Below are 144,179 nucleotides of genomic sequence, written 5' to 3'. Positions count from 1 at the left end.
GGTATAGAACCACATCCACCAATGGTACAGGACCACACCCACCAATGGTAAAGAACCACATCCATCAAAAGTACAGGACCACACCCACCAATGGTATAGCACCACATCCACCAATGGTACAGGACCACACCCACCAATGGTATAGAACCACACCCACCAAAAGTACAGGACCACACCCACCAATGGTATAGAACCACATCCACCTATGGTACAGGACCACACCCACCAATGGTATAGAACCACACCCACCAAAAGTACAGGACCACACCCACCAATGGTATAGAACCACATCCACCAATGCTACAGGTCCACGCCCACCAATGGTATAGAACCACATCCACCAATGGTACAGGACCACACCCTCCATTGTATAGAACCACTCCCACCAAAGGTAAAGGACCACACCCACCAATGGTACAAGATCATGCCCACCAATGGAATAGAATCACATGCACCAATGGTACAGGACCACACCCACCAATGGTATAGAACTACATCCACCAATGGTACAGGACCACACCCACCAATGGTACAGGACTACACCCACCAATGGTACAGAACCACATCCACCAATGGTACAGGACCACACCACCAATGGTACAGGACCACACCCACCAATGGTTTTCACAGCTCCACCCACACTTCCCCCAAACACCTCATGTAAATTGCATATAATATGGACAAAATATTAAATATTCTTCAATCTAATATGTAAACTGTTCACCATAAATGCTATTTTATTATTCTGTTTTTCTAATGTAAAGTGCAGGTGACTTAGTGTGACAGATACCCCGGCTACCCCGACTGGGTAGCTCCGCCAAAAGGGGTCCTGCTTCCTCCCTACCGACTGCAGCTATGTAGCTGGCAAGTAACCACAGCCTGTAGCCACCCCTGATGCCCGACAGCATCAGTACCCAGGGTCCCACCCTGTGGCCGACTCCAGCTCCCCAGACTGGGTAGCTCTTCCAGCGTGTCCTTCCTCTGCCTGGAACAGGATGCTATGTAGCTCAGGAAAGTGATTTTAGCTGGAGCCAACCCAAATAACTAGACAGACTAGCATTCAGGTTAAACAGGAACTGATTTTATTGAAAACACACACTCCTTTTATACAGACAGCTCATCTTGATAAGAACAGAAGACAATGCCACAGTTTTCCCACCATTCCCGCCCCTCCAGACTGACCGGTGCCTCCATAGAAACCATAGTCCCACAGAATCCCAGGACATAGTGCTGACGGTTTTGGGGTGATCCCGGGGGAGCAACGGCACTTACAGGGTGTCAATTGAAAGCTATCGGTCCCCAAATTTCACAGTCCAAGAATCGGCATGATTCGTTACTGGGGACCGAAGTTACAGTCCGTTGAAGTTATTGGGTTAGGGGTGTCCAAAACCCCTGGTTCCCAAAGCAGCTCCCCTTCTGCAATTCCCCCACCCCTTGTACTCCCCAGGGGCTACTAATCCCCAAAAGAGCGGAGCTCTGGGGCACATGGTTGCTGGAGAGACCTGGGTTAAAGTTAGCGGGTGTCCTGCTGTCTAGTGGCCGACCGGGAGTTCCAGGAGCCCGGTCAGTCTGAGAGGGGTTAGGCGGGTGTCTGTGGTGGGGCGGCTGACCGGGAGTTCCAGGAGCCCAGCCAGCCTAGGAGGGTTTTCCTGGTCATATCCCAGCTCTTCATAAACAAGCAAATCAAAGCTTCCACTGAGAAACAACAGGGGTGAGGTTGTAGGGGGTATGAATTTAGCCCTTGCAGCCCAGTATCCGTGACACTTAGATTTAACAATACACAAACAGGCACAAGGGGGACGATTTATGCAGCAGTTTCCACTCGAGCCTTCAGGTTCGCCGGAAAAAAAAGTTTTCATTCCATTTTGTTTGGACTAACTCTTGGAACAGTACCTCATTATTGGCCTTTTAAGGATTTCAGGGCCCCCTGTTGACTATTTTTTCTGAGCTCAGAATATACCGTATTCCCTTTTTTATTCATGTACTATGTTTACAAATACTCGTATGTCTTTTCATTGCATTTTATTTCTGTAAATTTTATTTCTATATGTTTTTTCTGCTGGTAATTTTTATATGGGATTTTTAAGCCCTATCTGTGGTCTTTTCTTTCTTTCTGTCAGCAATAATAGCTATCCTACAGTTTGCATTTACTATACAAGTATACCAGTATAGTACTCCCTAGCTCACAGATTACATTTATTATACATATATATTTTTATAGAATTTTATAATACTTCACAGTCTCTTTTTGGTTTGATACTATTTGTATATTTATGCTTTGGGTGTAATTACTTATATACTATCTCTGTATTCATTGTGTGGCACACTTAAGCCCCCTTTGTGTGTCGCTCCTATACGCCTCCCTTTCCCTTCTCTGTGTTTTCAGCCCCTCGGATTAGCAGCTACAGTCTCAGCCTTTGTCCGATGATTATATTTAGTACCATGACAAACGGTTTGTGGATGAAAGAGAAAGTTACAAACACTTTTGTGAGAAGAGGAAAATATAATTGTTAAATGTTGGACCCCTGCCTGGAAATCTGCAGGGATAGTGCAAGAGGATGGTAATTATAGGTTTCACATGATTAATTCCAGTGGGGCCAGGTGCACGTTCCTGATTCATTTCTAGCTTAAAGGGACATGAAACCCAAAATTATTTCTTTTATGATTCAGATAGAACATTATGAACATACAATTAAAAAAATCCAATTTATATCTAATTTTCTTTGTTTTCTTGTTCTCCTTTTGTGAAAAGGCAGGAAGGTAAGCTTAGGAGTGTGCCCGTGTCTGCATCACTATATGGCAGCAGTTTTGCAAGAATGCTATACATTAGCAAGAGCACTAGATGGCAGCACTATTTCCTGTCATGTAGTGCTCCAGACGTGCATGTCACCTATCTAGATATCTCTTCAACAAAGAATATGAGAACAAAACAAATTTGATAATAGAAGTAAATTGGAAACTTTTTTTTTTAAATTGTATTCTCTATCTGAATCATAAAAGAAAAAATTGGGTTTTATGTCCCTTTAAAAGCTGAACCGAGAAATAAACTAACTGTGGGAGACTGCAAATGCCAAAACAGTTAAAGGGGTACTAAACCTAATTTATTTATTTTATGATTCATATAGTGCATGCAATTATTGGTTCAGCACCTACATTTAGCCACTAATAAGCAAGCACTACCCAGGTGCTGAATTTAAAATAGGTCAGCTCCTAAGCTTTCATTCCTGCTTTTTAAATAAAGATACCAAGAGAACGAATAAAATTGATAATAGGAGTAAAGTAGAAAGTTACTTAAAATTGCATGCTCCATCAGAATCATGAAAGAATAAATTTGTATTTAGTATCCCTTTAATAAAAAGTGGTGGTGGCAACTCAGAAGAATATCAGAAATTTACAAAATGTAGTATTTTCATGGAGCATTATTCCAGTGCAGTAGTATGAGGGAGGACTCGCCTATCAGGTAATCAGTTACTGACTAAAGCCCGCCCATTCAACCATTTGCTGTGAAAAAGAATTGCAAGTTTCTATTTCAGATCAATCTGGCAGTAACCACTCAAACATGGTCACTGTCAAATGTCAATGTGGATGCACTCTATAACGTACATGCGCATTGGAAATGTTTACTGGCGGTTTCAAACTTTGAATGGCCCTGCCAGTACCTAAAGTAGACATGGCTGTGTAAAGCATGACTGGACGGTGTGTAACCTTTTATTTGTGTTGACATTCCATCCCAGGAGGTAGAAGTTCAGAAATGTAAAACTACAGGAGGCAAAGATGCAGATAAGGGGAAAAATAAACATGATTTAGTATTGTATAGGGTAAGAGGTTCTTGGTTGAGAAAATTGGTTATCTGGGGATGATTGGGGATGGTCTGTTCTGAGGTAGAAGGACTGAGCTGGGCGCCAGGAGAGGAAGATAGAAGTCCTGATTAATGTATGGCAGGAGAGTCTGGTCAGTAGAATGTCTGATTCAGTTGGATGATGAAGACCCTTAACCTGAGTATAGCTGTGGAGGTTCATATAGCAAAAGAGGGTCCAGTCTGGTAGGGAAAATGCAAAAGCTCTGACCCGAGGATGACAAATGTACTTGAAGAAAAGTGAGTACAATCTGGGTGGGAACAGATGATTTTCAAGAAAACGTGTAGACTTCCTCTGGGAGAGAACATAGGAGTATTAAGGAGGATACTTACATAAGATCTGGTGGACAGCAGAAGGTATGATCTGGGAGGGTTCTAATCTGAAGGAGAGCAGGTTGGCTTGAGAGGACAGTTAAGTCGGACCTGGGGGAGGATGGACGTGTCTGATCTGGGGAAGGCAGGTAAACTTCATCTGAAGTGAAAAAGTTGGTCTTATTTGAGGAGGATAAGAAGATCTAATCTGGAAAGGAAAGGCAGGCATGATATCAAGATTTCAAGCAGGAAACGGCGGATGTGATCTAGGGGGCAGGTGGATGAGATCTGGTGAAGATGAAGTGAGTTTGATCTTGAGATGGCAGTAAGATCTGATTTATCAAGGTATATCAAATTTCTGTCCACCCAGTAGATGGAAGCTCTAATATGCTATTCAAACAAGAACATGTTAGTATACTGTACATAAATGCAGTTGCTGACACCACCCTTCTGGGTTTAAAAAGGAGAAGCTGAGCTCAACTGGGATTTTTCCTAAACTAATGTTTTCCTACAAGCCACAGGTGTATACTACATGAGGAAAGAAAGCAAGAAACAGTTCAAGAAAGGGAATTGTTCCATTCTCTCCCATCTGGTATATAGTATAATCCATTCTGCTGGATTCCTTAGGTTATGGCTGATGCACCAAACTTATGTCCAGTAGAAGGACACATAGGATAGGGGGTAAGAGGTAAAATTCAGATGTAGTTACTGGTCTAATTTTGTATGTGTAATTATATGAGCATTAAAAGCAAATTATTTTCTGGGTGTCAATTAGTTAGTCTTATCAGGATGAGCCCAGGCAGTGTCTAATCTGGGGCACAATGTTGAGGTAATATTGCTAATTGAATGGGGTAATCAGGTTTGGATGGGAGAGCAAGGCATAATCTGAGGGTTTTGTAAGTCTGATCTGAATGAGCACACAGTGTTCCAATACAGGGGAGGACAGAAAGATCTAATGTAGGGAAAAATAGGGGGAGAAAATGTGGATTCGATCTTGAGAGGACAGATGGATCTGATATGGGGGATGACTGGAAGAGTCGATCTTGGGAGGACAGATGGGTCTGATATGGGGAGGACTGGAAGAGTCTATCTGGGTAGAACAGATGGTTCTGATGTTGAGAGGTCAGTTACAGTTGATCTGGGGAGGATACGTGGCTCTGATCTAGGTAGGACATGTAAGTCTGACATAGTTGAGGACAGGTGGCTTTTATATAAGCAATGACAGATGGGTGTGACTTGGGAAGGAGCTGGTTGGAAAATCTGTCCACTTTACAGAAACTCTGATACATTATTCTCAAAAGAATTTTTCAGTATATATATATATATATATATACACACACACTTACCGTCCACTTTATTAGGTACACCTGTTCAATTGCTTAGTAACACAAATTGCTAATCAGTCAATCACATGGCTGCAACTCAATGCATTTAGGCATCTAGAGGTGGTGGAGACAACTTGCTGAAGTTCAAACCGGACATCAGAATGGGGAAGAAAGGGGATTTAAAGTGAAGGTAAAGTTACCCTCATCACTATCTAGAATATGATTCAATGTTTAAAAATAATATGACTTTAATTCATCATATTTTATATAAATAGTTATAAATAAATATATTACCTTTATAATCCTAATTATATACATCCCTAAATTCAACCCGTAATTTTTTTTTTTCTCCTTAACATCACATGTATTTTATAGCCAATTGATTTTTAGGCCGTTAGGCGGCCGTCATCCGACGTCATCCGCCCCTTTACTCGTCGCCGCATGCGCACTTTAATTTTTCTCCTTCTTATCAACCAAGCGCGCTCCAGTTTCGCGCATGCGTCCCACAGACTACCTCATCATCTTGTTACAGTGTGCACAATCAGAGCCAGGAGCTGCATTTATTGATATTGTTGAAACGTTTCTTAAAAACATCGATCTATTAACTCTGTTTGCCCAATTGTACTATAGATTTAATAGTACAATTGGGCAAACCGAGTTAATAGATCGATGTTTTTAAGAAACGTTTGAACGATAAGAATAGATGCACCTCCTGTCTCTGATCGTATAGTACTGAATGAATATACCTATTCATTCAATACTATACTACAAGGCAAATTAGCGCATGCGCATTGTAAAATAATAGGAGAGTAACGCATGCACAATTTTTATCCTGGGTCGTGCACACGCATTTGCGAGGGGTAGAGACTTCACAAAATGCAGCAGGAAGTAAAGGCTTGGGAGGAGTAGGGAGACAAATGGTAGGGATTTTCAAATTAATTTTTAACATAAATATTTGAATATTCATTAAAAAAAAACTTAGCGACTATTATAAGTTGATACTGAGAAATGGTTAAATTAATTAAGCAAATGTTAACTTTACCTTCACTTTAAGAGACTTTGAATGTGGCATGGTTGTTGGTGCCAGATGGGCTGGTCAGAGTATTTCAAAAACTGCTGATTTACTGGGATTTTCATGCACAACCATCTCAAGGGTTTACAGAGAATGGTCTGCAAAAGAGAAAATATCAAGTGAGCGGCAGTTGTGTGGACGACAATGCCTTGTTGATGTCAGAGGAGAATGGGCAGACTGGTTTGAGATGATAGAAAGACAACAGTAACTCAAATAGCCACTTGTTACAACCAAGGTATGCAGAATACCATCTCTGAACGCACAACATGTCAAACCTTAAAGCAGATGGGCTACAGCAGCAGAAGACCACACCAGGTGCCATTGTCAACTAAGAACAGGAAACTGAGGCTACAATTCGCACAGGCTCTCCAAATTTGGACAATAAAAGATTGGAAAAACATCTGGTCTGATGAGTTTCAATTTCAGCTACAACATTCAGATGGTAGGGTCAGAATTTGGCGTAAACAACATGAAAGCATGGATTCATCCTGCCTTGTATCATCGGTTCAGGCTGGTGGTGGTGGTGTAATGGTGTGGGTGATATTTTCTTGGCACACTTTGGGCCCCTTAGTACTAATTGAGCATTGTTTAAATGCCACGGCCTACCTGAGTATTATTGCTGACCATGTCCATCCCTTTATGACTACAATGTACTCATCTTCTGATGTCAACTTCCAGCAGGATAATGCACCATGTTACAAAGCTCAAATCCTCTCAAACTGGTTTCTTGAACATGACAATGAGTTCACTGTAATCCAATGGCCCCCACAGATGTGGTGGAATGGGAGATTCGCATCATGGATGTCCAGCCGACAAATCTGCAGCAACTGCGTGATGCTATCATGTCAATATGGACCAAAATCTCTGAAGAATATTTCAAAACCATTTTGAATCCATGCCACAAAGAATTAAGGCAGTTCTGAAGGCAAAAGGGGGTCCAACCTGGTACTAGCAAGGTGTACCTAATAAAGTGGCTGGTGAGTGTATATATATATATATATATATATATATATATATAATATATATATATATATATTTATAGTATATATATATATATATATTTACAGTATATATATATATATATATATATCCCTCTGGTTTTAAAGGGGAGGAGCTGATCTCAACTGGGGTTACACCCAGGCTGCAAGTATCTACCACATGGGGAAAGCCAGCAAGAGACATATAAGAGAACTCCTCTTTGCTTTGACAGCTGGTATATATCAGTGTGCATTCTGCTGGATTCCTCAGGTTATGGCTGAGGCAAAGTATTTCCACCATGTTCAGTAGAAGCAAAGGAAGCTAAAATATAAATGAATTAGTCGCACTGTTTCTGTCAACTTAGAGGGACATATAACACAAAATATAACTTCCATGAAATGTTTGTCTAGGAAGCAATATGTTGGTCGTATCTGGATGAGTCCTGACTGGTCCAACACAAGGAAGGACATAAGTGTCTAATCTTAGCCAATATAGAGGAAACAGCGTGATCTGTGGAGCACAAGTGGGTCTGATCTGTGTGAGAACAATCAAAACTGTATTTCTTTCCACCTTACACATAGCAACTGATACACTATTCTAACAAGAAATCACATAAACCTATAAAAATAAAATAACTAGAGAGGAATAAATAAATGCAGGCTGCTGACACTATCCCCCTGGTTTAAAGAGAAGTTCATCTCAACTGGGATAATGCCAAAGTATTTTGTAATGTTTCCATACAAGCCACAGGTGTATACCACATGAGGAAAGACAGTAATAGCTCAAATCAGGGAAATGCCCCATGTTCTAACAGCTGGTGTATATCAGAATGCATTTTTCTGGATTCCTCAGGTTGTGGCCGAGGCAATGTCTTCCCACTTTATGTCCACATAGAGTGTATAAGAATGGGGGGTGCTGCTAACACCTATGGGGAAGTAACCCCAATACAGATGGAATAAGGTTACTACTATCTTTATGTCACTGTTAAGGGACATTATAGATAAAATAACATTTCTCATAAGGGTTAACTATCTGGGAGGCAATAATTTCTTATGTTGATAAGATCAGCATGGGGCAATACAGGAAAGGGAAGGAGTGTCTAATCTGACAGAATGGAGAGCCTCATCTGGGCAAGACAGATGGATATTATTTGTGAAAGGCAAGTGTGTCTGATCTGGGAATAACATAACACAAGTATACCCTTTAGGAAGAAATGGCAACTCACTAGTGTGACAATCCCAAATTTCACACTGTTATTGTATACGCTAAAAAAACAGATATGTGAGTGCGCTCAGAGGCTCTACCAAATGATTACTTAAAAGATAGCCTAATTATCAAATTGAGAACTATCAACTCAAAGCATAAATAATCGCTTAAGATTAGCAAATATATATATATATAAAACAAATTTATTACGTGTCTAATACAGGGAGTGCAGAATTATTAGGCAAGTTGTATTTTTGAGGATTAATTTTATTATTGAACAACAACCATGTTCTCAATGAACCCAAAAAACTCATTAATATCAAAGCTGAATAGTTTTGGAAGTAGTTTTTAGTTTGTTTTTAGTTATAGCTATTTTAGGGGGATATCTGTGTGTGCAGGTGACTATTACTGTGCATAATTATTAGGCAACTTAACAAAAAACAAATATATACCCATTTCAATTATTTATTTTTACCAGTGAAACCAATATAACATCTCAACATTCACAAATATACATTTCTGACATTAAAAAACAAAACAAAAACAAATCAGTGACCAATATAGCCACCTTTCTTTGCAAGGACACTCAAAAGCCTGCCATCCATGGATTCTGTCAGTGTTTTGATCTGTTCACCGTCAACATTGCGTGCAGCAACGACAACCACAGCCTCCCAGACACTGTTCAGAGAGGTGTACTGTTTTCCCTCCTTGTAAATCTCACATTTGATGATGGACCACAGGTTCTCAATGGGGTTCAGATCAGATGAACAAGGAGGCCATGTCATTAGATTTTCTTCTTTTATACCCTTTCTTGCCAGCCACGCTGTGGAGTACTTGGACACGTGTGATGGAGCATTGTCCTGCATGAAAATCATGTTTTTCTTGAAGGATGCAGACTTCTTCCTGTACCACTGCTTGAAGAAGGTGTCTTCCAGAAACTGGCAGTAGGACTGGGAGTTGAGCTTGACTCCATCCTCAACCCGAAAAGGCCCCACAAGCTCATCTTTGATGATACCAGCCCAAACCAGTACTCCACCTCCACCTTGCTGGCGTCTGAGTCGGACTGGAGCTCTCTGCCCTTTACCAATCCAGCCACGGGCCCATCCATCTGGCCCATCAAGACTCACTCTCATTTCATCAGTCCATAAAACCTTAGAAAAATCAGTCTTGAGATATTTCTTGGCCCAGTCTTGACGTTTCAGCTTGTATGTCTTGTTCAGTGGTGGTCGTCTTTCAGCCTTTCTTACCTTGGCCATGTCTCTGAGTATTGCACACCTTGTGCTTTTGGGCACTCCAGTGATGTTGCAGCTCTGAAATATGGCCAAACTGGTGGCAAGTGGCATCTTGGCAGCTGCACGCTTGACTTTTCTCAGTTCATGGGCAGTTATTTTGCGCCTTGGTTTTTCCACACGCTTCTTGCGACCCTGTTGACTATTTTGAATGAAACGCTTGATTGTTCGATGATCACGCTTCAGAAGCTTTGCAATTTTAAGAGTGCTGCATCCCTCTGCAAGATATCTCACTATTTTTGACTTTTCTGAGCCTGTCAAGTCCTTCTTTTGACCCATTTTGCCAAAGGAAAGGAAGTTGCCTAATAATTATGCACACCTGATATAGGGTGTTGATGTCATTAGACCACACCCCTTCTCATTACAGAGATGCACATCACCTAATATGCTTAATTGGTAGTAGGCTTTCGAGCCTATACAGCTTGGAGTAAGACAACATGCATAAAGAGGATGATGTGGTCAAAATACTCATTTGCCTAATAATTCTGCACTCCCTGTATAGTACATTTAAAAAATATACATACAATACATATGACTGATAAGGTGCACCTTATAAAATTAAAAATTAAAAAACAATCAAATGATACATAAAGTTAGAATTGCATAAGCAAAATAGTATTATCTTAAGATAATGTGTATTAAAATGGAGATGCTGCTCTAAATTGTTGGTTCATGCACTTATATAAGTGTCCAGAAAGTGACCGTAGTCAGCACCACTGTTCCTTTAATGTAAATAATACAGTTCGATTTCTCTTTGTTTTTTTTTTTTAATTGAATCACTTCAAATTGTACAGGTGATAGCGTCTAAGTGTTTTCACTGGAACTGTGATGACCTTAGAGACCAGAGGGGTTTACTCACCAGAATCCGAAAGCGTGTATCTTTCTGACCGCTTTCTCCGACCTGATATCCTGCAGCGTGCAGTTGGCGTTCAGGCAGCCGTTGACAATCCTCTGACGTATTCTCGTCACGTGTCTGCCAGAATAGCCAATCCAGCAGTCGGATTACCGGTGTTCTTTCAAATCCACTCCGTAATTCCGATTCTTGTATAGATGAACTTTTCCAGTTTTGTATAAACACTTATCGCTCAGTCTCCTTACTTTTCACCTCCACACTAATGCCCAGGATAGTGTAAGGCTAGGAATTTGGATCACATATATTTCATTGGGTAAAAAGTTCAAAGTAGTTCATTCATTCTATCTGGGAGGCAATCATTTCTTATGTTGATAAGATCAGCATGGGGCAATACAGGAAAGGGAAGGAGTGTCTAATCTGACAGAATGGAGAGCCTCATCTGGGGAAGACAGATGGATATTATTTGTGAAAGGCAAGTGGGTCTGATCTGGGAATGGCAGATGTGATTTGGGAGGGGCAAAAGGGTTTGCTCTGAGAAAGACAGGTGAGACTTATGTGGGAAGGGCAGGTGAGTGTGATTTTCGGAAGACAGGTGAGGCTGATTTGGATAGGGCAATTGGGTCTGCTCTGAGGAAGATAGGTGAGACTGATTTAGGTAGGACAGGTAGATGTGATTAAGGAAGGTCAGGTGAGTGTGATTTGGGAAGGGAGGTGGGTCTATTTTGAGGAAGACAGGAGAGACTGATTTGGGTAGGACAGGTGAATCTGTTTTAAAGAAGAAAAGTGAGACTGATTTGGGAAGGGCAGGTGGGTCTGTTTTGAGGAATATAGGTGAGACTGTTTTGGATAGGACTGGTAGATGTGATTTAGGAAGGGCAGGTGGGTCTGTTTTGAGGAAGATAGGTGAGACTGATTGGGGTAGGACAGGTAGATGTAATTTATGAAGGGCAGGTGGGTCTGTTTTGAGGAAGATAGGTGAGACTGATTTGGGTAGGACAGGTAGATGTGATTTGGGAAGGGCAAGGTAATCTGGTTTGAGGAAGACAGGTGAGATTGACTTGAGTAGGACAGATAGATTTGATTTGGAAAGGGTAGGTGAGTGTGATTTGGGAAGGGCAGGTGTGTCTGTTTTGAGAAAGACAGGTAAGCCTGATTTGGATAGAACAGGTAGATGTGATTTGAGATGGGCAGGTGAGTGTGATTTGGAAAGGGAAGGTGGGGATGTTTTAAAGAAGACAGGTTAGACTGATTTGGGTAGGACAGGTAGATGTGTGTGATTTGGTGAGGAAAGCCAGATAAGAATATTTTGAAATTCTCTCTGGAAGCTTAGACTTGCTATCCTAACAAGAATATTTGAGAACCTACAGTGGTATATATTAATGCATGTTTCTGACACCTAAACTCTAGTTTTGACAAGGAGAAACTGAGCTCCACTAGGGTTTGGCCAAAGTATTTTCAGAATGTTTCCATACAGGTGTGTATCACATGAAGAAAGGCAGGTCAGAGAATTACCCAATCCTCCAATCCTCTGACAGCTAGCATATACTGTATTAGAATGGATTCATCAGGTTATGAATGAGGCACTGTCTTTCCAAGTATGTGTCCAGTGGAAGCACATGTAGAAGAGGGGAGGTAGCCCGAATATAGATGCAGTTACTGGGTGCAATCTTTATGTGAAATTATCAGTCCTGCGGTAAGGTTACTTATCTGTTTGTAGGAGAGTCAGGATGTGTCATAGTTGTGAAGCTAGGTGGGTCTGAATACCTGATCTGGGGAAGACAGGTGGGTCTGATCTGGGGAGGACAGGTAGGTCTGACCTGGGGAGGACAGGTAGGTCTGACCTGGGGAGGACAGGTAGGTCTGACCTGGGGAGGACAGGGAGGTCTGACCTGGGGAGGACAGGTAGGTATGACCTGGGGAAGACAGGTAGGTCTGATCTAGGTAGGACAGGTGGGTCTGATCAGTTGAGGATAGGTGGATTTGATCTGTTCAAGATAGATGAGTCTGGTCTAGGGAGGACAGGTGGGTCTGATCTGTTCAGGATAGATGGGTCTTATATAGGGAGGATAGGTAGGTATGATCTGTTGAGGATAGGTGGGTCTGGTCTGTTCAGGATTGATGGGTCTTATCTAGGGAGGATAGGTAGGTCTGGTCTGTTAGGGATATGTGGGTCTGATCTGTTCAGAAAATATAGGTCTTATCTAGGGAGGATAGGTGAGTTTGAACTGGGGACGATAGGTGAGTCTGATCTGGGGAAGACAGTTGGGTCTGATCATGGGAGTTCAGGCGAGTCTTATCTGTTGAGGATAGGTAGGTTTGATCTAGGGAGTATAGGTATGTCTGATCTGGGGAGGACAGGTGGGTATGATCTGGGGAGGACAGGTGAATCTTATCTGTTGAGGATAGGTAGGTTTGATCTAGGGAGTATAGGTATGTCTGATCTGGGGAGGACAGGTGGGTATGATCTGGGGAGGACAGGTGAATCTTATCTGTTGAGGATAGGTAGGTTTGATCTAGGGAGTATAGGTATGTCTGATCTGGGGAGGACAGGTGGGTATGATCTGGGGAGGACAGGTGAATCTTATCTGTTGAGGATAGGTAGATCTGATCTAGGAAGAATAGGTAAGTCTGATCTGGGATATATAAGTAGGTCTGATCTGGGGAGGACAGTCAGATCTGATTTGTGTATTTCTGTCTGCCTTACATATGGAAGCCCTGATACACAATTCTAGTAAGACATCACATATTTCAGTAAATACAGAAAAATACAGGGGGAACTGAGCTTAATTGGGATTTTGCCAAAGTATTTTTGTAATGTTTCCCTTACAAACACAGGTGTATACCACATGAGGAAAGACAGCAAGATACAGCTCAGATACGGGGATTGCTTCATACTCTCCCAGCTGGCATACATCAGAAAGAATTCTGCTGGATTCCTCAGGTTACAGCAGAGGCACCATCTTACCACTATATATCTAGTAGCAGGACACATAGGAGGGGGTCTGTTTAATATAAAGAGGCAGCCCAAACGCAGATAGGGTATTGATCACAACCCTCTGTGAATTTAAAGGGGCATGACACTTACATTTTAATTCACCATGTTTTATATGAAATAAAAAAATTAATGTAACATCATCTTTATCATTATTATTACTATTTGTTTTATTTGTCCTTTAAGTTAACTTTGCAAAATATTCTGTTGCATCCAATGAGGGTGGCATGCATCCTGTAGGATTCAGAACATTTACCCTGCAACATGCTACAGACTAATTGCTTATTCAGTAAAGAATCACATTTATAACTGTCTCTAATTGGCCACAACAAATAAGCTAAGATTACCATAATCAAAAGGCTTTTGAGGCAAATGTTGCCAAAACTAAATATTTTTGTATTTGTTTTTGTAAATATAGATATATGCAATGAAAGGAAAATTCTCGGAAAATTAAAGTCTTTGGTGTTTTCAGTTGGAACAGAATCTCACCCCTAGATTGTAATTTGTGTTGATGAGCGGGCCCTAGAGCCAGTGCTATTATATATTTCAGCAGGATGTCTTACAGCACAAGAGTTAAACGAACAGTAGCAGAGCCCCCACTAAGGCAGGACAGCTGTGACGAGAAGAAAATATTTTATCTTGACTGCCGATAAGAAAAGAAATAGAATGCTTTATTCTATCAATATTTCCTTTGGAAGTGTAAGCTTAACATGAATTCTTAGGTTAGCCTTCTGCAAATGTCAGGCATTCTTCATTTCTCTTAAAGTGTTTGCAGAGTTGCTAGGTGTCCAGTATTCAGCTGGACAGTCTTGTATATAAGCAGAATGCCCAGTAAATTCTTTACAATAATCTGTAACACTTAAAGTACCCTGAGGAGCAGCTACATTTGAACGGCCTCTATTCATTATAAATATGTTACAGAAAGAACAGACTCTGCAAATATACTGCTCTATGTGTCACTGGCAGCCATAAAAGGTGGAAAAAATATCTGTCTTGCATAGTACTGGCATGACTCTCATGGGGGTGTACAGGCACTGAATGCCCTTTTTGGAGGGCTAAGGGGACTTAACCAGTGTCTGGATTTTCTGATTGGTCAGTTCCAAATGGGGTTTCTTCTCAATTTGTAATAGACTGTGGCATGTTGTACCATAGACTAGTCTGGGGTAGTTCAATGGGTCCAGTATGGATTAATAAAGGCTAGTGAGTGTTTCATACATGCCATAGTGATACCCTGCAACCCATTACAAGGTAATACGTTTGCAGATTACTTTGAAGAACAGGCAGAACCCCCTCCCCTATCCAGGGCAGCTGTTTAAATGTATTGTTTTCTTAATTTGTGATAAAGACTGAGATATTTTTCAGTGACAAGAAGAAGAATTAATGTGGTTTATATGGAGGAACAAGATGGGGCAGATGCCCCTTACATTTGAATTGCTCCTAATATCCTTGAGCAAGTTGCCAACCAATAAGCCATCATGTCAATGCAAATGGCAGTGTAATGTGAAATTGTTCCCAATGACTTGTTATTCCAGCTGTATGAGATATGCCTCCTTCATGATTCTTTTTTATAAATTAAAAATCTGGATTTGCTCTTTGAAACTACAAACTAGGCTAAGCTTGCAGAGAGATCAGACATCTTTATCTTATCACTGAAATGCTTCACTTTCTTATATCTAGCTCTATACAATACTGGGGGCGAGATTACAAATGTGGCGATAGGCGTAAAACTGGTGTAGCCAATTTTTAGTTGAATCGAGCGATCACATATACGGTGCAGTATACAAGTTATACGCGTATATTTTACCCGTAGCCCACAGTTTTTACTCCCATAAACTAACATAGAATTGGCGTCGCCAGTCGGTATCATATATTCAGCGCAAAGATTTACGCACAGAGAATGGAGAAATGTTACTCCATTTTTACCTCGCCACACATAGGCAGACACAGCAAGCTTGCGCTGAGTAAAAAAGTACCGTAACTCCCTGGAAGCCTTATTGAACACCTAACGCATACGCAATATCAACCCCTAATCCGCCATCCCCCCACATCGCAGTCACTAATAAAAGTATTAACCCCTAATCCGCCAACCCCCCACATCACAAACTACAAAATAAACATATTAACCCCTAAACCACCACCCCCCCACATTGCAAATGACTAATTAACCTATTAACACCTAAACCGCCAACCCCCACAACGCAAACGACCTAAAAAAACTATTAACCCCTAATCCGCCAACCCCCCACAATGCAAAGTATTAACCTAATAACAAAGCCTCCTAACCTAACAGCTCCTAACAACCCCAATTAGAATACACTTACATAAAATAAAAAAATACTAACTACATTAAAAAATAATAAACAGGGGGCGTGTCCGGGCTATGGCCTAAGATGGCAGCTAAACTGGGAGCTCTGTAAAAAAGATTTACAATCCGCCTTGTAATCAAGATTTTGTGCATCCATCCAGAGTGAATATGAGCTTCATCAAGTAGCTAACGCATTACTGGACTGGTCTATATATATATATTGAAAAGACAGGGGCTTTCCAGACTGGACCGCGAAGATCTCTTGGCGGCCTACAAGGAAAGAGAACTCAGCAGAGTAAACACTGTGGGGCCTATTTAACAATGGTCTGTCAGACCTGATCCGACAGTGCGGATCAGGTCCGACAGACCTCACTGAATGCGGAGAGCAATACGCTCTCCGTATTTAGCATTGCACCAGCAGCTCTTGTGAGCTGCTGGTGCAACACCGCCCCCGGCAGACTCGCGGCCAATCATCCGCCAGCAGCGGTTTGTCAATCAACCCGATCGTACTCGATCAGGTTGATTTGCGGAGATTCCTGTCCGGAGCAGGCGGACAGGGTTATGGAGCAGCGGTCTTTAGACCGCTGCTTCATAACTGGTGTTTCTGGCGAGCTTTCAGGCTCGCCAGAAACACGGGCCCTTAAACTCCATCCGGAGCTTGATAAATGGGCCCCTGTGCCTCTGCATTCATCTGGAATCTTACCCTAACCTGCAATAAGATTGGATCATGGGGATGTTTATAATACCATACGAGACCTGCTTCTCGATCTTGAGCACAAGTTATGCAGCAGATTAGACTGCCTTGCGTCCCTCATGGAACACACACATATGTATAGGGCTATTTCTAATCCAGAGGTAGCGACACAGGGTGGAGATTTACAATCTACTACAACCCAGCTTACTGAAGAGAAGGCTGTGATGGGCCTGCAGATGACAGCCTACATGGGATCTCTACCTTACTCTTCAGTCCCGTTTCTGGGGGATGCGGCCGGCCCTTCAGAGGGGGACCTAGATCATCTGGATGCCCACGAGGAGATTCATTCAGCAGAAGCCACGAGGCAACTAGACACGGGGGTGTATGATCGGATCATAGAGATTCCCGCACTTGTGGCTGACTCTCAGCGACAGCAGAGCTTGACCGCAGCATTTTACTCTCAACCCAGCCCAGTGGGGAACGCTAAACCTTTCCTGGATATTGTAAGGGAAACTCAGGCCAGATGTGGTCATGGGGGGACTCAATTAGTCCTTGTTCCATCTGCAGGTATCCATCTTTGCCCTACTGTGAGACAATGGGGACCTTTAGACCAGACATACATTAGTCCTCACAAAAGACGAGGTGTGGGTTGAGCTGTCATGAAGCTTAGAGGCTGATTCCGGACATACTGTTTCCACAAAAAGTTTGTTATGAAGTCATCCCCTATATGTTCATTTATTACAGTGACTCAAATGTTTAGAAAGTTGGGGATGCTATAATATTTACACAGTTAGTATGGTTTTGTACAATACTTGAGATAGGTTCCTAATCTAGATAGAGACTCAGGTCTTTACAAGAAACTATTAGCATAATTAGTTTATGTTTGAATAATGCCCCATTGCAGTTCATCCTGCAGTACAAAGGGTTTGATATCCGGCTAGATATTATGTTCATTTAGTCTATCATTCTGATAATCCTTATTTGTTTATCTATTCAATATATGTTTCATGTATGTTATTTTTCAGAGGTATATATGTATCATAGCCTGTTTTTTTTCCATTATATTCTAGAGGTTCATAAGAGGCCTGCACACGTTTAATGTCCTTGCTCATGAGAGGTTATTCTTAATAGCTAAATGCATAATGATTCTCAAATAGTCCTATAGGTCCATAAGTGGCCTGTGAGAGTTAAAAATAATATCTTCCCATTTGAGTCATTTTCATATGCTTAGAAGTCTGATAGTGGCTTCTAAATTGTGTGGGGATTATGTAATATGTAGGACAACCTAAAGCTATTCATGTGATACCAGTTTTAGCAATATATATGTGATAACTTTCCAATTCCTCTAAGTTATACCTTTTTCTTTAACATAGTTAAAATCATCCTCCCCACTTAAAGGGACATAATACTCATATGCTAAATCACTTGAAACTGATGCAGTATAACTGTAAAAAGCTGACAGGAAAATATCACCTGAGCATCTCTATGTAAAAAGGAAGATATTTTACCTCACAATCTCAGAAGTAAGTGCTGTGTAAAAAGTTATACTCAGCTGCTACTCAGCTGCAGGTAAAAATAAAATAAAAAATGAAGAAATGAACAGCAGCCAATTAGCATCAACAGTGCTGAGGTCAAGAACTCTTTTACTGTGACCTCATGAGGTTTGACTTAACTCTCATGAGATTTCATTGTAAACTTCCTTAAGCTGAATAGGGAAATAAGATGAGAGAGCACGTAAGCTCGCTCCTTCCGCTGTCCCGGGACAGACATACTGATTTGCTACTTAGAAGTCCTTTACAATGGGATGTGGCTACTGAGAAACTTTCGAGGTAAAATATCTTTCTTTTTTACATAGAGATGTTCAGGTGATATTTTCTAGTCAGCTTTTTACAGCTATGCTGCATCACTTTCAAGTGTTTAAACATTTGGGTATCATGGCCCTTTAACTATACTTTATTTTTTGTGTTGTTGAGGTCCAAGAAAGGCTTCTGACATCAGGGAGGATGAGTCGCATATTATTAAACAACTAAATACATTGATATTCTTAATTAAGGGTCCAAGAGAGGCTTTATTAAGCTTAGGAGGTGGGAACTGAGGGTTTACTCTATGTGCCCTTTGAGTGTATATACTTTTGCAGATATTGTGGGGTAATGGAGAGCGAGTATTTAAAGTGGCCCTACCCTTTTAATAAACCTACTATTCTTAAAACAGTTGATATTGAAGGTCCTCGGGAGGCCTTAATAAATTCAGGAGGTAGAATCTGCGCTCTCTGCCATAGTCATATATTTATATTCACCCGCAAGGGTACTGCTTTTAGTCATATAGTTATATAGTGCTCTCAGAGGAAGACGGGGATTCTGTATTTATAAAGATAAATAGATCCTGTTTATGTAACCTGAAAGTCATACACATTTTGGGTCTTTGAATCACCCTACATAACTTTACCTATAGAACTACATTTATGGTGCATGGGTAGCCCATCACGTTTCCCTCATAGCGAAGAGAATAATAATATAAAATAAGGTTCTACCCTCAGATGAGACTCGAGAGTGGTCCCCTACTTACTGTTGGCCTTCTATGGGTTTTAGATTTTGGAAGGGTCCAAAAGTGGCTCTCGCTACTAACAAGAAGGCTTTATCATGCTGTTCTAACGAATGGGAATATAGACAATAAATTATTGTTGTTTGTGATGAGATGAGGTATTGAATATTTCTAATTGTATGTAATATTGACCTTATGCGTTTCTGTCTTACCTTGTACTTAGTATACTATGTACTGTTTGGTGAACCTTAATAAAAACTATTTTAAAAAAATAAATAATAATAAACAATTACAAACAATAAAAAAAAAACGAAATTACTACAAAAAACGAATATAACTCAAAAAATAAAAATAAAATAACATTACAAAAAATAACAAGTTTAACAGCTCTTTTTCCCTCGGGTATTGGGGTACCCTTGCATTGGCTAAAAATTTAAAATCAGCCAATAGTATGAGAGCTGCTTACATCCTATTGGCTGATTTGATCTAACAGGATTTTTGATAAGTTTATCTAAAGCATTAGAATTGACCCCTATATATGTGTTATGTGCACACTTTTTTCTATAAGTTAATTTTTTTATTATTATTTATAATGCTAATATTTCAAAAGATCTGCTGTGTTTGCATTTGGTAAAACTTCATTTTAAAATAAACTTCTAAAAACCAGAAAACTACAATCTGATACCAATTTCTCCCATTGCACATTTCACCATGGCATAAACACCAAGATGTATTTCACAGTGGCCCTACATCTGACACGTGGCTCTGTGACATATTTTCCCCATGACATACACTTTACTTGGCACTTTTCACCATGACATTTTGTTTTTTTTACCCAATAATGTTTACATGCACCTGTATTTGCTAAAAAATAAAAAAATAAATTGAGAAACACTGTTATGGCAGATATAGGCCTAGTTTCTATGTTGTAAAACTGGTCACAAGTCTCCCCATTAAAGTATATGGAGATTTTTTATATTATCCCCAGTTTACACAGTTTAATCAAAGATCTGTGCAAATCCGGATCTGTGGGTGTTGCACAATTACATGAATAAATCCGTCTCCGAAAAGAGCCAAACGCCGCTACCTGCAGACATATTAGTCATTCGTTTATACAAATAAATGCCAAATGCACGTGTCTAACACTGCTCACAACAGCAATGAGAACTAGACCTTAGAAGATAAAGCAAATTAGTGCACAATATGAAATATATTTCAAAGTTGAGTCTTTGCTCTTTAAACAATAATATTTTTTTTTCTTACAACACAGGGTTAAACAGAGGAGCCGTGGCAAAGGCCCCTCCTAACACAGGACAGCTGTGATGGGCAGCCTAACCTTACCGCTGTCTACACAGTGTCAGCAGTCCCTGCAAGATCAAATAGCATTATCATAGCAAGAATTAATTCCACAGGATAAGCAGATTAGAGCGGACTCCTCAAGGAACCTGCAGGAAATAAGTTTTCTGCTTTGAAGTATTAGTGGAATAAATATCAGCACAAACTTAACGCGAGGAGGACGTGTTACCTGCAAGAGCGCAGGTCAGCAGGGAAGATTACGTATCCAGATAATCCAGAGATATTAGACAAGTGATGAGTAAAGGCTAGCTGAACGCGTATAAGTCCCTTTAAGAGGATTTAGGCTTCGGGTTCAAATCAAGAACTCGCCCTTATTTGTCCCTCTCAGCCTTATCTGTGCAGAGTCTCCTGGGAAATAATTGCAGGAGTCGTTTCTTTATGTTTCATATATATATATATATATATATATATATATATATATATATATATATATATATATATATACACACAAACACTAAAGGCAAAATTAGACTTTTATGATTCAGATTGCGCTTGAAGTTTTGAAGTCTTTTTATAAGCACACTTTCTGAGCCACCAGCACCTACTGAGCATGTTCAATAATACACAGTAAATACTTTTATAAGTCTAATTTGCGCTGGTATTACAAGTTGTCAGCAATGCGAACGCGAGCTCGTGTTCACATTACTGGGAAGCATTGCACTCACGATAGCGCACTTCCATAGGCTCCAATTTGAGCCTTGTTCTGATGCCGTCAGAAACGTCATCAGAACCTAAACACAGAGAAGGGGGTAAGTCACGCAGCAATGGCAGCAAATTTAAATATATATGTATATGATTATATACATATAAATTTACTGGGAACACACAGTTTCCATAGACCGCAATGTAAAGGCACTTTTCAGTACCGTTTTTCTTCAAACACCCTCACACCCTCCAACTTTACCCTCAAAATACTGCCTAGTGCAGTAATTTTATTAAAAAATAAAGATGCTGCTATCTTTATTTTTTTTAAAAATAAACTACACTGTATTTTGGCAGATTCTGGCAGATTTATAAAATTCACCAGATCTGATCTCTGGTTAATTTTATAAAAGCTAATTGCTACCGCAAGCTTGTGGGAGCAATAACCAGCCACTTGTAATGGCTGATTTTTTTTTAAAAAAATTCCAATTTACTTCTATTATCAAATTTGCTTTGGTCTCATGTTATTCTTTGTTGAAGAGATACCTAGCTAGGTAGTGTACACATGTCTAAAAGTACTATGTGACAGGAAATAGTGCTGCCATCTAGTGTTCTTGCTAATGTATAACGTCATATAGCGCTGCAGACACGTGCACACTCCTGAACTTACCTCCCTGTTTATCAACAAAGGATAACAAGAAAACAAAGAATATTTGATAATAGGAACTAAATTGGAAAGTTGTTTAAAATTGGATGTTTTGTCTGAATAATGAAATCATTTTTTTGTCCCTTTAAGGAGCATAAACTGCTTCTTTTTCCTCTCTGCCACCTCAGAAGTGGAGATTGCAGACGGACAGGTTCATTTCTTGCAAACCTATCCGCTGCATATGCATAGATGATAAATGTTAGGGTGACTATATTGCCGCTTTAAAAAGGGACACATATGAAAAATACATGTCAGGGCTGTTTTCAGGAATGTTTAAATAAGAGTTTTGTATAAGAACCCTGACATATGTATTTTTCATATGTATCCTTTTTTAAAGCGGCAATATGGTCACCCTAATTGTGTACACATCAGGGGCTCAGCAACCTTTGCACCCCAGATGTTTTAGAACTACATTTCCCATAATGCTCCGACAGCCTAAAGAGCCGTCTCAGCATCATGAGCTGATATGTTATTCTATAGCAAATTGTATAGTAGCTAAGTGGTATTTAAGATTTTCCTTTTTATGAAGACCTTAAGTTTAACTATAAAAGGGATATGAAACCCCCAAAAATTCCTTTCATGATTCAGATAGAACATACAATTTTAAACAACTTTCTAATCTGCCTCATTCTCTTGATATCGCAATGCCCTACTGGGAGCTAGCTGAACACAACAGGTGAGCCAATGACAAGCACCTAGCCCCCAGTAGTGCATCGCTGCTCATGTGCCTACCTAGGTATGTTCTTCCACAAAGGATATCAAGATAATTAAGCAAATTTGATAAGAGAATTAAATTAGAAAGTTATGTTCTATTTCAAACATGAAAGTTTAATTTTGATTTTATCTCTTTAAGCAGATAACGTATCTGTTTTGTGGGGGCCGACTTATTAAAGTGCAAGCAGACATGATACAATGTAGCGTATCATGTCTGTCGCACATCGATAAATGCCGACAGCATACGCTGTCAGCATTTATCATTGCACAAGCCGTTCTTGTGAACTGATTGTGTAATGCTGCCCCCTGCATATTGGCATCCAATCGGCCGCTAGCAGGGGTGTCAATCAGCCCAATCGTATAGGATTGGGCGGATTGATGTCCGCAGCCTCAGAGGTAGCGGACAAGTTATGGAGCAGCGGTATTTAGACCACTGCTTCATAACTACTGTTTACGGCGCGCCCGAAGGCTCGCACGGAAACAATGGGAACAAGGACTATTTGGCCCTTGTTAAATCTACCCTGTGATGTCCTCCTATTTGGCGCACGGGTATTGTCAGTGTGTTGTGCACATGCACAAAACAAATATTACATCTGATCATTTGTTTTTGTTTTGCCAATAAGTCGTTAAGTGTTGTCTGGGAGTTTAACAAGTCCATTTAGCTGTGGAATAAGAAAAAAATGGTCCCGTAAACGTGTTGTTAATTATTGAGAATTTGGATTATGATTATAACAAACAGGTCTGACACAGGACCATTTATTGTTATCCTCCTTTTCTGGAAAGGAGACTTCTAATAATGTGTTACATAATCTGGTAGCCTGATTGCTCTACACACTGCAGACACACTGCAGGCACACTGGGTGACACACTGCAGGAACACTGGGTGATGTAGGGCTATATTATTTAGGCCCTGTACTGTGCCTGATCTCTATGCTATATTATTGTACACTGTTATAGGCCCATATTGGCTTATTTCACTATTACTGTAACTTTCCAGTATCATAACCTTTGTGTTGCTTTGCATATGTATTACTAAATTATCTGTTTTGCTGACAACCACATATTACTAAATCATATGTCACGTACTGATGAGAAGAATATTGTTTACTGCTGACAATGATATTATGTATTACTGACAAACTCACATGATATATCCAAATGTGATACACCCATATATGGCAAAATCATACTTACTTCTGCTTATTGTAAGGACTATAAAACCTTTGTGTTGCTACAAATAAATCCGAATTGCCAAGAAGCTATATTGTGTCTGTGTCAGTTTTCTTGGGATTCTCCAGAGCTCTGTGAAAGAAGGAACCAGCAACTCTCAGTCAGGGATACCCTCCGGCCGGAGGAAAAGACCCCTACAAACTTGGTGGCAGCGGTAGGATAGGATACAAGATCCCGTGTGGTGAGTTGAACGGTGTTATTATTATTTTTTTTAATCCCTTCACTTATTCTGGGATCCACAAATATCCTATCCTACTTAAATATAGGGGTAAAATAATTTGGTGTAATAGTCTAAGGTAGACTTGGTCTTTTTGGTAAAGACCAATTGTTTTTTAAGGATTAAATAGTTTCTTAGGGAGAAACATAAGGGAAATATTGGGTACTGACTGAGAAACTGGTAACCTGATTTCAGGCTTTTTTGTGTATATGTGGTGTATCATTCTTTTATGTGTACTAAGTTGCCTGATTGATGTATTGCTTATATGTATATCGCTAATACTGTACATTTAGTATTTGTTGCCTTATTTTTCATAAAATAGTTTTTTGTACTAATCTGTTTATATGTAATATATAGAAGTTATGAATCTTTCGTGACGTTTCAAGATGCCCCGAGTAAAATCGAAAGCAAGTGGTTACTAAACGGAAGATACATTAACTATTGAAAAATGTACCCTTTTGCACAATTACGCATTTAGCCCAATATTTGGTTATGGTATTGTCGGAAACCTTCACGGATTCAGTACAGCTGAGCTAAATAGTACGTTTTTTTTGCAAAAGGATAGATTACTAACCATGCTGTTGTCATTTTGTTGTTGCGCATGAAACTGTTGTTACCTATGCGATAAGATAAGAGTTGATAAGTTAAGATTTGAGAATGGGCAGATCCCAGTCTAAAGACTTTCCATCACCTAGTCCCGTGGAGACTTGTAAAGATTATGTGGGAAGAGTATCACCTGAGCGTTACGTATATGTCATACCCTGGGTGGACCAGATCGTGGGCTGGAGGCCATGAGAAGCTCCGATCCATTCCCTAGAGATGGGGATAATGATAAATTTCATATGAATATGATAAAAGGGTTGTGTCTAGGTTATGAAGAGGCTTTTCCTCGTATAAGGGTGATCCCAGCTGGGATATGGAATATATGAGGAAGGGTGGGGAGAATTGGTTAGCCGTTGCCCCACATTGGCAGTACACTAACACTAAAGGGAATAAAAAGGGGAACACACTGCAGGCACACTAGGTGGCACACTGCGTGACACAATGCAGGCACACTAGGTGACACACTGCAGGCATACTAGGTGACTGTCACACCCGTATGCAAATCTGAAGAAAAGGAAATAATTTTTTAGTATCAATGGTTAGACCTCAATTGCCGAGACAAAATAGATGTATATTAGTGTAGCAGAAAGTTACTGAAAAATACAATGACAGGATGTATCTTCAATTGTAACACCAAGCTGTGATTTCTATAATGGTGGTGTAAATAGTATTACCCTATAGCTGCCTCATGTGCAGAGGAATGCACTGAGGGAATGCAGCAGGGAAATCGGTTTACACCCCAGAGGTCAGATAAAGTAAAATAGGTAAAAACAAAAAATAGAAATATGATGCACAACAACTATAAAATTATTCAATAGTTAGTGCAACAATTAATTAAATGAGGTGTGATTGGAAAAAATAAGAATAAAGTATTATAGGAATATATCAATGTTGAATATTGTCCAATTAGCTTAAGAATTGAATAGGACTGAAATATTGTTGCAGCATACCACAGCAGAATTAATTATGAAGATTAGGCTTACCGGAGAAACTATTCGTTTGAGAGAGCTGAGTGATACAATGTATCGTTATAGAGCGATGTGTAGTCCGACTGTGCTGAAGTTGGCGTGTGACGTCACAGCCTCGTGGCTTGTATGAGCGTAATGGTATCCCAGCTGACTGCCGAAGCAGTGTAATCCGGAGCAAAAGAAAATGACAAAGTGTTAAAGGGCGCTGTGGATAAATAACATAATATAGTTTTACCAAATGCTGAATCGTATGAAATGTGAACAGTCTTCACTTTGGTAGATTGATCTGGTTGCGTGAATCCGTCTGTTAGGAAACTCAGTACAGAGCAGGAGTTGGCTTGTAGTGTATGAGAGGTATAACTTCAATACTAAGCACTATGTGAAGTGGGAGGCAACCTTAAATAGGGTGGAGAGGATAAGGTGAGCAGAGAATTAAAGGGATAGTGATTACTGACAGGTAATATGAGAGGAAACCCTGACAGAATCCCCCATCTAATGAGCAACTCCAGGGGCTCATGGTCCTGGGCGATCAGGGTTTCTTTGATGGAAACTGGAAACCAGACGAGGTGCTGAAATGTTGCTAGCAGGTTCCCAAGAGTCTTCCTCCTTGGAGTAGCCCTTCCAGCTGATGAGGTATTGTAGAGCTCCTCTGTACAGGCGGGAGTCGAGAATAGATCTTATTTCATACTCGACATTTGGATCAATGGTAATGGTAGGAGTAGACCGTTGATTTGAGTTACGTCTAACCTCCCTATACGGTTTTAGTAGGGAGACGTGAAATGTTGGGTGAATCTTTATTGTATCAGGTAACTTGAGTCGAACAGCATTTGGATTGATCACTTTCTCAACTGGATATGGTCCAACGAAAAGAGGGGAGAGTTTTCTAGATGGAGTATTCAATCTCAAGTTTTTTGTAGAAAGCCATACTAAATCGCCTATTTGGTAGACTGGAGGAGTTCTTCTGTGTTTGTCATAGTAATGTTTTTGTATGTCTTTGGCCCGTTTTATGGAGGATTCGATAGATTTGAAATTAGAGGAGATGGAGTCAGATAATTCTGAAATGCTGGGAGAGAGAGACTGTGAGGTAGGTAACAACTGAAAAGAAGGGTGAAAACCATAGTTTGCAAAGAACGGGGTTTGATTGGTAGTGGCATGTAACGTATTATTATAACAGAATTCGGCATAAGGTAAAAGTTCAGACCAATGATCTTGTTGTGTAGAACAGAATGCTCTCAAGAATTGCTCAAGCCACTGATTACATCTTTCCGTCTGTCCATTTGTTTGTGGATGATACGCAGTAGTAAGTTTTCTGTCAATGTTGAATATTTTACAGAATTGCGACCATAACTTGCTGGAGAATTGTGTGCCTCGGTCGGAAAGGATAGTAGAGGGTATACCATGGTATTTGATCACATTGGAAATAAGTAAACGGATAGTCTCCATAGCAGTAGGTAGTTTGTTATATGGAATAAAATGACACATTTTTGTGAACAAATCCACAACAACAAGAATGGTGGTATTTTTTGAGGAAAGAGGCAGGTCAACAATAAAATCAAGTGCAATGTCAGACCATGGCCTGTTTGGTGTAGGTAGAGAAAGTAGCAAACCATAGGGGGGCTGTTTTTCCTTTTTTGAAACTATACATGTACCACAAGTTTGAACATGGTTTTTTATGTCAGTGGTCATATGAGGCCACCAATAGTTTCTGTTAACTAATTCTAAAGTCTTAGTAATGCCAGGATGCCCAGCGAGTACAGAGTCATGTACAGAATGGAGGAGAGTAGATCTGAGAGTAGGTGGGATGTATAATTTAGAGTTGAAGTAGTAACAGCCATCGGGTTTGATAATAAGATCAAGCTTCGCCTTTGTTTTATCCTTTCTTTGTTCAGTTTTTAGGATAGGCATGGAGTTTGTGGTGAAACAGAGAAAATTTTGAGGTGGGATAAGAGATTGTTGAAGGGATGGTAAAGGTTTGTCCACTGGCATACGAGAGAGGGCATCCGCCTTCTGATTTTTTCCAGATGGGCGAAAAGTAATTAGGTAATTAAACCTTGATAGGAATAGATTCCAGCGGACTTGTCTAGCAGATAAGGTCCTAGTAGACTTTAGGTACTGTAAATTCCTATGGTCGGTATAAATTAGAATAGGAATAGCAGTCCCTTCCAACAGGTGTCGCCAATGTTCCAAAGATAGCTTTATAGCAAGTAACTCTTTATCCCCGATGGGATAGTTTTGTTCAGCCAAATTCAGGGTTCGTGAGTAGTAGGCGACAGGGTGTAGGGGTTTTTTCAAATCTTCCCTCTGAGACAAGATTGCGCCTACTGCATAGTTGGATGCATCGACTTCCAGGACAAATTGATACTTTGGGTCAGGGAAGCGGAGGATGGGAGCAGTGGTAAATTTTTCCTTGAGGAAGTCAAATGCTTTTTGAGCATCAGAGGACCATTTGAAAGTACTATTAGATTTTGTTAATGAAGTAAGTGGAACTGTGAGCTTGGAGAAATTTTTTATAAACTTTCGATAAAAGTTGGCAAATCCCATAAAACTTTGTACTTGTTTTTTTGTTTTAGGGATGGGCCACTGTAGAATTGTATTGATTTTGTTGTCCTCCATACGAATGCCTGCTGGGGAAATTTCGTAACCTAGGAATGAGATAGACTGCGAATTGAATATACATTTTTCAGCCTTTGCGTATAGATGGTTACTTCTAAGTCTGGAGAGTACTTGTTTAACATGAGTAATATGTTCAGATAAGGACTTGGAGTATACCAGTATATCATCCAGGTAGATGACGATGTAAACATCCAGGATATCTCTGAATACGTCGTTGATAAGATGCTGAAAAGTAGCAGGGGCATTACATAACCCAAATGGCATGACGACGTATTCGAACAATCCATAACGAGTTCGAAACGCCGTCAACCATTCATCCCCAGATCTTATTCGGATTAGGTTGTAAGCCCCCCTTAGGTCTAATTTAGTGAAGTATTTGGCCCCTTCAAGTCTCTCTATGAGCTCCGGAATCAACGGTAAAGGGTACCTATTTTTTATGGTAATCTGATTTAATTTTCTATAGTCGATTATGGGTCTTAGTGAACCGTCTTTATTTTTCACAAAAAATATCCCCGCACCTGCGGGAGAAGTAGAGGGGCGAATGAAGCCTTTTTTTAGATTTTCATGGATGTAAGTTTTTAAATGCAGAAGTTCAGGGTTCGACAGAGGGAATATATGCCCACAAGGTATTTCAGATCCTGGGATGATATCAATGGGACAATCGTATTTACGATGAGGTGGTAGGTTTTCACTTTCTGTCTTACTAAAAACATCAATGTACTCTTTGTACACATCAGGTACAAGGTTTTCAGGTGACACTTCGGTTGTCTGTAGGATAGTGACCGGAAAACAGTTGTTAATACAGTAAGGAGAAGAGAAAGTCAGTGAGTTGTTAAACCAGTTTATAGTTGGATTGTGAGTTTTAAGCCATTGAATACCCAGAACCACAGGGGAAACAGGTGAACAGATTACATCAAAAGTAATAAATTCTCTATGGTGGTCAGTGGTACTCACCAGGAGGGGTACAGTTTCATAAACCACAGGACCAGTGGTGATTTCTCTACCATCTATTCCCCTAAGAAAAACAGGAGACTTTTTCTGGGTTAGCGGTATTTTATTTACAGTGACATACTCCTTATCTATGTATGAAGCAGTGGCTCCAGAATCAACTATCGCGGATGCGCTGGCCCGCTGTTGTTCCCACTGTAAGAGAAGAGACAGTGTTAAATAAGAATGAGTTTGTACCTGGGTAGTACAACAAAATGGCTGGTATGAAATCTTACCCTTGTTCTGTCTGAGAAGGGATGGACAATCTTTTACTGTGTGATCGTCAGAAGCACAATATAGGCAGAGATTTAAGTTGCGTCGTCTGAGTTTCTCTTGGGGAGAAAGAGGACCTTTTACGAATCCTATATCCATAGGTTCAGCCAAGATTTTAGTAGAGGAAGTAGTATGTGAGGTAGTAACTTGTTTTTTGTAAGAGAAATCATGTGAAGACCTCTCTTGCTGCCTTTCCCGGAGGCGTCTATCTATGGTGATGGACAGGGTCATCAAATCTTCTAGTGTAGAAGGTAGATCTATTCGTGAAAGTTCATCTTTAATAGGGTCAGACAAACCCAATCTAAACTGGTTCCGCAATGATAAGTTGTTCCACTGTGAATCTTTTGCCCATTTCTTGAATTCGGTGATGTAGTCTTCTACAACCCTCTTTTTCTGTCTCAAACCTCTCATGGCTGTTTCTGCAGTAAGCTGTTTGTATGGGTCCTCATACAGCTGACCCATAGCAGTGAAAAAATTCTCTAATGAGTTTAAGATTTCTTCATTGTTCTCAAAGAATGTATTCGCCCAAGTACGGGGTTCACCCCTTAAGTATGATATCGTAGTAAGAACCCTCACCCTATCAGTAGGATAGGTATGAGGTTTTAATGCAAACATAAGCAAGCATGCGTTTTTGAATTCTCTATACTGGGATCTATCCCCATGGAATTTTTCTGGGGGACTAACTTGGGGCTCAGAGCCAGAAATTCTTTTGTCAACCACATCCCTAATATAAGCTTTTATAGTCTCATTCTCTGTTTTAAGGGAATTGAGACCATCAGTTAATAAATCAACCCTTTGTTGAAGGGCAATTATGTGTGGGTTGGTCTCAGCTGGGTCCATATTACTTTATGGCTTAGTATTCTGTCACACCCGTATGCAAATCTGAAGAAAAGGAAATAATTTTTTAGTATCAATGGTTAGACCTCAATTGCCGAGACAAAATAGATGTATATTAGTGTAGCAGAAAGTTACTGAAAAATACAATGACAGGATGTATCTTCAATTGTAACACCAAGCTGTGATTTCTATAATGGTGGTGTAAATAGTATTACCCTATAGCTGCCTCATGTGCAGAGGAATGCACTGAGGGAATGCAGCAGGGAAATCGGTTTACACCCCAGAGGTCAGATAAAGTAAAATAGGTAAAAACAAAAAATAGAAATATGATGCACAACAACTATAAAATTATTCAATAGTTAGTGCAACAATTAATTAAATGAGGTGTGATTGGAAAAAAATAAGAATAAAGTATTATAGGAATATATCAATGTTGAATATTGTCCAATTAGCTTAAGAATTGAATAGGACTGAAATATTGTTGCAGCATACCACAGCAGAATTAATTATGAAGATTAGGCTTACCGGAGAAACTATTCGTTTGAGAGAGCTGAGTGATACAATGTATCGTTATAGAGCGATGTGTAGTCCGACTGTGCTGAAGTTGGCGTGTGACGTCACAGCCTCGTGGCTTGTATGAGCGTAATGGTATCCCAGCTGACTGCCGAAGCAGTGTAATCCGGAGCAAAAGAAAATGACAAAGTGTTAAAGGGCGCTGTGGATAAATAACATAATATAGTTTTACCAAATGCTGAATCGTATGAAATGTGAACAGTCTTCACTTTGGTAGATTGATCTGGTTGCGTGAATCCGTCTGTTAGGAAACTCAGTACAGAGCAGGAGTTGGCTTGTAGTGTATGAGAGGTATAACTTCAATACTAAGCACTATGTGAAGTGGGAGGCAACCTTAAATAGGGTGGAGAGGATAAGGTGAGCAGAGAATTAAAGGGATAGTGATTACTGACAGGTAATATGAGAGGAAACCCTGACAGTGACACACTGCAGGCAAACAAGGTGACACACTGCAGGCAAACAAGGTGACACACTGCTGGCATACTAGGTGAAATACTCAAGGCAAATGAGGTGACACACTGCAGGCATACTAGGTGAAACACTGCAGGCATACTAGGCGACACACTGCAGGCAAATAAGGTGACACACTGCAGGCATATAGATGACACACTGTAGGCAAACTAGGTGACACACTCAAAGCAAACAAGGTGACACACTCAAAGCAAACGAGGTGACACACTGCAGGAACACTAGGTGACACACTTCAGGCACACTAGGTGACACTCTGCAGGCATACTAGGTGACACACTGCAGGCATATTATCTTTGTGTATATGACACATAACGTGGCTTCTGCTTGCTGTTTGATATTTAGCAGACCTGTTACTGTAATGAATTATTACACTAAGGACCAGATCTGGATTATGATGCATAGGATCAGGGTGAGATATAACATCAGTCAGGTTATGAAGCAGTGAACCTATCAGTGCCCCTCTGCTGTCAGTCAGATATCACTGCTCCATACAAAGGAGTTTTTTCTGCACATGAAGTGGGGAGACTAACGGGATTGCACTAGGAGGAACCTTCTGTCTTTTTTATCTTTGCAGAGTGAGAATTGGAGTGGAAACCTTTGGGAAGAGCAGCCTATGTTACTATCCACGAAGAATAAACTAATTCATCTTTGGATGAATCACTGACCCAGTTCAAAGGGACATTACTATTATAGGAATGTATGGTATAAGGGGCATATTGATGCCACACTGTATTTTACATTGAGATTGTATTGGTCAAATTAGATTTGGGTGTCATATACCTTTAACTGCCTTCCTGCCTGCAGCATTTTCTACTTACTGATTTATAGATTATTTGCAGTCTATTGGGGGTAAGATACCACCTGGTAAGAAATGTATAATTAGTTTCTTGTATTTTAGTGGATATGGATGATCTTTTGTTATTGAAAAAGCTGTGGACCCAGGGGTCAAGTCGGGCAGGAACGCATGGGAAAGGAGTTCTCCTGCACTATTTTTGAAGGGGGAACTAAGTTCCCTCTGGACAGAGGACAGAAACACTTCAGTAAACACCACTGCTTCTGGAGGAGGAGCTGGAGCACAGTCTGGTTAGAGGGATAGTAAGATCCTCTAGTAATGGGCAGTAACACTTCCTGCAATACACTAAATGCAAGCTACTCGTGGTCCTGCAGTGTTATCACCCCTGTTCTAAATATTATCTTTATTATCTTTCATCTTTAAGGACTTATATGAACTGACTTGTTTAATATTTTCTCATTCACATTGTTATCCATATCTTATGCCTTAGAGGATATATAGGCGCTGTATAATCCTTGTACCCATATATGTATATATATATATATATATATATATATATATATATATATATATATATATACACACATACACACTGTATTTATATGTATATAATCTATACACTTTGGTTAATGAAAGCATATTAAATCCAATGAAGGGTTGAATAATCTTTGGGCCTGAGAATCCTCCTCTGTCACAGACTCTCACCCACTTAATGTGCAATAGTCCTATTTCTGCTGAGGGGAGCTAAGTAACCCCAGAGCAAGCCACACAGAAATGTAAGAACCATGTCATCGATAAAGCGGTGGTATGTTTTGATGTTATCTGTGATAACCCTTTCACAGATAACATCAAAACATACCACCGCTTTATCGATGACATCATAGTAATATGGGAACATAATGACAACAACAATACAGTTCAAGATTTCGTTAACTATATTAACACTAATGACTTTAACCTAACATTCACAGATAAAACAAACTCTAAAGAAATCGGATTCTTAGACCTCATACTTTATCAGGAAGAAAACTCAGTTCAAACAAAATTATATAGTAAAGCCACAGACAGTAACAGCTACTTAACAGCAAATAGCTGCCATCATCCAGCATGGATACAAAGTATACCATACGGACAATTTCAGCGCATAAAAAGAAATTGTTCCAGACAGGCAGATTTTCTACATGAATAAGAAATTCTAACAAATAAACTACCAAATAAAGGGTATAAAACCGATAATATACATTAAGCATTTAACAAGGTCAACAAAATGAATAGAGACACACTACTAAAAAACACTAAGAAAAATAACAAAAAACAAAAAGATATACCACTAATGATTACAACATATAATGAAGGAGCTAATGCCATCAAAACCATCCTAAATAAACACTGGCATATATTAAAAAAAGACACCCTGCTAAATGAAGTAACTAAGAATAACCTGAAATTGGTTTTCAGAAAGGGTATAAATATTAGAGCAACTTTAGCTCCAAGTAAACTTAAATCAACAACTAAGACAGTAAAAACTACCAACTGGTTGCAAAATAAGACAAAAGGTTTCTTCAAATGTAACCGGCTGCACTGCGAGGCTTGTAAACACCACTACAGTAATAACAAACCTACTAAAAAAATTACTTCATCCTCAAATAACAAAAGCTGGGAATTTGACTCCATCACAAACTGCAAAACAGACTATGTGGTGTACCTTATTGAATGTGAGTGTAAGCTTCAATATGTAGGACGCACCACTAGACCCTACAAAACTAGGCTTCTAGAACACATTAGAAATATTGAAAGCAGTTTCAAAAAACATAGCGTCTCAAATCACTTCCGCTTGATACATGATTCTAATCCCTCATGTTTAAGAGGAACTATACTTAAACATATTAGAGATCCACCAGAAGGAGTAAGTAGAGAACTACATTTAAGACGGAGGGAAACTCAATGGATTCACAAACTAGATTCTATGACTCCCAAAGGCCTCAATAAGGACATAGATATAGCAGCCTTCCTGATCCAGTAGTCCATACACATATAAACTCCATCTGTGTACATATACTTCTTAATAATACAAGAAAACTATCTATATCTATCTATATCTTAAAATGCTAAGATTAACTTTATCATAGCATATTACTATACACTTGACAACAGCTCTTAGTAGACTCTAAGTCATACTAACTATGTACCTTTAGATCAATATATACTAATTACTCTGAGAACTAATGTTAAGAAGATGGTGTGAAAATGAAACTGTATATGTATATGTATTGTCCTCATGCTCATATCAGTCTAATCCCGGTATACAAAAAACTATGTACCATATAGAAAAACATCATCTTTAATATAGAGCATATATCCTATACAAAGGAATATATATCTACAATATACTAATACATAAATATTCCAGAATATATTCTATACTTAAGCTCTCCTAATAGGTTGAATTACAATTTATATCCTCAAAATAAATTCAATAACAAATACACTATAATATTACAATAATATCTATAAGGTAATTTATACAATTTCTAATTATTTGTATTCCTCTACATTCAACATTCCGATGTATGTAGTACACAATATATGCTCTATATTTTCCAGCAATGTGTAATAATCAGGTCAGGTCTATTGACATGGACAAGTACAAAAAGTCCTAGATAAATATCAATTATCTTCAAGGTCCTAATATATAAAACAAATATCACAATATCAAGTTTATTATGACACAATATAAGATATGTCCATACTAATTGTGAATCACCATATTACAAATTGCAATTACACTACTTAAGAATTTTTAAAGGGAACATCGATTTTATATTATACACTTTAAATGTTTATAATCGACTGTATTTTAAACTTCGTTCCACCAACTCCGTGTGAGATCTATAACGATACCTACAATATGGGAGTTAGGGTAGACTAAAAAACTACATATCCCATAAGCCTTAGCTGTACCTAATAAATCAGCACACAACTACGTCAGGCCAAAGGACACACCACGTAGCCAATTATCTCAATACTTCACAGCACCTACGTTGTGCTAAAACTATTATACGAAGCACGTCATGACACGCTGGCACGTATGACCAATTATACGCAGAGGGCGTGCCGCCGCCCGAAGCGTACAAAAATGGTGATTACGGCCCAGCAATATACACACCCCTCTGAAGAAGAAGGAACTATCGAAAGTAACCTTTGAAACGCGTCAGGGAACTAATCTTTTATTATACATTTTAACTGTTTCTTTGTTAACTTGTTTTTAGACATTATTGTACCTCCTTTTAGCTAGACTTCTAGCGCTATTTTACGAATAACTTTGTACTGCATAATCCTCACTTTGGATTAAGTAACAGCTGTGTGGAGCCTCTTTACGGAGCCTTCAACAAAGATTGGGGAATTTTAACTGACACCCACTCGTGGAGGGACCTATTCAGGTCCTATATGCTACATACATACCTCATTTTGTTTGAGGATGTTAAATGTGAGTGCTATGTGAATTGCATTTCTGTACTTTGCTGTAAATAAAACTGTGTTACACTATATATTCTTTCTTGTCTCCCTGGGTATCCTTACGCCGGAGAAAGTTTATACCGAGACAGAGAAAGTACTCCAAGAGGCTAACCACTAATCTACATAGGAAGCTCAAGGGATACATCTAACATCAGAAGCACATCTCTGCATACTCCAGGAGGCTAACGAAACTGGAATATCCATCTCATCTAGATACAAGGAGGATATCTAACTACCTACACATACCCCCAGTGCGGCATACTTACCTCATTAGATTGGGGTAATATCTGGTAAGGGTATTAAATATCATCTATTACTTCATATCAACTATATGTTGGAGATACACCTCGGACTAAATACACTTTAAGGACTTATATGAACTGACTTGTTTAATATTTTCTCATTCACATTGTTATCCATATCTTATGCCTTAGAGGATATATAGACGCTGTGTAATCCTTGTACCCATATTTTCTCTTACTGACTGGGGTCATACACCTCATCCAGTATTTGTCTTATATAGCTGCCATTATATCCTACCCACTCCTGACTAGCGCCTACTTTAGAGTAACGCTTGTATCTACTCAGTGTTCTGAGTGGCCACATTCTACTTGCACCTTCATATATACATATATATATATATTGAAAACAAATGCACTCTCAGGTCTTCTTAATAGTGAGTCAAAAAAACTAAATTTATTGATGTTTCGGGGTTCACACAGACCCCATCATCATTCTGATAAAGGGTTCTGTGTGAACCCCTAAACGTCAATACATTTTGTTTTTTTGACTCACTATTAAGAAGACCTGAGAGTGCATTTGTTTGCAAAATATTCATTTCATTTTTGCACCCAGGCGGATGACCCAGGAGGGTGGATTCACTTCTAGGATTTTGAGATATATATATATATATATAAAACATAATTTATGTAAGAACTTACCTGATAAATTCACTTACCTGATAAATAGTGACGTATGGGATATACAATCCTACCAGGAGGGGCAAAGTTTCACAAACCTCAAAATGCCTATGAATACACCCCTCACCACACCCACAATTCAGTTTAATGAATAGCCAAGTAGTGGGGTGATAAAATAAGGAGTAGAAAGGCATGCAAAAAGAGGAACTGGAAATATAATTGTGCTTTTATACAAAAAATCATAACCACTATAAAAAGGGTGGGTCTCATGGACTCTTGCCAATATGAAAGATATAAATTATGTTTTCTTTCATGTAATTGGCAAGTGTCCATGAGCTAGTGGCGTATGGGATAGAAATACCCAAGATGTGGAAGTCCACAGAAGAGTCACTAGAGAGGGAGGGATAAAATAAAAACAGCCATTTTCTGCTGAAAAAAATAAATCCACAAAAAAATAAGTTTTTCTCATAAATTTAAAGAAAAAAACTTAAAACATAAGCAAAAGAGTCAAACTGAAACAGCTGCCTTAAGAACTTTTCTACCAAAGACTGCGTCAGAAGAGGCAAATATATCAAAATGGTAAAATTTAGTAAATGTATGCAAAGAAGACCAAGTTGCTGCTTTGCAAATTTAGGGGTCGATCCGATAAAAATCGTCGCCCGCAAAAGCCGGCGACGCCAATATTTACGCTGGTTTGGTATCACATATACGGCGTAACCTAGAAGTTACGCGCGTATATTTCTGCCGTCGCCCGTAGTATTTTGGGCCATAGGCAGGTATACCAAACCAGCGCAGTTTGGTATCCAATATGCAGCGTAAGGACTTACATGGCGAAAATGGAGAAATCTTACTCCATTTTCACCTCGCCACAAAAAGCAGCCGTAAGAAGCCTTACGCTGACTATTGGAGCCCCGTAACTCCCTAAACTAGCTAGAAAATAAACCTAACGCATGCGCAATGTCTATCTACCTGTCACCCGCGATCTGCTAAATAAAACCTAACACCTAACGCATGCGCAATGTCTATCTACCTGTCAACCGCGACCCCCCCCCCCCCGAAATCCCTAATAAAGTTATTAACCCATAAACCGCCGCTCCCGGACCCCGCCGCCATCTACATAAACTAACCCCCTACTGTGAGCCCCTAAAACCGCCGCCATCTACCTTATCTATCCCCTAATCTGACCCCTTACACCGCCGCCACCTATATAAAAATTATTAACCCTTAATCTAATCCCCCTATACCGCCGCCAGCTATATTAATATTATTAACCCCTAATGTAAGCCCCTTACACCGCCGCCATCTCTATTAAAATTATTAACCCCTAATTTAATCTACCTACCCCGCCGCCAGCTATATTATCTATATTAACCCTAAGTATATTATAGTTAATATAGTTATTACATTATATATATTAACTATATTAACCCTAATTATATTAGGGTTAATATAGTTAATATAGTTACTATAGTATTTATATTAACTATATTAACTCTATCTAACCCTAACACCCCTAACTAAATTTATATTAAATTAATCTAATTCATATTATAAACTAAAATATTCCTATTTAAATCTAAATACTTACCTATAAAATAAACCCTAAGATAGCTACAATATAATTAATAATTACATTGTAGCTATGTTAGGGTTAATATTTATTTTACAGGTAAATTGTTAATTATTTTAACTAGGTATAATAGCTATTAAATAGTTATTAACTATTTAATATCTACCTAGTTAAAATAATTACCCAATTACCTGTAAAATAAATCCTAACCTAAGTTACAAATACACCTACTATCAATAAATTAAATAAACTACAAATATCTATCTAAAAATACAATTAAATTAACTAAACTAAATTACAAAAAAAAAACACTAAATTACAAAAAATAAAAAAAAATTACAAGATTTTTAAGCTAATTACACCTATTCTAAGCCCCCTAATAAAATAATAAAGCCCCCCAAAATAAAAAAAATTCCCTGCCCTATTCTAAATTAAAAAAAGTTCAAAGCTCTTTACCTTACCAGCCCTTAAAAGGGCCTTTTGTGGGGCATGCCCCAAAGAATTCAGCTGTTTTGCATTTAAAAACATATACAAAACCCCCCCCCATTACAACCCACCACCCACATACCCCTATTCTAAACCCACCCAAACCCCCATTAAAAAAGCCTAACACTACCCCCCTGAAGATCTCCCTACCTTGTCTTCACCACACCGGGCCGAACTCCTCATCGGATCCGGGCGATGTCTTGCTCCAAGCGGCAAAGAAGAATTCTTCCTCCAGCGATGTCTTCCTCCAAGCGGCAAAGAAGAATTCTTCCTCCCGGCGACGTCTTCCTCCAAGCGGCAGCAAAGTCTTCTTCCTTCCGGCAGCATCTTCCATGAAGCAGCATCTTCAATCTTCTTTCTTCGCTCCGCCACCGCGGAGCATCCATCCCGGCCGACGACTGAACGACGAATGAGGTACCTTTAAATGACGTCATCCAAGATGGCGTCCGCCAAATTACGATTGGCTGATAGGATTCTATCAGCCAATCGGAATTAAGTTAGAAAAATCTGATTGGCTGATTGAATCAGCCAATCAGATTCAAGTTCAATCCGATTGGCTGAACCAATCAGCCAATCAGATTGAACTTGAATCTGATTGGCTGATTCAATCAGCCAATCAGATTTTTCTACCTTAATTCCGATTGGCTGATAGAATCCTATCAGCCAATCGGAATTCGACGGACGCCATCTTGGATGACGTCATTTAAAGGAACCTCATTCGTAGGGAAGTCGTCGTGCCGGAAGGATGCTCCACGGCGGAGGAGCGAAGTAAGAAGATTGAAGATGCCGATTTGCTTGAAGACGTCGCCGATGGAAGAAGACTCTCTGCTGCTTGCTTCAAGACATCGCCCGGATGGAAGAAGACTTCACTGCCGCTTGCTGGAACACATCGCCCGGATCGGATCAGGAGTTCTGCCCGGCGGGGTGAATATAAGGTAGGGAGATCTTCAGGGGGGGTAGTGTTAGGTTTATTTAAGGGGGGTTTGGGTTAGATTAGGGATATGTGGGTGGTGGGTTGTAATGTTGGGGGGTGGTATTGTGTTTTTTTTTTTGCAGGCAAAAGAGCAGTTTTCTTTGGGGCATGCCCCCACAAAAGTCCCTTTTAAGGGCTGGTAAGGTAAAAGAGCTTTGAACTTGTTTTAATTTAGAATAGGGTAGGGAATTTTTTTATTTTGGGGGGCTTTATTATTTTATTAGGGGGCTTAGAATAGGTGTAATTAGCTTAAAAATCTTGTAATCTTTTTTTTATTTTTTGTAATTTAGTGTTTGTTTGTTTTTGTAATTTAGTTTAGTTTATTTAATTGTATTTTTAGATAGATATTTGTAGTTTATTTAATTTATTGATAGTGTAGGTGTATTTGTAATTTAGGTTAGGATTTATTTTACAGGTAATTGGGTAACTATTTTAACTAGGTAGCTATTAAATAGTTAATAACTATTTAATAGCTATTATACCTAGTTAAAATAATTAACAATTTACCTGTAAAATAAATATAAACCCTAACATAGCTATAATGTAATTATTAATTACATTGTAGCTATCTTAGGGTTTATTTTATAGGTAAGTATTTAGATTTAAATAGGAATATATTAATTAATAATATTAATATTAGATTTATTTTAATAAGAGTTTAGTTAGGATGTTAGAGTTAGATAGGGTTATTATACTTAATATATATATAATATAATAACGATATTAACTATATTAACCTTAATATAATTAGGGTTAATATAGTTAATATAGCTGGCGGCGGTGTAGGGGGATTAGATTAGGGGTTAATACATTTATTATAGGTGGCCGCGGTGTAGGGGGATGTAGATTGTAGGCAAAAGAGCAGTTTACTTTGTGACAAAGCCCCGCCAAAAGCCCTTTTAAGGGCTGGCAAAAGAGCTGTTACTTTGGGGCATGCCCCGCAAAAAGCCCTTTTAAGGGCTGGCAAAAGAGCTGTTACTTTGGGGCAATGCCACGCAAAAAGCCCTTTTCAGGGCTATTTGTAGGGTTAGACTTAGGTTTAGTGGTAGGGATAGTTTAGTATTTTAGGGGTTAAATAATTTAATATAGATGGCGGCGGGGTAGGGGGATTAGATTACGGGTTAATAATTTTAAAATAGCGGCGGGGTAGGGGCTCACTTTAGGGGGTAGGTAAGGTAGATGGCGGCGGTGTTAGGGGCTCACTTTAGGGGGTTATAGATTTAATATAGCTGGCGGCGGTTTAGGGGTTAATAACTTTATTAGGTTGCGGCGGGGTTTGGGAGCGGCGGTTTAGGGGTTAATACATATTTTATTGTTAGGATAGAGAGGGGGGATAGCGGATAGAGGGTTAGACGTGTCGGGCTATGTTAGGGAGGCGTGTTAGACGTGTCGGGCTATGTTAGGGAGGCGTGTTAGACAGTGCGGGTGATTTAGACTTTAGTCAGGTTTTGTAGGCGCTGGCAGTTTCTAACGTGCCGCAAGTCACTGGCGACGCCAGAAATTTGTACTTGCGCAGATTTCTGGACATCGCTGGTTTGTCAGACTTACGGCACGTTAGCATCTGACGGCGACATATATGGGATAGCTCGAGTTGCGAGCTGAAACTGCGGGCGACGCTGGTTCCCTCGCTTGCGCCGCAAACTGCGATCTATATCGGATCGCGCCCCTGATCAACTGACGCTTCATTCTTAAAAGCCTAAGAAGTGGAGACTGATCTAGTAGAATGACCTGTGATCCTCTGAGGTGGAGACTGTTCTGCCTCCAAATAAGCCTTGTGAATCAAAAGCTTTAACCAAGATGCCAAAGAAATGGCAGATGCTTTCTGGCCTTTCCAGAAAAAACAACAAATAGACTAGAAGTCTTTCTGAAATCTTTAGCAGCTTCAACATAATATTTAAAAGCTCTTACAACATCCAAAGAATGTAAAGATCTTTCAAGAGTATTCTTAGGATTAGGACACAAAGAAGGTACAACAATTTATCTACTAATGTTGTTAGGATTCACAACCTTAGGAAGAAATTTAAACCAAGTCCGCAAAACAGCCTTATCCTGATGAAAGATCAGAAAAGGAGACTCATAAGAAAGAGCAGACAATTCAAAAACTCTTTTAGCTGAAGAGATAGCCAAAAGAAACAACACTTTCCAATAAAGTAGTTTAATGTCCAAAGAAGTCTTCAAAACCAAATAAAGACTCCAAGGAGGAGAGATTGATTCAATAACAGGCTTGATACGAACCAAATCCTGAACAAAACAGTGAATAACAGGAAGCTTAGCAATCTTTCTATGAAATAAAATAGAAAGAGCAGAGATTTGTCCCTTCAAAGTAATTGCAGACAAACCTTTATCCAAACCATCCTGAAGAAACTGTAAAATTCTAGGAATTATAAAAGAATGCCAGGAGAATTTATGAGAAGAACACCATGAAATACAGGTCTTCCAAACTCGATAATAAATCTTCCTTGAAACAGACTTACGAGCCTGTAGCATAGTATTAATCACTGAGTCAGAGAGACCTCTATGACTAAGCACTAAGCGTTCAATTTCCATACCTTCAAATTTAACAATGGCCCTTGAGACAGAAGGTCTGGTCTTAGAGGAAGTGGCCAAGGCTGGCAACCTGACATCCGGACAAGATCTGTATACCAAAACCTGTGAGGCCATGCTGGTGCTATCAGAAACACATACGATTGTTCCATATTGATCTTGGAGATCACTCTTCGAAGAAAAACTAGAGGCGGAAAGATATAAGCAGGTTGGTAAAACCAAGGAACTGCTAAATCATCCACCATCTCTGCCTGAGGATCCCTGGACCTGGCTAGTTACCTGGGAAGTTTCTTGTTTAGATGAGAAGTCTTCAGATCTATTTCTGGAAGACCCCACATCTATATAATCTGACAAAATACATCTGGATGGAGAGACCACTCCCCGGATATAAGGTATGACGGCTGAGATAATCGTCTTCCTACTTGTCTACACCTGAGATAAGAAATTAGACAAGAGCTGGATTCCGCCCAAGAAAGTATCCGAGATACTTCTTTCATAGCTAGGGGACTGCGAGTCCCACCCTGATGATTGACATATGCCACAGTTGTGATATTGTCCGTCTGAAAACAAATGAATGGTTCGCTCTTTAACAGAGGCCAAACCTGAAGAGCCCTGAAAATAGCACGGAGTTCTAAAATATTGATTGGTAACCTCGTCTCTTGAGGTTTCCAAACCCCTTGTGCTGTCAGAGATCCCCAGACATCTCCCCAACCTGAAAGACTTGCATCTGTTGTGATCACAGTCCAGGTAGGATGAACAAAAGAGGCCTCCTGATTTAAACAATGATGGTCTAACCACCAAGTCAGAGAGAGTTGAATGTTGGGATTTAAGTATATCAATTGTGATATCCCAGTATAATCCCTGCACCATTGTTTCAGCATACAAAGCTGCAGAGGTCTCATATAAAAAATGAGCAAAGGGATCGCATCCAATTCTGCAGTCATGAGACCTTAAACAGCATTTTGCGCCCTTGCGAGCTTAATTTTGCCCGCAAAAGGAAAAAACAGTCAATTAGAAAAAAAGGACCATACCCCAGGTAAGACAATAACTTCCTAAATCATGTTTCCCAAACTGAAACAGTCAGTCTGCAAAAGAAAATATACATAGACCTGACTCAAGGCAAATATAAGTAAAATACATATATTTAAAACTTTATATTAATACATAAAGCGCCAAACCATAGCTGAGAGTGTCTAAAATAATGAAACAATACTTACCGAAAGACACTCATCTACATATAGCAGACAGCCAAACCAGTACTGAAAACTATCAGCAATGGTATATGAGAGTATATCGTCGATCTGAAAAGGGAGGTAGGAGATGAATCCCTACGACCAATAACAGAGAACCTTTGAAAAGATTTCCCACAAGGAAAACTATAAAATCAATAGGCGATACTCCCTTCACATCCCTCTGACAAGCACTGTACTCTGAGAGGAACTGGGCTTCAGAATGCTTGGAAGCACTTATCATAGCTATCAAACTTACTTCACCACCTCCATAGGAGGCAACGTTTGTAAAACTGAATTGTGGGTGTGGTGAGTGGTGTATGTATTGGCATTTTGAGGTTTGGGAAACTTTGCCTCTCCTGGTAGAATTGTATATCCCATACTTCACTAGCTCATGGACTCTTGCCAATTACATGAAATATATATATATATATATATTTTAATTGTGAGGGAGGGTGGAAGTCTTAATGAGTTCTCACACTTTTTTTTGTAGGACTTGACCCCTGTGTGGACCATTCTTGGAATGTAATGTCAGACTATAAATCTTTTACCCACAATTTAGTATATGATGGAACTTTGTGTAGATCATCTTAGAGTAGTAGTTTATATAGTGTAAAGATTGTGTGCCTTGGGGGAGAGTCAAGTAAACATAAACCTCTCAAATGGCATTAAAGATCAGATGTTTATTGGGGTGGGTGTTTATAAAATAACGCATTTGGATATATGAGTACCAATTGAAAGAAATGTCTGGAAGTGTATCATGTAGCTTTTCAAGCGTTTTAAGCTTGTACTTCTTTATTACACCAGGGCAAAGTTGGTGGTCAACCCTGCTTTTATCTTCTGGAACAGGAGTGGCAACCCTAGGGCACACATGCCCAAGAGGGCACATTGATACTCTGCCCCCATACAACCGTCACAGGGCTCAACAAAGGCACCACACTGCCTACTGCCCACACTCGCATTTCATTCAGGTTTGATAAGCGGATTGCCTAATGCTACCTAATAGCAAACTACATTTCCCAGCATGCTGTGACCTAGAAGAGGATTGCCAATTTACCCACAAAAATGTTGGTCTTGAGAAAGACCTGTTATCAGGCCAAAACGTGTCGACAAACAACTGGTAAGCAAGATTCTGATACCCTAATAAGGTTTTTTATATATTTTGCAGTATTGTCCTTTTTTTTGTTTCACAGGGACACTCAGGAGCTTTTCACATCCACAGATGGGATTTCATTAACAGGAGATACTAAAGGTTCACCACAAACACTTTACTCTCACCATCAATTATTTTTGCATTCTTCAAGCTTGATTTATATTTTTATTTTTTGTTTTTATTTTTGTTTTTGGATTCTTTTTATTATTTTCACATCAGAGTATTTTTGTATTCGTATTTTTTTTTATATTCCACTATATTTCACATTTGAATATCTGGAAACAACTATACCTGTACCTCTTAAGGTACCCAGAGACCTCAAAATTATACACATAGATCTTTTTTTCTCTTTCACAAGTTTCATTGGACATCTATACTGGGACAATTCTAACTACAAAATCTTTATTGGGACATTCCATTCTATCATAACTACACCATCTCCATTTGCACTAGCCATTTTTGTCTTCGTATATATGTGATTACTGATGTTTACATATTTTTTATGTACACCAAGATTTTATAGGATTTTATAGAATTTTAAGTATATGACATCTATATTGTTGTTTATTTTATGTCACTCATGGATCCATGATTTTTTTATATTATTATTGTGTATAATAAAGTATTGTGCTTCACCTCAGCCTTCTAGGCGCTCACTTCATCTACTCCAACTATTGTTCTTGATAAGGTCCACTAGGAGACCTACTGAAGGGAGCTGTAGGTATACCTATTTGCGCTAGGTCTACTGATAACTATTTACCTAGAAGAGGATTGCGAATTTACCCACAAAAATGTTGGTCACTACTTGTCCACCACGTGAACTTGAGCTGTTGAAACCCCTCTTCAATATCCACTTGGAACTACTGTTTTGCACTGTCGGGTGGTGTGGGCTATTGCTGTCTTATTTTTTAATACAATGTTCCTTTATAGAAGACTGCTTCTACTTTCTACAAAAAAGGGTTAAACTAGTTGTCTGTGTTGCTGGTTCTCCTGTAAATAGAATATGTATAGCAGGAAGAGCTAGCTGTTACTTGGGACATTCCCAAGCATCACTGTATTTATTACCGCAGGTCATTCTCAGCAGATAAAGTCCCTGGCGCTCCAGGACACAGAGTATGTTGTCGCAGGAATATTCCACGAAGGACCCCCAGGAAGACCACATTCTTCTAAAGACTAAAAAAAAACAATAACAGACACTTTATCCAAAGAAATCGGCATTCCATGTTCATGAAACAACCTCTCGCTGCTAGAAAAAACAGAGGGCTTTGGATATTTCTAACGGTCATGTTTGTGTAACACGTATGTAGGAGATTATACAGATGAGATAATCATGCAGGGACTGGGACAGAGCACGGCGCTTGGCTTGGATTAAACTGTCACCTTGACTTCTAAAAGTGAGATGTAAATGCAAGAATACGAAACAGCTGTGGTTTAAATGCTACAAGTTAATGTATAGACTTGAGGCTGGTAAAAAATATTCCAATACTAATAAATGGTAACAGCATTAAAGGGACCATACAAAATGCAAAAAGTGTTAGAGCATTTTATTAATTACTATTGCCTGTATATAACTATGTATTTATCCCCAGAGCAGCAATGCATTACTGGGAACTACCACAAGCCAATGACAAGAGACATATATGTGCAGCCACAAATCAGCAGCTAGTTCCCAGTAGGGCATTGCTGCTCGTGAGCCTACCTAGGTATGCATTTCAAAAAGGATACTAAGAGAACAAAATCAATTTGATAATAGGAGAAAATTTAAAGGTCCCTTTAAAACTGGTTGCTCTGACTCCTGAAAGTTAAATGGGACATTAAACATCAAGGCCTAGATTATGAGTGGAGCGCTATGTAGCACTCCCACCTTAACTGCATTAGAAGCTTTTTGTGCACGTCGGGTAGCGCGCATAGAACAAGTTGAAATTAAAAAGTTATCGATTGCGTGCTAACCCGATGGGCGCAAAAAGATGAAGTTAGAATATTGCGCACGTTCACATATTCCCCCATAAAAGTCAATGGAGCAAAAAAGTGGGGGGAAAAACATAACACCCTACTCGCGTGCAAACCAGATTGCATATTCTCAAGTGCGCTAACCCAACATAACAATAGGAATATTTCACATTCCAATGTTCTTCCCATAGGAAAATATATTCTATTTAATCATAAATACATATTTCTATATATATATGATGGTATTTTGGTACAATATACAGTATATCTATACATATATATATATATATATATATATATATATATATATATATATACTTATATATATATATATATATATATATATATATATACACAGTAAAGGAAGGCACTCACTGGTCTTTTTCTTCAAATTAACTTTAATAATCGTGACGTTTCGGGGACACACTCCCCTTCCTCAGACAAAGACAAACTAAAAGTGACTGGACTTATAAAGCCAAACAAACCCCTCCCAGTGAAAATTGCGCCAAAACGGTTACCATGGTGATCCTCAAAAAACATTATAGTCATGTGATGAGTGTTACTCCTGTGAATTAGTGCTGTTCAACAAACTGTACAATGTTCACACATATGTATATTGCAACATATATAAATATTCAAAAGTTACATTAAGATGTGTGAAAAACAAACTGATATAAAAAGCATACTGTACCAATAACCACATAAAGTGAACATATATTATGGTAAAAAGTATCGTGGGAATAAACTATACATTTTCCTGCTCTCAAAGTGAATGAAATGAATAAATATCTAAGTGTCCCTTAACATATCTTGTGTCCCTGAATCAGTGTAACAGTGTCTATATCAAAGTGTATGTGAACTATGTTATATACATAATACCAGCCTTCTGGATGTTCTAAATAAAAATTCTGATTGCCAAACCTAATCAGAAAATCTGAGTAAATATCTAAACATTAATTTAAGAAAATGTTAATTTAAGAAAATGTTGTAAGCAGCGTTAGAGGATCAAAAGTACTGGTCATTTAAAAAATAATAGACTAGCCAGTTACAGCAGATAATACATCCTATATCGTATCACACAAACCTGATATGGCAATGCGGTTATGAGACCAACTATCGGCTCGTTTGTTCAATGCATTCTAACGTAGCCCTTACTTCTTATTAGCTCTAGGGAATCTTACCAGTTCCTTCTCTGTCTTGTATACCCACAGAATCACCGTAAATACAACGGATCTGAGAGAACAGCGTGACCCCGCGATGAATATCTGCGACGCACACAGCCGGCTGGTGTACTGACGTCATGCAGCTGCGCGCTGTGTTGTGTATCAGGTAGTCATGGCGACGGTACACGCTGTAGGGAAGATCTCGTAGTGGGAATGCTCTTCCTTGAATTACTCACATACTGTGTGGTCCAGCATTATCAAATATATAATTTGAATTAAGTCTACAGGACTCAGAGTAACCAATTGACTACGTGTGGTTGTATGTGTGGTACTGGACTCTAATCATTGTGTCTATAAACTATAGAGTGATTCAACAGCCCTACATATTCAACATATCTAATCAATCGGAGTGTGCCAAACATGTGTATATATACCTATATATATATATATATAAATAAGTAAAGATTTACAATATTCCACAAAAGTGAGTACACCCCTCACATTTTTATAAATATCTTATTATATCTTTTCATGTGACATACATAGTTAAAACCTTTATTAACCCCTTAGTGACCAGACCACTTTTCAATTTGTTGACCATCTGGGACCAAGGCTATTTTTGCATTTCTGCGATGTTTGTGTTTAACTGTAATTTTCCTCTTACTCATTTACTGTACCCACACATATTATATACTGTTTTTCTCGCCATTAAATGGACTTTCTAAAGATATGATTATTTTCATCATATCTTATAATTTACTATAAAAAAAAATATAAAATATGAGGAAAAAATGAAAAAAAAATGCACTTTTTCTAACTTTGAGCCCCAAAATTTCTTACACATCTACAACCACCATAAAATACCAATGCTAAACAGTTTCTAAATTTTGTCCTGAGTTTATAAATACCCAATGTTTACATGTTCTTTGCTTTTTTTGCAAGTTATAGGGCAATAAGTACAAGTAGCACTTTGCTATTTCAAAACCATATTTTTTCAAAATTGGCGATAGTTACATTGTAACACCAATATCTGTCATGAATCCCTGAATAACCCTTCAAATGTATATATTTTTTAAAAGAAGACAACCTAAGGTATTAAACTTGGGGTATTTTGACTTTTTTCATGCAACCATTTTACCACCAATCTATGCCAAAGTTTGGGGGGGGGGAAAAATAATTAGATTTTTTGACAAAATAGCAATTTAAGAATACATTTACTGATAATATTAAGGGTTACTGCCAAATAACACCCTCATATGTCTTCAGCAGCATCTCCTGGGTACAGTGATACCACCCATGTATAGGTGTGTCGGGTTCTCGGGGGGCTAAAAGCTCTTATTTTTAGGGAGCGCATTCCAGTTTTTCAACTTGGAATTTTCACATCGGTCATCATGCACCCATGTCCTATTTGGGACATTTCTGAAGCTGGTCAATGGAATTTACCCCCATCAAACCATATATTTTTGAAAAGTAGACACCCTAGGGTATTTCAAATGCTTGTATTTTAACACTTTCCATGCACTAATTCAACCACCAGTCTTTGTCAAACTTTTGGGTAGTCATTATTTTGTGTTATTTTTCACACACATTGTACTTTAGGCATGGATTCTCAGTTCCTGTTATGTGTTACTACCAAAAAACCCCTCAATATGTGTTCAACAACATCTCCTGAGTACAGTGATACCACCCATGTATAGGTGTGTCGGGTTCTCTGGGGGCTAAAAGGCCTTAATTTTAGGAAGCGCATTCCAGTTTTTCAACTTGGAATTTTCACATCGGTCATCATGCACCCATGTCCTATTTGGGACATTTCTGAAGCTGGTCAATGGAATTTACCCCCATCAAACCATATATTTTTGAAAAGTAGACACCCTAGGGTATTTCAAATGCTTGTATTTTAACACTTTCCATGCACTAATTCAACCACCAGTCTTTGTCAAACTTTTGGGTAGTCATTATTTTGTGTTATTTTTCACACACATTGTACTTTAGGCATGGATTCTCAGTTCCTGTTATGTGTTACTACCAAAAAAAACCTCAATATGTGTTCAACAACATCTCCTGAGTACAGTGATACCACCCATGTATAGGTGTGTCGGGTTCTCTGGGGGCTAAAAGGCCATAATTTTAGGAAGCGCATTCCAGTTTTTCAACTTGGAATTTTCACATCGGTCATCATGCACCCATGTCCTATTTGGGACATTTCTGAAGCTGGTCAATGGAATTTACCCCCATCAAACCATATATTTTTGAAAAGTAGACACCCTAGGGTATTTCAAATGCTTGTATTTTAACACTTTCCATGCACTAATTCAACCACCAGTCTTTGTCAAACTTTTGGGTAGTCATTATTTTGTGTTATTTTTCACACACATTGTACTTTAGGAATGGATTCTCAGTTCCTGTTATGTGTTACTACCAAAAAAAACCTCAATATGTGTTCAACAACATCTCCTGAGTACAGTGATACCACCCATGTATAGGTGTGTTGGGTTCTCTGGGGGCTAAAAGGCCTTAATTTTAGGAAGCGCATTCCAGTTTTTCAACTTGGAATTTTCACATCGGTCATCATCATGCACCCATGTCCTATTTGGGACATTTCTGAAGCTGGTCAATGGAATTTACCCCCATCAAACCATATATTTTTGAAAAGTAGACACCCTAGGGTATTTCAAATGCTTGTATTTTAACACTTTCCATGCACTAATTCAACCACCAGTCTTTGTCAAACTTTTGGGTAGTCATTATTTTGTGTTATTTTTCACACACATTGTACTTTAGGCATGGATTCTCAGTTCCTGTTATGTGTTACTACCAAAAAAAACCTCAATATGTGTTCAACAACATCTCCTGAGTACAGTGATACCACCCATGTATAGGTGTGTCGGGTTCTCTGGGGGCTAAAAGGCCTTAATTTTAGGAAGCGCATTCCAGTTTTTCAACTTGGAATTTTCACATCGGTCATCATGCACCCATGTCCTATTTGGGACATTTCTGAAGCTGGTCAATGGAATTTACCCCCATCAAACCATATATTTTTGAAAAGTAGACACCCTAGGGTATTTCAAATGCTTGTATTTTAACACTTTCCATGCACTAATTCAACCACCAGTCTTTGTCAAACCTTTGGGTAGTCATTATTTTGTGTTATTTTTAACACACATTGTACTTTAGGCATGGATTCTCAGTTCCTGTTATGTGTTACTGCCAAAAAACACCTCAATATGTGTTCAACAACATCTCCTGAGTACAGTGATACCACCCATGTATAGGTGTGTTGGGTTCTCTGGTCAATGGAATTTACCCCCATCAAACCATATATTTTTGAAAAGTAGACACCCTAGGGTATTTCAAATGCTTGTATTTTAACACTTTCCATGCACTAATTCAACCACCAGTCTTTGTCAAACTTTTGGGTAGTCATTATTTTGTGTTATTTTTCACACACATTGTACTTTAGGCATGGATTCTCAGTTCCTGTTATGTGTTACTACCAAAAAAAACCTCAATATGTGTTCAACAACATCTCCTGAGTACAGTGATACCACCCATGTATAGGTGTGTCGGGTTCTCTGGGGGCTAAAAGGCCTTAATTTTAGGAAGCGCATTCCAGTTTTTCAACTTGGAATTTTCACATCGGTCATCATGCACCCATGTCCTATTTGGGACATTTCTGAAGCTGGTCAATGGAATTTACCCCCATCAAACCATATATTTTTGAAAAGTAGACACCCTAGGGTATTTCAAATGCTTGTATTTTAACACTTTCCATGCACTAATTCAACCACCAGTCTTTGTCAAACTTTTGGGTAGTCATTATTTTGTGTTATTTTTCACACACATTGTACTTTAGGCATGGATTCTCAGTTCCTGTTATGTGTTACTACCAAAAAAAACCTCAATATGTGTTCAACAACATCTCCTGAGTACAGTGATACCACCCATGTATAGGTGTGTCGGGTTCTCTGGGGGCTAAAAGGCCTTAATTTTAGGAAGCGCATTCCAGTTTTTCAACTTGGAATTTTCACATCGGTCATCATGCACCCATGTCCTATTTGGGACATTTCTGAAGCTGGTCAATGGAATTTACCCCCATCAAACCATATATTTTTGAAAAGTAGACACCCTAGGGTATTTCAAATGCTTGTATTTGAACACTTTCCATGCACTAATTCAACCACCAGTCTTTGTCAAACTTTTGGGTAGTCATTATTTTGTGTTATTTTTCACACACATTGTACTTTAGGCATGGATTCTCAGTTCCTGTTATGTGTTACTGCCAAAAAACACCTCAATATGTGTTCAACAACATCTCCTGAGTACAGTGATACCACCCATGTATAGGTGTGTCGGGTTCTCTGGGGGCTAAAAGGCCTTAATTTTAGGAAGCGCATTCCAGTTTTTCAACTTGGAATTTTCACATCGGTCATCATGCACCCATGTCCTATTTGGGACATTTCTGAAGCTGGTCAATGGAATTTACCCCCATCAAGCCATATATTTTTGAAAAGTAGACACCCTAGGGTATTTCAAATGCTTGTATTTTAACACTTTCCATGCACTAATTCAACCACCAGTCTTTGTCAAACCTTTGGGTAGTCATTATTTTGTGTTATTTTTCACACACATTGTACTTTAGGCATGGATTCTCAGTTCCTGTTATGTGTTACTACCAAAAAACACCTCAATATGTGTTCAACAACATCTCCTGAGTACAGTGATACCACCCATGTATAGGTGTGTTGGGTTCTCTGGGGGCTAGAAGGCCTTATTTTTAGGAAGCGCATTCCAGTTTTTCAACTTGGAATTTTCACATCGGTCATCATCATGCACCCATGTCCTATTTGGGACATTTCTGAAGCTGGTCAATGGAATTTACCCCCATCAAACCATATATTTTTGAAAAGTAGACACCCTAGGGTATTTCAAATGCTTGTATTTTAACACTTTCCATGCACTAATTCAACCACCAGTCTTTGTCAAACTTTTGGGTAGTCATTATTTTGTGTTATTTTTCACACACATTGTACTTTAGGCATGGATTCTCAGTTCCTGTTATGTGTTACTACCAAAAAAAACCTCAATATGTGTTCAACAACATCTCCTGAGTACAGTGATACCACCCATGTATAGGTGTGTCGGGTTCTCTGGGGGCTAAAAGGCCTTAATTTTAGGAAGCGCATTCCAGTTTTTCAACTTGGAATTTTCACATCGGTCATCATGCACCCATGTCCTATTTGGGACATTTCTGAAGCTGGTCAATGGAATTTACCCCCATCAAACCATATATTTTTGAAAAGTAGACACCCTAGGGTATTTCAAATGCTTGTATTTTAACACTTTCCATGCACTAATTCAACCACCAGTCTTTGTCAAACTTTTGGGTAGTCATTATTTTGTGTTATTTTTCACACACATTGTACTTTAGGCATGGATTCTCAGTTCCTGTTATGTGTTACTGCCAAAAAACACCTCAATATGTGTTCAACAACATCTCCTGAGTACAGTGATACCACCCATGTATAGGTGTGTCGGGTTCTCTGGGGGCTAAAAGGCCTTAATTTTAGGAAGCGCATTCCAGTTTTTCAACTTGGAATTTTCACATCGGTCATCATGCACCCATGTCCTATTTGGGACATTTCTGAAGCTGGTCAATGGAATTTACCCCCATCAAACCATATATTTTTGAAAAGTAGACACCCTAGGGTATTTCAAATGCTTGTATTTTAACACTTTCCATGCACTAATTCAACCACCAGTCTTTGTCAAACCTTTGGGTAGTCATTATTTTGTGTTATTTTTCACACACATTGTACTTTAGGCATGGATTCTCAGTTCCTGTTATGTGTTACTGCCAAAAAACACCTCAATATGTGTTCAACAACATCTCCTGAGTACAGTGATACCACCCATGTATAGGTGTGTTGGGTTCTTTGGGGGCTAGAAGGCCTTATTTTTAGGAAGCGCATTCCAGTTTTTCAATTTGGAATTTTCACATCGGTCATCATGCACCCATGTCCTATTTGGGACATTTCTGAAGCCGATCAATGAAATTTACCCCCATAAAACCATATATTTTTGAGAAGTAGACCCCCTAGGGTATTTGAAATGCTGGTATTTTCACACTTTCCATGAACTTATTTAACCACCAGTCTTTGTCAAACTTTTGGGTAGTCATTTTTTTGTGTTATTTTTCACACACATTGTACTTTAGGCATGGATTCCCAGTTCCTGTTATGTGTTACTGCCAAAAAACACCTCAATATGTGTTCAACAACATCTCCTGAGTACAGTGATACCACCCATGTATAGGTGTGTTGGGTTCTCTGGGGGCTAGAAGGCCTTATTTTTAGGAAGCGCATTCCATTTTTTACACTTCCCCTTTTCACATCCCATGCACCCATGTTCTATTTAAGACATTTCTGAAGCCGGCCAATGTAATTTACCCCCATAAAACCATATATTTTTGAAAAGTAGACATCCTAGGGTATTTCAAATGCAGGTGTTTTAACACTTTCCATACACTAATTCAACCACTAGTCTTTGTCAAACTTAACCAAACAGAGAAAAAACCCCTAGCAGCGCTCAACAGCAGATTGTAACTAGTTGTTGTTCTTAATTCACAAGTTACACATGTGGACAGTACCTTAATCCTCCGAAATGGCTCTTCAGCTCGTTTAGCCCGCACTCCAGTCCCGGTACTCTCCGGTGTATGGAGTTTCAAGCAGATTTCCGGTTACGGTCTGTCTCCTCCCACATGGATCCTCATTCGGATACGTCACAGTAAGGCACTGTGGCTGTGTCAAAGTAGTGTATCGCTGTAGCGTGGCCCGCAAACCGCCAGCAGACCCGCTAGTCTGCAATTTAACATCAATAGAAAAACAAAAAAGGCGAGGCTGGGCAAGCAGAAAAATTATAAAACTTAACGTTTATTGCCAAAAAGGAAAGTAGATAAAATGCAATGGTAGCATGCAGTATGGGTCAGAATGAGCCTGAGCAGCAATAAACGTTAAGTTTTATAATTTTTCTGCTTGCCCAGCCTCGCCTTTTTTGTTTTTCTTTGTCAAACTATTGGGCATTCATTTCTTTGTGTTATTTTTCACATACATTGTACTTTAGACATGGATTCACAGCTCCTGTTATGTGTTACTACCAAAGAAGACACCAATATGTGGTCACCAACATCTCCTGAGTTCAGTGATACCACCTATGCATAGGTTTGGTGGCTTGTTTGGGCGGTGCAATGCCAAATGTCTGACATGTGTTTGTGATTTTTTTTCACATTTAACATATTTTCTTTGCCTATTGTCTTTTTTGGGGGTCTTTTAACATACCCCAATTTATTTGTTTTCCATAAATGTGATTATATTTAAAAAGTTGACCCCCCAAGGTATTATACATGGAGTGGTTTGATGACTTTGATGCAACCGTTTTAGCCCAAAAAATTGGAGAAAGTATATGGTGGTAATTTTTCAATTTTCATTGTTACAGACACATTGCTTTTTTACTATGATTTAGGAGAGACTGTTGTAAGTTATTGCAAAAGAATACTTCAGGTTGTTTTCTGCAAGGCACCCTGAGTACACCTATGCCCCCCATGCATAGGTTTGCCAGGATTTTGGGAAGGTTATGTTACATGATTTTAGTTATTAAAAATGAGAGTATTTCTTCTGATAGGCCTATCTTTAGTTTGGGGCCTATCACATACCCCACTTTTATTTATTGCATTCAAAGTGTATATTTTTTAAATGTTGACACCCCAAGGTATTGTATATGGTGTGCTTTGATGCCTTTGAAGCAACCGTTTTAGCCCAAAAAATTGGAGAAAGTATATGGTGGTAATTTTTCAATTTTCATTTTTACAGACACATTGCTTTTTGACTATGATTTAGGAGAGATTGTTGTAAGTTATTGCAAAAGAATACTTCAGGTTGTTTTCTGCAAGGCACCCTGAGTACACCTATGCCCCCCATGCATAGGTTTGCCAGGATTTTGGGAAGGTTATGTTACAATTTTATGACTTGTGATTTTAGTTATTAAAAATGAGAGTATTTCTTCTGATAGGCCTATCTTTAGTTTGGGGCCTATCGCATACCCCACTTTTATTTATTGCATTCAAAGTGTATATTTTTTAAATGTTGACACCCCAAGGTATTGTATATGGTGTGCTTTGATGCCTTTGAAGCAACCGTTTTAGCCCAAAAAATTGGAGAAAGTGTATGGTGGTAATTTTTCAATTTTCATTTTTACAGACACATTGCTTTTTGACTATAATTTAGGAGAGACTGTTGTAAGTTAGTACAAAAACATACTTCAGGTTGTTTTCTGCAAGGCACCCTGAGAACACCTATGTCCCCCATGCATAGGTTTGACAGGGGTTTTGGTTAAAAAAAAACAGGCCCACTTTAAGAAAAAAATAGAGTAGTGAAATGTAAAAATCTGGCACAGTAAAAGTAAAAAAAACAAAAAAACATCTAACTGTAAACATAACCAAAAAAATATATATATATATGTAACAGCAAATGTATTTATTTTTTTAAAAATTGACCATTGTATGGTACCGCTTGAAGCAGTCCCCAATGCAGAGTGCAGGCTGTCCAGGGCAATCAGGACAGTAATATATGGTGTCCCTTCTCTTCCCCCTCTTGGTACAGACTCTGCATTTTTTTGTGGTTTCTGCTTTGTGGCAGTAGGGGGGATTTTAAAAATAAAATGGGTAGCCCCAACTCTGCTCTCTCCCATCACCGCCCGGGGAGCAGGTGCATCATGGTACAAAATCCCCGTAATAATCTGGAGCTGAAACTGTAAAAAAGTCTTTTTAACTCTGGGGTTTGCTTTTTTGAACAACAAAAAAGCGTTGTGGGTTGCAATCTGCATTAGGTAAATTGCAACCTTTTTGTACCAGGCCCTTGTCTTCCGCATAATTAGGTAGGGCTGCAGCAGCTGATCAGCCAGATCAACCCCACCCATATGCCGGTTATAAGACTTGATGCACACTGGCTTCCTTATGATCTCAGCTCTGCCACGTACAGAAACCGCCACCGTCCTCTCTGTGTGGATGGTGGTAAGAAGGTATACATCCTTCTTGTCTCTGTACTTCAGTGCCAACAGCTCCTCTTGGCGCAGAGCTGAGGTCTCCCCCCTTCGTAGCCGGGTGCGTACAAGCTGTCCTGGGAAACCTGCGCGGTTCTTTTTAATTGTACCGCAAGCTACTGTATCAAAGCAATACAGTAGCTTGAACAAAAGGACACTTGTATAAAAATTGTCTAAGTACAAGTGATACCCTTTGTTCATTAGGGGTAATATCAGGTCCCAGACAATCTTGCCAGTGGTTCCCATATGTTCTGGGCAACCTGGAGGGTCAAGGTGGCTATCCTTTCCCTCATACACCCGGAAGGCCTGAGTATACCCAGTCTCGCTGTCACAGAGCTTATACACCTTTACCCCATATCTGGAGCGTTTGGAAGGAATATACTGCTTGAATCCCAGCCTTCCCTTATACTTCATTAGGGATTCATCAACGCATATATTCCTTCCAGGTGTATAAGCCTCTGCAAACCTGGCAGAAAAGTGGGTTATCAGGGGGTGATTTTATACAGCCTGTCAAATTGGGGATGCTCCCTAGGGGGGCACAGGCTGTTGTCGCTGAAGTGCATGAAATGCAGAATCATTTCATACCTCTTCCTCGACATAGTCTGGGAGAAAATGGGGGTAGAGCAGATGGGGCTAGTACTCCAGTAGGAGCGAATGGAGGGTTTCTTTATGATGCCCATCAGCATAGTCAATGCCCAGAATTTTTTGAATTCTGGCACATTGATGGGGGCCCATTGCTGCTTTGCCAAATATGTTCCAGGCTTTGCAGCACGGAACTGATGGGCATATAAATTAGTTTGGGCGACAATGTTCCCCAATATATCATCGCCCAGAAACACTTCCAGAATATGCTGGGGGCTAAAACCTGCCACATCTATATTTATGCCAGCATTTGCTGTGAAGGGTGGGATATCTGGCCTCTGGAGATGAGGCGTTACCCACTCTTCAGCAGCAATGGCAGCAACACGCCTCCTTCTGGCAGGGGGGCTAGCAGGGGGGCTGGCAGGGGGGCTGGCAGGGGGGCTAGCAGCCACAGATACATCACTATCAGTTGAGACTGCATCTAGTGATGTATCTGAGCACATGGCAGGGTCAAAATTGGGGTCTGAGTCAGAAATAGAGGCATCTGACTCTGACGCAAGGATGGCATACGCCTCCTCAGCACTATATCTTTTCTGTGACATTTTTGTATCTGTCACAGAAAACAATTACTAAAAAAAATTAAATTAACTAAATTAATTAACTAAATTAACTAGCAAAAATGTACAGCTATGCTACTGCCAGTGATTTATAGCGATCACTGGCAAGCTAGAGGTTAATGCCTCTGAAAATTAAATTAAATTAACTAAATGTTTCTGAAAAGAGCCTTTGGGTTTTTAAAAAAATTACAACAACAAAATTAACCCCTAAAAAAATGCACAGACAGCAAAAAAGTACAGCTATGCAACTGCCAGTGATTTATAGCGATCACTGGCAAGCTAGGGGTTAATGGCTCTAAAAATTAAATTAAATTAACTAAATTAATTAACTAAATTAACTAGCAAAAAAGTACAGCTATGCTACTGCCAGTGATTTATAGCGATCACTGGCAAGCTAGGGGTTAATGGCTCTGAAAATTAAATTAAATTAACTAAATGTTTCTGAAAAGAGCCTTTGGGTTTTTAAAAAATTACAACAACAAAATTAACCCCTAAAAAAATGCACAGACAGCAAAAAAGTACAGCTATGCAACTGCCAGTGATTTATAGCGATCACTGGCAAGCTAGGGGTTAATGGCTCTGAAAATTAAATTAAATTAACTAAATTAATTAACTAAATTAACTAGCAAAAAAGTACAGCTATGCTACTGCCAGTGATTTATAGTGATCACTGGCAAGCTAGGGGTTAATGGCTCTGAAAATTAAATTAAATTAACTAAATGTTTCTGAAAAGAGCCTTTGGGTTTTTAAAAAATTACAACAACAAAATTAACCCCTAAAAAAATGCACAGACAGCAAAAAAGTACAGCTATGCAACTGCCAGTGATTTATAGCGATCACTGGCAAGCTAGGGGTTAATGGCTCTGAAAATTAAATTAAATTAACTAAATGTTTCTGAAAAGAGCCTTTGGGTTTTTAAAAAATTACAACAAAATTAACCCCTAAAAAAATGCACAGACAGCAAAAAAGTACAGCTATGCAACTGCCAGTGATTTATAGCGATCACTGGCAAGCTAGGGGTTAATGGCTCTGAAAATTAAATTAAATTAACTAAATGTTTCTGAAAAGAGCCTTTGGGTTTTTAAAAAATTACAACAACAAAATTAACCCCTAAAAAAATGCACAGACAGCAAAATGCAGCAAAAAAAGTGCACCTATGCTACTGCCAGTGATATATAGTGATCACTGGCAAGCTAGGGGTTAATGGCTCTGAAAATTAAATTAAATTAACTAAATGTTTCTGAAAAGAGCCTTTGGGTTTTTAAAAAATTACAACAACAAAATTAACCCCTAAAAAATGCACAGACAGCAAAATGCAGCAAAAAAAAAGTGCACCTATGTTACTGCCAGTGATATATAGTGATCACTGGCAAGCTAGGGGTTAATGGCTCTGAAAAGAGCCTTTGGTTCTATATTTTTTAACAAATAAAAGAAATAAATCTCTCTCTCTGCTAAATACAGGTCTCTCTCTCTCTCCAACAAAATGGCAAGTGAGGAGAGGGAGGGAGATCCACACTGATCATAGTCAATATTTACAAATATTGACATGATCAGACAAATGGGGTATTTTATTATTATTATTTTTTTTAGGGTGGGAGGCTCAGATTGGGTGACCCTAGCTTGCCCCTATGATGAGGCAGGCTAGGGACACCCCCAGAGGCCCCATGATGCACTGGGCATCGCCATCTTGGATTCCTAGTGAAGGGGGAGGGGGGGGGGGCTATTTAGGGCTTTTTTTTTAATATACGTTTTTTTTTTTTTTTTAATTATTACTTTTATTTTATAACTAACTAAGTGCCTCGACCCACCGAGGCACTTAGCACACAATCAGAGCATCGGAAGCGTGTCCGATCGCTTCCGATGCTCTGAAACACTGCCGGGCTCCACGTGGAGCGAAACCGGAAGTGATCACTCGTGGGGGAGTGATCAATCCGGTCCCGGCACTCAGGAACAGTATTGCAGGATGCCTAGACCTTAAGGCAAGCCTGCAATACTGTTAGAGCAGCTGGAAGCGATTCCGATCGCTTCCAGTGCTCTGTTAAACCGACGACGTATGCCATACGTCCTCGGTCGTTAAGTGCTTTTTTTTTGAGGATGTATGGCATACGTCGTCGGTCGTTAAGGGGTTAAATATGAATATTGCATAAATATGTTTTTTCATGTTTTCATTTACATGACTGCAAAGGGCTCCAATGCATTTATATCTATCTATCTATGTATCTATCTTTATATGTATTTATTTGTATATACATCTGTAAATACATATATACACATATAAATACATATACAATATACACACATACATGTATATATACATACATGCATATACATCTTTAGACATGTATATATCTCTAAGATCTCATATCTTTGAGCAGTTATAACTTACTTGTGCAATATTTTTTTTTAAATAATTTGTATTAGATGGTGTTACTATGAGTGTAACTGTTCTTTGTAACATAATTTTGATGTATTTGGTGCAATTTTTTATTCAAGCATAACAGTTAACCAGAGCTTTCAGGTCGCAGTAATCATTCTAGTGTAAATCACGGAATTGGCTGTAAACATCCGATATCGCTTGCGCCCCAAACGATAGCACGCCAATCTGGCCCTAAATACATTTCATGCACCTCCCTCTGATTATATGTGCCACCATTTTGGAACCTAGGTTACACTGCAGGGATATGAAGGAGAGTTACTGCACATGTGCAAACTCATTAGCACTGGAATGCAGTGAAAACTAGATTTCAACACTAGAGGGAGGGGGTGATTACCTCAATAGTAAGCTTATAAAATGTATTTAGTGTCCCTTCAATTTTGAATTACCCATAAAATATTCATTACAAAAAAAAGGGGTAGATTTATTAAAGGTCGAGCAGACATGATTCGCTGCATCGAATCATATCCTTTTGACATCGCTAAATGCCAACAGCATACGCTGTTGGCATTTAACATTGCACAAGCATTTCTTGTGAAATACTTGTGCAATGCTGCCCCTGCACATTCGTGGCCAATTGGGATCGGGATGATTGCAGTCCGCCACCTAAAATGTAGAGTACAAGTTAAGGAGCAGCGGTCTTATGACCGCTGCTTCTTAATTTACGTTTCCGGCAAGCCGGAAACTTTGGGCGTAGAAAGCAGCTTGTTTAATCGACCCCTAATTATTTTGTAATTCAACATAGAAAATGGTTGTCCCTTTTTGGCCATAGTGAATGACATAACATAAACATAATAAGAGGCATTTACAGTGGTGTGTCTCTGGACTGCAAAACAATACAAATTTTGCTAACAAACTGAAAACAGTTTTAAATACTTTTGGAACTTTTTTTTTTTTTACATTTCATTGTTTAATCTTGATACAGACTATGCTTATATAATATTTAAACATTACTTTAAATGGATATTAGACCCACATTTTTGTTGAAAAGCAGGTAGGTAGGACAAAAAAGTTGTCTATAATTTATATTAAACAGCTACATTTAAACATGTTGAAAATTTTTGTCTTTGCCCTCCCCCCTCCAAAAAATAAAAGCTTCTTAAAAGGACATTGAACAGTAAATAGAAGTAATAATAATGACGTATTATAAGCAAAGATCAACCTTAGAATAATATGTAGATGCATTTTTTACAATTACATTAGTTGTTTAAATATCGAAAATATAAGTGTTTCTATAAAGTAAAAGGCACCGCCGCCATGTTTGAACTAGTTTTCTATTTATCTCTGTTTGTGCGAACAAACCTGTCAGGAAACCTATTTAGATCATTCTTTTTTTCCACACAACCTTGTTTGGATTATCTCTTTTATTGCTTTTTTATATTTCTCCCTAACTGTCCTCAGCAGGAAAGACAGATACAGGGAAAACTTAAGTTGAAACATGGCAGCACACGTTACTTTATGGAGACTTTAAAGGAATTTAGGAAAGCAACAATTTTTATAGTTAAATTTCAGGAAATGTGGCAAAATAACTCATAAAATTATTTTATTAAACATTTTATATTACAATCTAATATATCCCTTTAAATTGAAACTAATACTGCAATATTTTTTTTGTACTCCCTGCTGATTCTCACTGGCTGATAAGGACAATTACCACTGCCCTATTAGCGGGGAAGGACACGTCCCAGTAACTGTAACGAAAAAAAAACAAACTTTTTTAAAACTGAACAAAGAAAAAAGTTGACTACAATGGGGCCAAATTATCAAAGTCTGGTGGACATGATACGCTGTAGCATATTATGTCCGCCAGACATTGCTAAATGTGGACAGTATACGCTGTCGGCATTCAGTATTGCACAAGCAGTTCTAGTGAACTGCTTGTGCAATGCCGCCCCCGGCAGATTCACTAGCAGGGGGTGTCAATCAACCCGATCGTAAATGTTTATTGCTGTACGCCGCTCAGAGGCGACGGATCCAGTTAAGGAGCAGCGGTCTTAAGAGCGCTGCTTCTTAATTCTGCGGAAACAGGGCAAATTGGCCCCAAAGACTTTTTCAGCATCAAACTATTAAAACATTTCATAAACTGCTGTGCGCAACTACAGTAACAGGGTTCATTCAGAGCCATTCTTCTCTTTAACTCTTTACAGGTGCCTACTTTTTTGCAGGGTTGTTGGGCTTAGATCAGAGAAAATCTGTAGTTCTACCACAGCATGCGTTACTTTTTGCTTAGTGCAAGCACTTTGGATTATTTCCTCTTTATCTTTAAGATTACATTATTTTATAATAACAATACGTGGAGGAGCTTTTGTTGTCAATTTAGGTCTAAGGGCCCTATGAGTTCTTTCCATTACGATATCAGCTAATCCAGGGGTTCCTTTAAGAGTGCAGAATAAATCCTGAAGGTATCCTGGTAAAGCTGTGGTAGATATAGACCACTGGTTTTCAAAACTGTCCTCAGACCTCCCTAACAGGCCACATTTTGAGGATATCTGAACTGGAGCACAGGTGAAACAATTAGCTGATTATTAAACATGGTAATTTTACCTGCTCTCATCCAAGGTGATCCTGAAAACCTGGACTGTTGGTGAGGTCTGAGCACAGGTTTGAAAACCAGTGATATAGACTCTGGAACACCTCTGACACAAAGGTTATTTTTTCTGTTTCTGTTGTCCAGGTCTTCTACTTTGTTTAGTAGGAAATGAATGGTCTCGTCTCGCATCTGTATCGCTTGTGAAGCAACCTTCAAATTCACTTGCATGGTTCCTTGAGTGGCCTCTACTTTTTGGTTAATTTGTGTGGTCTATTTTCAGATCATTGAACAGGTGGTGTACCTCCGACATAGCAGCTTTAATATCTTCTTTTGAGGATAGTGAATTTAAATCATCATGAACCTGAGCATATACTAAATGTGTTTGTTGAGGGAGTGGATCCACGCTAGGTTCCAAAGTCAATTCAGGATTTTTTAAAATTGATTCAAGGTAGAATTTTTAGGTGCTTTGTTCATTTTACTATGCCTCTTATGTGACATTGCCATATGTTTGAGATTAGGTCTAGATGTGCTGCAACAGTTGATTCCAGGTGCTTGGGCATTTTTTATAGATTTTTTAAGATGGCTACAGGAGAGGACTTGCTGCATTATCTGTGCTATGGCGATGAGCAGTGTGTCTTTGCACCAAAGGACACTGCTACAGTTTTTATTTATTGAGCAGCTTTTGAACTGTGGTGTATGTCACTAAATGGGTAATCTATGCACCAACATAAGTGGAACAATAACAACAGGAACAAAGCTTGGCTGAAATGACTCAAAGAGTATGTCAGTGAGGTGACCTACCTCAGCAGTGTCAGATGGGGGTACCTACCTCAGCAGTGCCAGTAAAGGGAGTACCTACCTCAGCAGTGTCAGATGGGAGTACCTACCTCAGCAGTGCCAGTAAAGGGAGTACCTACCTCAGAAGTGTTAGTGAGTACCTACCACAGCAGTGCCAGTAAGGGAGTACCTACCTCAGCAGTGTCATATGGGAGTACCTACCTCAGCAGTGTCAGATGGGAGTACCTACCTCAGCAGTGCCAGTAAGGTAGTACCTACCTCAGCAGTGTCAGATGGGAGTACTTATCTCAGCAGTGCCAGTAAGGGAGTACCTACCTCAGCAGTGTCATATGGGAGTACCTACCTCAGCAGTGTCAGATGGGACTACCTACCCCAGCAGTGCCAGTAAGGGAGTACCTACCTCAGCAGTGTCAGTGAGTACCTACCTCAACAGTGCCAGTAAGTGAGTACCTACCTCAGCAGTGCCGCTATGGGAGTACCAACTTCAGCAGTTCTAGTACAAGAGTGCCTTCCTCAGCATCTTTTTCTAAAAGCTGTAATAACTGAGTAACAAAGAGAGCAGATAACTGACATATTTTAATGGGTATGATGCAGATTTCTTTCTATTCCTTGCTGTTTTGTTTCTCTGATATATTAATATTCTAAAGAAAAAACACATGTACCACACTGGGACCCACAATGAATCTCTCTGCCTTAATACTGAGGGGCATATTTATCAAAGTGCGAGAGGATATGATACGATGTAGGGGGTGTCAATCAACACGATCGTATATGATCGGGTTTATTTCTGTCCGCTGCCCAGAGCAAGTGGACAAGTTATAGAGCAACGGTATTTAGACCACTGCTTCATAACTTCTGTTTCCGGCGAGCCTAAAGACCCGCCGGAAACAAGGGACATCAGGCTCCATTCGGAGCTTAATATTTTGACCGCATAGTCACCATTTAAACGGCAGATCTTCTAACTGTCCTGCATTTTGCGGGAATGTCATGGGTTGGAAGCTCTCTTCCTCTGTCTTTAATGTACTTAAGTCCCAGAAATCTGGGACTGCCCTTGCCCCAACAGAACGCTCTTAAAAACATATTCACAAACCCCATTAGTATGCTCTGGTTCCGCACCCTCTGGTACTTACCAATCCCATCACTGAACCACCCAGTCTCTACTGTTTGGTATGCCTTTGCTCTAGCCCCAAGTCTCCTGGTCCCGAATGCAGAGTTGGACATATCTTATTTGGTCAAATCAATAGAGGTATTTAGAAGACCTTTTACTGCATTCCACTGTGCTTGTGTACAGCACATGATAGCATTTTGTTAAAGAATCTGACAGTGGTACTCTACACAAATAATATCAGCTTAGCTGGCAGTTGAAATCAGGGAACAGGTTTTCTTGTCTTCGATGCAGCTGTTCCATTTGCTTGGTAGGATCCAAAGAATATGAAAGATACCGGCTACGTCTAGAGACACATTGTTTTTGTCTTGTAGCAGTTGTGCATATGCCAAGGCTAATTAGTGTATCCCAAATGACTTTCAGAAAACAATGGAATAATTACACATTGTGTGCTTACATTACCTTAAAATAGTAAGAAATATTTTAATTTCTTCTAACACCATTTTGAAAACTGGTGAAAAGAAAAATATGGATCACCATGAGAAATGTTAGGACACCCTATCAGTGCAGGGCGCTCCTTGAGATGTCAAGTAGGTCCATAGTTGGCATAGTGAAGGTAGCTGGGACATGTATCTGTTCTACAGTCTCACTTGGCCTCCAGGGCTAGATTAAACAACATTGGTAAAACAGAGTTAGCTACAAGATGAAGCTAATTTTCACTAACACATTACCCAATATTTGTAGTTGTCAGGGTTTTCTCCCTGTTGTGTTTGCCATGTGCTGCTGGCAGCCATTTTACTCACCTCTCTTCCTGACTATGGTGGATTGTGGGGGATGCTGCTCATTTACTGCACTTCCTTTTATGGCCAGACTGGTGTGCATCATCCATGTGAGACAGGATGCAGTCTCAGAATTGTGATGTCATCACTTATTATTTAAAGGGCCTCTGTTTAGTATGCTTTGCCTTTGCGTTGTCTCAGACCTGTTTGTGAGAGTTCTTGTGTATTACCTGGCTGCCTAACGTCCTTCCTGGTTCCTGATCCCTGGCTTGTTCCTGACTCTGCTGTTTCTTTGTTCCTGAATCCAGCTCGTCTGACTATTCTCTTTTGCTCCTGACTCGGCTCGTCTGACTACCAGCTCTGGTTTTGACTCCTGGCTTGTTATTTGACTTGTGGACTTTTTATTATTTTTTGCTATTAATAAAGGTGTGATTATTTTTGCACTTCTCGTCTCAGTCTGATTCCTGGCACCCTGACATTACGCAAAGGCCATGAATCCTGATGGTACTAATAATCCACCTTTACCTGCCATCATTTCCAGAATGGATGAACTGGATCACCGCTTGGATCAATTTGCACTAGCCCTGCAAACCCTGCTGACTCGCACTGCACATTTGGACCAAAGTGTCCCGCAAGTTATGGCTGCTCCTGTTTCCGCTGATGCACCTAGTCCTAGCAGGAGCATGTCCGGTTCTGCACCTCTACCTCAGCGATATGGAGGCCTATTCAGTGCAGAGGGTTTTTGAACCAGGTGGGCATTTTCTTTGCGATGTTACCTCAGGCGTTTCCCTCTGACAGAGCTAAGTTGGGATTTCTCATCTCGTTACTCTCTGACACAGCTCTTGCCTGGGCTAATCCCTTGTGGGAGACTAATAAACCTGTGATTTCAAATTACAGAGGAGTCTGTACCTACTCCTGTTATACCTCCTGACCATATTTTGGCTACCATATGTACTAATTTGTCTTCTCCCTTGGGGGAGGAGATCCTGGCTGCACAGACCAATGCACCTCCTGAGAAACCTAGTGGTGTTTTGTTCCTGAGAATCTTCAAACTAAACTTTTGCACACTTACCACTATCCTAAAGCCGCAGGTCACCCAGGCAAGAACCAAATGATTTGATCTGTCACTCGACAATTCTGGTGGACAGGTTTTTGTTCTGATGTTGCTGCGTATGTTGCCTCCTGCTCAGTTTGTGCATTGAATAAGACTCCTCAACGTCTTCCTGTGGGTCTTCTTCAACCTATTGCTAATGGTGAGCGTCCTTGGACACATCTTTCCATGGACTTCATTGTCGAGCTCCCTGTTTCCAATGGCAATACTGTTATCCTTATGGTGGTTGACCGTTTTTCTAAAATGTCACATTGCATTCCCTTGATAAAGCTGCCTAGCGCTCAGGAGCTTGCTTCAATTTTTGCCCGGGAGGTCTTCCGTTTACATGGGTTACCCAAGGAGATAGTGTCGGATCGGGGTAGCCAGTTTGTCTCCAGATTTTGGCGTTCCTTTTGTGCTCAAATGGGGATCCAGCTTTCCTTCTACTCGGCATATCACCTACAATCCAATGGGGCTGCGGAACGGTCTAATCAAGCTCTGGAAAAGTTCCTCCATTGCTATGTCTCAGATCACCCCAATAATTGGTCTGAACTGTTACCTTGGGCACAGTTTGCTAGTAATAGTGCTATTAATGCTTCCTCCAAGTTATCCCCGTTCATGGCGAATTATGGGTTTCAACCATCCTTGTTGCCCGATTCATTCATGTCTCAGGGTATTCTGGCTTTGGAGGAGCATCTCCGGCAACTCCGTTCCATGTGGGTGCAGATTCAGGATTGCCTTCATCGGTCTATGCAGCGCCAAAAGTTCCAGGCTGATCGTAGGCGTCTGCCTGCACCTTCCTACTAGGTTGGTGAGAGAGTTTGGCTGTCCTCCCACAACTTGAACCTTCGTGTGCCTTCCAATAAATTGGCTCCCCATTATGTTGATCCTTTTCGAATACTCCGACGGGTTAATCCTGTGGCCTATGCTCTTGACCTTCCTCCTGCTATGCGCATCTCCAATGTTTTTCATGTCTCCCTCTTGAAACCATTGGTTTGTAATCAGTTTACCACTGTGTTGCCTCGTCCCCGTCCTATCTTTGTTGACAAACATGAGGAGTATGAGGTCAGCAACATTATTGACTCTCGTATGTCCAGGGGCCGTGTACAGTATTTGGTTCACTGGAGGGGCTACTGTCCGGAGGAGCATTCTTAGGTTCCCTCCTCTGATGTTCATGCTCCCGCTCTCCTCTGTGCCTTCCATGCCCGTTTCCCCAATAAACCTTTTGTCCTCCCACGGGGGAGGGGTCTGTCAGGGTTTTCTCCCTGTTGTGTTTGCCCTGTACTGCTGGCAGCCATTTTACTCACCTCTCTTCCTGACTATGGTGCATTGTGGGGGATGCTGCTCATTTACTGCACTTCCTTTTATGGCCAGACTGGTGTGTATCATCCATGTGAGACAGGATGCAGTCTCAGAATTGTGATGTCATCACTTATTATTTAAAGGGCCTCTGTTCAGTATGCTTTGCCTTTGCGTTGTCTCAGACCTGTTTGTGAGAGTTCCTGTGTATTATCTGGCTGCCTGACGTCCTTCCTGGTTCCTGATCCCTGGCTTGTTCCTGACTCTGCTGTTTCCTTGTTCCTGATTCCGGCGCGTCTGACTTTATATTATTTTTTGCTATTAATAAAGGTGTGATTATTTTTGCACTTCTCATCTCAGTCTGATTCCTGGCACCCTGACAGTAGGTAAAAACATAAATTATGCTTATCTGAAAATTTCATTTCCATTTGTGGGAGGAGAGTCCACTGCTTCATTCATTACTTGTGGGAATTAAGAACCTGACCACCAGGAGGAGGCAAAGACACCCCAGCCAAATGCTTAAATACCTCCCTCACTCCCCTCATCCCCCAGTCATTCTGCCAAGGGAATGACAAGGAACAGTAGGAGAAATATCAGGGTATAAATGGTGCCAGAAGAATAAATTAAATTTAGGACGGGAGCAGTGGACTCTCCTCCCACAGATGGAAATGAAATTATCAGTTAAGCATAATTTATGTTTTTCATCTTAATGGGAGGAGAGTCCACTGCTTCATTCATTACTTTTGGGAACAAATACCCAATCTCTAGAGGACACTGAATGAAAAAAACGGGAGGGTAAAAGGAGACGGACCCTAAACTGAGGGCACCAAAGCCTGCAGAACCTGTCTCCCAAAAGCTGCTTCTGCCAAAGCAAAAACATAAAATTTGTAAAATTTTGCAAAAGTATGTAAAGAAGACTAAGTCACCGCCTTACAAATCTGCTCCATAGAAGCCTCATTCTTAAAGACCCAAGAATAGGCCACAGCCCTAGTTGAGTGAGCCGTAATCCTTTGAGGAGGCTTATGTCCCGCTGTCTCATAGGCCAGATGGATAATACTCCTCAACCATAAAGACAGTGAAGTGAAAGTCAGTCTGAATTCCTTCGTGGCCTGAAGATAAAACTTCAAGGCCTGAACCACATCCAAATTATGAAGCAACCTTTCCTTTGACGAAGAAGGGTTAGGACACAAGGAAGGAACTACTATTTCCTGATTGATGTTACAATTCGACACAACCTTGGGAAGAAACCCCAATCCAGGGCAAAGAACAGCTTTATCAGAGTGAAAAAACAGGTAAGGAGGCTCACATTACAAGGCCGCTAACTCAGAGTCGATGCAATAGCCAGTAGGAATAGGACTTTCCAGCAAAGAAGTTTAATGTCAAGCATATGCATAAGGGCATATTTATGAAAGACCTGTCGGACATGATCCGACATTGCGGATCATGTCCGACAGACCTCGCTGAATGCGGAGAGCAATACGCTTTCCGCATTCAGCGAGGTCTGTCGGACATGATCCGCAATGTCGGTTCACAAGAGCTGCTGGTGCAATGCCGCCCCCTGCAGATTCGTGGCCAATCGCCCGCTAGCAGGGGGGGTGTTAATAAACCTGATCGTATTCGTTGGGTTAAATTGTGGCGATCTCTGTCCGCCTCCTCAGAGCAGGCAGACGGGTTATGGAGCAGCGGTCTTTAGACCGCTGCTCCATAACTTGTGTTTCTGGCGAGTCTGAAGGCTTGCCAGAAAGACAGGACCTCAAGCTCCATACAGAGCTTGATAGATATGCCTCATAGGCTCAAACGATTCCTCTGCAAAACCTTAAGAACCAAGTTTAAACTCCAAGGAGGAGCAGAATTTCTAAAGAGCCTGAACAAAGGACTGAATATCAGAAAGTTCCGCTAGCTTCTTGTGTAACAGTACCGATAAAGCCGAAATTTGACCCTTTCAAGGAACTGGCAGCAAGACCCTTATCCAGTCCATCCTATAGAAAGTCCAGAATCCTGGATACCATAACCTTGTGCCAGGGATATCCATGTTCCTAACACCAGGACAACTAGGTCCTCCACACCTTATGATAGATGCACCTAGTGACCGGCTTCCTGGCATGAATGAGAGTATCAATCATTCTCCATCCGAAAATTCTCTCTTGGCTAAGACTAGGCATTCAATCTCCATGCAGTCAGCCTCAGAGAATCAAGATTTTGGTGTAGAAATGGACCCTGAACCAGCAGATCTCTGACAGGGTTACCTCCATGGAGGAGACGATGACATCTCCAACAGATCCGCTAATCACGTCCTCCACGCCACGACGTAGCAACCAGAATAGCCAAAGCTTGCGCCTGCTTGATGTGGGTCACTACACGAGGTAGAAGTGGCAATGGTGGAAAAATGTAAAGTAGGTTGAACTCCCAGGGCACCACTAAGGCATCTATCGGTTATGCGTGGGGATCCCTGGACCTCGACCGGTATCTGGGTAGCTTGAAGTTGAGTCTGGATGCCATAAGGTCTATATCCGGCGTCCTCTATCTGTTGCAGATCTTCGCAAACACTTCAGGATTGAGAGACCATTCCCCTGGATGAAACAATTGTCTGCAGAGAAAACCTGCTTCCCAGTTGTCCACACTGGGAATGTGGATTGCTGAGAGTGAACAATTATGGATCTCTGCCCATTCCAGAATCCCAGATACTTCCCTCATGGCTAGGGAGCTTCCCGTCCCCCGCCCCCCTAATGGTTGATGTAAGCCACCGAGGTAATGTTGTCCGACTGGAACCTGATGAATCGGGATGACCCCAGGGGGGGCCATGCCCTCAGAGCGTTGCATATCGCTCAGAGTTCCAGAATATTTATCGGTAAACTCGACTCCTCTTGAGTCCACTTGCCCTGTGTTTCTCGTAAACCCTATCTAGCTTAGGGATCGAAGGTTCCTCTGGTAGTTTCAGTTCAGGAACCTCCAACGTAGCAAGCACCTCTTTCAGCAGAAAGCGCAAATGCTCTATCTTAAATGTAAAATCTGGTTCCGCAGACGGAGGTCTAGGAGATGCTGTTTCCGACCCAGAAAAAACATCCTCAGAAGAGTCGGAGTTGTCTTCTTCAGTGGATAATCTGTCAGAGACATCCAGCGGAGCAGATGACCCCTGGGACGGATAGCTATGTTTCACCTTTCGCTTGAGATTAGCAGGGCGTGGTAAGGCATTGAAGGCAGCTGAAACCGCCGTTTGTAACTGATCAGTGAAATCTGGCGGCCAAAGGGCCCCTCCCGCAGGAGGATTAGTAGTGCCCTGGCGAGCTGCATGTGCAATCTGAGATGAGTGTAGGGAACGCACCTCACAGGACCGAGAACCCTCACAGGTGGACGGCTCAGTTGTACTAAATATCTTATTCTTTTTAGATATTGCAATTTTATCAAAGCAAATGGAACAGAGTTAAGTAGGAGGATTAACCGGAACCTCCTCACAATAGACACAATTATTTGGATTAATTAAAGAGGGAGTACCCTCTAACATATCAAAGTCCTCCATAGCTTGCGCCTTTATTGCGCACCAGATAGAAATTAAATGGCACCTTTATATCCCAATGGCCGGGGCACTCACCACCTCCTATGACCCGGACCACAGAGAAACCGCTTTGTCTCCTCTAACCGCCGGTCAAGAGAGAGGAAGATAAAAAGGCCACAAGAAGTGCCATGCAGGAACGCCCGCACTAGAGAGAAAACGTGCCAAAAAACGGCTGTGTTGGTCTTTCGCTTAGAAAACTGACTGTTCACACACTGACAGAGCGTCATCTCACACATGGCGCAGCATCAAACACAATAATATTATGCACAAATCCCCCCTGTTCAATAACCCCCTTTCCGAGGGTATTACCCTTGATTCTATACAGATAAAAGGAGACACACGGTGACCCTCTCTTCTTACGTTATCATATGTGTATAAATGAAACGATCTTACCAAAATCTATGCCGTGGAACAGTAACACAGCCCTTCAAGTGTGACAGGTTAGTAGCATCGCTCATTACATGGACTTGAGAGCAGAAAATCAGGCAGCGAAACTCGTCAACGCTGATTGCTTATGGAGCTGTTAATCAGTTGGGATGGTTTTGCAGAAAGACTCTCCCTGTATCTCTGGACTCTAACATTCATCCATGCTCTCACTGAGAGGCTGACAGGACTACATAAAACTCCAGTCCCATTTCAAAGAGTACTACCCTCCATAAGAGACTACTCCGAATCTTCCGACACTTCTCTGCCAACCTCCTGTGACGAAAGGCAAAGAATGACTGGGGGATGAGGGGAGTGGGGGAGGTATTTAAGCCTTTGGCTGGAATGTCTTTGCCTCCTCCTGGTGGCCAGGTTCGGGATCCTGCAGATCTTCGCAAACACCTCAGGATTGAGAGACCATTCCCCTGGATGAAACAATTGTCTGCAGAGAAAACCTGCTTCCCAGTTGTCCACACCCGGAATGTGGATCGCTGAGAGCGAACAATTATGGATCTCTGCCCATTCCAGAATCCCAGATACTTCCCTCATGGCTAGGGAGCTTCCCGTCTCCCCCCCTAATGGTTGATGTAAGCCACCGAGGTAATGTTGTCCGACTGGAACCTGATGAATCGGGACGACCCCAAGGGGGACCATGCCCTCAGAGCGTTGCATATCTCTCAGAGTTCCAGAATATTTATCGGTAAACTCGACTCCTCTTGAGTCCACTTGCCCTGTGTTTTTCTGGCGCCCCAAACAGCTCCCCATTCTGATAGACTTGCGTCAGTGGTCACAATCTCCCAGGATTGTCTCAGGAAGGATGTCCCCTGGGACAGTTGTCCCGGACGGATCCACCAAGAGAGGGATTCCCTCGTTTGCATGTCCAGAGATATCTGTTGGGATAGGTCTGAGTGATCGCCGTTCCATTGTCTCAACATGCACAACTGAAGAGGCCTGAGATGGAACCTGGCGTATGGAATGACATCTATGCTGGATACCATGAGCCCAATCACCTCCATACACCTGGCCACAGATTTCCTTGAGGAGGTCTTAAGGGCTAGACAGCTGGACGCACGCTTGCAATGTCTCTGATCTGTCAAGAATATCTTCATGGATAAGGAATCTATTATCGTACCTAGGAATTCCACTCTGTTGCTGGGAACCAGATAACTCTTTCCTTTGTTTATCTTCCATCCATGGGATCGAAGGAGAAGAGCCCTCGAGTGTTCCTCCGTGAGACTGCAGGATGGAGCCTGGACCAGGATATCGTCCAGATAAGGAGCCACTGCCATACCTCTGGCTCTCGCCACCACAAGCAGTGCTCCCAGAACCTTCGTAAAGACTCTTGGAGCAGTCGCCAGTCCAAAAGGTAGGCTAAAAACTGGAAGTGTTGGTCTAGAAAAGCGAATCTTAGGAACCTGAAGAGATTCCTGTGGATTGGTACGTGAAGGTAAGCATCCTTCAAATTTATAGTCGTCATGAATTGTCCCTCTTGAACTAGGGGCAGAATCGACCTGATCGTCTCCATTTTGAATGATGGGACTGACAGAAACTTGTTTAGACACTTTAGGTCCAGAATTAGGCAAAATGTGCCCTCCTTCTTTGGGACCATGAAAAGGTTTGAATAATACCCCAGACCTCTTTCTGCTAGAGGAACTGGGACGATTACTCAGAGAGAAGAGAGATGCCTCATGCATCCTAGGAAGGCGTCTCTCTTCTCTGGACTTGCTGATAGGTTTGACAGGAGGAATCTGCCTCTGGGCAGATGAGTCTTGAATCCTATCCTGTAACCCTGGGCTATGACCTCCAGAACCCTAAGGGTCCTGAACGCCTCTTATCCAGGCCTCCGCAAAAAGAGATAGTCTGCCCCTATGCAATCCAGAGACAGATCCGGGGCCGCCCTTTCATGCAGATTTTGTCTCAGCAGGCTTCTTCCTCTGCTTGGTTTTGTTCCAAGAGTGAGCTGGTTTCCAAGATCCCTTGAACTGCTCTGTCTTCGCAGCAGGCTACTGGCGTTGAGACTTGTCTGAGCAAAAGGTAGACCCCTTAGGCTTATTCTTCTTATCCTGCGGTAGGAATGCACCCTTTCCATCCGTGACCGTGGATATGATAGAGTCCAGGCCTGGACCAAAAAGAACCTTCCCTTTAAACGAGAGGGAAAGTAATCTAGACTTGGAAGTCATGTCAGAGGACCATGACTTTAACCACAGAGCCCTACGGGCTAGAACTGAAAAACCTGATGTCTTGGCATTCAGGCGAATAATCTGCATATTTGCATCACAGATGAATGAATGAGCTACCCTTAAGGCCTTAATTCGTTCCTGTATCTCCTTGAGGGGAGTCTCCACCTCGACCATAGCAGACAGAGCGTTACACCAAAAGGTATCAGCTCCAGCCACCAAAGCGACTGCCGCTGCCGGTTGAAAAACAAACCCTGTGAGTTGGAACATCTTTCTCAACATGGACTCCAATTTTTTATCCATGGGCTCCTTGAATAAAGAGCTATCTTCGAGTGGGATAGTCGTTCGCTTAGCGAGCGTGGAGATAGCACCATCCACCTTAGGAATGGCCCCCCACAGCTCAAACTGCAAATTCCGGAACATGGAATAGCTTTTTAAAAGAAGTAGAAGGGGAAAATGATGAATCAAGTTTCTCCCATTCATTCTTAATAATATTAGCCATTTTAATGAGAAACGGGAAAGTCTGAGGCACCACCCTGTCCTCGTAAACCCTATCTAGCTTAGGGATCGAAGGTTCCTCTGGTAGTTTCAGTTCAGGAACCTCCAACGTAGCAAGCACCTCTTTCAGCAGAAAGCGCAAATGCTCTATCTTAAATGTAAAATCTGGTTCCTCCGCAGACGGAGGTCTAGAAGAAGCTGTTTTCGACCCACAAAAAACGTCCTCCGAAGAGTCGGAGTTGTCTTCTTCAGTGGATAATCTGTCAGAGACATCCAGCGGAGCAGATGACCCCTGGGACGGATAGCTATGTTTCACCTTTCGCTTGAGATTAGCAGGGCGTGGTAAGTCATTGAAGGTTGCTGAAACCGCCGTTTGTAACTGATTAGTGAAATCTGGCGGCCAAAGGGTCCCGCAGGAGGATTAGTAGTGCCCTGGCGAGCTGCATGTGCAATCTGAGATGAGTGTAGGGAACGCACCTCACAGGACGGAGAACCCTCAGAGGTGGACGGCTAAGTTGTACTAAATATCTTATTCTTTTTAGATATTGCAATTTTATCAAAGCAAATGGAACAGAGTTAAGTAGGCAGATCAACCGGAACCTCCTCACAATAGACACAATTATTTGGTTTAATTAAAGAGGGAGTACCCTCTAACATATCAGAGTCCTCCATAGCTTGCGCCTTTATTGTGCACTAGATAGAAATTAAATGGCACCTTTATATCCCAATGGCTAGGGCACTCACCACCTCCTATGACCCGGACCACAGAGAAACCGCTTTGTCTCCTCTAACCGCCGGTCAAGAGAGAGGAAGCTAAAGAGGCCACAAGGAGTGCCATGCAGGAACGCCCCTGCACTAGAGAGAAAACGTGCCAAAAAACGGCTGTGTTGGTCTTTCGCTTAGAAAACTGACTGTTCACACACTGACAGAGCGTCATCTCACACATGGCGCAGCATCAAACACAATAATAATATTATGCACAAATCCCCCCTGTTCAATAACCCCCTTTCCAAGGGTATTACCCTTGATTCTATACAGATAAAAGGAGACACACGGTGACCCTGTCTTCTTACGTTATCATATGTGTATAAATGAAACAATCTTACCAAAATCTATGCCGTGGAACAGTAACACGGCCCTTCAAGTGTGACAGGTTAGTAGCATCGCTCATTACATGGACTTGAGAGCAGAAAATCAGGCAGCGAAACTCGTCAACGCTGATTGCTTATGGAGCTGTTAATCAGTTGGGATGGTTTTGCAGAAAGACTCTCCCTGTATCTCTGGACTCTAACATTCATCCATGCTCTCACTGAGAGGCTGACAGGACTACGTAAAACTCCAGTCCCATTTCAAAGAGTACTACCCTCCATAAGAGACTACTCCGAATCTTCCGACACTTCTCTGCCAACCTCCTGTGACGAAAGGCAAAGAATGACTGGGGGATGAGGGGAGTGGAGGAGGTATTTAAGCCTTTGGCTGGAATGTCTTTGCCTCCTCCTGGTGGCCAGGTTCGGGATTCTCAAAAGTAATGAATGAAGCAGTGGACTCTCCTCCCATTAAGATGGAAATCCCTTGTGCTTGCTACGTCTGTGTGGTCATAAGTAGCAACCACTTGCTACGTAATACAAAGTTGCAGGGATTTGTAGTTTCAAGGAGCGTCAGTCCCATATTTTGCTAAAGTAACATATCAACATTACTCCACAGGCTACGAGTCCATGTTTGCACCATCTACAAGAGCTCTTGCTACCTTCTTCTTGCTACCATTTGTAGCAAGTCAAGTGTGATAGCTCATGATTTGCTACTTGTACCTAGTGCTTGTACACATTCTGTAGTGCTGGTACAGAGATACAATGACAATGATTGGTAATAAGATACAAAAACATAACAAACTAAACACATTTAGTACAGGAGGAAGAGGGCCCAGCTCTGAAGAGATTACAGTCTACAGATTGAGGGTGCAGAGACATAAGGTTTGGGGTAGCTTGTTACGTGGATTGTAGTTGCAGCAATTAGTCAGGCAGTTGAAGGTTTATTTCGGTTAGGATTAAAAACAGAGGAGAGATGGTAACCCTCTCTGAATAGGTGTGTTTTTAAAGAGCATCTGAAGCTATACAAGGTTGGAGACAGTCTTATGGAGCTGGTAGAAGGTTCCAGAGGACAGGAGCAGCATGTGAGAAGTCTTGGAGGCTGGAGAGGGGCGTTGAGATAATTGGAGTGAAGAGACATAGGTCAGAGGTTGATCAAAGAGGATGGGTTGGGGAAGATTTGGAGATGAGATGAAATTAAGTTGGAAGTAAGGCTGTGTAGTGCTTTGTAAGGTTAATACTCTGAATTGTATTCCGGGGTGTATGGGGAGCCAGTGTAGAGACTGGCAGAGCTGAGCAGATGATGTAGATCAGCGACTTAGGTGGATGAGTCTAGCTGAAGCAATTATAATAGACTGGAGGGGGAGAGGCGGTGTTTTGGAAGGCCATTTAAAAGTAGATTACAGTAGTCAATGCTTGACAAAATTAAGGAATTAAATTATTATTTTTATAGTTTCTTGAGTAAGGAATGGTTGGATTCTGGAAACGTTGTGTAGATGTGCACAGCAGGATTTACTGAGCACTTGTATATGTGTAGTGAGTGTGAGTTAAGAATCAAGTGTGACCCCAAAACAGCGGACCTCGGGTGAGGTTTTGAGAATAGAGTCTTCAACTGTAAGAGAAATGTCTTATTCATTACCGCTGAACATTATGCATGGGGTGGGAGACACTGGGAACAATATTTATTAGTTCTGCATATTGACACGGGACAGTGAGTGTCATGTAAACAGATAAACGGGTCTATCTACTAATACTGCTGATTTAAGCCACGTTATTATGAAAACATTTAACTTTACTTCCATGTTTCCCCTAAAATATGTCAGATCAGCAGGTTTTCCAAGGTTAGAATTTGAATACATCCTTTCCAACCGTATCACATTGAGACGTGTGACTAACTGTCGGACAGCCAAACATTGTATGTAACTAAACTAGCTGTGATATATTTGCCGTGTCACTGCTCCACACGGCAGGGAGGTCACCTTTCAGGGCACACGGGCTACATGCTCTAAGCTATGTGCTTCGTTAACTCTACTTTGATAATGAATGAGGTATGAGAAGAGCATTCCTGAAATGCAGAGACTGGATGGGGTAATTTAGGGTCTCACGCAAAGACGATGCAGGTGTGTAAATGCTTCAATGCATCCGTCTAGCAGAGGGCTAAAAGATTCTCTTGACCCAGCTTAATAGGACATAAAAGTACAAAAAAAGAAAATGCTCTATTAAGTTAGAATATTTTATTTTTGCGCCGTTGCTTGCACAAGGGGTTAAACACAAACTTAAAATCAGCTGCAATGTGCTACTGAGAACTTGCTGAGCACATATTTTGAGCCAATGACAAGAGATAAATGTGTGTAGCCACTAAACACCAGCTCCCAGTAGTGCATTGCTGCTGCTAAGGATATGTACATATTGTTTTCAACAAAGGATACCAAGAGGACAAAGTTAATTTTGGTAACAGAAGTGAGATTAAGGGGTAGATTTATTGAAGGTCGAGCGGACATGAATAAAAAAAAATTGAATTAAACATTTTTTAGCAAAACAATATAACATGGCTTTAATGCAATTGAATCATTAAAAATACATGATGTTTGTAGAATATTTGCAAAGTATTTGGCTTTACATACACCAGGTAAAGTAATATTAACAGTTATTAGAATAGGTATATTCCTAGCAAATAAGTTTTATTGAATAATAGTTTTTTAATTTGTGCAGTTGGAAAAGTAGTGGTATTGCTCAAGTAGTAGCATTAGGGTGACATTTGTAACCCAATCTCCCGTCAGAGGGATTGCTTCTTTTTTCCAATGTCTTGGAATTAGTTCCTTGGCACAATTCAACATTAGGAGTAGAAGTTTAGATCTGAGTTTGCATTTCAGTTTTATAGCTTTGTGGAAAAGGCAGACCAAAGGGTCAAGGGGGAGATCTATTTGGAGTACTTTATTCATTTCACTACATATAAGGGACCAGTATTTATTAATTTTCAGGCATGTCCACCATATAAGCAGTTGTGTACCTATTTGTCCACAGTCCCTCCAACAGGTGGCCGTGGTTTTTGGATAAATCTGGGCTAATCTTTGAGGTGTATAGTATAGTACCATCTACTGAGAAGTTGTATATTGGTTTCACGGAATCTCACGGAGGAGAATGATGAGTTCATTTAGTGATATGATGGTGAGCCATTCTTTTTCGGTAAGCTTAGTGCTCAGTTCTTCCTCCCATTTCTGTGTATAAGTAGGGAGGGTATGGGAGTGATCTTGTAGTATTAGTTTATAAGATATGGATAAAAATCCTCTAGTGATATCTGGCCTATAGCATAAGTTCTCAAATGGTGTTCGATTATTAATTTTAGTTTTTTTCTGGGTGTGAGGAGATTAGTTTATTGGCTTAGTTTGTGGTAATTATACAAATGCTCAAATTGTTGTATGTTAAGGTTTAGCAGGTCTGTCCTTGGGTGCAATCTACCATTGTCTAAAACAGTATAGTAGGGGAATAGGGTATGTATTGAGCATAGTTGGCTTGGGGTATTGTTGCACCCACTATTGCAAATTGGATTTATGGTAATAGGAGTTAATGGGGAAGGGTTTGAAGAGATGGTCGATTCTCTATTAATTAAGTGTTTCCATACTCTAAATGTTTCAATAGTGAGAGTGGATGTGATGTTAATAGTTTTTTTATATAGTGGTGGAGACCAACAGATACTACAGATACTACATTCCTTGTCTTTTTCGTTTTTGCTCCAGTTCACAATGCGTACTAAGTGGGTGGCCAACTTGTAATATGTCAGATTTGGAACACCTAACCCTCCTCGGTCTTTGAGCATATACATGGTTTTCATTGAAACCCTACACATATGTTTAGACCAGATGTATGTGTTTATGGATTTTTGTAGAGTGTGTATGTAATGATCGGGTATTTGTATGTGTAAGGGTTGCAATATGGATAACATTTTCGGTAATATCATCTTCTTGATAGCATTTAAACGGCCTATCCAAGATATGTATTTGTGTTTCCATTTTTGGAGTTCCTGTTTGACATTTTGCAGTAGTGGCATATAATTTAGTCTAAATAATTTGTCTTTGTCTTCCGTGATTTGGATCCCTAGGTATTTTATTGATGAGGGTTTGAATTGATATTTGTATGTTTGTTGTATGTGTTGTATGAGGGGCTGCTGGGTGTTTAAACTAATAAATTCTGATTTAGATTCATTAACTTTAAAAAAGGAAAGTTTATTGTATTTTGAGAATTCTGCTGAGAGAGCCTGTAGTGAGGTAGTTGGTTGTGTAAGGGTGAGCACGATGTCATCCGTATACAATGCCATTTTATAACTTGCATCTTTGATGTTTATGCCCGTGATGTTAGGGTTTTTACGAATGTTTGCTGCCAGCGCTTCCATAGCGATTACAAACAAAATGGGTTAGAGGGGACACCCCTGATGTGTACCGTTCAATATTTCAATAGAGGATGATAAGGAGTCGTTTAGATGTATTTTGGCCGTGGGGGAGTGGTATAATGCAAATATTTTCCCTATCAGGGTTGCTCCTAGTCCAAATTTGTGCATTACTGCTTTTAAGAAGCCCAGATTAAGACACTTTTAAATTCACTTTGATTATAAAATGTCCCTATTTCTCTTGGTATTTATTCATAAATCTAAGCACATTTCCATAAAAGCAAACTGAGGTATGTTCTCATAGAAACAAACATCAAAGAAGACCAATCAGTGATATTTTCTTACATATTTCAAAATTGACTTCCATTTCCCTGCCCCCTGTATCATGTGACAGCCATCAACCAATCACAGGCTCTTATACGTATACGCTGTGAACTTGTGCACATGTTCAGTAGAAGCTGGTATCTCAGAAAGTGTGCATATAAAAAGAAAAAAATGATAATGGAAGTAAATTAGAGTCTCTTAAAATGGTATGCTCTGAATCATTGAAGTTAAGTTTGGGCTTTGGTGTCCTTTTTTAAGAGGTACATTTGATATAATTTGTTGAATATTGTATGCTCTTGTCTGAATGAGAAAAGTTTAATTCTGGTGTCTGTGTCCCATTATTAACTCTCTTTCCCAAACCTGAATTTTCTGCTGCTGTACATTAGACCTCACCTGTCCCTTCAGAAGAAAACCAACGCCCATAGATAATCTTATTCTTCATCCTCAAATTATAACCAAATTAAATATGGAAGTGTCACTTCTATAGCACATTTAAACCCATTAACTACAACAGATCTATATCTCAAATCAAGCCTCATACACACCCAGTGCTACCACCCAGACCTATTTAGTGGGCACAACACCCAGCTGATTTTGCTGACCACCCAGTTAGAATTGAAGCCAATATTGAGCTAACATTACATTGTTTCAATGTTTGTTGCACAAATGAGGATTAAATCAATTGATATTTAATGTGTGCTTTGGATATCTTAAGTACCATTTCTAAATAACAAAACATTTTATAAATTGTTAAAGATTTAATCTGCCCCCACCCAGCAACTTGATAATGTCCCTCATCTGTGGAGAACACTGCACCCCATATATAATCCATCTCACCCAGATCAGATCCACCTGCCTTCACCCACATCACACTCACTTTGATGAAATGGATAAAAAAAAAGGTTTTGATGTTTGTCTGCTTGTAGGAAAATGTTCTATATTGCCCAGGGACATAACCACTAGCAAGAGTTTGTGAAACAAACATATGGGGGTCAGGGGGTAACAGATCCACTGATGTGGCTTTTTATTGTCTATTCTAGACAGCCAAGATGACATTTGATTAGATTAAGAAAAGCCATTTCTACACCAAGAATTCCATATTTCCATGCAACATGTGAAACACCACGGTACGTAAATCTGTTGGGCAGGACAGGCAAGGATCTTCTAGCACAAGGGGTGTCATCACAAAAACCAGTGTCAGTTTCAAAACTTATAATTTGGGGGGGAGGGGGCTAATTGGAGGGGCTTACAAAGGTGGTGAAGACACAGCACTCATAATATATGGAGCCCTTTGCAGCTCAACTGGGGTTCTACACATGCATTTGGAGGTGAATAGCACCCTTCAGCACCCCCATAGTATCATCACTGACAAGAAAATGTTGCTGCTAATAAACACAACCAAGTGTAATGGTACTATACTGTATATAAACTATGACCTTAAGTGGTAATATTAAATTGCAAGCTTGTAAAGTCGGTGATTCCTAATTTTCCAAAAAGTTTCTCACTGAACCACTAAATTGTAAGCTTCTCCGAGTAGGCTCTTAGATAATGTCACTAGACAAGCGTCTTGGGCAGGATCTTCCATTATACCAAGAGTGCTTAGGATAATATTAATCATAATAAAAATAATAACATATATATATATATATATATATATATATATATATAAAGATAGATAGACAGACAAACAGCTAGATAAATAGATAAATAGGGGCCCATTTATCAAGGGCCCATGTTTCTGGCTCACCAGCAGGCTCGCCAGAAACAGCAGTTATAAAGAGTGCTCCATATATAAAAAGAGAGAGATAGATAGATTAATGTCAAACGGACAACCACCAGGGTGTCAGCAGGGAACTAGTATTGCACTCTTGCTCAAGTTTGTAAGCCTTTTACATTAAAGGGATACTAAATCCAACATTTTTCTTTAATGATTTGGAAAAGCATGCAATTTTAAGCAACTTTCTAATTTACTCCTAATATCAATTTTTCTTTGTTCTCTTGCTATCTTTATTTAAAAGTAGAAATGTAAAGCTTAGGAGCCGGCCCATTTTTGGTTCAGAAGCTGGGTTATGCTTGCTTACTGGTTGGCTGAATGTAGTCACCAATAAACAAGCGCTATCCAGGGTGCTGAACCTAAAATGGGCCGGCTCTTAAGCTTTACATTCCTGCTTTTTAAATAAAGCTAGCAAAAGAAAGAAGAAAAATTGATAATAGGAGTAAATTAGAAAGTTGCTTAAAATTGCATGCTCTATCTGAATCATGAAAGAAAGAAATGTGGGTTTAGTGCCTATTTAATTTTAAATGCCCATCTAAGGGAGTAGTAAGCTGCTGATTGGAAAGCAAGGAGATGAGTGGAGTTTTCTAACCAATCAGTGCCCATGTAAGCCCCAACACTGGCACATTTTTGTTTTATTTGAAACTGTACAGCTCAATTGCGCAACCAATTACGTGAGAGTAGGGTTTGTCTATCACCCCAGTCAAATGAATCTGGAGTGATTTTCATCCTCCAAATCCAAGTTGGTGAGAGGGTTTATGAAGCAGAGGTTTAAACCAGATGGTAGCACTATTTCCTTTAATGTAATACTTCAGGCATGTGCACGCTACCTACCTAGGTATCTCTTCAACAAAGAATAACAAGAGAACAAAGCATATTGAAACTTAAAATTGTGAATTATGAAAGAAAAGTTTCCCTTTAATCTCATGTTTGGAATGCCCAGTGATGCCCAACTCATTTCTACTTTGCAACGGAACCATCTCTGAAACCCACTGCACATTCTGGTCAGGTCAGATCACCCATACTCACCAAAAACTCCACTCCAGTCTCGCAGAGCCAGAGCTAGCCAGGAAATGTTTAAAGTATAAGAGAAGAAACTTTTCTTACGTTCTGATGCGTTTGGCTGTCTGTTCCTCCTTAGCCCCCTAAAGAAGAATGTGTGCAGAAGAACTACTGGGGCCTTACGGTGCACTACTGACAATAAAGTACTTGGCGGAACAGTTGGATTTAGCACTGGGTGCTGCACTGTTTGAGATTTGGGGCGCGCTATGGGTGGTGCTATGTTCATCTACAAGAGCGCTAAACATAGCACAGACTGTAAGACCTGCATTAAGAATAAAGCAATTTGTGACTCCAACATTGTGGCAGAAAATGGCTATTCGTCCCTAAGTCATTTTATAGGATGAGCCTAGTGTTCGTGCTCCTCACGCTCTTTGGTCTGTTTCCTGGATTCTGCCTGCTACCATGGCTGTGGACGGATTACCTGGCTGCTGACGTTTGGAACTACATTTTCAGGTATTGTTTTTTGGTCACTCCTTGTGCTTTCTGACTGACCTTCCGGCTCCTGACCTTGCTTTGTGTCCAGACGTATGCTCCTGCTCTATCCATTAGTACTGGCACCTGGTTCCTGTCTGCTTCAACGGCTACTGACTTACCACGTCAACCATTTGTTGGTCTCACTATTTCTCTTTATTAAAGACATCCTGAGCTTCCACTGATGCCATAAATACAGTTGCATAACTGGGTGCCAGCTTGGTATCTATTACTGATCCACAAACCTGTAATTAGTAGCCATAATCTCTCTCAGCGTGCCAGCAACATAGAAGTGTTTTAAAAGAACTGAGTTTTCTAGGCATTAGAAAAGTAATGCCCACTGGCAGAGCTCGCAACTGTCCCGCATTTTGCGGGATTTCTACTCTGCTCTCTCTCCGGTTGCTCCCTCTTTAGAGCAACTGTCCCGGTTGTCAGAGAAAAACAAGGAACTGCCCCAGCTATGCCCAAGGCATGACAGATTCTGCCCGACCTCACCCGCTACGGACTAGTGACCCCACCCTTTACAACTGCAGCCTCACTGACAGGTCTCGCCCCTCACTTCCCAGTCCTGGAAAACCTTCTGAAAATATCAGACGTTATGTACTGGAGAGGTAGTAATATTGATTGACATCACATGAAAATAAAAAATAACTTACATGATTCAGGTAGAGCATGCCATTTTGACTTTTGACTTCTATTATCAAACTGACTTTGTTCTTTTGGTATCCTTTGTTGAAAAAATAATATGTATATATCCTCATGAGAAGCAATGCACTACTGGGGAGCTAGTTGGTGATTGGTTGCTACACATTTGTCTCTTGTCACCAGATGTGTTCAGCTAGCTCACAGTAGTAAATTGCTGCCCTGGTTATGACTTTAACTATGGGATTGATTCCAACTTTTCTGGGTGATTTTATTTTTTCATTGGTTCATTTTTTTTCCCGTTAACAGCAGTTATGCAGCAGCAATCTTAAGACCGCTGGTCCTTAACTGGTCTGCCTGCTCTGAGCCTGCGGACATCAATCCGCCCGATCCTATACAATCGGGTTGATTGACACCCCCTGCTAGCGGCCGATTGACTGCGAATCTGCAAGGGGCGGCATTGCACAAGCAGTTCACAAGAACTGCTTGTGCAATGATAAATGGCGACAGCGTATGCTGTTGGCATTCATCGATGTCTGTTGGACATGATCCGCTGAGCGGATCATGTCGGATAGACCGATGATAAATTTTCTCACAACGGCACTCGGAAATGCTGATAATAGATGCTGATCACTACAATCCCAAATGAGTTAAAATGGTTCATGGACTTCGTGTGTGTGTTTGCAACTGGATAGAGTGGTTATTATGTGCTAAACAACCTGAATGCTCTTTTGTATAAGGGCATTATGGGTATACCTATTTGGGCATGTTTGATCTATGCTGTTTTAAATCTCTTTATATGTTAAAAGTATTTTTTTTTTTTTTAATTTTTGTTAGTTTTTCATCCAAAATCAAGAAGAACAGTGCAAGATATGAATTTCCATAAGGAGAAAGTAACCACAATCTGTGTCACCAATAAGTTGCGGACAGGAAGTGCGTCTGACCTCCCAAACCGCAGGATCAAGCACAGTTGGGGCATCTGAAACTGCTTACAGTGCTCTGCTGCAAAGTTGGAAACTATGCATTAAAGTCCTTTTTATATACATAATAACTATTTAAAAAACATTTAACCCCTTTATGACAGCGGACTTACCCTTCTACGAAGTGTCGCATACAGAAATAGAGCACTCTAGCTGCTGTCGGTGAGACCCGTGCTGTTATAGCCCTGAATGCCCCTTGCAACAGGGTACTGGGTATGTCATTGTCATTAACAGGTTAAACTCTCATTTTGTTTGCTTTGTTTTGCAGTACATGGACATAACCTTACAAATACCTCTTGAGTATGTATATCTTGTCTCTTCTGTTGTGGTCAGTAAGCGCCTGCACTAATCAACCAATCAGAGTGCATCGTCTTGCCGAGTTCATGATTCTGGCTTCTAGATTATATTATTATATATTTCACTGGAAAGGGTTAAACTACAGGAAAAGGGTCAAAATAAATAACAAAACTACAGTGCAAAGTGTTCTTCCTACTCAGAATGACCCAGTTTGAGTTAAAAGAACCTTTAATCTGTACAAAAACAAGCTGCAAAGGCTGGGGCAACAAATTATTTCTGCAATCTGCTGTTAAAGAGAATATTCTCTGGGTGCACGTGGTGGATTGCTGACGCTTGGTCACACAGGTGACACCATATTCAGGAATTCTCTGCTGCTCCCCAGCATCAACCCCTGCTGACTCTCGCACAGCTGGCCAGCCGCCTGTTGATTACTTTCTTGAGCCGCTAAGGCAACAATGTATTTATAGGCAACAGTTGTTCTGCGCAACTGGCAAAGCTACTGCTACTAACACTAACCCTCTGTGATGTGACCGCAGAATGCAGTGCAACTCTGCTCGTGGTCTGAGAAGCGCAACATGAAGCAGAACTTAAAGGGACATGGAACACAAATTTTTTTCTTTCATGATTCAGCCATTTTAACCAATTTTCCTATTTACTTCTATTATCAACTTTTCTTCATTCTCCTGGTATCCTTTGTTGGAAATCAGGGAGCGTGCACGTATCTGCAGCAGTATATGACAGCAGTTTCGCAAGAGTGTTATACATTTGCAAGATCAGCATTTTTTCCACCAATCAGCAAGCGCTAGCCAGGGTCTGAACCAAAAAATAGGTCGGCTCCTAAGCTTTACATTCCTGCTTTTTAAAATAAAGATACCAAGAGAACAAAGAAAAATTGATAATAGGAGTAAATTAGAAAGTTGCTTAAAATTGCCTGCTCTATCTGAATCATGAAATAAAAAAAATAGCATTCGTACTTGCATGCAAGCGAAAGCACTAAATAGCGCACCACTTGTAATCTGGCCCAAAATGTTTATCTGTGTAGTAAAAATTTAGCAATTTGTTTTTATTTTGATCTGTTCTCCTATAATTTAACTCTAAATATTGTGTTTATTCCAATATCCACAGATTATGAAGTGTAGTATTCTGAAACATGACACTGCAACATGCTGCACAGCGATAGCAGGAGCTCATTTATCTGTGTCTAACTGGTCACAGCAAAGAACATTAAGATAAACACACTCGTTAAGCTTTTTAAGGGTTGTGTGGCCCCCCTAGCTCTACCTTAAAGGGACAGTCTGCACCTTAGTCATTTTACAGTGTTACCTTAGATTAAGCTGCAAATTAGCCTCCCGCACCCTTTCTATATCATGCAGCAGGAACAGTAAAAAAAGTTATTTTATAATGAATATTGTTTCTGGCCAGCTTGAAATGGCTGCCAAGCTCCGCCCACCGATGACATCACGATCTGGGCTCTATCTAGGCTCTCTGTTGAATAGCATTGACAGTCTGTTGAGTCCAACTAGTGAGCCTTTTGTGATCGGATGCCATATGCAGCCCAGATTATGATGTCATCAGTGGGCGGAGCTTGGCAGCCATTTCAAGTGGCCAGAAACAATATTCATTTTAAAATAACTGTTTTACCGTTCCTGCTGCATGATAAAGAAAATGTGCAGGAGGCTATTTGCAGCCTAATCTAAGGAAAGACTTTAAGATGACTAAGGTGTAGACTGTCCCTTTAAGCATCACAGTTGAACCAACCATATATATTTCACTTCTGAGCAGTGATTTTATCTCCTTGACTGCCAGTTACACATAAATCAAAGATTTTACCTCTTTGGCTGCCAGGAACACACATAACAGTGATTGTATCCCCTTTGTCTGCCAGTATCACACACAAAGCAGTGTTTTTACACCCCATGGTTCCGAGTAGACATGTGCGGTTCGTTTCGGATTAATTCGGAAATTCGGTAAATTCGGTAAATTCGGAGATTCGGATCGATTCGGATTTCCGAATTAAAATACTTCCGAATCTACCGAATGAATCCGAAATAGCTGCCGTATCTCCGAATAAATCCGAATTAGCTCGTTAAAATTCGGCATTTCCCCATAGGAAACAATGGGAGTTTCGGCTGAAAAAAAACTAACACCGCAGACCCATTGTTTCCTATGGGGAAACACTAAGTCTGCACCTAACACCCTAACATGTACCCCGAGTCTCTAAACACCCCTAATCTAACACTTATTAACCCCTAATCTGCTGCCTCCGCTATCGCTGACACCTGCAGTATTTTATTAACCCCTAATCTGCCGACCGAATATCGCCGCCACCTACATTATAGCTATTAACCCCTAATCTGCTGTCCCTAACACCGCCGACCCCTACATTATAGTTATTAACCCCTAATCTGCCCCCCCCCCAACGTCGCCGCAATCTAACTACAAGTATTAACCCCCTAATCTGCCGACCCGATATCGCCGCCGCCTACATTATAGCTATTAACCCCTAATCTGCTGTCCCTAACACCGCCGACCCCTACATTATAGTTATTAACCCCTAATCTGCCTCCCCCAACGTCGCCACAATCTAACTACAAGTATTAACCCCTAATCTGCCGACCCGATATCGCCGCCGCCTACATTATAGCTATTAACCCCTAATCTGCTGTCCCTAACACCGCCGACCCCTACATTATAGTTATTAACCCCTAATCTGCCTCCCCCCAACGTCGCCACAATCTAACTACAAGTATTAACCCCTAATCTGCCGACCGCAAATCGCCGCCACTATAATAAATGTATTAACCCCTAAACCGCCGTACTCCCGCCTCGCAAACACTATAATACATTTTATTAACCCCTAATCTGCCCTCCCTAACATCGCCGCCACCTACCTACAATTATTAACCCCTAATCTCCCGCCCCCAACGTCGCCGCTACTATAATAAGGTTATTAACCCCTAAACCTAAGTCTAACCCTAACACTAACACCCCCTAACTTAAATATAATTTAAATAAAACGAAATAAATTTACTATAGTTAAATAAATGAATCCTATTTAAATTAAAACTAAAGACTTACCTGTAAAATAAACCCTAAGATAGCTGCAATATAACTAATAGTTACATTGTAGCTATTTTAGGATTTATTTTTATTTTACAGGCAACTTTGTATTTATTTTAACTAGGTACAATAGTTATTAAATAGTTATTAACTATTTAATAACTACCTAGCTAAAATAAATACAAATTTACCTGTAAAATAAATCCTAACCTAAGTTACAATTACACCTAACACTACACTATCATTTAATTAATTAAATAAATGACTCATATTTAAAACTAAATACTTACCTGTAAAATAAACCCTAATATAGCTGCAATATAACTAATAGTTACATTGTAGCTATTTTAGCATTTATATTTATTTTACAGGCAACTTTGTATTTATTTTAACTAGGTACAATAGCTATTAAATAGTTATTGACTAATTAATAGCTACCTAGTTAAAATAATTACAAAATTACCTGTAAAATAAATCCTAACCTAAGTTACAATAAAACCTAACACTACACTGTCATTAAATAAATTAACTACAAGTACCTACAATTATCTACAATTAAATAAACTAAAGTACAAAACCCCCCCACTAAATTACAAAAAATAAAAAACCACTAAATTACAAAAAATAAAAAAATATTACAAGAATTTTAAACTAATTACACCTAATCTAAGCCCCCTAATAAAATAACAAAGCCCCCCAAAATAAAAAAATGCCCTACCCTATACTAAATTACAAAAGTTAACAGCTCTATTACCTTACCAGCCCTGAGCAGGGCCCTTTGCGGGGCATGCCCCAAAGAAAACAGCTCTTTTGCCTGTAAAAAAAAAACACAATCCCCCCCCACATTACAACCCACCACCCACATACCCCTACTCTAACCCAAACCCCCCTTAAATAAACCTAACACTACCCCCCTGAAGATCTCCCTACCTTGAGTCGTGTTCACCCAGACGGGCCGAAGTCTTCATCCGATGGGGCAGAAGAGGACATCCAGACCGGCAGAAGTCTTCATCCAAGCGGGGCAAGAAGAGGTCTTCCATCCATCATACAAGTACCAAAATACAAACAAACACTAAATTACCAAAAATAATAAAATATTACAATAATTTTAAACTAATTACACCTAATCTAAGCCCCCTACTAGCTATTAATATAGCTTCAATATAACTAATAGTTACATTGTAGCTATTTTAGGATTTATATGTATTTTACAGGCAACTTTGTATTTATTTTAACTAGGTACAATAGTTATTAAATAGTTAATAACTATTTAATAACTACCTAGCTAAAATAAATACAAATTTACCTGTAAAATAAATCATAACCTAAGTTACAATTACACCTAACACTACACTATCATTAAATTAACTAAATAAATGAATCCTATATAAAACTAAAGACTTACCTGTAAAATAAACCCTAATATAGCTGCAATATAACTAATAGTTAGATTGTAGCTATTTTAGCATTTATATTTATTGTACAGGCAACTTTGTATTCATTTTAACTAGGTTCAATAGCTATTAAATAGATATTGACTATTTAATAGCTACCTAGTTAAAATAATTACAAAATTACCTGTAAAATAAATCCTAACCTAAGTTACAATTAAACCTAACACTACACTATCATTAAATAAATTAACTACAAGTACCTACAATTAAATACAATTAAAAAAACTAAACTAAAGTACAAACCCCCCCCCACTAAATTACAAAAAATAAAAAAATATTGCAAGAATTTTAAACTAATTACACCTAATCTAAGCCCCCTAATAAAATAACAAAGCCCCCCAAAATAAAAAAAATGCCCTAACCTATACTAAATTACAAAAGTTAACAGCTCTATTACCTTACCAGCCCTGAACAGGGCCCTTTGCGGGGCATGCCCCAAAGAAAACAGCTCTTTTGCCTGTAAAAAAAAAACACAATCCCCCCCCCCACATTACAACCCACCACCCATATACCCCTACTCTAACCCAAACCCCCCTTAAATAAACCTAACACTACCCCCCTGAAGATCTCCCTACCTTGAGTCGTGTTCACCCAGCCGGGCCGAAGTCTTCATCCGATGGGGCAGAAGAGGACATCCAGACCGGCAGAAGTCTTCATCCAAGCGGGGCAAGAAGAGGTCTTCCATCCATCAGAAAAGTACAAAAAAACAAACAAACACTAAATTAGCAAAAATAATAAAATATTACAACCATTTTAAACTAATTACACCTAATCTAAGCCCCCTACTAGCTATTAATATAGCTACAATATAACTAATAGTTACATTGTAGCTATTTTAGGATTTATATTTATTTTACAGGCAACTTTGTATTTATTTTAACTAGGTACAATAGCTATTAAATAGTTAATAACTACCTAGCTAAAATAAATACAAATTTACCTGTAAAATAAACCCTAACCTAAGTTACAATTACACCTAACACTACACTGTCATTAAATTAACTAAATAAATGAATCCTATATAAAACTAAATACTTACCTGTAAAATAAACCCTAATATAGCTACAATATAACTAATAGTTACATTGTAGCTATTTTAGCATTTATATTTATTTTACAGGCAACTTTGTATTTATTTTAACTAGGTACAATAGCTATTAAATAGTTATTGACTAATTAATAGCTACCTAGTTAAAATAATTACAAAATTACCTGTAAAATAAATCCTAACCTAAGTTACTATTAAACCTAACACTACACTATCATTAAATAAATTAACTACAAGTACCTACAATTAAATACAATGAAATAAACTAAACTAAAGTACAAAAAAAACAAACACTAAATTACAAAAAATAAAAAAAATTACAAGAATTTTAAACTAATTACACCTAATCTAAGCCCCCTAATAAAATAACAAAGCCCCCCAAAATAAAAAAATGCCCTACCCTATACTAAATTACAAAAGTAATCAGCTCTATTACCTTACCAGCCCTGAACAGGGCCCTTTGCGGGGCATGCCCCAAAGAAAACAGCTCTTTTGCCTGTAAAAAAAAACACAATACCCCCCCCACATTACAACCCACCACCCACATACCCCTACTCTAACCCAAACCCCCCTTAAATAAACCTAACACTACCCCCCTGAAGATCTCTCTACCGTGTCTTCACCCAGCGGGCCGAAGTCTTCATCCGATGGGGCAGAAGAGGACATCCAGACCGGCAGAAGTCTTCATCCAAGCGGGGCAAGAAGAGGTCTTCCATCCATCAGAAGTCTTGATCCAGGCGGCATCTTCTCTGTTCATCCATCCGGAGCGGAGCGGCAGCATCCTGAAGACATCCCACGCAGAGCATCCTCTTCTTTCTTGATCCGACGACTAGGTGACTGTACCTTTAAGTGACGTCATCCAAGATGGCGTCCCTTGAATTCCGATTGGCTGATAGGATTCTATCAGCCAATCGGAATTAAGGTAGGAAAAATCTGATTGGCTGATTTAATCAGCCAATCAGATTCAAGTTCAATCCAATTGGCTGATGGAATCAGCCAATCAGATTGACCTCGCATTCTATTGGCTGTTCCGATCAGCCAATAGAATGCGAGCTCAATCTGATTGGCTGATTGGATCAGCCAATCGGATTGAACTTGAATCTGATTGGCTGATTGAATCAGCCAATCAGATTTTTCCTACCTTAATTCCGATTGGCTGATAGAATCCTATCAGCCAATCGGAATTCAAGGGACGCCATCTTGGATGACGTCACTTAAAGGTACAGTCACCTAGTCGTCGGATCAAGAAAGAAGAGGATGCTCTGCGTGGGATGTCTTCAGGATGCTGCCGCTCCGCTCCGGATGGATGAACAGAGAAGATGCCGCCTGGATCAAGACTTCTGATGGATGGAAGACCTCTTCTTGCCCCGCTTGGATGAAGACTTCTGCCGGTCTGGATGTCCTCTTCTGCCCCATCGGATGAAGACTTCGGCCCGCTGGGTGAAGACACGGTAGAGAGAGATCTTCAGGGGGGTAGTGTTAGGTTTATTTAAGGGGGGTTTGGGTTAGAGTAGGGGTATGTGGGTGGTGGGTTGTAATGTGGGGGGGGGGTATTGTGTTTTTTTTTACAGGCAAAAGAGCTGTTTTCTTTGGGGCATGCCCCGCAAAAGGCCCTGTTCAGGGCTGGTAAGGTAATAGAGCTGATTACTTTTGTAATTTAGTATAGGGTAGGGCATTTTTTTTATTTTGGGGGGCTTTGTTATTTTATTAGGGGGCTTAGATTAGGTGTAATTAGTTTAAAATTCTTGTAATTTTTTTTATTTTTTGTAATTTAGTGTTTGTTTTTTTTGTACTTTAGTTTAGTTTATTTCATTGTATTTAATTGTAGGTACTTGTAGTTAATTTATTTAATGATAGTGTAGTGTTAGGTTTAATAGTAACTTAGGTTAGGATTTATTTTACAGGTAATTTTGTAATTATTTTAACTAGGTAGCTATTAAACAGTAAATATCTATTTAATAGCTATTGTACCTAGTTAAAATAAATACAAAGTTGCCTGTAAAATAAATATAAATGCTAAAATAGCTACAATGTAACTATTAGTTATATTGTAGCTATATTAGGGTTTATTTTACAGGTAAGTATTTAGTTTTATATAGGATTAATTTATTTAGTTAATTTAATGACAGTGTAGTGTTAGGTGTAATTGTAACTTAGGTTAGGGTTTATTTTACAGGTAAATTTGTATTTATTTTAGCTAGGTAGTTATTAACTATTTAATAGCTATTGTACCTAGTTAAAATAAATACAAAGTTGCCTGTAAAATAAATATAAATCCTAAAATAGCTACAATGTAACTATTAGTTATATTGAAGCTATATTAATAGCTAGTAGGGGGCTTAGATTAGGTGTAATTATTTAAAAATTATTGTAATATTTTATTATTCTTGCTAATTTAGTGTTTGTTTGTTTTTTTGTACTTTTCTGATGGATGGAAGACCTCTTCTTGCCCCGCTTGGATGAAGACTTCTGCCGGTCTGGATGTCCTCTTCTGCCCCATCGGATGAAGACTTCGGCCCGGCTGGGTGAACACGACTCAAGGTAGGGAGATCTTCAGGGGGGTAGTGTTAGGTTTATTTAAGGGGGGTTTGGGTTAGAGTAGGGGTATGTGGGTGGTGGGTTGTAATGTGGGGGGGGGGTATTGTGTTTTTTTTTACAGGCAAAAGAGCTGTTTTCTTTGGGGCATGCCCCGCAAAAGGCCCTGTTCAGGGCTGCTAAGGTAATAGAGCTGTTAACTTTTGTAATTTAGTATAGGGTAGGGCATTTTTTTTTATTTTGGGGGGCTTTGTTATTTTATTAGGGGGCTTAGATTAGGTGTAATTAGTTTAAAATTCTTGTAATATTTTTTTATTTTTTGTAATTTAGTGGGGGGTTTTTTGCACTTTAGTTTAGTTTTTTTAATTGTATTTAATTGTAGGTACTTGTAGTTAATTTATTTAATGATAGTGTAGTGTTAGGTTTAATTGTAACTTAGATTAGGATTTATTTTACAGGTAATTTTGTAATTATTTTAACTAGGTAGCTATTAAACAGTAAATATCTATTTAATAGCTATTGTACCTAGTTAAATACAAAGTTGCCTGTACAATAAATATAAATGCTAAAATAGCTACAATGTAACTATTAGTTATATTGCAGCTATATTAGGGTTTATTTTACAGGTAAGTCTTTAGTTTTATATAGGATTCATTTATTTAGTTAATTTAATGATAGTGTAGTGTTAGGTGTAATTGTAACTTAGGTTATGATTTATTTTACAGGTAAATTTGTATTTATTTTAGCTAGGTAGTTATTAAATAGTTATTAACTATTTAATAGCTATTGTACCTAGTTAAAATAAATACAAAGTTGCCTGTAAAATAAATATAAATCCTAAAATAGCTACAATGTAACTATTAGTTATATTGAAGCTATATTAATAGCTAGTAGGGGGCTTAGATTAGGTGTAATTAGTTTAAAATTATTGTAATATTTTATTATTTTTTGTAATTTAGTGTTTGTTTGTATTTTGGTACTTGTATGATGGATGGAAGACCTCTTCTTGCCCCGCTTGGATGAAGACTTCTGCCGGTCTGGATGTCCTCTTCTGCCCCATCGGATGAAGACTTCGGCCCGGCTGGGTGAACACGACTCAAGGTAGGGAGATCTTCAGGGGGGTAGTGTTAGGTTTATTTAAGGGGGGTTTGGGTTAGAGTAGGGGTATGTGGGTGGTGGGTTGTAATGTGGGGGGGGGGATTGTGTTTTTTTTTTACAGGCAAAAGAGCTGTTTTCTTTGGGGCATGCCCCGCAACGGGCCCTGTTCAGGGCTGGTAAGGTAATAGAGCTGTTAACTTTTGTAATTTAGTATAGGGTAGGGCATTTTTTTTATTTTGGGGGGCTTTGTTATTTTATTAGGGGGCTTAGATTAGGTGTAATTAGTTTAAAATTCTTGTAATATTTTTTTATTTTTTGTAATTTAGTGTTTGTTTTTTTTTGTAATTTAGTGGGGGGGTTTTGTACTTTAGTTTATTTAATTGTAGATAATTGTAGGTACTTGTAGTTAATTTATTTAATGACAGTGTAGTGTTAGGTTTAATTGTAACTTAGGTTAGGATTTATTTTACAGGTAATTTTGTAATTATTTTAACTAGGTAGCTATTAATTAGTCAATAACTATTTAATAGCTTTTGTACCTAGTTAAAATAAATACAAAGTTGCCTGTAAAATAAATATAAATGCTAAAATAGCTACAATGTAACTATTAGTTATATTGCAGCTATATTAGGGTTTATTTTACAGGTAAGTATTTTGTTTTAAATATGATTCATTTATTTAGTTAATTTAATGATAGTGTAGTGTTAGGTGTAATTGTAACTTAGGTTAGGATTTATTTTACAGGTAAATTTGTATTTATTTTAGCTAGGTAGTTATTAAATAGTTATTAACTATTTAATAACTATTGTACCTAGTTAAAATAAATACAAAGTTGCCTGTAAAATAAAAATAAATCCTAAAATAGCTACAATGTAACTATTAGTTATATTGCAGCTATCTTAGGGTTTATTTTACAGGTAAGTCTTTAGTTTTAAATAGGATTCATTTATTTAACTATAGTAAACTTATTTCGTTTTATTTAAATTATATTTAAGTTAGGGGGTGTTAGTGTTAGGGTTAGACTTAGGTTTAGGGGTTAATAACCTTATTATAGTAGCGGCGACGTTGGGGGCGGGAGATTAGGGGTTAATAATTGTAGGTAGGTGGCGGCGATGTTAGGGAGGGCAGATTAGGGGTTAATAAAATGTATTATAGTGTTTGCGAGGCGGGAGTGCGGCGGTTTAGGGGTTAATACATTTATTATAGTTGCGGCGATTTGCGGTCGGCAGATTAGGGGTTAATACTTGTAGTTAGATTGTGGCGACGTTGGGGGGAGGCAGATTAGGGGTTAATAACTATAATGTAGGGGTCGGCGGTGTTAGGGACAGCAGATTAGGGGTTAATAGCTATAATGTAGGCGGCGGCGATATCGGGTCGGCAGATTAGGGGTTAATACTTGTAGTTAGATTGCGGCGACGTTGGGGGAGGCAGATTAGGGGTTAATAACTATAATGTAGGGGTCGGCGGTGTTAGGGACAGCAGATTAGGGGTTAATAGCTATAATGTAGGCGGCGGCGATATCGGGTCGGCAGATTAGGGGTTAATACTTGTAGTTAGATTGCGGCGACGTTGGGGGGGGGCAGATTAGGGGTTAATAACTATAATGTAGGGGTCGGCGGTGTTAGGGACAGCAGATTAGGGGTTAATAGCTATAATGTAGGCGGCGGCGATATCGGGTCGGCAGATTAGGGGTTAATACTTGTAGTTAGATTGCGGCGACGTTGGGGGAGGCAGATTAGGGGTTAATAACTATAATGTAGGGGTCGGCGGTGTTAGGGACAGCAGATTAGGGGTTAATAGCTATAATGTAGGTTGCGGCGATATCCGATCGGCAGATTAGGGGTTAAATAATGTTATTATAGGGTTTGCGATGTGGGGGGGCCTCGGTTTAGTGGTTCATAGGTAGTTTATGGGTGTTAGTGACTTAGTGTACTAAATGGGTGTTAGTGTACTAAAAACATACCGAATTTCGGAACGGAATAGAACCGAATTCAGCCGAATCCGAATAAATCCGAAACAAATTTATTCGGATCCGAATAAATCCGAAACAAATTTATTCAAATTTTGCCGAATCCTATTCGATCCGAAACGAAATTCGAAAAGTCCGAATCAATCCGAACCGAAAACGAACCGAATTTTTTAGCGGTGCACATGTCTAGTTCCGAGTACAAAATCAGAGCAGTGATACCTCAGTAGCTACATGTAACACACAGAAAACATTATTGTAAATCCCCCAGACTGCCAGAACCATAAGGCAGTGATTGTTTTACCCCCTTGGCTGCCAGAGTAGTACATGTGCTGTGTCACTTCTTTCTGGCCTATATTTCTCATGCATTATATCATAAGAAGCCTTTAGTAATTTTCAACCAATCAGAGGAGTTTAAAAAACAAATGCATGATAAAAAGACAATGCAATAGCACTAAGGTGCGGATTTATTAACTGTCAAACGGACGATGTCCGCCTGACATCGCTAAATGCTGACAACATACACTGTCGATATTTAACATTGCACAGGCATTTCTAGTGAAATGCTTGTGCAATGCCGCCCCTTGCAGATTCGAGGCCAATCGCCGCTAGCAGAGGGTGTCAATTAACCCAATCGTATTCGATCAGGTGGATTTATGTCCTCAGCCTCAGAGGCCGCAAACGAGTTAAGGAGCAGCGGTCTTAAGACCGCTGCATCTTAACTCCTGTTTCCGGCGAGACTAACGGCTCACGCGGAAACAGCTGTATTCAGGGCTATTCGACCCTTAATAAATCGGCCCCTTAGTCTGAACTTCAAATGAGTAGTAGATCTTTTTTCTGAGAAATTTCAGTTATGTCTTTTTCCACCACTCCTGTATCATGTGACAGCAATCAGCCAATCACAAATGCATGTACATATATACTGTGAATTCTTGCACATACTCAGTAAGAGCTGGTGACTCAAAAAAGTGTAAATATAAAAAGACTGCACATTTTTGTTAATGGAAGTAAATTGCAAAGTTGTTCAAAAGTGTGTGCTCTATGAATCATGAAAGTTTCATTTTAACTTGAGTGTCCCTTTAAAATTCCAGTATATTTTGTAACGATTTTACTGGACAGCCTGCTAAAATATTTGACTGCCAAAGCACAAAAAACAAACGAAGATTGCATATTCCACAATTTTTTGTTTCCTTAATAAATACTTTTAATAGGAGATTAAACATTTATATATATATATATATATATATACCAGCTTAGCAGAATCTCTTCATGAATATGGCATCAGTTAGTCATACAAACATTCCCAGGCATAATCACACACCTGTTTCAGAGTAAAGCTGACATTGTTTTCCTGTCGTCACTAACACAAGAGGTTTGTCTAAGTCAAATCATATTAGGGTTTTGATGTAAAGCAAACTGATGGGTAGTGAGGGCAAGGGCCACACAGAGTTAATCTGCAGAAGACTGAGGAATCATTAATAATGTATACTGACAGAAAGATTGCACTGCAGTACAACAGGGTTTTCACTTAAGGACATCATAACAATGTTAAGTGCAGGTAATAGCATTTGTTTTCTGTGAGTGCACCTAGTAACCTTTTAATTCCAGGGTAAAATACATAAGTCCAGCCCCTGTTATATATTGATACAATGAGATCTGTAGTGATACTGATGTGTTTACAGCGGTAATTTGCTGAAATGTAAAACCAGGTGCTTTGAAAGGATAAAATAATGTAACAATTAACCGTTCTGATTTGTTAGGGTGTTTTATTACTACACAAATTATTGTGTGCAACTATGTAATTTAAGGGATAGGAAAATCAAAATTAAACTTACATGATTTAGATAGAGCAGGTAATTTTAAGACACTTTTAAATTTACTTCTATTTTCAAATGTACTTCGTTCTCTTAGTATCCCTTGTTAAAAAATGAATACACACATATTGGTGCCTGCACACATTTGTCTCTTGTGATTGGCTAAATAGATATTTTCAGCTTCCTGTCAGTAGTGCAATGCTGTTCCTTCAGCAATGGATAACAAGTGAATGAAGAAAATTTGATAACAGAATTAAATTGGAAAGTTGTTTAAATTCTTATGTTCTATCTGAATCATAAAAGAACATTTTGGGGTTTACTATCCCTTTAAACCCAAAAAGGGGTTTAACACATGGGGCCACATTATAATAAGCTGTGAAATCAGCTTTGGGGCTCCAGTATTTCAGGTGATCCTAAAAGGCTAGTTAAAGGGACACTGAACCTAAATTTTTTCTTTCATGATTCAGATAGAGCATGCAATTTTAAGCAACTTTCTAATTTACTCCTATTACCAATTTTTCTTTGTTTGTTTATTTGAAATAGAAGGCATCTAAGTTTTTTTTTGTTTTTTTTGTTTTACAACTCTGGACAGCACTTTTTATTGGTGGATGAATTTATCCACCAATCAGCAAAAACAACCCAGGTTGTTCACCAAAAATGGGCCGGCATCTAAACTTACATTCTTGCATTTCAAATAAAGATAGCAAGAGAATAAAGAAAATTTGATAAAAGGAGTAAATTAGAAAGTTGCTTAAAATGTCATGCTCAATCTGAATCACGAAAGAAAAAATTTGAGTTCAGTGCCCCTTTAACCCCTTAATGACCGAGGACGTGCAGGGTACGTCCTCAAAAAAAAGGCAGTTAATGCCTGAGAACGTACCCTGCACGTCCTCGGTTTGGAAAGCAGCTGGAAGCGATCCTGCTCGCTTCCAGCTGCTTTCCGGTTATTGCAGTGATGCCTCGATATCGAGGCATCCTGCAATAACCATTTGTAGCCATCCGGTGCAGAGAGAGCCACTCTGTGGCCCTCTCTGCACCGGACATTAACGGCTACGTTCGTTGGTGGGTGGGAGCCGGTATGGGAGGTGGGTGGCGGCCATCGATGGCCTTTGTGATGCGGAGGGGGGCGGGATCGGGGGCGGGGACGACCGGGGGGACGCGCACGGACGCGCGCGCGTGCACGGGTAGGCCGGGCGGGCGCGTGCACGGGGAGGGAGCGGGTGGGAACCACTACGCTACAGAAAATGTTTATGTTAGAAGTGGGGATCAAAGGGGTTAATATGGTTTTTTTGGTGATCGGTTTGGCTGGTGGGGTATTGGACTGTGGGGGGGAAGCTACACTACAGAAACAAAAAGTAAAACATAAAAAATAAAACATTTTTATTTGCAAACTGGGTACTGGCAGACAGCTGCCAGTACCCAAGATGGCCCCAATAAGGCAGAGGGGGAGGGTTAGGGAGCTATTTTGGGGGGATCAGGGAGGTTGGGGGCTAAGGGGGGACCCTACATAGCAGCATATGTAAATATGCTTAAAAAAAATTATTATTTTTTTTTTTATATACCTTTTATTTTAGTACTGGCAGACTTTCTGCCAGTACTTAAGATGGCGGGGACAATTGTGGGGTGGGGGAGGGAAGAGTGCTGTTTGGGAGGGATCAGGGGGTGGGATGTGTCAGGTGGGAGTCTGATCTCTACACTAAAGCTAAAATTAACCCTGCAAGCTCCCTACAAACTACCTAATTAACCCCTTCACTGCTGGCCATAATACACATGTGATGCGCAGCAGCATTTAGCGGCCTTATAATTACCAAAAAGCAACGCCAAAGCCATATATGTCTGCTATTTATGAACAAAGGGGATCCCAGAGAAGCATTTAAAACCATTTGTGCCATAATTGCACAAGCTGTTTGTAAATAATTTTAGTGAAAAACCTAAAGTTTGAAAAAGTGAACAATTTTTTTTTATTTGATTGCTTTTGGCGGTGAAATGGTGGCATGAAATATACCAAAATGGGCCTAGATCAATACTTGGGGTTGTCTACTACACTACACTAGAGCTAAAATTAACCCTAGAAGCTCCCTACATGCTCCCTAATTAACCCATTCACTGCTGGGCATAATACACGGTTGGTGCGCAGTGGCATTTAGCAGCCTTCTAATTACCAAAAAGCAAAGCCAAAGCCATATATGTCTGCTATTTATGAACAAAGGGGATCCCAGAGAAGCATTTACAACCATTTATTCCATAATTTCATGAGTTGTTTGTAAATAATTTCAGTGAGAAACCTAAAGTTTGTGAAAAAATTTGTGAAAAAGTAAAATAATTTTTTTATTTGATCGCATTCGGCGGTGAAATGGTGCCATGAAATATACCAAAATGGGCCTAGATCAATACTTTGGGATGTCTTCTAAAAAAAAATATATACATGTCAATGGATATTCAGAGATTCCTGAAAGATATTAGTGTCCCAATGTAACTAGCGCTAATTTTGAAAAAAAGTGGTTTGGAAATGGCAAAGTGCTACTTGTACTTATAGCCCTATAACTTGCAAAAAAAGTAAAGAACATGTAAACATTGGGTATTTCTAAACTCAGGACAAAATTTAGAAACTATTTAGCATGGGTGTTTTTTGGTGGTTGTAGATGTGTAACAGATTTTGGGGGTCAAAGTTAGAAAAAGTGTGTTTTTTTCCATTTTTTCCTCATATTTTATAATATTTTTTATAGTAAATTATAAGATATGATGAAAATAATGGTATATTTTGAAAGTCCATTTAATGGCGAGAAAAACGGTATATAATATGTGTGGGTACAGTAAATGAGTAAGAGGAAAATTACAGCTAAACACAAACACCACAAAAATGTAAAAATAGCCTTGGTCCCAAACGGACAGAAAATGGAAAAGTGCTGTGGTCATTAAGGGGTTAAACTGTTTAAACTCTCCACCCCCTTAAAGGGACATTAAACACTAAATAAACGCAAGATAGAATGATGCATTCAAAGAAAAGATTAGTCTGAGAATAACATGTAGATGTATTTTTTAAAGTTTCATTAGCTGTTTAAATATTGACAAAATAAGTGTAGTTTTAGTTTCTATAAAACAATGGGAGCTGCCATGTTGTAACTTAGGATACCTTCTCTGCTGTGGCCAATTAGGGACATTTATAAATAGGTCACTAGAGTGTGCAGCCAATGGCTGTGTGGAATATAACAGTATGTTGCACTTCTATTTCTAACAGGAACTGAAAAAAAACTGATTTTAGAATGGAATTACTGGAGAAGGGCACTGAATCACGGGCCGACAACCCAAGTACAACCGCAAACACTGGCACGAACAAACTTCCGACCCACTAGGAAAAAGGACCACCGTCCTACCCTTCCCCAGCTGATCCGTCTTACTCTTCCTCAAAAATATCTCAACCCTGAACTCATAAAGAACCACATCCGAAATCCCCAAACCCCCCCTAGAATTCAAATTTTTGCTGACCAATTCCGATATCCGGAATGCCCCAAAAAAGGCCAAAACATAAGCCACTCTGAACAAACAAGTTTCGAAAACCGACAAGCAAACAACCCCCAAAATCCCATACAAATTCTTCAACAACGAAAAGGTAATCGGTCTCCTCCTATCAGGGGAGGGGCCTACCGAACCCCTCTTCAAGCCCTTTAGGACCTGCCGAACCCAAAAAACCCTTGTCACATCCTGAATATCCTGACAAAGCAGCAAGGCACCTCTCCATTGCCGAAGCCGACAATTTCTGAGATCCCCATTCCCACATCCAGTCCAACAGAAAACCTGTAAGCTCAAGACCCCTTTCACAAATACCACTGGCCATTAACCTGGACTCCCAGTCCCTCCACACTCTAGAATAAGAAGCCCAAGTACCTGGTGCCAACGAAGCCCTCACCAGTCTAGCCAGTCCTCCACTCCAAGCCTCCACAGATAACCCGGGCACGGGCAACCCGTCACGTCCGCCAGGGGGGCCAACTCCCGAAAACTTTGAAACTGAAAACGAGAGAGGGAGTCGGCTATAGAATTATAAACCCCCGGAATATGTTTAGCCTTAACGCACACGTTCATTCTCAAACATTTCAGAACCAACAGCCGCAACAAACGCAGAACAGGCAAGGAGGAAGAAGTCAAGGTATTTAAAGCATACACCACCCCCATATCAGTCGAAAACACAACAGACCGATTACACAAATCCTCCTCCCAAACAAACAGGGAGACAACAATGGGGAAAAGTTCCAAAAATACTAAATTTTTTACCAGGCCCAATGAATACCATTCATCAGGCCACCTATCCGCAAACCAACGACCTGAGAAATACGCACCAAAACCACAACCACCAGCGGAATCAGTCACCAGCCCCAATTCTTCATTAGACACCCTAGGCGCCTGAAACAATGCAGAACCGTTAAAACCCACCAAAAAACGCCTCCAAACCCGTAAGTCATCCTTCATTTCCTTAGACAACCGAACAAAATGGTGTGGCTTAACCACTCCCGCCGTCGCTAGCGTCAATCGTCTGCAAAAAAACCCTCCTTATCGGGATGATTCTGCATGCGAAATTAAACTTGCCTATCAACGACTGAAGATCCCGCAACGTAATCTTTTTAACCAACAAACAGCGGTCGATAACCTCCAGCAAATCTGACACCTTATCGCTTGGAAGTCTGCACTCCATACTCATGGAGTCAATCGTGATGCCCAGAAAATCAAGGGACGTAACCAGACCTTCTGAGTTTTCCTGCGCAATTGGGACGCCAAACTCTAAAGCGACCTGACAACAAACATCCTGCAGCCTCTTACAAGCTAGGGAACCAGCCGGTCCCACAAACAAAAAGTCGTCCAGGTAATGTACCAATGACGACAAGCCTGCCCTCTCCGAGACGACCCACTCAAGGAAAGTACTGAAGTGCTCAAAAAAGGAACACGAGATGGAGCAGCCCATGGGCAAACATAGGTCCACATAGTATGAGTCCTCCACACAACAGCCTAGCAAATGGTGCAAAGTCGGGTGCACAGGCAACAACCTGAAAGCCGACTCGATGTCAACTTTAGCCAGCAATGCCAAAGGTCCCGCTTCTCATTCTCAAACCAAGTCCACAGCTTGGTCAAAAGAGGCATATTTGACCGAAGACAATTCTTGAGGAATACCATAATTTACCGATCCCCCTTTCGGGAAAGATAAATGATGAATAAGCCTGAATTTCCCAGGCTCCCTCTTAGGCACCACCCCTAGCGGAGAGATTCTCAAATCCAGAATGGGCGGGGAACCAAAAGGACCCGCCATACGCCCCAACAACACCTCTTTCTTCAACTTTTCAATGACCACCCCCGGCCACAAGCGAGCAGACTTCAAATTACCCCTGAATACCCGACTGCCCCCCTGCGATGGAATAACAAAGCCAAACTGAAAACCATGGTACAGCAACGCCGCTCGCTCCATACAGCCCTGACGCCTAGCGTACAGGACGAGCCAAGGCTCCATCGCGCCTAACCTCACCGGAGTTGCCCCCTTTGTCAGCCGTATCGCCTGCTCCCCCTGATTTACCCTTCCAGAAACACTTCGCATAGGGATGGAATCCCCCACACCCAGAGCACTCGTGCTTAAATTTACAAGCGGAACCCCACTTGCACTGTTTTTCATTAAATGCGAAGCAGCACCCCTTTCTAACCGATGACAGGGACCCACCAGAGGAGGAGCCACAGGCTCCCGACCGAAAGGACTGGGAGGCTCTCAAAGGCGTTATTATTTTTAGCCACAAGCCCATGTCCTGGTCGTCCCACTTCATCTCCGGCTTAACAGACAGCCGTTGCCAAAACTGTTCATCATAGGACCACCAGGCCATACCACCGTATGTTCTCTGAGCAGCCGCAATCTCATCCAGGTAGCAGAACAAGGAACCACCTTGCTCCGGGAACCTACCAGAAAAAACGCTTGCATAGATCACAAAGGCCTGGAACCAATTTGTGAGTGTCTTTGGTAATTTCCTATAACGTTTTTTTCTTTCATCTTCTTCCTTTTTGGCCACATCCTTTTTTGAATCCTCCGGAATCTCAAAGGATTGCTCAAGCGGAAGGAGGGAAAACAACTCAATAAACTCTCATTTACATATCCTATCTTTGACATCCGAAGTCAGATGCATCCCTAGGGGGCCAATGGAGCAAAGGCAAGAACAGGACATTGCCGTGTCCGCCACTCTCATTTCAGGCCCATCAGCCGGCTTCGGAGCACTAACAGTAACCACCGATAACCCAGGACCCTGGGACACCACAGGAGTAAGTTCTCCCATGCCCGAGGAACCCCCTGCTCCAACTTCCAGTCTCCCCAACGCCGGGGCACCCGACGAACCCGGAGCCGGGACCCACGCCCTAACCACAGACACGTCATTAGCAGGTACAGACCCCTCCAGTTGCAACAACAATTCCCTCAAACCTGCGACCACCCTTACAGCCACAGAATCACTAACATTCCCTGTAACATTCCCCCCCACATTTGCCAAACCTGTCTCACCTGTTGAAGCCTCTGCCGACTGCACTCCCTGCGCTGGCTCTCCTGTAGAAATTTGGAGCCCGTTCTGTGCTGTATGCCCTCCTGCAGTATGGCCGCCGTCCGTGTATGCTGGTCCGGCTGCCGTGGTTGATCCTGTAAAACAACAGCATGTGAAATCATATTCAGGGGAGGAAAACCCCTACTCCCCCGTCTCACCTGGTGAAGACTGACCCCCCCGGCCGTAGGCCCCCCCTACCCCTCTTAGGAGCTCCGCCTCCTTCACCCCCCGACCAGGGGGCGTCAGCCCCTGGCCGTCGTCTAGTCCCCCCTCTAGAAATCCCCACCTGGCCCAGCATCCTAACTAGCCGTCTATTCCCCCCCCAACCCCTTGAGTGGGCGCCATACCGAATCTGGCCCCACTCTGTACCCTAGGCCTCTCCACCCCTCTTCCCCTACCCCTTCCCCTCACCACCAGCAGCTTGCAAGGCGTCACCCTGTCCGCCGTCATCAGGCTCTATCCGAATGGAATCGGTCCAAGAGCCGTGCAGGCCGAAGAAATCCTCCTCCAGGCCGTCCATGTTGTCCGCCGCCGCGGACGGGCCAGGCCGTTGCGCCACAGGGGTAGCATCTGTAAAAGAAAAACTCACACGTGAGCCACCCACATCAACATTGGTACCCTTCCCGGCATTATAGGGGGCCCTAGGAGAGGAACATACATAAGAGGACCTAATTTCTGCCCCTCCAAAATGGCTAACACCTTTACTACTAGCACCAGGGGAGGGGGGGGGGGACAAACTCCTCATCTGATAAATTCAGGAACAACCCCACAGCCCCAGAATCTAGCTCAAAATCCTCCATCTCCTCCTCAGATCCATACTCACTATCAACTAAAAACCCCTGAGGCCTGTCCTCCCCTACCTGCTCCTTCACACACAATTGGGACGCTCTGGGACCTTCAGCCCCACCATGAGCAAGTACAAAACTACCCACCCCCGCCTCCCCCACAGTACACAAATTTGGCGCCAAACTCCCCTCCCCCTCACTATCACTGTCTCCAACCACCCCCCAAAGGCACACGGAGGACCGCTAGGCCCAGCAATGCCCAGATTACTCCCCGCCACTTGGCCCCTGCTAACAGGCCACTCCTGGCCGTACACTGCTTTGGTTTCACCTGAGTCTCCCTGCGAGGCCGTCACAGCCACCATCCGCAGCTCCGGTTCACCGCTGATGACGTCACAGCCTGGGGCCTTGCAGAAGTAGATGCGCCACCAGCCGCCGCTGCAACCGCTGCCTTCTTGCTGGAGCTGGATCCGGCCTTTCGTCCCCCAGATGCTCTTCCGCTCACCTCGGGACTAAGCCTGGCCGGAGGCCTCTAAGGCCTAGCCGACTTCTTCCTTTGTGGCACCGCACCAGCATCCGGACCGGACACAGAAGCCCCCAGCAGCGACCGGACCTGCGACTCCAACCAGGTAGGTCCTTTCTCTGCCGCCGCCTCCCTAAGCCGACCTAAAAGCTCCTCCACCGCAGCCATATTCCATGCAGGGCGGGAGAACCAACAGAGGATGTTTTCTCCAACACCAAATTAACAGTCTGCTGGTTTTCCCGCTCTGCATGCCCTTTTATCACCTCCCCTAAGGCTCCTCCTATAGTCCCTCCTAACCTCCCATAAGGGCCTCTTCCTCCCAGGTCACGGCTCCCTCCGTCAACGCCTTGCAGCCAACAGGAGCCCCTAACACAAATAGAAATATGTGCACATAGATGCGCACACACAAACACAAATAGAAATACATGCACATAGATTTGCACACACAAACACAGATAGAAATACTTGCACACAGATACACAAACACAGATAGAAATACTTGCACACAGATACACAAACACAGATAGAAATACTTGCACACAGATACACAAAAACAGATAGAAATACTTGCACACAGATACACAAACACAGATAGAAATACTTGCACACATACACACACACACACAAAATCAGATAGAAATACTTGCACAGATACACACACAAACACAAATAGAAATAAATGCACAGAGGTACTCGCACACAAGGACAAATAGACATACATGCACACAGATAGGCACACGCACAAACACAGACAGACATACATGCACACAAACACAGAGAGACATACATGCATACAGATACACACACACAAACAGAGAGAGACATACATGCACACAAATACGCACACACAAACACAGAGACATACATGAACACAGATACAAACAAGCACACATACAAACTTAGACATACAAGCACACATACAAACTTAGACATACAAGCACACATACAAACTTAAACATACATGCACACAGATACACACAAGCACACATACACACTTAGACATACATGCACACAGATACACACAAGCACACATACACACTTAGACATACATGCACACAGATACACACAAGCACACATACAAACTTAGACATACATGCACACAGATACACACATACAAACTTAGACATACAGTACATGCACACAGATACACACAAGCACACATACAAACTTAGACATACATGAACACATACAAACTTAGACATACATGCACACAGATACACACATACAAACTTAGACATACAGTACATGCACACAGATACACACAAGCACACATACAAACTTAGACATACATGAACACATACAAACTTAGACATACATGCACACAGATACACACAACCCAACATAAAAAAAAATCTATCTACATGATTATATATAGGTAAAGATATTTATAGATATATATAGGAATATATATTTATAAATAATACTTAGATCATATTCTGCTATGTGCAGAACATTGGAATGTGAAATATTTACAGTAAACACACAGTATAGCACTTTATTAAATTTTAATATTTCAGAAACATGCTTTTACATGTTTTCATCTACTTAAAGGCAAAGGGCTCCAATGCACTTATATATATATATATATATATATATATACTGTATATATGTATTTATGTCTTTAAATACATATATACACAAATACATATATATATATATATATATATATATATATATACATGCATATCTTTAGACATGTATATGTACACCTGAGACCTCATAACTTTGAGCCCTTATAACTTTTGTGTGCCATTTTTTTTAAAATGATTACATTTTTGTTAGACAGTGTTATTATGAGTGTAACTGTACTTTGTAATGTACTTCGTATGTGTTTTGTGCAACTTTTTAATTTCTTAAAACAGTTAACCAGAGCTCTGAAGTCGCGGTAATCATTCTACGAATTGCGGTCAAGCGATCACGTTTACTTTCAACTCATCATACCAGCGGAAAGCCTGACACACGGTATAAACCCTTTATCGCTCACACGCAAAACATTTGCGCTCCACTCATAATCTGATCCTAAATATATTAATTATAACACTAAGGAAAATTAAATAGAATTAATGATGTCCAATTAATTTTTAAAATCTCAAACACCCCTGTGATATAGGTCTCGAAAACGACAAAAATGTATCAATTGTTTACCTACTATGAATTTCTTCCGAATCAGCTTAGCTCTCAGTCTTTTGCTACACGGATGTGCAGGACTCACACACACAATAAATAATTGCCCCCCCCCCGGCTTAATACAAGCTGCCTGGCGCCATTAAATCTTCCCATCCCTAGGTTTGTGCCCATAAAGGAGCTTTGCAGCACCCCCTCTGGAGCTATGACCATGGACGATTTTCCACTAATTAAAAGGCAAACGAAGCACCAGTATGAAGGGCTCTTTTTGTCAAGTACTATTATCCTTTCTTTGTGTGGCTGAAGCCCGGAGCATAATGGCACTTTAAGTAGACACCAAGTTCGACATGTATTGTCCTGGCTCAGGGACACTTCATTTTTCTTCCTGTTTTACGCCCTGAACAAACACTCTCTCTGATAGCTCTGAGCCCAGCCTGCACTTAACATGCCGCAGGATTAATGATAGCCGGGCTTCACTCACTGACCGTATTGCCCCTACAAAGGTAGAGATGAATTACTCCAACAATATGCTGTTTGTCTGCATTTATAAACACGCTCTCTACAAGGAGGTCTCTATATAATGAAACAGAGGTTGGTTGATGGTATAGACCTCCGACAAAGGTGGTAAGGACAGATACTTTAAAGTATAAAGTCAAAAGTGAACTTACATGGAAAAAATTAATTTTTGAGGGGTAGTTTTCAGGAAAAACATACAAAATACATAATCAAAGTACAATGCAATTTTTTTTACTACAAATAATTTTTTAAAAGTGACAGTCTACTTGATTTTTTTATTGTTTAAAAGACAGAAAATGGGGACGTTTTATCCGCACGACAATGCCGCCCCTGCAGATTCGCGGCCAATCGGTCGCTAACAGGCGGTGTCAATCATACCGATCGTATCTGATCAGGATTATTGCTCTCCGCCACCTCTTACAAACGCTGCTTCTTAACTTATGTTTCCGGCGAGCCGTCAAACTGCTGCATTTGCAGCTTGATAATTCGTCCCCAATGCCTTTACTATACATCCCCCAGCTTTGCATAACTAACATTCGGCTAGATTACGAGTTTTGCGTTATGAGTAAAAAAGCAGCGTTAAGGCTCATAACGCTGCTTTTTCACTACCGCTGCTATTACAAGTCTTGTAGGTACAGCTGTACCGCAAATTAACTTACGCAATTTTTGTAAAGTCTTTTTTCAATGGGACTTCCATAGCGCCGGTATTACAAGCTTTTTTTTGGAGGCCAAAAAGTGAGCGGTACAGCCTATCCCGCAAGATTCGTAATGCATTCTAAAGTCAGTAGTTATGAGTTTTACACTACAAAGCTGTAGCATAAAACTCATAACTAAAGTGTTAAAAAGTACACTAACACCCATAAACTACCTATTAACCCCTAAACCGAGGCCCTCCTGCATCGCAAACACTAGTTACATATTATTAACCCCTAATCTGCCATCCCTAACATCGCCGCCACCTACCTTAATAATCCCCAATGTCGCTGCCACTATACTAAAGTTATTAACCCCTAAACCGCCGCACTCCCGCCTCCCAAACACTAGTTAAATATTATTTAACACCTAATCTGCCACCCCTAACATCGCCACAACCTACATTAGAGTTATTAACCTCTAATCTGCCGCCCACAACGTCGCCGCCACTATACTTAAGTTATTAACCCCTAAAACCAAGGTATAACCATAAGACCCACTAACTTAAATATAATTAAAATAATCTAAATATAACCTACTATTAATAACTAAATAATTCATATTTAAAACTAAATACTTACCTGTAAAATAAACCCTAAGATAGCTACAATATAACTAATAGTTACATTGTATCTAGCTTAGGTTTTATTTTTATTTTACAAGCAAGTTTGTATTTATTTTAACTAGGTAGAATAGTTACTAAATAGTTATTAACTATTTACTAACTACCTAGCTAAAATAAAACAGAATTTATGCTTACCTGATAAATTACTTTCTCTTGTGGTGTATCCAGTCCACGGATTCATCCTTACTTGTGGGATATTCTCATTCCCTACAGGAAGTGGCAAAGAGAACACACAGCAGAGCTGTCCATATAGCTCACCCTCTGGCTCCGCCCCCCCCAGTCATTCGACCGACGGTTAGGAGAAAAAGGAGAAACCATAGGGTGCAGTGGTGACTGTAGTTTAAACAATAAATTTGGACCTGACTTAATTGCCAGGGCGGGCTGTGGACTGGATACACCGCAAGAGAAAGTAATTTATCAGGTAAGCATAAATTCTGTTTTCTCTTGCAAGGTGTATCCAGTCCACGGATTCATCCTTACTTGTGGGATACCAATACCAAAGCTTTAGGACACGGATGAAGGGAGGGAACAAGACAGGTAACCTAAACGGAAGGCACCACTGCTTGCAAAACCTTTCTCCCAAAAATAGCCTCCGAAGAAGCAAAAGTATCGAATTTGTAAAATTTGGCAAAAGTATGCAGTGAAGACCAAGTCGCTGCCTTACAAATCTGTTCAACAGAAGCCTCATTCTTGAAGGCCCAAGTGGAAGCCACAGCTCTGGTGGAATGAGCTGTAATTCGTTCAGGAGGCTGCTGCCCAGCAGTCTCATAAGCCAATCGGATGATGCTTTTCAACCAGAAGGAAAGAGAGGTAGCCGTCGCTTTTTGACCTCTCCTCTTACCAGAATAGACAACAAACAAAGATGATGTTTGTCTGAAATCCTTAGTTGCTTGTAAATAGAATTTCAAAGCACGAACCACATCAAGATTGTGCAAAAGCCGTTCCTTCTTAGAAGCTGGATTAGGACACAAGGAAGGAACAATGATCTCCTGGTTAATGTTCTTATTAGAAACAACTTAAGGAAGAAAACCAGGCTTTGTACGCAAAACTACCTTATCCGCATGGAACACCAGATAGGGTGAATTACACTGCAAAGCAGACAATTCTGAAACTCTTCGAGCAGAAGATATAGCTACCAAAAACAAAACTTTGCAAGATAATAACTTAATATATATGGAATGTAAAGGTTCAAACGGAACCCCTTGAAGAACTGAAATAACTAAATTTAGACTCCATGGAGGAGCCACAGGTTTATAGACAGGCTTGATTCTGACTAACGCCTGTACAAACGCTTGAACATCTGGTACTGCTGCCAGACGATTGTGTAAAAGGATCGACAGAGCGGATATCTGCCCCTTTAAGGAACTAGCTGATAAACCTTTCTCCAATCCTTCTTGGAGAAAAGACAATATTCTTGGAATCCTAATTTTACTCCACGAGTAACCCTTGGATTCCCACCAACAAAGATATTTTCACCATATCTTATGGTAAATTTTCCTGGTGACAGGTTTTCTAGCTTGGATCAGAGTATCTATGACTGATTCAGAGAACCCACGCTTGGATAGAATTAAGCGTTCAATCTCCAAGCAGTCAGCTGCAGAGAAACTAGATTTGGATGCTTGAATGGACCCTGTATTAGAAGATCCTGCCTCATTGGCAGAGTCCAAGGCGGGACAGATGACATGTCCACTAGGTCTACATACCAAGTCCTGCGTGGCCACGCAGGCGCTATCAGAATTACCGAGGCCTTCTACTGTTTGATTCTGGCTACCAGCCGAAGGAGAAGGGGAAACGGTGGAAAGACATAGGCCAGATTGAAGGACCAAGGCACTACTAGAGCATCTATCAATTACGCCTTGGGATCCCTGGACCTGGAGCCGTAAAGGGGAAGTTTGGTGTTCTGACGGGACGCCATCAGATCCAACTCTGGAATGCCCCAAAGCTGAGTCAGCTGAGCAAATACCTCCGAATGGAGTTCCCACTCCCCGGGTGAAAAGTCTGACGACTTAGGAAATCCGCTTCCCAGTTGTCTACTCCTGGGATGTGAATTGCAGATAGGTGGCAAGAGTGATCCTCCGCCCACCTGATTATCTTGGTTACTTCCTTCATCGCTAAGGAACTCTTTGTTCCTCCCTGATGATTGATGTATGCTACAGTCGTGATGTTGTCTGACTGAAATCTGATGAACTTGGCCGCCGCTAGCTGAGGCCATGCCTGGAGCGTATTGAAGATCGCTCTCAGTTCCAAAATGTTTATCGGGAGAAGAGACTCTTCCCGAGACCATAGGCCCTGAGCTTTCAGGGAGCCCCAGACCGCGCCCCAGCCTAACAGACTGGGGCCGGTCGTCACGATGATCCACTCCGGTCTGCGGAAGCACATTCCCTGAGACAGGTGATCCTGAGACAACCACCAGAGAAGAGAATCTCTGGTTTTCTGGTCCAGTTGGATTTGAGGAGACAAATCTGCATAATCCCCATTCCACTGTTTGAGCATGCACAATTGCAGTGGTCTGAGATGAATGCGAGCAAAAGGGACTACGTCCATTGCTGCTACCATTAATCCGATTACCTCCATGCACTGAGCTACAGATGGCCGAAGAATGGAATGAAGAGCTCGGCAAGTGCTTAGAAGCTTTAACCTTCTGACCTCCGTCAGAAATATTTTCATTTCTACTGAGTCTATTAATGTTCCCAGGAAGGGAACCCTTGTGAGCGGGGACAGAGAACTTTTTTCGGTGTTCACCTTCCACCCGTGAGACCTCAGAAAGGCCAGAACAATATCCGTATGAGCCTTGGCTCTGAGAAAAGACGACGCCTGTATTAAGATGTCGTCCAGATAGGGTGCTACTGCAATGCCCCGTGGTCTTAGTACCGCTAAAAGGGACCCTAGCACCTTTGTGAAAATTCTTGGAGCGGTGGCCAACCCGAAGGGAAGGGCCACGAACTGGTAATGCTTGTCCAGAAAAGCGAACCTTAGGAACTGATGGTGATCTTTGTGGATAGGAATATGAAGGTAAGCATCCTTTAGATCCACGGTAGTCATATATTGACCTTCCTGGATCATCGGTAAGATTGTCCGAATGGTCTCCATCTTGAAGGATGGAACTCTGAGGAATTTGTTTAGAATTTTTAGATCCAGGATTGGTCTGAAAGTTCCTTCCTTTTTGGGAACCACAAACAGGTTTGAGTAAAAACCCAGTCCTTGTTCTGTAATTGGGACTGGATATATCACTCCCATCTTGAGTAGATCTTCTACACAGCGTAAGAACGCCTCTTTCTTTGTCTGGTCTGTAGACAGACGAGAAATGTGGAACCTTCCCCTTGGGGGAGAGTCCCTGAATTCCAGAAGATATCCCTGAGCAACTATCTCTAATGCCCAGGGATCGGGAACATCTCTTGCCCAGGCCTGAGCAAATAGATAGAGTCTGCCCCCTACCAGATCCGGTCCCGGATCGGGGGCTACCCCTTCATGCTGTCTTAGTAGCAGCTGCAGGCTTCTTGGCCTGTTTACCCTTGCTCCAGCCCTGCAAAGGCTTCCAGGTTGCCTTGGGCTGTGGAGAGTTACCCTCTTGCTTTGTGGTGAATTCCAGAAGATATCCCTGAGCAACTATCTCTAATGCCCAGGGATCGGGAACATCTCTTGCCCAGGCCTGAGCAAATAGAGAGAGTCTGCCCCCTACCAGATCCGGTCCCGGATCGGGGGCTACCCCTTCATGCTGTCTTAGTAGCAGCTGCAGGCTTCTTGGCCTGTTTACCCTTGCTCCAGCCCTGCAAAGGCTTCCAGGTTGCCTTGGGCTGTGGAGAGTTACCCTCTTGCTTTGTGGTCGCAGAGGTTAAAGCAGGACCGCTCCTGAAGTTGCGAAAGGAACGAAAATTAGCCTTGTTTTTAGCCTTAAAAGGCCTATCTTGCGGGAGGGCAATGGCGCTTTCCCCCAGTGATATCCGAAATAATTTCTTTCAACTCAGGCCCGAAAAGGGTCTTTCCCTTGAAAGGAATATTCAGTAACTTTGTCTTAGACGACACATCGGCCGACCATGATTTAAGCCAAATCGCTCTGCGCGCCATGATGGCAAAACCAGAATTTTTCGCCGCTAACTTAGCTAATTGCAAAGCGGCATCTGTGATAAACGAATTAGCCAGCTTTAGAGCCTAAATTCTATCCATAATTTCGTCATATGAGGTCTCCGTCTGGAGCGACTCCTCCAGCGCCTCAAACCAGAAAGCCGCAGCAGTAGTTACAGGAATAATGCAGGCAATAGGTTGGAGAAGGAAACCTTGTTGTACAAATATTTTCTTTAGTAAACCTTCTAATTTCTTATCCATAGGATCTTTGAACGCACAACTGTCTTCAATTGGTATGGTTCTGCGCTTGGCTAGTGTTGAAACTGCCCACTCTACCTTAGGGACCGTCTGCCATGCGTCCCGCCTGGGATCAGTAATGGGGAACATTTTCTTAAAGATAGGAGGGGGAACAAAGGGTACACCTGGTCTCTCCCACTCCCTATCCACAATATCCGCCACCCACTTCGGGATCGGAAACGCATCAGTGTATACAGGGACTTCTAGATATTTGTCCATTTTACACAATTTCTCAGGGACCACCATGGGGTCGCAATCATCTAGCATAGCTAATAGCTCCTTAAGCAGCACGCGGAGGTGTTCCAGCTTAAATTTAAACGCTAAGGAATCTTATTCTGCCCGCTGAGAAACCTTTCCAGTGTCAGAAATTTCTCCCTCGGACAGCACATCCCTCACCGACACTTCAGAGTGTTGTGAGGGTACAACAGACAAATCCTCCAAAGCTTCTGATTGCTCATACTCTGTTCTTAAAACCAAGCTATCACGCTTTTTAGGAAAAACTGGCAGTTTGGATAAAAATGCCGCAAGGGAATTATCCATGACTGCTGCTAATTGTTGTAATGTAATAGGGGCCAATGCGCTAGAGGTACTAGGCATCGCTTGCGCGGGCGTAACTGGTGTCGACACATGGGGAGAGGAAGGTGGGCTATCCTCATTACCTTCTGTTAAAGAATCATCTTGGGATACATTTATAAGTGAAACATCGTGATCTTTAAAATGCTTAGATACATTAGCACACTTAAAACACAAATGTAAAGCTGGTTCCACCATGGCTACCAAACACATAGAGCAACGTCTATCTGTAGGCTCAGACATGTTAAACAGACTTAGACAGCACTCAAATACTGAAAAATACAATTTGAGAAAAAACGGTACTGTGCCTTTAAATAATAAAAAGCGCACACTTTTTTACTTAATCTTAAAAAATGATCCAATCTTTCTGAAATTTTTACCACACTATCTTAATGCCTTTTAATGATTGCACAGTAAATTTCAAGTCAATTAACCCCTTAATGCCCGAACCGGAGCAACCTAAAGCTGACAACCGGTTAGCAAACTACAGCACCGTGCCACAGCAATCTGCTGTGGCCCTACCTTGCCCCTGGGGATTAATTTGATGAAAATAAGCCTCTATGAAGTCCTCTTAGTAGTCTTTGGACCCTCCACGTGAAGCTGCATAAAGCTGTCTGCAATATGAACTGCGCAACTGAGGCGCGAAATTTAGGCCCCCTTCCTCTCCACTCCGGAGTTGTGGGGCCTTCAAAACCCTAAATAGGTGTCTAAAATTCTGCCATGTGGAATAAAACCCCATAAAACTCTCCAAAAGTAATAAATACTTTGATAATGATTATATATTCACAAAAAAATAATCGATTGCCCTTTAACAGTGTCCACCAGTCTTTGAGCCCTGTTAATTAAGCCTTCCTTCCATACTGAGTCTCAGAATATGGCTTACCTTCCCCACATGGGGATTCTTGTCAGTCTTCTAGCATTACTAAGTCTTGAAAAGATGACTGAACATACCTTGTAGCAGTTAAGCCTGCAAACTGTTCCCCCCAACTGAAGTTTTCTGGTACTCCCCAGTCCTGTGTGGGAACAGCATTGGATTTTAGTTACAACATGCTAAAATCATTTTCCTCTCAGCAGAATTCTTCTTCACTTTCTGCCAGAGAGTAAATAGTACAAACCGGCACTATTTAAAATTAACAAACTTTTGATTGAAGATATAAAAACTACAAACTAACACCACATTCACTTTACCCTCCCGTGGAGATGCTACTTGTTAGAGCGGCAAAGAGAATGACTAGGGGGGCGGAGCCAGAGGAAGAGCTATATGGACAGCTCTGCTGTGTGTTCTCTTTGCCACTTCCTGTAGGGAATGAGAATATCCCACAAGTAAGGATGAATCCGTGGACTGGATACATCTTGCAAGAGAAATACAAATTTACCTGTAAAATAAAACCTAACCTGTCTTACACTAACACCTAACCTTACACTACAATTAAATAAATTACCTAAATTAAATACAATTAACTAAATTAAATACAAATACCTAAATTACAAAAATCCCCCACTAAATTACACAAAATAAAAACAAATTACAAGATATTTAAACTAATTACACCTAATCTAATAGCCCTATCAAAATAAAAATGCCCCCCCAAAATAAAAATAAAAACCTAGCCTAAACTAAACTACCAATAGCCCTTAAAAGGGCCTTTTGCGGGGCATTGCCCCAAAGAAATCAGCTCTTTTACCTGTAAAAAAAATACAAACAACCCCCCAACAGTAAAACCCACCACCCACACAACCAACCCCCCAAATAAAACCCTAACTAAAAAAACCTAAGCTCCCCATTGCCCTAAAAAGGGCATTTGGATGGGCATTGCCCTTAAAAGGGCATTTAGCTCTATTGCTGCCCAAACCCTAATCTAAAACTAAAACCCACCCAATAAACCCTTAAAAAAACCTAACACTAACCCCCGAAAATCCACTTACAGTTTTGAAGACCGGGCATCCATTCTCAACGAAGCCGGGAGAAGTCCTCAACGAAGCCGGGAGAAGTCTTCATCCAAGCCGGGAGAAGTGGTCCTCCAGACGGGCAGAAGTCTTCATCCAAATGGCATCTTCTATCTTCATCCATCTGGCGAGGAGCGGGTCCATCTTCAAGACATCCGGCGCGGAGCATCCTCTGCTTACGACGACTCCCGACGAATGAAGGTTCCTTTAAGTGACATCATCCAAGATGGTTTCCCTTAGATTCCGATTGGCTGATAGAATTCTATCAGCCAATCGGAATTAAGGTCGAAAAAATCCTATCGGCTGATGCAATCAGCCAATAGGATTGAACTTCAATCCTATTGGCTGATCCAATCAGCCAATAGAATGCGAGCTTAGGGTTTATTTTACAGTTAAGTATTTAGTTTTAAATAGGAATTATTTAGTTATTAATAGAAGTTTTATTTAGATTTATTTTAATTATATTTAAGTTAGTGGGTGTTAGGGTTAAACTTAGATTTAGGGGTTAATAACTTTAGTATAGTGGCAGCGACGTTGGGGCGGCAGATTAGGGGTTAATAAATGTAGGTAGGTGGCGGCGATGTTAGGGGCAGCAGATGAGGGGTTAATAATATTTAACTAGTGTTTGCGAGGAGGGAGAACGGCGGTTTAGGGGTTAATATGTTTATTATAGTGGTGGCGACGTTGGTGGTGGCAGATTAGGGGTTAATAAATGTAGGTAGGTTGCAGCAACATTGGGGGCGGGAGATTAGGGGTTAATAAATATAATGTAGGTGTCGGCGATGTTGGGGGCAGCAGATTAGGGGTTAATAAGCATAATGCAGGTGTCGGCGATGTATGGAGCGGCAGATTAGGGGTTAATAAGTATAATGCAGGTTTCAGCGATGTCGGGGGCAGCAGATTAGGGGTTAATAAGTGTAAGATTAGGGGTGTTTAGACTCGGGTTCATGTTAGGGTGTTAGATGTAAACATAAAATGTGTTTCCCCATAGGAATCAATGGGGCTGCGTTACAGAGCTTTACACTGCTTTATTGCAGGTGTTGGGCTTTTTTTCAGCCGGCTCTCCCCATTGATGTCTATGGGGAAATCGTGCACGAGCATGTACAACCAGCTCACCGCTGACTTAAGCAGCGCTGGTATTGGAGTGCGGTATGGAGCTCAATTTCGCTCTACGCTCACTTCTTGCCTGTTAACGCCGTGTTTAGGAAAACCTGTAATACCAGCGCTGTAGGTAAGTGAGCGGTGACATTCAGATAGAGCATGCAATTTTAAGCAACTTTCTAATTTACTCCTATTATAAATTTTTCTTTGTTCTCTTGCTATCTTTATTTGAAAAATAAGGCATCCCAGCTTTTTTGGGTTCAGAACTCTGGACAACACTTTTTTAATGTTAGTTGAATTTATCCACCAATCAGCAAGGACAACCCAGGTTGTTCACCAAAAATGGGCCGGCATCTAAACTTACATTCTTGCATTTCAAATAAAGATACCAAGAGAATGAAGAAAATTTGATAATAGGAGTAAATTAGAAAGTTGCTTAAAATCTCATGCTCTATATGAATCACAAAAGAAAAAATGTGGGTTCAGTGTCCCTTTAATATACTTTATAACCTCTTAGTTTGCCTGTTTCTAATACCCTGCAGGCCGCACATTATCTCAGTGCTTTTTATTAGCTTTTTAAATATTACACAACAAACCTAAAATGCAAGATTGTAAAAAGCACTGAGATAAGGGGGCAGTCTACAGAGGCTTAGATACAAGGTAATCACAGAGGTAAAAAGTGTATTAATATAAATGTGTTGGTTATGCAAAACTGGGGAATGGGCAATAAAGGGATTATCTATCTTTTTAAACAATAACATTTTTTAAGTAGACTGTCCCTTTAACATAATCATAGTTTCTTATTTGCCATTAAAATCTATGTTATTATACATTAAATACAAAAAAGGAAAAAGGTGATCCACTCCTCGGATTAAAGTAAAACAAACGTTTATTGACAAATTGTTTTAAAACAAGTGAGGGAAGCTCCCAAACAGTTCACTAAGCAGGCGCAGCACTGTGGCTTACGCGTTTCGGCTGTATAGCCGTAGTCATATTTCCTCACTTGTTTTAAAACAATTTGTCAATAAAAGTTTGTTTTACTTTAATCCGAGGAGCGGATCGCCTTTTTAATTTTTTGTATCTTCATTACCCAGAAGATCCACAGCCTTAACACAACGGAACCGTTTTGCCAGCTTCTGTTACCCTACTCAACTTCAGCCATTGGTGATGATGTCACCATAGCGCCCACAGTAGATCTGGCCAGCTGCACGCTGCAACGCCTGGATGGTGAGAGGAAAAGTAAAGCTTCTAGTGTACGACATGAAAAGCGGATCCCCTCTGCACCAGAGTGTTTGGGCTTACATTCAGACGGACAGATAGGTCAGCATGCTAAGGCACTGTAGCTGAGCTCTGTAGCAACCCAAGGGTTGCAGGTTCGATCCCCGGCGAGGCTCACTCAGCCTTTCATCCTTCTGAGGTTGATAAAATGAGCAGTGCCTTGAGACCCTTATGGTGATTAGCCGTGCTTTACAAGTACCCAATACATACAGTCCGGAGGACACACAGGTACTTGGGTATTTTCATATGGGAGCGAGTAGTGGTTGTGCAGTGACAAGGTTTTTGAACCATACCTAATGTGGATGTGTGTCAATAAGGGAAACACTCTACAATTTGTTACTAACTTTATTATAAATGTAATATCATCAGAACGTGACCTCTTAATCTAGCACTGTTATAAACCTTTTTTTTCTAGTCTCTGATTTCCTTGCAATGATATGTGACTGGTTCCTTCAGATCTGTGCTCCGGCTGCTTTTTCCGGTGAGTAATACGAGTCCATAAACTAATTGCGAGCAAACGCAGGGTCAGTAATTGAGTCTGTGCATTTTAAATGAAGATTACATCATCTAAAGCGCTCGCTGAAGTTTTCTTTTGCAAATAATGTGAGAGCGTTTGGCCTTGCTCCAACACAGGAAGAAACCAACAGAAAATTACTGAGATATAGAAGCCTGGTCAGGAGACTAAATAGGACTGACAGAAGGAACAATAATATATGTATATGTAGTAAAGCAAACAGGTAATATTTCACTATTCACCTGTCATTAACAAAACAAACAAAAAGATGACAATGGCTACTACTGTTTTGGATTAGCTCCTCCAAATAAGGCAAGTGATGGGTGGATTTTAGCTACAGAAAAACAGTTGCAGCAGACAAGGGGCTACATTTAATTAGCTGCGAATGCTGCTTCGGAGCCCCATCGTTTCAGGTGCGCCTGGAAAGTAAGTTAAGAAGCAGCGGTCGTAAGACTAACTCCTTAACTTGTCCGCCACTAAATCATCCCGATCGGGATGATTGACAGCCCCTGCTAGCGGCTGCCAGCGAGTAGGGGGCGGTATTGCACAAGCATTTAACTAGAAATGCTTGTGCAATGTTAAATGCTGTCTGCATTTAGCGAGGTCGAATGAACATGTTTCGCTACAGCAAATCATATCCGCTCAACTATTAATAAATCTACCCCTAGGTGTTAATGTATTCAGAAAGTTTACACACTCAACTGGTGTGTTCATTTATTGCCCAACTTTAGAAAACTCTATCACTGCATGCACATTCTTACAGTGGTCTCAATACCTATCCTATATGTACGGTAGCTTGGGGGATTTATTTTTGCTGTTATTTTTTTTAAGCCATACCACTTGCATTGCTAAAGGTGCTCAGATTAGCAAACAATATAACAAGGAAACCTCTATGGAAATACACAAACAATTGATAACAAACAAGCTTACTGTAGACTTACTTCTTTTGCCAGACTTGCATTTTAGCCAACCAGTCTCGAGTCATAAATAAACTCCACAGGAGTGAGCACAATGTTATCCCTATGGCACACATGAACTAGTGTTGTCTAGCTGTGAAAAACTGTCAAAATGCACTGAGATAAGAGGCGGCCATCAAGGGCTTAGAAATTACCATATGAGCCTACCTAGGTTAGCTTTCAACAAAAGAATACCAAATGAACAAACCTAATTTGATGATAAAAGTAAATTGGAAAGTTGTTTAAAATAACATGCCCTATCTGAATTATGAAAATTTAATTTTTACTTGACTGTCCCTTTAAAGCATTATTTATATATATTATATATATATATATATATATATATATATATTAAATACAAGGATAGCAGCTAACCAGAAGTCATACCTCTCTGACACAGCGCGTGCTACCATGTCGCTGTCAAGCGCTGCTATTCTTACTTTTAAAATGGAGGATTTCAACATTGAAGCATCATTAGAATAAATTATTATCTATTTGGGGGGGGGGGGAGAAGAAGTACTATGTGTTCTGCTCCTTTAAGAACTGCAATGTAAAAGAAGGCCCAGATCACAAGCGGAACAAACAAATATTAGCGCTATCTGCGCAAGTTAAATCAATAGTGCTCTTATTCTATAACTCATATTAAAAGTTGAAAGTAAAAAGTTTGCTTGCGAGCTAAGGACTCAGGCGCGCTAACATCTAGAGGTCGGATAGTACGGCCACGCTAATTTCTGAATTTCGCTAGCGCACTAACCCGAAGGTGTAAATGTGCAAATCGGGTACAATTTAAGTATTCCATAAGCACATTTTACTGGAAGGGGAGCATAAATTGTGCTCATGATTTGCTAAAATTTGTTCCCAATTTACTAAATCATGAGCACATTTTAGTAAATGGTGCTCTCATTTTAGTAAATGGTGCTCTCATTTTAGTAAATGGTGCTCTCATTTTAGTAAATGGTGCTCTCATTTTAGTAAATGGTGCTCTCAATTTAGTAAATGGTGCTCTCATTTTAGTAAATGGTGCTCTCATTTTAGTAAATGGTGCTCTCATTTTAGTAAATGGTGCTCTCATTTTAGTAAATGGTGCTCTCATTTTAGTAAATGGTGCTCTCATTTTAGTAAATGGTGCTCTCATTTTAGTAAATGGTGCTCTCATTTTAGTAAATGGTGCTCTCATTTTAGTAAATGGTGCTCTCATTTTAGTAAATGGTGCTCTCATTTTAGTAAATGGTGCTCTCATTTTAGTAAATGGTGCTCTCATTTTAGTAAATGGTGCACAATTTCTAAAAGAAATATTGTGTTGCTACAATAGGGCTACATACTTTACAATGGAATGTGGATACTGAGGAAATGTTAAGGTGAAATATCTTCTTTTGTTACATAGAGATGTTTGTGTAATAAGTCAGTTTTTTACAGATATGCTGCATCACTTTCTAGTGATTTAGGATGTGGATAGCATGATTCAGATACAGCAGCAATTTTAAACAACTTTATAATTTACTTCCATTAACAAAATGTGCGCAGTCTGTTTATATTTACATTATTTGAGTCACCAGCTCCTACTGAGTAAGAGAAATTAACTAGCGCTAATAACAAACAGCTAGATTACGAGATTTGCGTTATGAGTGAAAAAGCAGTGTTATGCTTCATAACGCTGTTTTTTCCCTAACGCTGCTATTACGAGTCTTGTAGGTATAGGTGTACCGCACACCTTTTTGTCCGTCACGCAATGTCAGTACCGCTCTTTTTAAAAAGTCCTTTTTTCAATGGGACTCCCATAGCGCCGGTATTACAAGTTTGCCTGGGAGGCCAAAAGTGAGCGGTACACCCTATACTGACAAGATTTAAAGTCAGTAGTTATGAGTTTTACGTTACAAAGCTGTAGCATAAAATTCATAACTAAAGTGTTAAAAAATACACCAACACCCATAAACTACCTATTAACCCCTAAACCAAGGCCCTAGCTCCCGCATCGCAAACACTATAATAAATGTATTAACCCCATATCTGCCGCTCCGGACCTCGCCCCCACTATTAAAATGTATTAACCCCTATTCCGCCGCTCCCCGACATCGTCGCCACTATAATAAACCTATTAACCCCTAAACCACTGCCCTCCCGCATCGCAAACACTATTTAAATATTATTAACCCCTAATCTGCCGGCCACCCACACTGCCGCATTAATAAACCGACTAACCACTAAACCGCAAGCCCCCCACAACGAAATATACTAAAATAAATTATTAACCCCTAAACCTCTGACCTCCCACATCACTAACTCTACATAAATATATTAACCCCTAATCCTAACCCTAAAGTAATCCTAACCCTAAATCTAACCCTAACGTAACCCTAAGCCTAAACACCCCCTAGCTTAAATATAATTAAAATGAATCTAAATAAACCTTACAATTATTAACTAAATAATTCCTATTTAAAACTAAATACAAACTTACCTGGAAAAAAAAAACCTGAGATAGCTACAAAATAACTAATAGTTATATTGTAGCTATCTTAGGTTTTATTTTTATTTCACAGGTAAGTTTTTATTTATTTTAACTAGGTAGACTAGTTAGTAAATAGTTATTAACTATTTACTAACTACCTAGTTAAAATAAATACAAAGTTACCTGTAAAATAAAACCTAACCTTCCTTACACTAAAACCTAACATTACAATAAAATTAAATAAATTAAATTAATAAAATACAATTTACTAACTTACAAAAAAAAACAAAAAACACTTAATTGCAAAAAATAAAAAATGAAATTATCAAAAATAAAAACGAATTACTCCTAATCTAATAGCCCTATTAAAATAAAAAAGCCCCCCTAAAATAAAAAAAAACATAGCCTACACTAAACTGCCAATGGCCCTTAAAAGGGCCTTTTGCTGGGCATTGCCCCAAAGAAATCAGCTCTTTTACATTGCAATAAAAAATACAAACAACCCCCCAACAGTATGAGAGCTCAATCCTATTGGCTGATGGAATCAGCCAATAGGATGAAAGCTCAATCCTATTGGCTGATTGCAACAGCCAATAGGATTTTTCCCCTTTAATTCTTATTGGCTGATAGAAATCTTTCAGCCAAAGGTAATGTAAGGGACGCCATCTTGGATGATGTCACTTAAAGGGAACCTTCAGTTTATGCCGGCGACCGTAAGAAGAGGATGCTCCGCGCTGGATGTCTTGAAGATGGACCCGCTCCGTGTTGGATGGATGAAGATAGAAGATTCCGTCTGGATGAAGACTTCTTATCACTTGGATGAGGACTTCGCCGGCTGGATGAAGATCGAAGAGGCCGCCTGGATGAAGACTTCTTGCCGCTTGGATGAGGACTTCGCCGGCTGGATGAGGATGGATGTCCGGACTTCGATAACTGTAAGTGGATCGTCTGGGGTTAGTTTTAGGTTTTTTTAAGGTTTTTTTGGGTGTTTTTTTTTTAGGTTAGGGTTTTGGGCAATTCGTAAAAGAGCTAAATGCCCTTTTAAGGGCACTGGCCATCCAAATGCCCTTTTCAGGGCAATGTTTATCTTAGGTTTATTTAGATTAGGAGTCATTAATTTTTTTTTGTAATTTAGTGTTTATTTTTTTTTGTAAGTTAGTAAATTGTATTTTATTAATTTAATTTATTTCATTTTATTGTAATGTTAGGTTTTAGTGTAAGGCAGGTTAGGTTTTATTTTACAGGTAACTTTGTATTTATTTTAACTAGGTAGCTAGAAAATAGTTAATAACTATTTACTAACTAGTCTACCTAGTTAAAATAAATACAAACTTACCTGTGAAATAAAACCTAAGCTAGATACAATGTAACTATTAGATATATTGTAGCTATCTTAGTTTTTTTTTTACAGGTAAGTATTTAGTTTTAAATAGGTATTATTTAGTTAATAATTGTAGGGTTTATTTAGATTTATTTTAATTATATTTAAGTTAGGGGGTGTTAGGGTTAGGGTTAAGTTAGGGTTAGGTTTAGGGGTTAATAACTTTAGTATAGTGGCGGCAGATTGAGTTTAATACGTGTAATGTAAGTGGCGGCGATGTTAGGGGCAGCAGATTAGGGGTTAATAACTGCAATGTAGGTGGCGGCGATCTTAAGGGCAGCAGATTAGGGGTTAATAACTGTAATGTAGGTGGTGGCGATGTTAGGGGCGGCAGATTAGGGGTGTTTAGACGTGGGGTTTATGTTAGGGTGTTAGGTTTAAACGTAAGTTTTTCTTTCCCCATAGACATCAATAGGGCTGCCTTACAAAGCTTTTCATTCTGCGATCACAGGTGTTAGGCTTTTTTTTGCCAGCTCTCCCCATTGATGTCTATGGGGAAATTGTGCACGAGCACGTCAAAGCAGCGCTTGATTTCGGTGTGGTATGGAGCTCAACGCCACCATATCGCCCGCACAAGCCTGCTTTTTTAAAACCCGTAATAGCAGCGCTATAGGGAGGTGAAATAACGCTGAAAATGTTACGGTCGTTAATTTCCCTATAGAGCTCAAAATTCGTAATCTGGCTGAAAGTTTGGAGAGCTAATTACAATCAGTGTACAGTCAGGGTAAGTAAAAAATGTATGAAATATATACAAATCGCCGGTCGTATCTGACCTGTTTGAAATTTAATAGAAATTTATCAGATGTTTAACACAATAGTGATATATAAAAAATAACACAATACTATCACCGAATTATTTCAAATATCAATAACCAAGAAAGATAAAACAATAGTAATGATCTCACCAATACCCAATATCGATCAAATTATGCGAATATGGATCTCTAATAGTAGAATCCGGTTGCTACTATTTCATAAATGGTGTCCTTCAAACCACCTGAAGTAGGGTAGAAGCCAAGGGAATCTGAAAAGAAACAAAGCGCAACCAGATTGAAGAGTAGTATAAAGGTATGGAACATACAACGCTGCAGAGTTGCACTTACAATGTTAAAAAACGTTTATTGCATATCATCCCATAAAATACATCAAAGGCACAAGAAGTCCCGTATATATATTTCCCCCCTCGATCAGTGTCCACAGTCAGGGTCTCTCTACGCTAAACTGGCGGCTGACATCCATACGACCTGCAAATATCTGATGCCAGATAGTTTTTCTTCGCTGATCCAGAAAGTGTGTGTGTGACGTCAAATAGACTACGGGTCATCACTTCATCCAACAAAAAACTCAACGCGTTTCAACCGCTATTGTGCGGTCTTTCTCAAGAGGGTGAATTATCTGATTATCAGAAGGCGTGATTCTCTTTAAATATCCAACGTGCCCTTCTTATTAATTCAAACTCGGCACATAGATCAGTGTCTTTCACCTCACAACCTACTGAACATCCTATCTACGTTTGAAACAAAACTGATCAGTATGTTAAAAAACATTAACATTAAAAATACACTTTTGCACTAACTGAATTAATAAATGTTAAGAAACCAATTACATAATAAATTACATAATACATTTGATTATTAAAAACTTTTAATGAATATTGATAGAATTTCATAAATCTCATAGATTTTAAAAGGTTGCACTCCATATATATTTCTAAAGAACAGTATAAATAAATACAAGAACGATTAACCTCTTGGTAAAAGCAGATTTGATAGTATAAATTATATATATGAGATTTTGAGCTTCACAGTACAGTAGTCTGTCTCAGTAAAGTTTGGAATAATATAATGTAATGTTATAATATATTATCTTCGTAAATAGATTCCATGATATGTCATTTTAGCCAATGCATAGTCATTACCTACAATTTAGCTATGTCCTAAGTTGCAATATTTACATAAATGCAGCCAGATCTAGGTCCACATTTAAACCCTTTAGATGCAAACAATTTAACTTTTGTATACAAATGGTTTCCTGTTTCCTAAGTATTAACAGTCAATTATTTTTACTTGGAGGGATCCAATCAATGATTTGGATTTGAGAGTCCTGAAATCACTCCCATGACCATCCCTAAAATGTAGGGGAACACTATGTTTATCTAATTTTGTTTTTATATTATAGAGATGTTCAGAAAATTATACGTCTTATTTTCCTTTTCGTGCGCCCCACATAAATTAGATCACACCCGCATGTTAAAAGATATACTACATGGGTAAAAAGTACAGCGACTTTTAATATTAAACGTTATAGTATGATCACTATTGGAGAATTTAGGGTCCATATTTACATGTTTGCACATTCCACAGTTATTCTTACCACACTTATATGTGCCATCTTTTAAACTTAACCAATTGCTTTGAATGTTCGTCTCTTTTTAATATGGGTCTCAATTTACTAGGGGACAATACATTCTTGAGATTTCTTCCCTTTTTAAATGTTATCAATGGGATATCAGTTAAAGTAGGATCTAATAGAACATCTGACTTCAAGATCCCCCAATGTTTTTTTAGAACTTCCTTGATAATTTTATTACCTTCATTGTAGGTCGCTATAAGACAGATGAGAAGTGGATAGCAAGAATCGCTAGCATTCAGATAAGATTAAAAAAATTAGACTCTGAACTTAGAGCAGCTAAACAAGTGAAACTGTCTAGGGATATATAGGATTTTAAGGAACATAAGGTCTATACCTTAAAGAAAAAAAACTCAAAATGCCCGCATGTTAAAGGATAACCCTAAAATTAGGAACAAGGAAAACAACAATATAGTTACCCATAATGATAGTGGGTGGAAACCCAACCATAATCAAAATAGGGATAAAGACCTAAAGGAGAACAGAACTTGGGAAAGGGAACAGGGTAGAACTGACTACTATGATAATAATAGATATCAAAATGGTTATATACAATCAGAATTATAAGGATCAGACAGAGAGAAAATGGAGGACAACACCTAAGAGTCCTTTGTAAGGGAAAATATCAACAGGACAACACAATATAATAGAACAGAATCAAAGAAGCCCCCAACACACAAACTGGGAAATGAAACAAAGTTCAAACAAAAGAACTTTAGAACAAAGAGAGGGACTAGAGGAGGAAACAGAATTAGAACAGCCAAATAGAAGGCAGAGGAGAGAGGAAGGGAGAGACTAAGTATCTTTAACCTGGCAAACATTGATTTGGATAACAATTATAAAAAAATATTGAATAAGGGTCTTAATTACACACCTAAGACTTTGTCCAATGAATTTGAAATATTTATAGATATTCAGAAGTTCAATAGAAAGTTAACTTTAAAGCGTTATTTTACTAAAAATCCTAAAAATGCAGCTAATAACACAAATGCAGATCATTTGGAGTACAAATATTTAGAAACATTGAGTGTTTTAAAAAGTTTGGATACAGTGTGTAGTCAGGAGAGAGGAGATTTACAAAATAATGAATATAATATGACAATTGAGGATTAAATGTTTCAGTATATGAGGAGGAACCCCAAATTTGCCATAGCTAATTCAAACGCCCCTCTACTTTTTATTCGGTCTGGGCCCAAGGGGATCAGATACCTGTCTTTCACACGATTAGTGACTAATGACATTTTCTTACAAATTAAAGAAAAAAGAAAGGGATTATTAAATAAATACAACACCTAACAACAAATGAAAGAAAAAAGAAAGGGGTTATTAAATAAATACAACGCCTAACCCCTTTGTGGCCGGCTGGTGGTTCCAGGAGCCAGCCGGAAAAAGGTTAGGCGGTAAGCAATCAGCTCTTCCGTGAGAAGGTACAAATAGTAAAACAAGAGATAGGAAGAGTTTGGGAGATCCGGTAAGCCCTGAAAATGCCAGAACTGGTGTAAAAAAGGAGTGAGACAGGTAGTAGGAAGGTGAGGGGTAGCCTTGGCAGCCTCGTATCCACGACAGTGCTCCCCCTGAAAAGTTAGCATTCCCATTGCTCTTTCCCGGCCGGTATTGGATAGTAAACTTGAAGGGCTGCAAGGCTAAACTCCACCGCAACAGGCGCAAGAGACTCTGTTGAGCCAGACCAAGGGGTTTTGGTCCGTGAGGATGGTGAAAGCCCTTCCATAGAGGTACAATTGTAGATTTTTAAGGGCCCACACCAGGGCCAGGCATTCTTTCTCCACCACCGCGTAGCCTACTTCTCTGGGTAATAGCTTCCTACTGAAATAGTTTACGGGGTGCTCATGGCCCTCCTCATCCACCTGGCTTAGTACTGCTCCCAACCTGAATATGCAGGCATCTGTATGGACAAGAACGTTTGGATGGGTTAGAAGCGGCCAGGATAGAGGCAGAAGTTAGAGCTGTTTTAAAGCTTTGGAAGGCGGCCTCACACTCAGGGGGACCACAGGACCTGTCGGGGCAGCTGTTTGCGGGTCAGGTCAGTCAGGGGTTTGGCTATGGCACTGTAGTTGGGGACAAACTGCTGTAGTATCCTGCGGTCCCTAGGCAAGCTAAGACCTGAGTCATGGTTTTGGGGGTTGGCCAGTTCGCTCCAGCCTCAATTTTGGCCAGCTCCGGCCTCTGCTTCCCGCAGCCTACCCGGTGCCCAAGGTACTGGACCTCTGAGCACCCTACCATACATTTGTCTGGTTTAAGCGTCAGCCCGGCAGCCTTGATGCGATCCAGAACGATACCTAGATGGACCAAATGGTCTTTCCAGGTATCGCTGTAGACCGCAATGTCGTCCAGGTATGCGCAAGTATAATCCTGGAGGCCATCAAGGAGGCGATCAACCATCCTCTGGAAGGTCGCCGGAGCATTTATCAAGCTCCGTATGGAAGTTGTGAAGCAGCGGTCTAAAGACTGCAGCTCCATAACCTGTCCGTCTGCTCTGAGGCGGCGGACAGAAATCCTCAGAAATCAACCCGATCGAATACGATTGACACCTCCTGCTAACAGCCGATTGGCCACAAATCTGCAGGGGGCGGTATTGCACCAGCAGTTTACAAGAACTGCTGGTGCAATGATAAATGCCAAGAGCGTATGCTGTCAGCATTTATCGATGTACAGCGGACATGATCCACTATATCGGATCATGTCCGCTCGCACCATCATAAATAGGCCCCAAAATCCCAAATGGCATGACCTTAAACTGGTATAGGCTGAATGGGGTGATGAATGCCGACTTTGGAATGGATTCCGAGTCCAGGGGATTTGCCAGTACCCCTTGCAGAGATCTAGGGTAGTCAGGAAGTTTCCATGGGCTATGTGGTCTAGGAGATCATCTACTTGGGGCATAAGGTAGGCATCGGTTGTGGTTCTGTCATTGAGCCTATGGTAGTCTATTCAGAACCAGGTGGTCCCGTCTCGTTTGGGTACTAGTACCACTGGGGATGCCCAGGGACTGTTGGACGGCTCAATAACGCCTGTGTCCAGCATGTCCCTAAGCTCGCTGCACATATTTTCCCTCACTGAATGGGGGACCCGGTATGCTGGCTGCCGCAGGGGTGCCTGTCCCGGGGTCTCCACTCGGTGCACCGCTACTGTGGTATATCCAGGGTCAGTGGAGAACATGTCTCATCGGCTCTCTAGCACCCGTCTTACTTGCTCCCTCTGCCTAGCCCCTAGCCTTTCGTCTAGCTTTATGTCCCCTATGCCTGTGGGCACTGTATTCCGCCCGGGCAGCTCCAGTATGGGGAGATTTTCTGAGTCCTCTATAGCCGGAGCATATATGGCGGCTACTTCCTCTGTTCTCTCCTGGTATGCTTTCAGCATGTTCACATGAAAGGTCCAGCAGACCCGATCATCTTAGCATTTGGCTACCAGATAGGTAGTGTCACACAGCTGCTCTACTACTTAATAGGGTCATTGCCAGGAAGCCTGTAGCTTGTCCTTCTGTCCTACGTCTAGGGTCAGGTTACGAGCAATCCTGTCGTACCACCGTTTCTGCCTAACTTGGGCGACCTGAAGGTTCTATTGCACCCTCTCGGCGAGGTCAGTCAGTTGGTCCCTGAATTCCAGGACATACCCCTGGACGTGCCCTTCCTCCCCCACTGATCCTTCACAGTGAGCTCTAAGTAGGTCTAGGGGCCCCCTCAACCTCCGGCCATACACTAATTCAAAGGGGGAGAACCCAGTGGATTCCTGGGGCACCTCTTGGTATGCGAACAGGAGGTGCGGCAGGTATCTCTCTCAGTCTTTGTGAGAGGAGGAGAATGTCCTAAGCAGCTGCTTCAGGGTCCTGTTGAACCTCTCGCACAACCCATTAGTCTAGGGGTGGTATGGAGAGCTCGGCAGGGTTCTTATCCCATAAAGCCACCATAGCTGATGGGTGAGCTCAGCAGTGAACTGGGTTCCCTGGTCTGAGATCACCTCCCGGGGGAAACCCACCCTGGAAAATATCCGGAGCAGCGCATCGGCCAATGTCTCTGCCTGGATATTGGACAGGGGGATTGCCTACGGGTATCGGGTGGCATAATCTACCACTGTCAGTATATACTTTTCCCCAGAGGGGCTGGGACGGGGCAAGTGGTCAACAATGTCTACAGCTACTCTGCTGAAGGGTTCATCAATGATGGGGAGGGGGTGCAGGGAGGCTTTGGAGTGGTCCCCTGTCTTGCCTACTCTCTGGCAAACGTCACAGGTACGGCAGTACTGCCTAACATCCCATGTAACCCCTGGCCAAAAGAAGGTCTGAGTCCGTTGGTGACGGGTCCTAGTGATTACTAGATGTCCTGCCAGGGGAATGTCATGCCCTATATGCAGCAGGTCATACCGATACTTCTGTGATACCACCGGCTGGCGCTTGGGCATCTGTCTGCCTCTTTGTAACCCTGTATAGGAGCCCTCCCTCCCATTCAAACCGGTCTCCTCCTAGGCCCCCTGGGTCAGTCCCTGCCCGGGCACGTGTGACTGGACAAAGGTAACAGTTGCCCTGCTGACTCATAGTCCCTGGGCCTGCTGGCCATTGATCCAGACGACCTGGCGGTGATGTAGGCGGTTGTCACCTGTCGCGGCTTGTACCCCGACCTCTTCTTCTGCCAAGTTGGCATAGTCAGCTGGGCCCTCCAAGTCTAAACAGTGGGCAGTGGCCCTGTAGCCCCCAGCAGGGGCTCTGGTCCATTGAGCGGGGGGTGGATTCCTTGTTCTTTCCCCCGCCAGACAATGGGCTCTGAGATGACCCATCTGATTACACCCGTAGCACCTCTGGGGTGAACTGGGTCTGGATGGGTGCCTGTTGGGTCTGGGGGTACCGGGGAGACACCGGTTAGCGAGCGGAGGCTGGGGTGGAGCGACTCACCAGGCGAGGCTCAAGTCGTACCTGACTACGAGCATCCAGGAACTGATCGGTCAGGACGGCAGCTTGGTCGGCTGTCTCGGGCTTCCAATCCCTGACCCACTCTTTTACCTCTGGCGGGGAGAGTTCATAGAAGTGCTCGAGAAGAATGAGCTGGGTGGCTTCGGCCAGGGTGGTTACTTGGCAGCCGGTGAACCAATAGTCCAAAGAACGGGTGAACCGGTTTGTCCACTCCATGAAAGGCTGCCTCTCTTGTCTCCTCAGTCCTCAAAACAACAGCCGGTGAGCCTCCGGCATGATAGCATACCGGGCTAGGATTTGCTCCTTTACCCGGTCATAGTTCTTCTTGTCCTCCGAGGGAACAGTGTGGAAGGCCTCTAGGGCTCGCCCTGATAGTTTTCCGATCAGTATGGTGACTCGATCGGCACTGGCAATGCCCTGCAGTTCACGCTGCGTCTTGAACACTTGGAGGTATCTGTCTATGGAATAAAAGTTTTGTTTACCACAGACGCCCAAAGTCCAGTGAGTGATTATAATCACAAATTGTATAAATATATATACATACACACCCACATACTGTATATATATATATATATATATATATATATATATATATATATATATATGTGTGTGTGTTTGTGTCTGTGTGTATGTGTATATATGTCTGACTGTTTATGTATATATATATATATATATATGTGTGTGTATATATGTGTGTCTGTATATATATATATATATATATATATATATACTCTGTTGGTGCTCTAGAAATACCTTCATAAATATATATATCGATATATATATATATATATATATATACATATACACTGTGCACACACACATACACACATATATACACATACACACACAAACATATATATATATTTATTTATATGGCCTGGTATGAGCAGGAAGTCATGCAACCCTTTATACATCTGCAGGTTATCCACTATACCCGCTACATAGATGATGTGTTCATGGTGTGGCGAGGTGGAGTGGATGACCTAGTTGAACGAGTAAAAAGTTCAACTAAGTTGGAATATGATTTCTTGACTTACATATTTAAGGTTAATACCTGTGGTGAGTATCGCTTTGGTACCTCGTTGAACACTAAGCATACGGATCGCAATTCATTATTGGAGGATAGAAGCTATCACCCCATGCATCAAAATAGGGGGATTATCACCTCTCAGCTCATTCTAATGATTTGTAACAACAGTGAGGCACCCACTATGTAAATTCTATTGAAGGAAATGATGAATAAGTTTATTTCAAGGGGATATGACCAAGAATTGGTAGAAACCATCAAAGGGACATACTACAATATAATTTTTATTGTTTTAAAAGATAGATAATCCCTTTATTACCCATTCCCCAGTTTTGCATAGCCAACACAGTCATATTAATATACTTTTTATCTCTGTGATTACCTTGTATCTAAGCATCTTCTGACAGCCCCCTGATCACATGACTTTTTATTTATTATCTATTGACTTGCATTTAGTACTGTGTTGTGCTAAATCTTAAATAACTTCTCAGGCGTGAACACAATGTTATCTATATGGCCCACATGAACTAGCAGTCTCCTGTTGTGAAAAAAAAAAATAGCATGTGATAAGAGGCTGTCTATAGTGGCTTAGAAACAGGCAGAAATGTAGAGGTTTAAAAGTTATAAAGTATATTAATATATCAATGTTGGTTATGCAAAGCGGGAATGGGTAGTAAAGGCATTATCTATCTTTTTAAACAATAACAATTTTAGTGTAGACTGTCCCTTTAAGAACAAATTATTAAAGAAACCATTGAATGTGCCAAAGAAAGAAAGAAAACTGAACTCCGCAGATGGAAGTCAGCAGTTGAACTTCATAACCACTTTTGATCCATCACATAAGCAGTTGGCAGGTTCAATACCTAAACATTAGAAACTTATTGAGTCTGACAGGATGTTGCCATTTAATCTGATGAAGCCACCAAGAGTTTTTTATCATCGGGCAGATAATTAGAGGGACATCCTGGTGAAATCGGATCCAGTATCTTGCTATCCGAGGAGTACATGGTTACAGACAACCAAGAAGGGATGTTTTACATGCGGTAGCTTTGTGAAATGTAACAGCATGCTAAGCGGTACATCCTTCTAACATCCTCATAAGAATAGAAGAGATTACAATTTGTCACAGGCTGACGTGCACCAGCGACTATGTCATTTACATCCTCATTTGCCCCTGTTCCCTTGTATATGTTGGGAAGACGATAACAACCTTTAGAGAGAAGATGGCAAATCACAAATGTGCCATCACAGATGCCCTGAAGAAAGGGGATTCATACCAATCGGTGGCACGTCACTTTGCACAACAAAAGCACAGTGTGTCAAGTTTACGCACCATGGTAATTGATCATGTTCCCCCTATGTCAAGAGGGGGTGATAGGGCCAACAAGCTCTTATATCTAGAGACCAGATGGATTTATATGCTGGATACCAAAATACCCAGGGGGCTAAATACCTTTCTGGATTTTGGACTGTTCTATAACAAATAACTTTCCTGTGGTTTAACTCAATGATTTCTCATAACCACATATGAATTATACGATATGCACATGATTGTACAATCTAGTGGGTACCTATAATTACTACCATATTCCAATTGACACTGAAGGTTTGGATAACTGTAGGGTAGAATAATGTAAAGTAATGGTTAACAATAAATCGTCCTTAATAGAAGCACATTGGTTTATATAACATAGATCTGATGCATTGGAGCTCTGAATAACATATATGATGTTTTTATTGGGTGTTAGTCACCTGCTAATATAGCCCAATAAAGTTTTATTTTCATAAAATATATGTACTTGCCATTTGTAACATATGAATTATGCATAATTTATTATGAAATATGATCAGGTATAATATTATGAAACAATAAGTATCTGTTCTTAGATTAGTCCTTTCTGTTACATGGCGTATGTATACATTACCTTGGTAACAGTAACTAAGGGACGCTCTACAGGATGCGTCACGGTGAATTGAGTACTGATGACGTCATTGAGATGAGACAGTGTGGATGTAGTGTTACCGCCATAAGCAGTGTATTTATATGAGACACAGCTGATGTGAGTAATTGTTTTTAGGTTTGACTATTGAACCATTTGTGGCATGTTATGCTCTTTTAATAATAAGCAATAAACTAAGTTTTACATGTGAAAGACCAGAGAGTGCCTTTTTTCTCATGGGATTATATATATATATATATATATATATATATATATATATATATATATATATACACAGTGTATATATATATATATATATATATATATATATATATATATATATATATATATATATATATATATATATATATATAAAAGGTAAAAGGCGGCACTCACTGGTCTTTCCAAAGTGTACTTTAATGAAATAAAGTGACATTTCGGGGACACACTCCCCTTCCTCAGATGAGTGTGTCCCCGAAACGTCACTTTATTTTATTAAAGTACACTTTGGAAAGACCAGTGAGTGCCGCCTTTCACCTTTTATACTTAACCGTTGGCACCCTGGCGTTTGCTGTTGTGGTGAGAGTGCTCTTTTTTTGAATGATACATAGATATATATATATATACTCTGTGTATATATATATATATATATATATATATATATGTGTGTGTGTGTCTTTTAAACATATATTTCAATACAAAATCATAGCTTAAAAGAGAGTGAAGAACTCCACTAACTGAACTTCAGTTTAGTGCACCTTTCACTTGCGCAATAGCCGACATAAGTTTTTCAGCGCCTCCATAGAAGTGTATTATGTGAGGGATTTAGCACACCTGTGCTTTCCAACATCCAGATGTAAACGATCTCTAAAATATCGCTCAAGAACAAATATTCTGTGTCTCTCGGTGCAGGCTTTCTTCTTGTGGAAGTGCAACACAGTAAGATCTGTGTAAATCCATAACAACATGTCTTGAACTTTCACAAGATGAAATCCAGTCCTCAAAAGAGACGAATGTCATGAGTGGCCGCATTCTTACGCATTTGGCAGATAACTAAACTGCAGAAGTGTTATTGATATAACTTGAGTGGCGTTAAAACACAATCGCAACAATATTATTGAGCTCCACTTGTAATCTTGCCCTCAGATGTTTGTATTTGATCCTTCAGATCTAACTGGAAGACAAAGGGTTACATAAGGAGATTAGCCTCAGGCATATGGTTCATAAATCATCATTTACCTGCTCATGATGAGGGTAATTAGGCAGACTGCAGGAATATTAGAGGGAGGTGGTTCCCGTAATTAAAATGATTATTCCTTGATTGAGTGAAGCCAGAGCTAGGCCTGCTGCGGTGGTGCGCTCAGTAACACAATAATTCCGCCACAGATGAGGGAGTTTTTTATTTTACAGTGTTTTATGTGAGATTGTTCAGCAAGCTTCACATGCACTATTCTTTATCAACCTATCAGAATTGCCTTCTATGAATTGTTGTAAGGTTTTCAAATCCATTGCAAACCATTTGACATTCTCACAACAACCCAGTTATAATACACATACACATATAAACACATAAATACATATGTACACATATATACATATAGACTTATATAAATGCATTGGCACCCTTTGCAGTCAAGTAGATGAAAACATGTAAAATCATATTTATGCAATATTCATATTTAATAAAGTGCTATACTGTGTATTTACTGTGAATATTTCCCATTCCAATGTCCTGCACATAGCAGAATATGTTTTATGTATTATGAAATAGATATAGATATATATCAGTATACATGAATAGTTGAATACCTATATATAATCATGTGTGTGTGTGTGTGTGTGTGTGTGTATAGTGTGTATATATATATATATATATATATATATATATATGCAGCGAGAGAGAGAAATGTTGATCACCAAGCACTCCACCTTTGATCCTCAACAATTGACCTGGGTGCAATCCAAAAGGTTTCAGAGTCTCATAGGTATGGGCACTCAAAGGAATTTAAAAATTCAAACTTTATTGAACACATTTCCTAAAAGTCAATGTCAACGTTTCAGCCCAAAGTCAGGCCTTTATCAAGACAACATGTCAGTTTACATCAGCATAGTATGAACACAGAAGCAGCTATCAAGCCGTACTCCCAAAGTCGATAGACAGCAAAAGTGTGTGTGTACATATGTATTTGTATATGTACATATATGTTATGTATTTACAGACATATATAGACATACAAACACCCCCCCCCCCCATATATATATATACTATATATATATATATATATATATATATATATATATATATATATATATATATATATATAACACACAGAGAAAACCCAGCACTCACTTACAAGCTCTCAGCTAAGATTTAAAAGCAAAACTGGAAAGGTTAGTCACCGCATCTGGCCAAATGGGACAAGCTCAGGTACCACGTCAAGGTCCTTTCCAAATACCTGAGACCCTATAACAGCCACACAATGCAAGCTTTCAAATCCAAACAAACTGAAAACAAAAAAAGGGTGCACAGGAATATGTAATCACCCTAGACATATACAAAACACGGAAGGGAACTGCACTCTCATACCGGACCGGGTACACATCTTATGACCCTGCAACATGCCCAGCCCTGGGTGCCACTGGCACTCACAGGAAGCTGTGCTGTCCCCAGAGCCACAAGCAGTATATATATATATGAAAACATCAGGCAAGGGATCTGCACACACAATAAACTTCCAACTTCTGGGGTGCTCTGGGTAGGAAAAATAAACAAATTAAATAAACAGGTCCCGCACTCTCTGCTGTGAAAACAATCTTCAGTTCAATTAAAGAGGTTTGTGTTTTGACAGCGGAGAGTGCGGAACCTGTTTATTTCACACACATATATATATATAAATAAAAGTGCATAGCTGCCCTTTGCAGTCAATTAGCTGAGAATATGTAAATCATATTTAATAAAGTGTTTAACGGTGTATGTACTGTAAATATTCCAATGTTCTTCACATATGGGAATATATGCTAAGTATTTATAAATATATATTCCTATATATATGATGATACGATATCTTCAGTTTGGTGAGCACGGCTAGATACCGGTATGAGATGTGATTCGTCTTGATGAAGGCTTCTGTGAAAGCCGAAACGTCGACAGACTCGACAATTAACAAATGTTGTTATTAAGAATAATAAAAAAGTTTTTGCTGACACGCAATTATCACAAATCCTGAGAGTGCCCTTCATTCCCAAAACCAGTTTTGTATTTATATATATATATATATATATATATATATATATATATATATATATATATATATATATATATATATATATATAATCCATGTAGAAAATAAGGTAACAGCACCACAGTACAGGATTCTTCCTTAAAGGTGAAAAATGTTCTTTATTGAGGTATAACAACCATAAAAGCGACGTTTCAGACCTACATGGTCCTTAATCATGCAAGAACATTTTTCACCTTTAAGGAAGAATCCTGTACTGTGGTGCTGTTACCTTATTTTCTACATGGATTGTATACATTGGAGTCTGGCTGATACTCCATGGTAACGAGCACACAGATTGAAAACTTGTGAATTCTATGGTGCTGGACTCTATCTCTTTACCCTTTATATATATACACATTTTACAAAAAAAAATCAGATAAATATAGGGATATTTATTTATGAATAAATAGAACATATTCTTCTATGTGAAGAACTGCTAAATGTGAAATATTCCTAATTAATTTCGGTTTAGCACACTTGGTTAAACAAGATCAGGTTCTGCACACGTCGAGTTAATGCTTGTGTAAAAACTTTTTACTTTCAACTTGTAATACCCAACGCATGCAAAAAGCTTACAGCTAGCGCAGTTTAACGTGCATGCGGGAGCGCTAAGTAGCACACCACTTGTAATCTAGCACTAAATAAGTAGCATTCATAATGGCCCAGCACACAGTTAGTTTTGAGCCTAGGGCATCACATTGTGATAAGAACTGTCAATGTTATATCTACTAGCTGTGAAGGGACATAAAACCCCAAAAATGGAAAAGATTCATATAGAGCTTATATTTTTAAACAGCTTTACAATTTACTTATATAGCCATTTATGCTTCATTCTCTTGGTATCCTTTGATAAAGGAACAGCAATGCACTAGTGGGAGCTAGCTGAACACATAAGATGAGCCAATGGAAAGAGAGATATAAGTGCAGCCAGTAATTCATTGCTGTTCCTCAGCCTACCTAGGTATGCTTTTCAACAAAGTGTAAAAAGAGAATAAAGCAAATGTCTGAATCATGAAAGAATAAAAACATAAATTATGCTTACATTATAATTTCATTTCCATTGTGGGAAGGAGAGTCCACGGCTTCATTTATTACTGTTGGGAATTAAGAACCTGGCCACCAGGAGGAGGCAAAGACACCCCAGCCAAAGGCTTAAATACCTCCCCCACTTCCCTCATCCCCCAGTCATTCTGCCGAAGGAACAAAGAACAGTAGGAGAAATATCAGTGTATAAATGGTGCCAAAAGAACAAAAACTAAATTTAGGTCCGCCAACCGGAGAAATGGACGGAAGCCGGGGACTCTCCTCCCCACGATGGAAATTAAATTATCAGGTAAGCATAATTTGCTTTCCATCTAAAGGGGAGGAGAGTCCACGGCTTCATTCATTGCTTGTGGGAAACAAATACCCAAGCTCTAGAGGACACTGAATGAACAAACGGCAGGGTAAAAAGAAAGCGGACCCTATCCTGAGGGCACCACAGCCTGCAAAACCTTTCTCCCAAAAACTGCTTCTGATGAAGCAAAAAACAAAATTTATGCTTACTTGATAAATTTCTTTCTTTTGTTATGTACCGAGTCCACGGATTCATCCTAACTTGTGGGATATTGTCCTTCCTGACAGGAAGTAGCAAAGAGAGCACCACAGCAGAGCTGTCTATATAGCTCCCCCCTTAACTCCACCCCCCAGTCATTCGACCGAAGGACAAGAAAGAAAAGGAGAAACTATAAGGTGCAGAGGTGACTGAAGTTTACATAAAAAATTACTATCTGTCTTGAATAGACAGGGCGGGCCGTAGACTCGGTACATCGCAAAAGAAAGAAATTTATCAGGTAAGCATAAATTTTGTTTTCTTTTGCATGATGTACCGAGTCCACGGATTCATCCTAACTTGTGGGATACCAATACCAAAGCTTTAGGACACGGATGAAGGGAGGGACAAGACAGGAACCTAAACGGAAGGCATCACTGCTTGCAAAACCTTTCTCCCAAAAATAGCCTCCAAAGAAGCAAAAGTATCAAATTTATAAAATTTTGAAAAGGTATGAAGCGACGACCAAGTCGCAGCCTTACAAATCTGTTCAACAGAAGCATCATTTTTAAAAGCCCATGTGGAAGCTACCGTTCTAGTAGAATGAGCTGTAATCCTTTCAGGAGGCTGCTGTCCAGCAGTCCCATAAGCCAAACGGATGATGCTTTTCAGCCAAAAAGAAAGAGAAGTCGCCGTAGCCTTTTGACCCCTACGCTTTCCAGAATAGACAACAAACAAAGAAGATGTTTGACGAAAATCTTTGGTTGCCTGCAAATAAGATTTCAAAGCACGAACCACGTCCAAGTTGTGCAACAGACGTTCCTTCTTTCAAGAAGGATTAGGACACAGAGAAGGAACAACAATTTCTTGATTGATATTCCTGTTAGTAACAACAATTTGTTTTCCATCTAAAGGGGAGGAGAGTCCCCGGCTTCATTCATTGCTTGTGGGAAACAAATACCCAAGCTCTAGAGGACACTGAATGAACAAACGGCAGGGTAAAAAGAAAGCGGACCCTATCCTGAGGGCACCACAGCCTGCAAAACCTTTCTCCCAAAAACTGCTTCTGATGAAGCAAAAATCAAAATTTATGCTTACCTGATAAATTTCTTTCTTTTGTGATGTACAGAGTCCACGGATTCATCCTAACTTGTGGGATATTGTCCTTCCTGACAGGAAGTAGCAAAGAGAGCACCACAGCAGAGCTGTCTATATAGCTCCCCCCTTAACACCACCCCCCAGTCATTCGACCGAAGGCCAAGGAAGAAAAGGAGAAACTATAAGGTGCAGAGGTGACTGAAGTTTACATAAAAAAATACTGTCTGTCTTGAATAGACAGGGCGGGCCATGGACTCGGTACATCGCAAAAGAAAGAAATTTATCAGGTAAGCATAAATTTTGTTTTCTTTTGCATCCTAACTTGTTGGATACCAATACCAAAGCTTTAGGACACGGATGAAGGGAGGGACAAGACAGGAACCTAAACGGAAGGCATCACTGCTTGCAAAACCTTTTTCCCAAAAATAGCCTCTGAAGAAGCAAAAGTATCAAATTTATAAAATTTTGAAAAGGTATGAAGCGACGACCAAGTCGCAGCCTTACAAATCTGTTCAACAGAAGCATCATTTTTAAAAGCCCATGTGGAAGCTACCGCTCTAGTAGAATAAGCTGTAATCCTTTCAGGAGGCTGCTGTCCAGCAGTCTCATAAACCAAACGGATGATGCTTTTCAGCCAAAAGGAAAGAGAAGTCGCCGTAGCCTTTTGACCCCTACGCTTTCCAGAATAGACAACAAAGAAGATGTTTGATGAAAATCTTTGGTTGGTTGCAAATAAAATTTCAAAGCACAAACCACGTCCAAGTTGTGCAACAGACGTTCCTTCTTACAAGAAGGATTAGGACACAGAGAAGGAACAACAATTTCTTAATTGATATTCCTGATAGTAACAACCTTAGGTAGGAACCCAGGCTTGGTACGCAAAACCACCTTATCAGCATGGAACACAAGATAAGGAGAGAGTCACATTGTAATGCAGATAGTTCAGAAACTCTTTGAGCTGAAGAGATAGCAACTAATATCTATGGAATGCATGGGTTCAAACGGAACCCCCTGAAGAACTCTAAGAACTAAATTTAGACTCCATGGCGGAGCAATAGGTTTAAACACAGGCTTAATTCTAACTAAAGCCTGACAAAAAGCCTGAACGTCTGGAACATCTACCAGACGCTTGTGCAACAAAATAGACAGAGCAGATATATGTCCCTTTAGGGAACTAGCTGATAATCCTTTCTCCAATCCCTCTTGGAGAAAAGACAAAATCCTAGGAATCCTGATTTTACTCCAGGAGAAGCCTTTGTATTCGCACCAAAAAAGATATTTACGTCATATCTTATGATAAATTTTCCTGGTAACAGGCTTTTGAGCATGAATGAAGGTATTTATGACTGACTCAGAGAAACCCCGCTTTGATAGAATCAAGCGTTCAATCTCCAAGCAGTCAGTTGCAGAGAAATTAGATTTGGATGCTTGAATGGACCTTGAATCAGAAGGTCCTGTCTCAATGGCAGAGACCATGGTGGAAGGGATGACATGTCCACCAGGTCTGCATACCAAGTCCTGCGTGGCCACGCAGGTGCTATCAAAATCACTGATGCTCTCTCCTGTTTGATTCTGGCAATCAGACGTGGAAGGAGAGGGAAAGGGGGAAACACATAAGCCAGGTTGAATGACCAGGGTACTGCTAGAGCATCTATCAGTACAGCCTGAGGATCCCTTGACCTGGAGCCGTAACAAGGAAGTTTGGCATTCTGACGAGACGCCATCAGATCCAACTCTGGTGTGACCCATAGCTGAACCAGCTGAGCAAACACCTCCGGATGGAGTTCCCACTCCCCCGGATGAAAAGTCTGATGACTTAAAAAATCTGCCTCCCTGTTCTCTACACCTGGGATATAGATCGCTGACAGATGGCAAGAGTGAGCCTCTGCCCATTGGATTATCCTTGAGATCTCTATCATCGCTAAGGAACTCTTTGTTCTGCCCTGATGATTGATATAAGCCACAGTCGTGATGTTGTCCGACTGAAACCTGATGAATCTGGCCGAAGCCAGCTGAGGCCATGCCTGGAGAGCATTGAATATCACTCTTAATTCCAGAATATTTATCGGTATGAGAGCCTCCTCCCAAGTCCACAAACCCTGAGCTTTCAGGGAATTCCAGACTGCACCCCAGCCAAGAAGACTGGCGTCTGTCGTCACTATAACCACATTCCCTGGGACAGATGATCCTGTGACAACCACTAAAGAAGAGAGTCTCTGGTCTCTTGATCCAGATTTATCTGAGGAGATAAATCCACATAATCCCCATTCCACTGATTGTGCATAGTTGCAGTGGGCTGAGATGCAAGCGAGCAAATGGAACTATGTCCATTGTCGCTACCATTAGTCCGATTACCTCCATACACTGAGCCACTGACGGCCGAGGAATGGAATGAAGAGCTCAGCAGGTGGACAAAATCTTTGATTTCCTGACCTCCGTCAGAAATATTTTCATGTTCACCGAGTCTTTCAGAGTCCCTAGAAATAAAACTCTTGTAAGGGGGGAAAAAGAACTCTTTTACATTCACTTTCCACCCGTGAGACCTTAGAAAGGCCAACACTAAGTCTGTGTGAGACTTGGCTAGTTGGAAGGATGATGCTTGAATTAGAATGTCGTCTAGAAGATTGTGAAGATTTGCGGAGCTGTGGCCAACCCGAAAGGAAGAGCCACAAACTAATAATGCTTGTCCAGAAAGGCGAACCTGAGGAACTG

At 40.4% G+C, this 144,179-nt stretch overlaps 1 protein-coding gene across 1 annotated transcript; it reads right to left on the bottom strand.

Annotated features, from left to right (window-relative positions):
* Positions 1-29,505: 29,505 nt before the first annotated feature.
* Positions 29,506-132,806, bottom strand: LOC128642688 (uncharacterized). Its single transcript, XM_053695467.1, has 5 exons — positions 132,573-132,806; positions 105,403-105,534; positions 104,676-104,956; positions 29,696-30,525; positions 29,506-29,615 (listed from the first exon to the last, which is right to left on the bottom strand). The coding sequence occupies exons 1-5, from the start codon at positions 132,804-132,806 to the stop codon at positions 29,578-29,580; spliced, it is 1,515 nt and encodes a 504-aa protein (XP_053551442.1). The 3' UTR covers positions 29,506-29,577.
* Between the last annotated feature and the right edge of the window lie 11,373 nt (positions 132,807-144,179).

Source organism: Bombina bombina, chromosome 12 (assembly GCF_027579735.1).
Source record: "Bombina bombina isolate aBomBom1 chromosome 12, aBomBom1.pri, whole genome shotgun sequence".
In the NCBI taxonomy this organism is placed as follows: Eukaryota; Metazoa; Chordata; class Amphibia; order Anura; family Bombinatoridae; genus Bombina; species Bombina bombina.
The sequence above is the reverse complement of the archived record's forward strand: the minus strand, read 5'-3'. Positions and strand labels throughout refer to the sequence as shown.

Excerpts from the sequence above, each read along its gene's own strand:
- LOC128642688 (XM_053695467.1), bottom strand. The coding sequence starts at position 132,806 with ATGGAGTGGACAAACCGGTTCACCCGTTCTTTGGACTATTGGTTCACC. Across the intron at positions 104,957-105,402 it reads GTCGGCAGAGGCTTCAACAG|CAATCCTTTGAGATTCCGGA; the intron begins GTGAGACAGGTT and ends CTTCCGCTTGAG. Across the intron at positions 29,616-29,695 it reads CCTTCTCAGACAGAACAAGG|TGGGAACAACAGCGGGCCAG; the intron begins GTAAGATTTCAT and ends CTTCTCTTACAG.